We start from the raw sequence: 144,179 nt of genomic DNA, 5'->3' as shown, positions 1-144,179 counted from the left end.
GGGGAAGGCAAAAAGGTTGGGGGTAACCCTGTGGAAAGGGCCATTTCCAACAATTGCTCACTAACAATCTTCCATGTGTATGTTACAACCAGAATGCAGAAGTGACTCATAGCTTTATCGTAGAGGAGGCTGAATGCCACAGTTCGGTTGTTGTGTCCAATTTGTTTATTGTCATACAGCCGAAGAGTTGCAAGTGGTGCAGTATGAAGATGCAGCCCCTGGGGCTCGGAATTCAATATTAATTTTACTTATAGCAGATGATGCAGTCCTATTCTGGAGAAAGGGAATGAGGCTGCAGATGAGATTAAGGTGTGTTTACGTTTTTCAGGCAATGCTATTAATGCCAAAAGAACCGTAAAGTGTGCATTACATTATGCTGCATCGATAGTTAACAGTATTCAAGAGTTTGATAATCCCAGAGTCCGTTTTTTATATTGTGGCCTATTTGGCAGATCAGCATAACAAAGTTGAATTGGCACACCCCCACCAAGAGTGCACTGCTCGGAATTTTCGCAGAAAATTCTGTGGTGAAGTGTTTGCCCCAATTTAAGAAGTTGTGAGGATCAGGCAACCTCTACGATGTTACAAGGGGCCGTGGAATAGTTAACTAGAAAGGAGGAGAGGTTTCTAAATGACTTTAATCACTCCCTCCAAGTACCCTTACACACCACTTTTATTATGTTTTATGTGAAGTTATGCTCACATTTGATTCTCCGCTCCTAAAGAAAAGCCCCTAAACGATGTGTTGGGGCTTCTCAGTGCAGTTAAAACATGTAATCTTTTTTTTAAATTTTGAGATTAGAAACTACTGGAAAAAGCCCGGAAATCTTGTCACCCTGAGCAAATCTGGTATTAAAGAAATAGAACGAGCTATAATTGCAGCAAGGTGGATGAAAGCAGAACTTTATAAAACCCTAACAATTTTTTACCTGCAGCAAGGGAGGCGTTAGAAAATTAAGATATCCCGCACTCTGTGCGTACCACAATTTCTGTACTATCTGCAGTCACTAGTCAGGCTTTCCTTCCCATACGTAATTGTGCTCACGAGCTGTGTAAAATGCCCATAATTTGCTTTTGTATAGTTATGCAACATTTTGGCAAAGTTATACATAATAATGAAATGCAAATCCGTCATTTCTCGCTCTATCCTATTTTGGCACGAGGGGGCATTTAAACAATGCACTGCGAACAACAACCTCTCACATTCAGTTGTTCCAGTATGTTCCAGACAAAATTCCTGAAATTACGTGAATTAATCCAGCGTTATCTCAATTTCGCGCAGGCCTACATTGTACCCCAGCATTTGAACAACTTCGCTGTCAGCACTTGATGTTTTTCTTTCAGATTTGCTTGCGTGAGGAAGAGTTGTAGCCAATGAAGTGCTGTGTGCCAGAGCTGTGGAACTCACTAAACCCCTGCTCTTTGTGGAAGATACAGCTCCCATATAGAAAGTGTGCACCGAGACGCCAGTAGTGAGGTTCAGCGCAGGCGTAGCACAATATATATTTGCTCACAATATTAAATAAGATTTACACATCTCAAATAAAAAACACCTGTATCCATCAAAATTCTCAGAGCAAGAATCCGGCTAATTGTTAGAATCGTAGAGGTAGGTACCCTCATAGTTAAATGGTGAAAAAATGGAGCTGATGATATTAGGCAATCTTACTATTCAGGCACCCATGACACAGTGGCCTCTTTGCATGGGAAACCCTCCTACTCCCAAACCAGCTATAGAAATTTTGGGGGTCTGGCTGGAGAATACACTTACGATGGACTGCCAATCCAGGAAATTGTCAGGAATATGCTTCTCTCTCATTAAAATGTTAAGGAAGATCATTGAGGTGATCCTTGTGCTCCTGAAAAAAAAGGTCATTCAGTCCCTCATAATTTTGCGTTTGGACTATAGCAACTCGCTTTATGTGGGTGCCCCTAAATATGTGACGAAGAGACTCCAGGTGGTGCAGAATGCGGCAGCCAGACTTCTATTAAAAATTCCCAACGGTTCATCTATTAAAGATTCATTGAAACAGATACACTGGCTGCCTATCGAGACAAGAATAACGTTTAAGTCACTCTGTGTGGCCTATAGGGCCATCAATAAAAAAAGGGCCACGAAAGCTTAGACAATTGATGTCCAGGTACACCCCGACCAGACATTTAAGATCTTCCCAGCAACAGCTCCTCAGGACAACCAGAGCCAAAAGAGCTAGGTGGGGAGGCGGATCAGTTGCCCATCTGGTGCCAAGATGTGGAATGCTCTTCCATTTGACGTCAGAACCCTACCTAACGAAACCTCTTTCAGAAAACATCTTAAAACTTTGCTGTTCCCCTTGTAGGTACCAGATGGACAGAGCTCTGTAAACAGTACTCTCTAGCGCTGGGAAGCCTCCGGGCAGCCGTGCGCTCTACAAATCCTAAACATACACATAAACATATCACGTGCATACACAGCCTCCACTGGACACCAGCCAGAGACTCTCCAAATTAAAATAACATTCCTAATCTCTTGAGTGTTTCCCTCCCATTCATTATTAACGTGTAAAAATGTTTATCCAGCTTATGTTTAACCCAGATCTCTTATCTCAACGTGCTTTAATGGGTTAAAAAGGATTCTTTTATACAAGTTTTTTTTCTTCCTTTCTCCTCCAAAGAATGTACAGAATACTTTTAATCATGATAAGGAAGTATAGAAAAAAAAAATATTTTAGAGAAACAATATTGATATTTTCGAAATCCTTCATCCCCACCAATTAACTTCTACACAGCATCACAATACTTGGATCCTGGCAACTTTCATGCTTCCATACCATAAACATTATGGGGATCAGATTGAATTATACTTTATTCAAATATTAAGGCATTTGTTTTACAAAGCACAAATGTGTACCTTTTGCAGCCACTCCAGTGCATTTAACCTTTAAAAACATCTAAAGTGCATTTGTGATTTACTAATAAGAAAGGACTATGGACCTGTCTGCAAAGTCTGTGCAAAAACACAGTGTTTGTTTCTAAACAATGCTTTGCAAAACATACGAATCCCACAGAGGAGGCGGTGTTAAGCGGCTACCCTTTACTATTTGAGAGTATCAATGGAATTTATAAGTGCTTTGTGACCCCCGATTCCGTTTGCAAACGATTGATGAGATAAGATCACTTTTGAGGGCGGGATATGCTTCCTTTTTGGAATCATGTGGTTCAGCTAGAAGCCCACTGTCTGCCTTTAATTGATAAGGGCTATTTTGTTTTTTAAACAAAAAGTTTTTGGGTTGGGAAAGTAAATGCAAAGATGGCCGTCTACTGATCGTTACAGGCCATTATCCATGCATTCACAGGAGGTCGCAAATTGTGACATACCTAATTAATACTCAATAGGGCAGTCATTTCTGAATGAACATTTTGTGCAGTGTTATTAAAATGTTGATTCAGTTGCTTCACTCAGATCAAGCGAGGCTAGAACTGCCGATTTTGGTGCTGGAAACCAAGTTTCGAGCCTCAGGGTCGCGTTCAAATCCTGCGATTCTGGGAAAATCACTTAGGGGCATATCAGCAACAACCGGCGATAATTATTGCTAAGCGCACTCAGCGCTAGGATAATTATCGCCGGCTATCGCTGAATTTTATCGCTGAGATAGCGTGCTATTAGCAACGCTTATCTCAAAAGCGATAAAATTCCAGGCGCAAGCTGCCAATTGTGCGATTATAGCTGGAAATACAGCGATAATCACACAACGTTTGGCGATAGCTTACTGATAGGGCAGAGCAGACTCAGCCATGATATCCACCTTCCATTGGATATCATGGCTAAGTCAAACTAAAAGCAGGCGTAAGGAAAGTAGCGATAACCAAGGTTAGCGCTACTTTTCTTATCGCTATGCCTGTTAGCGTGCCCATTGATAATTGGAGAAATGTCGGTTAGCTACATTTCTCCAGTTATTTTGAGCTGGAACGACCACTTTGCATCTCATTAGAGATGCAAAGGTGGGCGTTACGGGAAAAGGCGCTAAGGCAAGGATTCACGCGATAGCGTGACCTTGCTGATATAGCGATAAAATTACTGCCACTTTTCGGCCGAAAACGACCGCAAAAGCGGCGTTAATTTTTTATCGCCACCTTGTTAATATGCCACCTGATCTCCCTGTGCCTACAAAAAAAAACCAATAAAAAAATAATGAATGTGTCCTTGTGTAACGTAACCGGTGCTCATGTAAAGCGCTCCAATACCTTTGGTTCAAGTTTGCGCTATATAAATCTGCACACAAAAAAATGTGCGCTTTCAGAAAACGTTTGTTTATTTATTAAGGTTATTAAATTTTAACCCAAAGTCCACATTTGCTATTGACAGCCACCAAATAATCGTGATAACTGGGGGTACCCGTCTTTGGCTACCTTTTTCACAAGACTTGTTTGCACTGTTCTTTGCGACACTGGAAAATCGTATAAGCATTAATAAAGATCTTAATTTTGCACGTACTGTACTTCAAACATGACCAAAGTTATGGAGATTTCGTTTTTTCATGGGAAAACTATATTTTGGGCGAGTCACCTCAACGGTTACAGACTCACTATAACTTTCTTGTCAGAGCAATTTGTCCATATTTCCGTTTGTAGAAAATGGGTTGTTCTGTATTTCTGATCGAAAGTTTTTTTACGGAGACAAGGTTTCAAATTATGGCTATATCAGTACAGTCTAAAGTCTTATTTGAAGTATTTAGGTATTGATAGAAGATTTCACACCACCCTAGAATAAGTCCAATTCACCATTAGCTTATTTATATTTGAAATGATGAGAGAAGCTAAGAGAAACCTGTCCATTTGGAACGCCTCTATGTAAATACATGTTGAAAATGAAAAAACTATGCGTAGGGATCAGATTTGTAATTACTAAAAATGAAATACAGCATTTCAAGGGAAACTGATTTTATTTATTCAAAATGAAAAGTTTATGTTTGATAGGAAAATGTGTATACAAAATGATTGCCCTTGCAATATATGTTTGAAGCCAGTTTTTGAAATATCATTCATTCTGTGTTTGGGAAAATGTGTGCCTGTTTTGCTTGCGCCAACAATCAATTCCTATTGTGCTTATAATCTAAATGCTACATTCTTGCCTGCGTCTCTGTAGAAGTAGAGAGTATTTTAAATTTAAAACCACAGAGTCTCTCGCAGAGTCCTGAACATTGTCAGAATCTTATCTATCATATATACAGTGCTTTGCTTTTAGAGATTAATGGGTCTATTACAATTGTCCGCCCGCCACCGTAACGCCAAGAGGGACCGCACGCAATATGTGCGGCGGTCCCGTGATGCAGATTAGGATGCGCCCGCCACACAGACGGGCGCATCCAGCATTATTTACATTGCGGCGGGCGGTGCTTTCAGCAGCACCCGCCGCAATGTAAAAAAGGCATGTTGTGCATTTGCATGCACAACATGGCAGGCACTGCGCAGTGCATGCCACGTTGTGCATGCAAATGCAGGGGGTACCATAGGTACCCTCCATGTGCACCCCCCACCCCCCAACACCCTGGGGGCCCACAACGGGCCCCCACATGCAGACAGCGCATGCCTTCCCATGGCGGCAACGCCGCCATGGGAAGGCACATCCCCGCCTACATTGTAATATGGATGGCGGTGTCTTGCAGACACCACCATCATATTATACCCCTTTTCCGGCCGGTCGACTCATCGAAGGGCAGAAAACTGGCAGACGGTCTTTCCGTCCGCCGGGGTCCCACCCCGCCATCGTAATATGGTGGGGGAAATGGTAGGCGGGTGGGGAGGAATGGCAGGCAGATCGCCACCGCCATACAGGCGGTGGCGATCTGCCCGCTGTAATAATCGACCCCTTAGTTCCTGGACGCCTTGAAATGTAGTGCTTTATGTTTTGCCAGTCCCTCAAATTAAAATCAATGAAATAATTCAATAGCTAAACAGAGGATTGCTTCATTAAGTATGCAACATGGATCACCTAGGAGTAGAGCCATGGCTTCCTCGGCGACTGCGTCAAGCACAATAGGGGATGGATGAAATGTGCAGGGATTTGCAATTTATTGTGTACTTTTAGAAGGAGGAGTCCCAGGCGGCTCTGTTGCCCATTTCTCTAACTGGCAGTTAACATTTCCCTCAGCACCACAGTGAACTGCTAGAGTTGGGAGCATAGTGCCAAGGAATGGCCGGAGCCAAGCACTGTTTTTTGAGCTACAAGCATCAGAGAAACATGGCTTAATAAGTTGCATGCACAACATGGCAGGCACCACGCAGTGCATGCCACGCTGTGCATGCAAATACAGGGGGTACCGTAGGTACCCTCCATGTGCACCCCCCCAACACCCTGGGGGCCCGCAACGGGCCCCCACATGCAGACAGCGCATGCCTTTCCATGGCGGCAATGACGCCATGGAAAGGCACATCCCCGCCTACATTGTAATATGGATGGCGGTGTCTTGCAGACACCACCATCATATTATACCCCTTTTCCGGCCGGCCGGTCAACTCATCGACGGGCAGAAAAGCAGCGGGCAATCTTTCCGTCCGCCGGGGTCCCCCCCGCCATCGTAATATGGTGGGGGAAATGGTAGGCGGGTGGGAAGGAATGGCAGGCACTGTTTTTTGAGCTACAAGCATCAGAGAAATATGGCTTAATAAGTCTTCTACTGCTGCCTGGCATCCAAAAGCTGAGCTTTCCCCACCCCCTTGACCTTTCAGGATCAGGAGCAGCCAGGCTTACACAAAGTGGAGGCACATTTAAGATGTGGCCCAAACAAAGCTGTAGCCAAGTGCAGGGCCCGTCTGTGGCCCTTTAGTAGATGCAGGTAGCTCTGCTGGGCCACTCACATATTTTTGCCTTCAAGTGACACAGAAGGGTCTTCTTCCCATGCTAAACATGCATTTGAACCTGGTTCTGAACTGTGCATTTGAAATGTTTTATTACACGTGTCAGGACTGGAGGTGGGATGGGGCAGACTCAGCGCTCCCTTTTGAACCAGACAGTCAGTCATTCCTCCAAACCAGTCCTGACACTTCTAACTTTTTGTCACCTGTAATTAGATTTTATTATGGCCAGATGGAAAGCTTCTGCAAGTATTTCTCATCCTTCAGGACACAAAACAGCCAATCAGAATACTGCGAACATGATAACTGAAATTAATAACTTACTAAATGTCGTTAAATTGTTCTAGGACAACAAGATCAGCACTCAGCAAAAGCCAGGAACCACGAAAATGGCCTTTGTAAGCAGAAGCAAACATGAGGCAGTGCTAAAAAGTTATATTATAAGCCCAATGACAAACTAATGATTTCTACCTCACCAAATCTCTTGCCTTTTGCAGCGACGTAAATTATTGTACGAGCCATTTCAAACATCTTCACGAAGAATGCTTGCGAATTGGCAGATGGAGGTAAAAGGATAGATATTGTGCAAACCAAATGGCACAAACTACACTAGCAAAATGATTTTCCACAGCTTCTTTGCTGAGGTCAATACAATAGGCCTACAGAACACTTGTCCCACGTTCCTATCCATAGGCAAGGTTACACCTTAATTTCACGCCACCTTCTGAAAGGAAGAGAGGCTGCTCCCCTGGCATCTAACTTTCCTGAGTGAAACTCAAAATTGAAAGCAAGAATATCCTGACTCCCCTACCGAACTGCAATGTTTAGTCTTGAAGAATATTACATATTCACCCCCTGCGATGAAGCGTGCCACACTGTTGGCGATGACTTCCTGTATGAATTTATGGACATATGAGCATATGTATGAATTAAACATTAAACCAGAACTAGAATGGTACTAAATATTGATACATGTTTAATTAAGTTGTAGGAAGGATGTGGAAAATCCTGGTTAAATCTCTTTCCTTTTGTAGGTGTGTTATGGTTTATAAAGAAATAATTCAGTAAGTAGTAAGGGATATTCTCAGAAAAACCATCACTGTATGGGAATTAGACTGTTGTACTCATGATGCTGCACAGTTCCTATCAACAGAGTACAAGCATTGGCAAGCCAGTAGCTCTGGCCTTGGCAAGCTGTGAGATGATTATGTATTTTTTATGTTTTGTATGCATATTACACAGAAAGAAAAATGAAAACAACCTAAACATAGCTGCCTAATTTTTGCATTTTTTTTTGCGGGCATTTAGAGAGAGTTGTTTTTGATTAGTGCTTAGTCTGTTCTTGTTATAATAAATCCAGGGAGAACTAGGGTATCCATGACGACTTGTAATGGTGTTTTACCACAGTATTTAGCTGATTGCACACTAACCGCACAAAATTGACTACCAACATACTGTCAAGGCAAGTAAATGTTAAGAATAGCAAATTTATACTTCCTCATTTTTTTGTTTGAACCTTTTTATTGCATTTTTGTTTTTCAATTAGTACATATTACAATCATATGTAGCAGCTGTATGACATATAGTATATTCAGCATTAACAGCAGAGAGGACCATTGCAATGGTTGGGAGATTCAATAAACAGTATATGGAACAAGAAATCTGACAAAACATATAACAGATCTGCACCACTTTATTGCAAGAGGAAAGAAGTAACGGGCAGATTTATGAGGTTTTGCCGTAGGGAAGCGCAGCAGGCCTTCCTGCTGCGCTTCCCTACGGCAAAAGAAAAGGGCAGGGATGCGCCGTATCTATGGAATGCGGCGCATTCCTGTCCTTTTTGCCCTGCGCCGGCTCACAATGGGCTGCCTGCGCCAACGCAGGCACCTCTGCACCATGGTGCAAGGGTGCCTGCGTTGCGGAGATGAATATTTTTGTACAGGAAGGGAAACCTTTCTGTACAAAAATAATCACAAGACGTTTTTCCTCTTTGTATGGGTGCTGCAGAATGTAGCACACATGGAAAAAGGAAAACCGAGGAGAAATAAAGATATTTCTCCCCGTTGCGCCTTCCTTAGGCCTCACCTGGGGAGGCGTAAGCTTTTGGCGCTGCCTCAGATTTACGATTTCTCATAAATCTGGGGCAGTGTCAAAAGGCCATGGGTGTTGCTGGGAACGCCCCCAGCAACACCCATTGCACGCCCCTTTAACGCAGAACACTGCGTTAAAGGGATTGATATTTATGAGGCAGCATTAAGCCACAAAAGTGGCTCAGTGCTGCCTGATAAATGTCACGCAGGCTTCTGCGCCACGGAACGTCACAAAAAGGGACGTTCCGATGGCGCAACGGGCCTCATAAATCTGCCCCTAAGTGAGCATCATTACAGAGAAAAAGTGTGAAAGAAAAAAAAATTGACAGTTATTATAGAGGGGAGGGAACACATTCAGAGAGGAGCAACGGGCGTTCAGGGTGACAGGCTGGTGGCCTGAGGGCTGTTCCCCGTCGCTGTAGTTGAGGCTTCCCCAAGTGCTTCATCAGCAGGCATCGAAGTGGTCTGAACATTAACCAAAATAGCATGCCAACTGGCTGCCAACGGGCATTTAAGTAGGCCCCTCGTGTCTTTCCTGTGCAGGGCACTGCCCTCAGCACAGGCCTCAACTCGGGCCCAGCAGTGATCGCAGGGGAAACTGGTGACCTCTATCTATGGGTGATCAATTGCTTGGCCAGGAGGAGTCCCAGGTCTATGAACCGGGTGGTTTCTTGTCCCTACAGCTAAGGCCTAAAAAGCAGTGCTCCCAAGAGTGCCACGGGCCACCTTGTACAATTTGCCAAGCTAAAGGTTACACCCAGGCAGTATTGGTGAAGGGAGGGACATTCCCAGAGCATGTGTGCTAGGCCGGCGTCGGGAAGAGAGCAACATGGGCAGACAGAATTCACGCAGTGGTCATAATTATTTATCTTATCAAGGTAAAGATAAGCTCTGTGAAGCATGTAGTGCTGTATAAAACTGAAATGCGTGTTGCGTGAGGCAAACTCGGGGTATTCTAAAATAGCCCTCAACTCCTTACCTGTGCAAGGCCGGCCCTCGTCTGCCACCAGGGTCTAAAATGGTATGAGCCGTCATAGTAAAATCCTCCAGTGTTTTCCTCCCAGAGGAGATCTGGTCTCCTTTGTCGGTGCCCAGTAGTGGGAGTGCTGGGGCAAATGGCTGGGTAGCCTTACTGATTAGAAGGCTCCGTCTATAGAACCAGTGTGCTACGTGTAGCAGTGCAGGGGTTGGGGATGTCATCCTAGTGCAGGGGTGGAAAAGATGTAATATGCTGGGCAGGTTCCAGGCATGGTCTATTGTGGCAATGAATGCTCCTTGAAGTCCAATCAGCCACCAGGCTACCCATTGAAGCTGGGCGGCCAGGTAGTATTGTTCGAAGTTTGGGACAGCCAGCCATACTTCAGTTGTCTGCAAGTGTAGCTTTAGGAGTGCACCCTCCAGCGTGTTTTGTGTCAGAGGAGCTCCCTTATGAGTTTTTGAAGTGTTTGAAAAAAAGATTTAGGGACGTAAAGGGAGAGATTGGCAAAATAATGTATTAAACGGGCTAATATTACCATCTTGGCAGTCCGCTCTACGACAGAAAGTGGCAGGGATTTCCAAAATACCATCTGCACTCATAAAGAGGACACTAATCATGTAAGGCTACTATTGAACAGGTCGGCAGGTTTGCAATAGAAACGAATTTCTACATTTATACTTCCTCGTATATGCTTTCATGAACAATGCATTGGTAGTTCCCCATACTTTGTATTAGCTCATTTTCATCCCTTTTGACTCATCGCGTATTCAAATGAAGTTGCTGTGCTTGAAGCCAATATGACCTCCTCAACTACCTCTCACACCAACAACCACATCCTTGGAAGACTTTGGCCACTTTGGAGATCCTACCCCAAAGAACATGAAGAAAGCTTTCAGAAATTGTGCTGCCTCCTTAGTATTCACTTCACACATAGCAAGCAGAACCTTGTTCCAATGGAAACACAATGGATTTTGTAATCAGGCCCTCTTCATTCTCTCCTACCACACTTCTGTCTCACTCTGTTAAAATGACTATATTATTGTCTTAATCCTCACACCTTACAGTGCATCACACAAAGGACCGAGTCCACTAAAATCCCACTCAGAGCATTAAAAAATGTTTGAATGGATCATCTTAAGCAAGGACTAATTTCTCAGTCAACAACATTGACACCATCCTGAAGACACTAAACTCCACCCTTCCTCGCCTTTTCAACCCAACCCAACCCAACCGAACTCAACCCAACCCACCCACAAAAATCGCAATGCATCAGGCCGAGTCTAGCTGGAAAATATCTGACCAAAGCACCCTAGCATAACTGGAAGCTGAAAGCTAAGAAAAGAGCAACATTCAGCCTAGGAAAATAGTACTGCAACCCATTTTCCCAAATTCTCAAACCAACTCACACTACATACAAAAGCAGCATAATGATTCAAATCATATTTCTGACATAATATCAAAACAGAGGTAAAATACAGAGATCAGTTGTTTACAGGACAAACACTACATTGTCACTTCCCTAGACTCTACACCAAATTCAACTTTTATCAAACCCAGACATCAAAGATTACCTCAGTAACATTTTCTATATGAGTAACTTTATATATGACATTTCTGCAACAGATTTAAAACCATTGCCACTCTACAGTGTTAATTCCTCTAGTGAAATTCTACTGTTGAAAATTACACCTATGAAGGAAATTACATGCTGCTGCTTTTCAAAGAATTACATTTAGATCCTTTCTCGATATCATATCCATAGACTTCTCCAATAACTCAGCTGACAAGCCATCAGTATTGTCAATAGACATTTGCAAATAACGTTCATTAATGACAGTATCATTAAACCAGTGTTGTCTCTGGTAACAAGGATCTATCTATATCAAATATGGATATTCTCATAATCTGCCAATGGTACAGCCCTGCTTTTCATAGGTAAGGAAAGAACTTGTGAGGAAGATATATTCCTCTCCTCCATCATTAAGATCCTTTCCATGACAAAGTAGGCTGATCACGAACTGCTAGAAAGTTTCTCTCCTCACTTAATGTTATACATCCTGTTCCAGTTCAATTAAGTAGGTGGATTTAGAAGCTGTGGGCCATTGCTTCCACAAATGCCATGAAATTACGGAAAAGCTGAAAAATATTGAATTTTGAAGACATTTTGAAAGCTTTATTTTAAATTGTGCAAGAAAAGCATCTGAATAAGTAAGTTTCTTGGGAGAACAAAATAAAAATAGGTGTTTTGACATTTTTTATTTCAGCAAAGAAACTGGAAATTCCCAAGTTCTTACGTTGCTGAAGAAAACCCTGCAGCTGGAGGTGTATCTGCTTGAAGCATAACTCGATAAAAGGAAACAATAATTACACATATTCGTGATGCGCAAAATTGTAAAATACATCTTTTTCTACATACAAAGTTTTCCTTTTTTTACACTTGTATCTGCCAGTGAAACAACAAAGCTGACACCAGTACACAGACCACAAGCAACTCTACTTGTGCTTCTCATGGCCAGAAACATTCATTCACTAGCTATCTCTTATCTTGAGCAGATCTAGGTATCAATGTCTGCAGTTTATCTGAATTAAATATCACCAGCCCGAGAGCAGTAAACACTTGAGAAGACAAAATCCAATTGTGAAAATATAAAATGGCGGTAATAGCTCGGACTCAACTCTCGTCCTCTTTCTAAATTCACTCAGGGGCATATTATCAAGACCAGGCGATAATTATCGCTCAGCGCTCTTAGCGCGAGGATAATTATCACTGGCCAACTGTGAATTTTATCGCGGAGATAACGTGCTATCAGCAACGCTTATCTCCAAAGCAATAAAATTCAGAGCGCAAGCTGCCAACTGTGCGATTATCTCGGGAAATACAGCGATAATCGCACAGGGTTTGGCAATAGCTTGCTGATAGAGCAAGGCATACTTAGCCATGATCTCCACCTTCCATAGGATATCATGGCTAAGTCAGTTTCAAAGCAGGCATAAGGAAAGTAGCGATAACAGAGGTTATCGCTACTTCTCTTGCCGCTATGCTTCTTAGCGTGAGGCTTGATAATAGGAGAAATGTCGCTAAGCGACATTTCTCCCGTTATTCTGGGGAGGAACGCCCACTTTGCATCTCATTAGAGATGCAAAAGCTGGGCGTTAAGGGAAAGGGCAAGAAGCATGGATTTACGCGTTAGCGTCTCCATGTTAATAGGGCGTTAAAATTATCGCCGCTTTTCGTCTGAAAACGGATGCAAAAGCGGCGCTAATTTTTTATTGCCTCGTTGATGATATGCCCCCCAGTTTCTACACCATCTCTCAGTTGTCCTTTATAGGCCATGTGAGCCAAAAACAAGTCACAAATAACCTTGCAACAGCTGAGAATATGAGCAAAATAAAACATCTCACATCAATGCTGGCAACTAACTATCCGCTAATTAACTGATATACAATTTGTATCCCTCAAGACCGTTTCCAGGTGTGCTTCTGATCAAAGGCCGAAAGAAAATGTACCTTATTTCTCCAACAGTGATTTACAGTAGCGTCCAAGAGCCATCACACCAGCTAATCAAAACATACACAATTATTTATACGGTTAAAAAATGAAAACACAGTGAAACTGCCATGCCCACGTAGTGCCCTCTTATGACCACTAAAGCATACTGAGCCACATCCTACTATAACTGGAAACCTCACTTGGAAATAACCAGAAGACAATCATTTATAGTGTATGCATCCACAATGGGCCACATGTATCAACATTAGGAATAGCAATTACCTAATTGCGATTTTCATCATATCACAATTAGGTATTAGCTTTCATTTAGTGATTCCTAGGGGGCCACAAACCGACCTACTTCATTTATAATAATGAGGTAGGTCGCAATTTGTGAGCCCCTAGAAATCGCTAAAATCAAGGGGATAATAGCCTGCTAGGGTCAGCAGACCACCATATCCGTAATTGCGTTTCAATACATCAATCATTTTTTTAAAATGCAGCCCATTTTCCCTTATGGAAAATGGGTTGCGTTTAAAAGAAAAAACATTTAAAGTTTTCTTTTAATTTTTTAAGAGCAGGAGGACCACTGCCTGCTCCTAAAAAAACATGTTTGTCACCATTTCCTTTACCACCAAATTGAAGTTGGTGGTAAAATGCGAATGTTTGCGACCGCATTCACGATCACAAAACATTCAGAGATACCACTGTGATTTGATATTTGGAAGAGACGCCCTAAACACGCCCCTTCCAAATACAGAATCGCAAGCTTATTTTGCGATTCAAGGGTTTGACACAAAGGAAAAGTGAATTTTGCATACGCAAATGGACAGATTCTGTGTATCGGCCTGTTTGCTAACACAAAATAGGCTCATACAAATATAAAAATATAATTTGATAGATTGTGTTCCGTACAGTCGTCAAATTAGTGCCCAGTTCTGCTTCTGAAAATTGCAAGTACTAAAAATGCAATGTTTATTTCATCCTAAAAAGAAATTGTGATTATCACACGACAGAAAAGGAATGGTCATAGCACTCAGCCTCATAAGATTTCGTGTGAAAATAGCGTGAATAGTGGCAAACAGAGCAAAACCGCCCTTGTAAGCGGCCTTGACTTGTTTAAAGACTAATAATAAACACATAGGGGTGGTGAAGAGATTTGCCTCCCGGCTGTAAGTGAGCTACGTGACGTCCTTCAGCCTGCCGGGGACGCAGAAACACTGCTTTGCTGGTCTGCAGGTGTGTCGAGCCCTGCAGTGCGCGAGCAGGTTCACACCGGAGTCATTGACACGAGACATCACTGCTGATTTATCAGGCGCGCGGGAACAATATTGTTACTCTTACCGGCTCCTAATCCCCTGGGATTGTTTGACAGCGGCCGCCTGGGGCGGCTCTACCGGCGACAAATTTAAGAAGATTCTCCAAGATTTGCCATAAAACATCAGAAGAGAAAAGAAAAAGGGGGCCCGGATATGGGTATTGGCTTGGGGGCCCAGGGAGGTGTTTCTCCTAGCAGTTGAGAAATTCGTTTTTATCCTATTGGCTTTCATCAGCACAATTTTACTAAATTCACTTCTTTAAAAAACAAACTATTACAAGCAGTTATAGATGTATTTTTTTCCTTAGAAACAGGAGCTAAATCAAGTGATTTAGCCTCAGCAAAGGATGCCGAGAGTACGAGGAATGGTTATGTCCAGCATTAAAAAGACAATATATCACCTGCATTAAAGCTGTATCTACGAGCAGAGCCATTGCAGACTTGAACTCAGACATCAAGTATCCACATCAAATCTCTGTGTCTGTGTGTATGTGTATATATAGAATATATGCAGATGCGCAAAGTAATACACTATAGCCTTATAGTCTGCTGTTGAGGGCCATACTGGGGCCATACTAAAGAATATGGCACGATCTCTTTGCGCCGGGCACACATTTCAAAAGGTGTGTCCTGCGTAAACAAGTAGAGTGCGCCATATTACATTGAATGCGCTGCCCCCAGGGCAGCCGCAAAGTCGTGCTGTCCTGGGATTAGCACATTCAGGTGAAATGTAGAGCAGCCGATCTGTGTTTCAGTGTGCAGGCGGCAACCCACCTGCACTTTTAAGGTAGATTAGAGATACCCTTGCAGGCGGGTGCAGTGCGTGACTGCATGCACCTGCAAGGGGATGTCTGGGGTGTCCAAAGGACCCCCTTTCCTCCCTCCAGAGGGCTGTTATCGGGGTTGCACTGACAGCTTCAATGCCTCTGTGCCCACATCACATCTATAATATAACACAGGCGCAGAGGCAAAGGGATTCCCTCATTTGCATGGGGCCATGCCCTCATGCAAATGAGCAACAAAAAACAATGTCTCAACTGGAGAATATTTTGGAGGGGGAACCAATTTTGACCAAGTGAGATAAATCACATAAGAACCAAGGGGCAAGAAGGGAGACCACAGTATAGATAGAGTAAAAAAGGTATTTATACAATTGTGCAAGTAGTTAGGGAAGCACTACAATACATTCACTTGTAAATCCAGGTCGAAACGCCGTCGACGACACAGCTTAGAACTAAGGCCCTCCTGTGGTCAACTAAAACATCCTAATTAATTTCTTGTACTTTACTGTATATATTTATCTTGTTTGTTGACCCTTGTACCCCTTTTTTCATTTGCGCCGTTCATGCTGTTTTTCACACTTCTGTATCACTGCGTCGCTCACTATTCACCAGCACGTTCAGTTTGTTACGTTGTGTGCTTAGGTCATTTTACAAGTGAATGTATTGTAGTGCTTCCCTAACTACTTGCACAATTGTATAAATACCTTTTTTACTCTATCTATACTGTGGTCTCCCTTCTTGCCCCTTGGTTCTTATGTGATTTATCTCACTTGGTCAAAATTGGTTCCCCCTCCAAAATATTCTCCAGTTGAGACATTGTTTTTTGTTGTACATTGCGCCCGGTCTCTCCTGGGTTAACGGGTTATACTCCTGTGTATTGTTACTGCTCATGCAAATGAGGGCACACCCTCTGGTTATAGCGCTTTCTGTATTACAAAATGGGCTTCACAAGAGGCTGCAGCCCTTTCTGTAATCCCAAAGTGCCCCGGGGGTGCGCAAAGCAGGCGCACATGCCTGTTGAGCCCTCAGAGCAAACACAGAGATGATGGACGGAGTGCTGAAACTTTTCATACTAAGGCCCCTGGTGGTAATGCAGCACTTTGGGAACTCAAACCAGAGTATATTCAAACAAAAGTTCATTCAATTTCAATCAGTTCAGTATACATCTCATGAGCAGCACAATAAGAGAGTGGATAGGTAGAGATACAAAAGACGAGAAAAAATTTGCAAATAATTATGCTACTCAGATGTTGAACATAATTACCTATCATTCAAGCTTTAAATCAGAAATGCTACCCTCTGGCCATGAGAGAAGCGAGGTACTTCAAAGAACAATTTTGAAATGCAAAGTTTAAGAGTGAGGAACAACAGCTCATCAGCCAGCCAACAAGAATAGGAAACAGCGATACAGCTCTCTCCTCTCGCAAAATCGGAAACCGCCGCCTAACCCCACCTACTTACTAGGTATATATAATTATACCCCAAATTAACCCTAATCCAGACCCTACACTATCCAACCCACCTAGCTAAAGATTCTAATTGGCTTAAACAAGGGGTGTCTTGGTCACACCACTCCAAGCAAGTTGCGTTTTTCAAACACACTGTTATCCAAATTCAATACGTCATTTTCAGGCTTATGTATCTTTCTCTTCCGCAGCATGTTCACATTTGTTCCAGTTTTTTGTAACTTTTCTATCTGCATGTCCGCTTCCAGTGGAACTCGCTTTTCAGAGGTTCATTGTTTCCTCAGTAACCTTGTTCATCACCGGACACATGGAACACTGATTAAGCACTCTCCCTTCCTCACATCATGGTTAAAACTTCAAGCTAATTTGCGACCCGCCCTCAGATTCAGACGACGATGCTTCGGACTCAGACTGATGTGGGGGGACCCAGAGGTGTGTGCGCAGGGTGGAGGGTATTGACGATGTATAAGGTTGGGGAGCTGTTTCCTATGTATTTGCCTCTATCAGTTGCTACTGAACTGCTCTATATTGTGGAAAACTGCGTGTTCGACTGTTGTTTTGTACTGCTGCTCATTACCAAAATAAAAACAAATTAAAAAAAAAAACTTCAAGCTAGACTTGAGGCCTTTTTCTCCAGCACAGACTAAGCCATTTCTAAGGAAAGACAAACACAAAGTGAATATCATATCTTTTGCATGACTTTTATTCTCTAAAAGTGTTCTGCATAGTAATATTATTAGTTTGCACAAGATTTAAAAAGCATTAGTATGATCATTAATCTTGCAGCCCTTTAGTCATTAATTTCTGCATTAGTCATGTGCAGGCTTGCAGCCTACCCTGGATTTTCTCTAAACGTGTTCATTTTTACGCATGCGCTTTGTTAAATTCAAACTCGATTAATAGCACACAGTTAACTTTTTAATGGTTATTTTGCAAATGAGAGGTTTAATCTGAGCAGGTTTTGTTTAGCGAAAAGCCTGCTCCATCAGTGGCTAAATGCCATGAATGGAAGGTGAGGATCCATAACAAGAAACGTTTAACAACTGAAATAGCCATAGGCGGAAGGGCTATAAGGCCACTGGAACAATCCACTCACAACAGTACAATATTCTAAATTAAAAAATGAGAAATACAAACATTGCAATGTTGGTGCAGAATGCTTATAACAGTCATTACTAGCCCTGACCCTCTCCATTGTCGTCAGCGGTGCTCTCAACATTCCAGTGTTCTAATATTTATTACTATAAACCTCAATGTTTCATGATAAACATTGACCTTCCAGGGAGTGTGATGACTTGTGATGTATAGAGAAACAGGCAATTAAAATACAAGTAAAAATAACAGTAGAACAAGTTCAAACTCATTGACATCTCCAACTCTTCCCTATCCCACAGGCACATATTCCACAGAAATCCATTAATCTGTTCCTGAAGTGAGTGGTTTAGCACCCAACACACTTTGAAACCTGTGGCTTCCTGTTCAGTATTGGACTCTAATAGAAACTGCTGAAGTGCCATATGGTGCAGTGGGTAGTAGCTCAGTTGGCCCACATCTTGCCTAACTTCTTCCATTGCAGAAAAAGTTTCTACAATCATTTAATCAGTTACATGGCCTTACACACGCTGTGAATACATTGAACTCTAGATTGACATTCCTGTTTCTTTGAATTTGTGCTGCAATAAGCCACTTAATGGCTCCCTTTATATGTTCGAATAGGAATCTGTGAGCCCTACTTGGGCAACAGCCGGAACAATGTGGGTAGAGCCACACGTACCATTCCAACGCAAGCGCTACTGGTTGGTTGCACACATCAGGGTCTCAAACTCATGCCCATTAGGGTATGCATAAATCATGTGCTGAACAGACTATGCCAGAAACCTGCATATATCACAACCTCAGGGCATGTATCATACAAATGCACATAACACCCATAGACCACATTCACAGTAGTCCACAATTACCTTGCCACTAGGCAATTCTTATGAACACAATTAGCGCACTAGTGCATATTTGTAGGCCACACCAGTCCTGACAACTGCACCATATGACATAACATTACATCAGGCAGATCTGGCAATAATACCTCTTACCCTGTCACCACAAGGTATAGATGACTTTCATCCTAATATCAGGGCGAATTATAGGTAACGCTGTACCTGAGGGTTTGTCCTTATGACACAGGAGCCTCTGCGCTGCCTCTAGTGGAACTCATAGCTCCTTGGCAGCTATTCCACTTATGGTAACTCTGGATCGGACAGGCGGCAAGAAATACGGTGCATATGCTATCATCCCAAGTAAGCCACCACTGTGACAGGGGGCCCACGCAATGCTGGAAGGCGGGAGACCTCACTCTATCTCCTATGTAGGCAAGGCTGAACGAAGGGCAGCTGCCCACGAACATGCGGTGCAGCTGCCGGTCCAGGAAATGCCAAAAGGGAGAAGCTCTCCAACCTTAACATTGCAGAGCGCCCGGGATCCTCCAGGATCTCCAAGACCGTTGTTTGTCAAGCTCCTGAAGTGGAGACGCCTCCGCCCTCTCAGCAGCACGGGAGCTGCGCTAGACATGCCGGTCAAAACCAAAATACAGAGGGATGTCTGTCCCCTCTTGCTGCCTACTTCCTGGGATGCGGTCCCATTCAGCCCCGCCCACACCCAGGCTTTGCCTCTGCCTGGCTTCCGGCATTGGGGCATGAATACAGAGCAATGTCTCTGTCGGTTTTGACTCTTTTCTGTTTCTGTGTGGTGTGGCAGCCTGGGGCTATGCAGCAGAGCCCTGACTCCAGCAGTCAGCGCCGGTGCATGAACACAGGAGGGAGAGCACTCCGTTTCCTCAGCTCTCCCCTCCCGCTTCCCTGCCACAAGGGAGAACACTGTGCTGCCCACTTAACAGGGCAATGAAACAGCACTTTTCAACTGTCATGCAGAGTGACCCCACTCCATGGGCAGTAGAATGAACTACAGAGCTCACCCAGCACCATGTTCTGTTCAGCCCAGCGCAGGCTGCTGGGGCAGCACTCCCTCCGCACTGGGCTCCATGAGAACAATGGAAACTCAGTTCAAGGAAACAGGAAGCAGGCCAGCACACATGGTCCTTGGGCATAGGGGCAGTTCCTTCAGCAAAGCAGCTTCCAAAGCAAAGTTCCAGTGGCGGTTCCCTGCCAGTGCAATGTCTTCTTTTGTTCCACATAAGCTCAGTTCAACTAGGGTCACAGCCCCAGTACTTATAGTGCATATGTCTTTGCTCTCCCATGTCCCAGGGCTCTGAGCCCAGTCCAAACCAGTTCTAGGGGGCACTTTGCAAGTGCACAACAACCTCCATTGTCAGTGTCAGCCTTGGCCCTAGACACACCACAGGGGGGTGGAACCACCAATTTTCAGGGCAGACCAGGCATATTTAGGTGCAAGGCAAATCTCCTCCCACCACTCTATGTGCAGCCCTGGCTCATCCAGACTCTCTGGAGCCACTGCACATCCCCTGCCCATGTCACTCCAAGGCCAGACAGTCAATACACAACAGGCAGGCACAAAGACAGATAGCACACAGAAATGCCTACTTCTAAAAGTGGCATTTCAAAAATAGCAATAATAAATCCGCTAACACCAATATGCAACATTTATCACCACTATTCCAAACATACCAAACTTGATCACGCCACCCCTCTCCGATCAGGAATTACCACTGAAGCATATATCAGGGAATACTCACTGCATCCCTATGAGAGGGCAACCTCACAGCAGTGAGAAACCAAATAGGCTGTTTGTCACTTCCAGGACATGCCACACAGTTAAGACATATGTCCTACCTTTTACCTACACCATACCCTGCCCTTAGGGCTAGCTAGGGCCTATCTTAGGGGTGACTGATATGTAGTAAAAGAGGAGTCACAGATTTGGCAACCACTTTATATGCCATGTCAGGGCAGCAGTAAACTGCGCGCGCTGGCCCTGCAGTGGCAGAGGCCTGAGACAGTTTTGAAAGGCTACTTAGGTGGGTGGCACAAGCAGCGCTGCAAGCCCATCAGTAGCATTTAATTTACTGGCCCTGGGTATATGAGAAACCATTGTACAAGGGACTGACAGATAAATTGAATATGCCAAACAGGTGTAGACCAATCTTGCCAAGTTTACCATAGAGAACACATGCACTTTAGAACTGAACAGCAGTGATAAAGTCCCCAGAGTCATAAAACCACCAACAACAGGGCATAACAAATACAGGAGAAAGGCAAATGATTCTGGGATGACCTGGTTTAAACTGGGCTCAAGGCCCTGTGCCAGGGCAGAACAAAGACCTTCTGTGCTATAGGTACTGGGGTTGTGACCCCCATGTCTGTTGAACTTCTTGAACTGAACTGGAACTTGGAAGAGAAGAGACTGCTTGGGACCAGGGGGATTGATGTGCTGCCAGGGAACCACCACCTGGACTTTTCCGGTGTGCTGCCCTGAGCCTGCTTCCTGCTTGGGGCCCCCAGTCATCCCCAGGGCTGTGTGGCTTGCCCTGGGTGATTTAACACGACATGTGGTGAGTGCTGCCCCTGCAAAGCGTGTGAGGAGCTTTTTGGGCTCTTGGCCCTGAAACATATGGGAGCACGCTGTGCCGTGTGTATTTAAGCCCCTGGCATGGGCTTATGCTGCAGTGAGGCACTTAGTGAGCGCTGCCCCTGCGAAACATGTGAGGAGTGCCTACCTCTTTGAAATTCTGGGCCGAGCCCCACCAGCGGTTGTTCTGGTCATAAGAGTGTGGGGATAAGTAGCAGTGTGGCCCCAGCAGGTCGCTGCAGCAACAAGGGAGCTGCGAAGGAGTTGGCCCCTCCGCTGGGTTACCAGGGCAACCTTTGTGTCAGCCGAAGTTCAGGTGCCAACCAAAGGACTGCACGTCACGGCAAAGAGGCGGCTGCAGAGAGGACGGGCAACCTGACCGAGCCTGGTTGTGGGCAGGGTTGAAGAGTGCAGGGTCGATGGAGAACTCGCACCGTGTGTTGCCAGCGGTCCTTTTCTATGTGCAGATCGAGGTGGGTGTGTGAGTGTGGAGCCCCTCACCTCCATCACCTTTGGTCGGCAGCTGCCCCTGGGACTGTGGGCAGTTGCCTTGGGCAATTGTGTTTCCTCCCCTACCTTAGGGGAGCACTGCTGACTTCACGGGTGACCGGACGGTGACCTCTTCTATAGAGGAACCGGCCCGGCTGAGCCTATAGCATTTTGCTACTTCTAGATTTTTCTCTTTTCTGCTCATGCAGTTTCAGTAATTTCAATTTACGAATAAAAAGACACAACATCTGATATTTTTGACCTTCTATATAGATGAACTTTTCGTCATCTGAGATGGCCCACAGCAGACATTGGATGCCTTCCTGGTTTGGCTGAATGACAATTAATTGAATCTTAAATTCACCTACAAAACACATAAAACCAATATGGAATTTTTGAACGTTTTAAAATGGTACCTTCCAGACCAATCTTTTCAGGAAGTCAAACGGTGGCAATAGTATTTTGCAAACATAATAGCAGCAACCATGACACATTTAAGGGGGAACAGCACCGCATGTTCGCCAGATTTAAGGCTAGAGGTTACTCAGCTAAAATCATCACACCCGCTTGTGACAAGGTTTCTGTAGTCAGTAGGGATATTCAGTTGGTTCCCAAGAAGAAAAAGGTTACTTCCAATGAGGTTAGGTTTATTACCACCTACAATCATGAGTCTGGTGCCATAAGTAGAATTCTGAAGAAAAATTGGGGTCTCATTAGGAAAGGATCAAACCATTGGTAAAGTGGTCAGTTCATCTCCCTGCATTACATACAGGAAGAGCAGGTCATTGAGGGATTTGCTTATACATAGCTATCCTACTAGAAACTTGGGAGCGACAGGATCATGGTTCAGTGAACAAAGGGGCTTCTTCAAATGCGGGAGGTGCAAGGCATGTTAACAAAGTTCTAATAAGAAATTCTACACTCTACCTATGGGTGGGAACAGTAAGATCAGAAAATGTATCATTTGTACAACTAGGTTTGTTGTATATGTTCTGTTATGCCCTGGTGGGCTCAAATAGGTAGGGAATACCATCTTTCCAGTAAAGAAAAGGATATTAGAGCATATGCTTGCCATAAAGAACAATGATCTTAGTTACCCCCTGGAGAGACATTGGCATTAAGTGCATCCACTGAAACTGAATAGATCTCTTTTTATGGCATTGACAGGATTTTGATGAGTACGGGAGGAGGTGACAGAGAATGCCTACTTAGGAGGATGGAGTCCGAGTATATCATCAACCTTACTAGTAAACACCCTGGTGGGGGTGCTTAACCAGGATGATGAGCTCTATGTCCACATCGGATAAGTCAGTTGCGTATTTCTGTTTCTTTCCTTTGCTCTTAAATCCATCTTAGAGCCTTCCTGGGATATATGATTTATTTTTTATCCTAGAGGATTAGAAATGAAATGGATGTAATATGAACTATGCATAAAATGTGTATTAGCAAATTAATTTGGTATTCCAGTCATGAGCTTTGCAATGTAGTGACTCACTGTACATATTGTAACTTCAAACTTATTTTTTCAAAGTATATTTAAACGTGTGTTTTAGGGATTCGTTTTTGCACAATTTTAACATGGGATATTTCTGTATTATATTGTGAGATACACATGTGCCTGTAGACCTTTTTGTTGAGGCCGATGCATAGTCATATTTTTGCCTTGGGTATTTGGCAGTAATGGCTAATATTAAGATTTACTGTATTGTTAATTTGGAGGCACAAATGCTTTTTCTTTATTTGTTGCATTTATTGTTTTGTTTTCAACTCAGCCATGATGCGAGTTTTAGCGTACCCCTCCTGTTACCACAGTAAGTCCTGCACGGTGTGATTGCTGAGAGGTCTTCGAAGACCAGGCCCCAGTTTTCCACCACTCTTAAAAAAACACGCCTCCTGGCTCACTGCTGGCTGGGACATGAAGTCCACATGGCTCCAGAAGGCCCTTGGTGGCCAACTACCCCTCCTGTTACCTCCTGTAAGTCCCATACAGCAGGATCACTCTGAGGTCTTACACCCCCCTTTTCCATCACTGTGCAATTGCACCTCCTGGTGCATTAGTGGTTGGGGGATGAAGTCCGTAATGTTTTTAGAAAGAAGCCCCGGGGAGATGGTGGTCCGTGGGCGTTTTTAAGAGGCCCCCCTCCTATATCTCTATAATGTCCCCAGGACCTGGCCCACGTCGGGCAGATAATGAATGAAGAACGGGAGCCCGCACTTCATTTTTTTTGGGCCTGATCGGGGGATCCTGCTAAATTTGTTTTAAAAAAATGCTTTTTTGGGCCCTGCAGTGTCCTACTCGGATCTTCCCAAGAGACCTAGGGGGTCAGAGTGTTTCTACCCTACCTCCTTTTTTTTTTTTACAGTTTTTGTGGAACTCAGTTTCAACTGAGGCCCAAGATCGCTGCCAATCAAATTTCAGAAGGGGTTCAGAAAGATTTTGGGCTCCCAGATATCTATATTTTTTTAACTTAAATATCTCTAAAACTACTGAATGGATTTACACCAAAAACCAAAAAGCAGGCTTTCTGGACCAACATCTAGCTTTCTGACAAATTTGGTGTAAATCCGTTCAGTGGTTCAGACTGCAGTCATGTTAAAAATTAAAATGAATCAAATTCCCATAGACATAACATGGGAAAAATGGATTTTGGGACCACCCCTTTTTTCTCCGCCCCCCCCCCCCCCCCCCCCCGCCGCTTGACGAATCTCCCTGAAACTTTCAACGCAGCAGATGGACCAAAAAGGGGAACATTTTTTCAAAAATTTCCTGAAGATTCGTCAAGCAGCACCAAAGTTATTGGCAAAACAAAAAACGCTTTTCCTGTGGAGACTTTTGTCCTAACTATAACTACAACTGGTGACCACCGACGCTAATATATATATTTACCATTAAATTCAATTTATTTACATACTTAAAAAGTTAGGGTTAGTTAATTTAGTTGTTTAGTTGAACCTTAACTCTTATGGGTTGTTATTTTAATTCTATTCCTGTATTATGGAAATAATTTATTTCCTACATATGTATATAAATAAATAATAATAAGTAATATATGAATAACCTTTTTAAATCTAAATACTGATATAACTTTCACTTCCTATCCTTGCAGTTCTTCTTTTGGCAGAGGGTCAGTTGGATTCTCTATGTTTTAAAAAAGTTGAATGTTGTCAGAAATTGAGCTTTCCCTTTGAGTCAGAGGGTTTTTAGCATGACCAGATGGTTGCCGAAACACTTTTGCTTAATTTGACAGTACTGTGTAATTTTCATTTTCTCCTTGTTGGTGCTACTGTTCCTCTTTGTGATATCATTTTCTGCCTTGAATAGAGCACTGATGCTGCAAATTTGTTTGGTTTTCATAACATTCACTATCAAAGGGACAGTTGTTAATAAACTTTAAACCTCCACCTCCACCTCCAGTCTCACTTTCCTCAACCAGCTGAAATCCCCAAACCTTACTGAGGCAGTACTGGAGCAGACCTGGTTCAGGGTTACTGGGGGGAGGGACCAGATGTGGTCTCAGATTTGGCAGCTTGGATCCTGGTTACACCCCCTTGGTGGACTCTACCCAGTGACTCCAGCACAGAGCGGCACCGGTTGGGCCCTGAACTTCCAGGGTCCACAACTCAGGCTCAGAGTCCGGAGATCGCTTCTGCCTGGACAGCCGGAATGACATCCTATGCAACCTGCCACTGCCTCGTCCTAAGCTCCAGATGGAAATGAAATCCAATGAAATCCAATGCTATGGGGGATGAGGTGGGAGAAGTGGAGGCTTTTGTGAGTGCAAACTGCACCAACACCTAGACCAGCCTCTTCCAAGCACCACCCAGAGCTCTACCCCCTTCTGCGATGTCTAACACACCACAACTCATTTCCCTTTTTAACTTCACCTCCATACATCTTCTTGCTTTATCCCTCACTGCACAGCAGCATTGGTTCATCCTGCACTCTTCAGATTACCCCTAAGCTCCACCTCCTTGTGTCCTCACTTTACCACTCTCAAACTGCAATGTAAATTCTTCAACAAAATAACAACAATTTTGATTCTATACCTAACATGACATTGTTACTCCATAATAAAGGAATTTACATTTTATAGTTTAGTTGGGATTTTTTTGGTTTAAATATTAAGACAAACAATTGCAATTTAATGATATTCTATGTCATGTTAGATTAGGTTATGTTATGTAATGTAACATAAAGTAATATATTATGTACTGTTACATTACATTATCTTACGTTACGTCATGTTATGCTTACCTGTATGGCACACATATCATCCCGGAGAGTATCCTGGCACCCACGAAGAGTGTGGTGCAACCCATACCAAATCCTGTTGGAGGAGTCAGATTTTCAGCTTCTAGTGGAATTTTAATATGAAGCTAGTGTCACTGATGTGGAAGAGGAGGTCATTGTAGGCATTTGGAAACTGGATAGGAAAAGGTGTGGCCCCCCAGCTCTGACTTGGCAGACGCAAAGATGCGGATGAGGAGGAGACTGGCAGAGCAGAGATGTCTGGTACATGTGTAGTACTGTTGAACTGTGCTGGGCATTGATTTTGTAGTGCTTTGCAGGTGAGTGTGAGCTTTAAGAGTATGTGTTTGTGGCTATTATGCAAGTGGAGGTCGTTGATGTGCTTGGATATGTGTGTGCTGAGAGGTAGCTTAAGAGTAAGTCCAGCTGCTTCATTCTGTATGATTTGGAGTCTCTTGGTGAATTGAGAGGTGATGCTGAGGTTATAGGGCTTTGCCATAGTCCAGTCTGTGGTGATCGGGGCTGGAGTGACAGATCTTCAGGTGGCCAGTGGGAGCCACCTCAAGACTTTCTTGAGGAGCTTGAGTATATGGAAGCGGTGGATGTGACTGTACTGACTTGGTTGGACATCGAGATTTGATTGTCACTCACGATCCCTAGGTTTCCGGCCACGATGAACAGACTTGGTGTCGGCCCTAACTCTGTGGGCCACCAGGTAGAGGATCAGAGAGAGGTGCCTTTTCCAAATATGAGCACTTCCTTTTTGTAGTTGCTGGGTTTTCAGCAGTTGGTTTTCATCCAGACCTCGAGCATGCAGCTGATGAGGTGCATTCTGAAAGAGAGAGGATGAGTTGTGTGTCGTCAGTGAAAGAAATGATGCTGAGCTGCAGATCAAGTTGGAGGCAGTGGTTGGGTATGGGATTAGAATTCCTGTCTTGGTGCATCCTCAGAGGAAGGAGCTGACCCATCAGAGTGTGGATTCATGGATTCCAATCTTGGTGAGGTGTTGGATGTGGAGGGAGATGATGTTGAAAGTGACAGAGAGGCTGTGTAAAATTAATGCTGCTGTGTCCCCCTTGTTTATGATGAGGCGGATGTTGTCAAAGATAGCACTGTTTTAATGCTGTGATTGGTACTGATTCAGATTGGGAGGAGTTGACAAGGAGGCTTGCATTAAGGTAGTTGGTCAGTCTGGTGTTGAACCTTTCTAGTACAGGGGAGGAGAGAGATGGGTCTGTGATTTTCAGTGTCTTTGGGTCTGCTGAGGGTTTCTTCAGGAGGGTTAATTTTGGATGTGTTTTTCAGCTTCCAGGAAGGTGGTGGTTGTGAGAGAGTCATTGAACATTTGTGTGAGGGCTATGCCGTTGGGGTCCCTAGAGCTCCTTTGGTTAATATGGAGTGATGGCAGAGATCGACCAGGGATCCTGATAGGATGGAGCACATGGTGTTAGCAGTTATCAAGAGAGTGATGGCTGGCAAACATGTCAGAGAGGTTTCTGGGGTGCCCTTTTCACTGGGGCAGAGGATCACATGAGTGAAGAGTTCCAGTTGAGTGTGAAGATGATGTTAATGGAGTTGGTTATGTTGAAGTAGTGGCTCAGCTGGCAGCAGAGCCCCTCTGAAGAGGTGACTGCTGTGGTTCCTTCATATGGAGAAGATTTATTTTGAGGTGTTGAAGCTGTTTTTGATCTGTTTTGTGAGTGCTGTGTTCGCTGTGTTTCTGAGTCGCTGGTGGTAAATTCAGAGATCTGATCTTTGGGTGTCTTTGTTATTGTTGTTGTGGGTGTGGCACTAACGATGAACCAGCTGTTTGTAGTGACACTTGGTGAGCTGGAGGTCTTTTGTGTACGAGCCTGCTTCTGGTTGGAGCAAGATGTGGAGGTAATTTTTAGAGGAGCATGGAAGTGTACACAACAGGTGATCCAAATGTTGAAGTTCATGACAGAGCGTGTTAGGTCTTCGTGGTTGGGAGGTAATTGTGACTGAAGCTCAGTGGTCCAGACTTCTTCAGGGATCTTGTTCCAGTTGTGCCTGGTGGTCTTGGTATGTTCAGTTATGTTCTAGTTGTACAGGGACAGGCCACAACAGAGGACAGAACAATCAGTTCAGGTGAGTGGGATGGGGTTGCCCATTATGATCTTGGAGAAGTCGGTAAATATGGGGTTAAGGTGGTGTCCATGTGGGTGGGGTTGTTTATTCATTGGGTGAGCTCTAGTATGCTCAGGTTAACGAGGAGGTTGGTGGTGTTGGAGTTGGAGTGGTCTTCTAGGTGAGAGGTGAGGCTGCTGAATAGAATGAAAGAGTTGGGTGTGAGCGTTAGGGTGGTGATGAGGTCCATGAGACTGGTGCAGAAGTTGGATCCTGGTCCAGGAGGGCCAGTAAAGTAAGGCCCCTCTGAGGATATTGCTGTTTGAGGTGCTGAGAATTGAATTCAAAATTAAGTTAATAATGGTGTAGCAATTTTTTCCCTACATTTAAAATAAATATTTTAAAGTGATTTGGATAACTATTTAACATTAAAGTGTTTATTTTTTTATTTTTTCATTTAATAAACTTTTTCGCATACTATACTATATGGAGATCTCTACCCCCATGGCAAAGACTACTGCATATGTGTTAAAAGCTACAAGTAGTAACTTTACACTCACAAATTAGACGCCACCACATGAATTCAGAGGGACATGCAAATCTATACTTTTGAGTAAGTTTGCACTTGTAAATTGTGAGTAGCCAAAAATAGTAATGTTACACAAAAGTGTAAGAGTAAACTTATATGTCTAGCTGTAATCATGTGCAAATTTACTTTTGTAACTAGCCCCATATTTATTAAATGAATAATGACATGTATATAGAACTACTAAGTAGCCTAGAGTGAAATAATTCCCATCCTCGAGTACTTGAACAAGACAATATAATTTTGCATTTCTTCTAAATTTAGCTGTACTATCTATGAAAAAGTGGAATCAATATAAAAGCTATGGAAGTGAAAAAAAGGCAGAGATGTTTCTTCTTTTTTTGTATCCTAGTACATGAAGGGTATTTGGAAAAAACACTCACGACAATGATACTCAGTCGCTGCAAGTTGCTCAGCCTTCTGTATAGTAAACTAACTAAATTGCTTTCTATGGTGTGGTTCTATTCAGATGTCAAACAAACAAAATCTCGCGAACAGCAAACACCGGATAGATAAGAAGAGCTACAATGGGTCTGGGAGCAGCATTCTCTCTCCTGTCTGAAGCAGCTTGAGCCTGTCCGTGACCTGAAGTTAATCTTTTAGTCTATGTATCCTTGTGGTGGTGACATATGTGACAGCCCTAAAGATGGTAATGCGCGCGCCTCTTCCAGGGGTCAGGCATAAAGAGCTTTTTCAAACGACTTTCTCTTCCTCCAGGTGTGAGCTAAACTGAAGAAGCCAACATGACGGATTAAAGCTGAGACAGGAAACAATGACCCCCATTACAAGCCAGTTCATCCTTAGGCCCAGGAGTGGGGATTACCTACTTAGTACACGTTTGAACTGTGCACGGCTTAGTTCCCATCTCCCTTACTTCAGATAAAGCACTTCAAAGCGGTAAGAACATGATCTCAGTTAGCCTTATTTTGCGAGTCATTAAGCCAAATTATCAAAACTAGCTCCCTAATGGAAGTGTAGTCTAGAAAGGAAAATTTTCATAGGTCTGTTCAAACCAGCACCTTCTAACCTGGCGACTTTTTCGAATATTATATTATAAGTGTTTTCAGTTTAGATTGCAGTTAAACCAATATGATCTAGATTTTTGTCCTGCAACATTTTTTACTGCAGACGTCCTTTACATACAATGCTTATTAATTTCAGCTGGCGCCTCCGAGTGTTGATCAGTTTTAATGAGGCAAGAAAATGGTTCTTTTCTACTTATTAAGGGAAACAATATTCCTCGGCAAAGCATCATTTTAGATTTTAATTGTGTACTGTCAGTAAAACACTTTATATGCTTGCCTTGGTTAATATAAACATGCAAAGAGTTCGCTTTAGTCAGTTGTTAGTTTGGGATTCAAGAAAAAGGAAATGTTCATTGTTGCTTTTAAAGGTTGCTGTTCCGTACGGTCATTCAATGTCATTCTCAAGCCAGATCCAACTTAAAAACACGCATTAAACCCAGGCGGAGTCCCAGATTTACGTAGGCTCTCTGCTGGCTCTAGGCCGATTCAATATGGCGCATGCTATTTACTATCTAGATCAAATAGTGTTGTGCAGTCGAAAGTGCGCTTTTCATGATGCAAAAATTGTTTTGGGTCAAGAGGGCATTACTGGGAAGAATCAGCAACAATACCCACTTGGTTTGATGCAGAGCCTGGTCTACTAAAGTGCCAAACCAGGCTTGGCATCAAAAATACCTATTTGAAGGAGGCGCAAACAATGTGATGTTTTTTTCATTTCTCTAAAAACAAGATGGATTGCATGTGTGCTGCAGTCGTTGAGGTCCTTCTGAGTTTGTTTACACAATAGTAATTTGTACTTTAAGAATATGCATTCCATACAAATCCTATCTATGCTAGTCAGGCAGTGCACAGTCACCTCTGTAACATGGTGCAAGACTGTGCTTCGTGATAGGCAGTCTTCTTGGAGAACCAGTGCTGGGTATGACACCAGTAGTAAGACAATCTTTGTAGATGTGGCACTGAGCTGAGTTTCCCCGTTGCACATTACTGCTTGGCAAACTTGAATGCTAAGCAGTGTTGCATGAACAATTGGTAAATCTAAATGCTAGTCTTCTGATCTGGACAGAGCTGATTTAAAGATCAGAGGAGAAGGACTCCATCCACTTTTTGAGCAATGTTAGAGGAAATGAAATGGTATTCCTAATTACACTCTTAAGGCATATATATGGTGCTGACTGCTCTTTATTAAACCCAATATAAGGTAAATTAGTTGTTGAGTTAGGGTAAGTGAGCGGTTGAGTGAATGACTGAGTGTGTGATTGGAAGTGAGTGTGTGATTCATTCTAAGTGCGTTTTATTTGGAGATGGGTAAGTGTGGATTCTCACTCTTCTTCACTTATCTCCTCTTCCAAAATGGGCTGGATGAGCTGGGCCCACACCCACTTACACCTGAATAGGCTCTGTCATGTTTCCACACAAAGGGCTGCATACCCCCTATAGTTAGTCTGGAGATAGGGCCAGGAAGGCAGGACATCCGTGCACTACAAAGGAGAGCATCAGGAATCTTCTCCCCACTTCAAAGGCTCAACTGTGTATAAATACTGCACCTCAGCCACCACCTCTTCAGTAAACTTATGGACCTGTGGATACTCTTCCAGGAAGAAGGACTGCTGTGCTGCTGCAAGGACTGCCACTCTGCTGGACTGCTGATCTGATGAACTGCTGCCCTACTGTGCTGTCATGATTTCCTCTTGCCAGGATGAGAAGGACTGGACCTGCATCTCTAGAACCCACAGTTACTCCAAGGGATAGTTGGCTGGCCTCCTGATCTGAAGCCTCTGGGACATAATAGGCTTCCAACAACTTACATCTGCACCTGGACTCTGCCATCTGTGAGTCTACCCTGCCCAGTGGTGCCACCCAAGTCCTGGACCCTTGGAAGGGGGCTTACAGTACTTTTCAAGCCTCTGTGGATCCATCAAAACCAATCATCTCCTCTGCTGTGTGGCCCACACCAGAGCAAAACCGATGCAGCTATACTGCTGCGTGGATTGGACCCGTCGCAAACACTTGCATTAGATTGCAGCTCTTCAGAACCCCTGCATCACTCCGTCTGCTCAATGCCTCCTTGACACAGACCCTTGTATCCCTCATTGACAGCAGCCTCAACAAGGACGCTGGACTTTGCATCACAGTCTATCAGCTCCTCAGAACCAATGCAACATCCTAACTGCGCACAGCATCCTCAACACCAGACTACACATTGCAAATCATATCAATGGGATCCTCAATGGCAATGCAGACCCTTGCATCATAGCCTCACCGCATCTCCGAACCAATGCATTGCTTTTGGTCTGCAACGCATCTTTGTTGTGGATCCTTGCAACACTCTGTAAACCAGGAACTCAGGTACTTTGTTCAGCAGGCCTAGCTGGGTCCCTGTAGCCAGTAGCCAGACAGCACTCTATTGTGGTCAGCCTCAACTTGAGACCTTGTCCTGGTCCCATGTGACCAGATATCCACAGTTGGCACTTTGTGCTTTTTGGTGCTGCTTTTATCAAAACCTTTCAAATTGAATATTTCCGGTTCTAATAGTTGGATTTCTGTTGTTTTGGTCTTGTTTTATTTATTACATGCGGCTCTATTTCTCTCAAGGTTGGTGTAGGATCCCTTTTGTGTGGTGTTTTCACAGTTTTACCATTTGAAGTATTGCACAAATACTTTATACATTGCCTCTAAGTTAAGCCTGACTGCTCTGCGCCAAACCACTGGGGGTTGAGCACAGGGTCATTTGGGGTTGGCTTGTGCTTTAACCTTGTTGCTTGCATCTGATTATACCTTAGATAAATGAAGAGATAAGAGGCGTTTGGCAAAACGGGAACAAGTTGGTTTAATTAAACGCAGTGGTCGGGAGATTATTGACAGAGGTGCATCTGAAGACAGTCTCAAAGTACAGAAGTTTTGGCCGGACATATATACAATTTGTGTGATAAAACACTTTGAAATTATTGAAAAGCATTATAATCATAAATAACAAGAAAACCCACCAGTTGAAGGGGGACACAGATGGTGCTCTACCTTGTGGAAAGCGAGTGTGGGCCAGTGTGTGTGTGTCAAGCTGTCCGGTGTGATGAGCGCATGATCACCTCGTGCATTGTGTATGTTGTGTCCTGATTAACTGAGTGTCCCTAACGACAGGTGGCATCTAACTTTTGTGGTATTTTGGGAATGCATACCTTAGGCCAAACGTGTTTTATTGGGGCCAAATTCCTGGGTCCTGTTGGTGGTGTGACTACCTATCTGTGGAATCAATCAGGGTTCCCCCTGGGTGCGCTTTTATCTTTTAGGCAAAGTGTAAACCCACCTGTGACTTGTCAATCGGTAGGCTTGGGTTTGGGTCGAAATGCCTGTCTGACCACATATGTCTGACTTGGGGTTGATGTAGAGGTCATCTCAGATAAATCCAACAGCAATGATACAAGCTAGTGAGTGTGAGCACATTGATATCATATTTACCGTCATTCTCATTATTACATGTACATTTGTTAAATCATACATCAACATTGCATTTGCTGAGATTGATGTCATTATGTGGGCGTAAGTTGTGGCGTACATCGACATTGGATTTGCTGGTACTGACATCAGTGTGTGTGCATAGGATACAGCATACATTGGCATTACTGTTATTGGTACTGCTGCTGCTGTGCGCGAGTACATCAGGGCGTCAGGGTAGTTATCGATCTCAACAACCTGACAAGAATTGTGGTTTGTGCTTGACCAGGGCCCACACCCAGTCAACCAGTAACCCAATTTCTCACATCGGTGGCAGCGGCAGGTACCGTACATCTGTTTGTGCAATGCCATACAGTGATTTGGTGTAAACTATCATCCCATATATCAGACCAATTCAAGTTTAAATTCTTCCTTTGACTGTTGTGCTTGGAAACACAACTGCAAGAATGGAGTTTGAGCTGGCCATCATGGATGCCTACACTGTGACCCAGCTCAAGGAGTTCTGCAAGGAGAAGCGGCTTCCATCAAAGAACACCAATGGAAGGTGGAGCTCCAGAAGATGCTGAGGGCCAGGGCAGAAGCTCACTGGTCAGTGGTGGGAAACACAAAAGGGGATGACATGAAGGAAGGACAAGGAGAGGGATGACTTGCCCCCTGAAGTGGAGCCCCTGCCAAACCAGGAAGCTGTGTGTCCTCCCGCAGTCTGTCCCCACAGGAGCTGGCAGAGAGGAGGGAGGAGAGAGAGTTTAAGCTACATATGGCTCAGTTGGGAATGGAAGAGAAGAAACTTGCCTTGGAGGAAAGAAAACAGGTCATTGATGGGAGAATCACTTTTGAGTGATTGCTCATGACAGGATCCTTAAGGAGCTAAACATCAAGGCCGGGCAGCCAGAGTCCAGCAGTGATTGTGACAGCATACCTGCAGTGCCCTCTGGAGATCCAACTCCAACAAGACTTTTTGCCTGTTTGACTACGTGCCAAACAGGCTCTTCGGTGTACAGGCTAGTGGGACCCTTCACCTTTGGTATTGGACTTTAGCAAAGATGTTCATATGAGACAAAGCAAAAGGCAACAAAAGGAAAAGATAATTAACTAGCTTAGAACAATAACATCCAACAACTTGTTGATTATAAACCCTCCCTTACCTGTACTTACATCCGTGGTACAGGTAGTGTCAGCAAACAATGCTAAGGCTTTACCATGAATTTATAAATGCCCTATTATAAATTATGAATGCCCCAGCTTTCTCAGTGATCGTAGCCCTACAATGAAGAGTTGCACTTTTTCTTGTATCTACAGGTAATGCAAATGCCCAGCGCCTCTTGACCTTGGAGAAAGGATGTTCTTAGCACAGTCAACCCTATTTAAATAATTGATCTGTGATTTTCAAGCAAGATTAAACAACCAGGCTCTAAAATAGCGAACCCTTCCTCCCACTATGGTGGTCTCTTCTCAAACACAGATTAAATCCCCAATTGGCATATGTGAAATTAATGTAGCAAAGCAAAAACAGAGCTTGTAATGGGGTGCGGACCCGTCCCCCAAAAAATGAATGGGAAGGGAGAAAAGCTGTGATGGGTGATGGAGATTAACAGGCGTAAAAAGATTGAAATCACAACAGTACCTGCAAGATGGTAGTATACGGTCCTGGCAAATCTATGACCAGCAATGGCCAGTTCCAGCACCAAGGGGGGTAGCCCTGCCTCTTCCTGTTGCTGACGAGCTCAGGACAGGCCCGCCCTTGACCCGGACTGTGCCCGGGAACAGCCCTCGTGCATCCAGTGCAGTGGCATTGCCGAGTGTGCTTTAAAACGTGTCAAATAGCCCCCTTCCTGACCGGGTCTGCAGGGGTACCTCTTTATGCAGAGAGCGATGGAGGATGGAGTACCCAGTGGTCAGCGAGGTCTATAAGGGCCAAGAATCCCTTTGCTGCACAGTGTGGTGGATTATCTACTATCTTGAGCCTGGTTTCTTAAATTAGTAGTCCCATGGTTAATTGCACTCATGTGCTTAACAATATTTTTTTATTAATCTCACTCCCCCAAATTATGCTCCTAAATTTAATTTGAATATATAGAACTTCGTGAACTTTCAAATATAGGCATTTTTGCTATGACAGAAGGACATTGTGATATTCAAGTTATACCTTATATGTATATATAATTAATATGGTGATAAATCTCATATGATTGCTAGTGGAAAGCAGAAAAGATACACCTTGTTAAAATATACAATTTATCTCAATATTTCTTATGTGTGAGCATGTCACTATTTACATTTGAGCACCAATATATTAGTTGGATTACTAGTTTAAATATTTTCTATGACTCAAACATTAGTTCTGATATGGCATCTTTCATGCAATTAAAATCTGATGTGTAATCCTTTTGATCTTATTATCCTATATGTTCAGGTTAAAAATACCAATGTTGTAGCATTGATGAGACAAAATAAAGCAAACGAAGGGGAGAATGAGTGAATATCAATTCTGTTCTTGATCGCAATCCACCTGGGGCTCATTCTCACAGAACGTGCCAAATTAATTATTAGATATGTAGTTTGCTTTGTCTGTTACCAAACATATAATCTTTTAAAACCTTGCTCTCATATATTTCTTACCATATTGTCTCAAACAGGTAAAGCTGTAACTCTAAACAAGAAGAAGAAAGAAGGAACTGGGATGGGTATACACCGCTTATTGACTGTAAGAGATAGATGAATGTATTATAGTCATATCATAATCTTCCTGCCTGCCATAGTTTATATTGATATTATTAAATCTTCTCATTCACACTTAGTGACATACATTTTTTATATTCACTTAAGCCTAATACTTTCCTTGTGATAAACGTGAGTGGCATTGTTCACTGAAGTACTAGTGTCCATGTGAAGGTGTAGAATGAGATGTGCATTGATATATATGTATATATGTGTATAATGTCATTTATAAAAACGTACTTCAGTGCTAAATTGCTGCATTGTAAAGGTACTGTTAAAATAGGTTGTGTGGTACTTACCTGCATGGTAAACGCTGCATGGTAAAGGTGCTGAGTTGTAAAAGATATGTTGTCAAGGTGATATCTAATTTTTAATGAAGATATGTACATACCTGTTATGAGGAAAGTGGTATATTATTATATGGTGTGGTTGTGCAACATCCCCGTGGAATACACTCACTTTATTGACTTGGGTCCAGTCAGATTTGTTTGTTAAATGTTAGATCAATCCTGGGTACCTGTGGCTTCGACCAGTCGGATTTAAAGAAAGGAACTAGTGCAAAGCATTTTGAAGTACCAAAACAACAAAATAAGAAAGTCATGCAACATGAAAGATATCTGACATTAATTTACAAAAATAGATCTTATTTTTAGACACTAAAAGCATCAAAATCCATCAGATGGTTCTGGAGATATGATTTTTAAGTCAATCATAAATCACAGCTTTTCAATCAAAAGTCTGAACAAGCATGGCTAACCGCAAAGCTTGAAAACTTTGTAAACGTTATAATTATAAAGAGTTGTGTTCGGCTACTCCGGACAACTTTTGGTGACTAATTCTGAAAGGGTAAAGGTCAGGGTGGCCAATGAGGAGTAGTAGGATGGTTACCTTTTGGACAAAGCAGTCTCAAGTTCAGTTCCAGGCTTTATGGGCTGACTACCATAGACTTTAATGGAGTAGTCCTGATGCAAGTGATACAGGATGATGAAGATGCTGTAAGGTGCTGAGGATGCTGTGCTGCTGCAATGGGGTCTTCTTGTGGCTACTTCAAAGACTGCAGTCCAGGTGGGTGAACTTTGGCCACAGGGGTTGATGTCCTTCAAAATCCTCTTTGGGCCAGCAAAAGTCCAGTTGTCACTGGACTACTGGTCTTCGGACACAGTGAAATCAGCGATTCACTTTTGTGAGGGCTAGTGTCCATCTTGGGGGGCCAACTGCACTCTGATGATTCTCCCAGATCTGGAAGACTCAGGTGCAACTTTTAAGCATCGAGACTTGATCGTTCGTGCTGCACGCCAGATCGGGAGGTGCAGTGCAATGGCTGGTGCAGCCTCTCTTGCCAGGTCCAGAGAACAGCAGGCTAGTCCATCTTCATTCCTCTCTCCAGTCCAAATGTGATCTGAAGTCTGGATTCCAGGTGTGCCATGTTTATGCCCACAAAGTGCCCTCAGAAATATGGTGGTTACTGGCCAATGGACTACTAGCACCCTTCCCACCTGATAATGACTTCCTGTAATGTGTGGTATCTAGCTATCCCCCAATGTAGTATTCGGCAAACTCCAAAGATGGGAGAGCCCCTCTCTTGGTGTGTGGACCTTGGTAGCCTCCGCCAGAGGTGTGGCTAACTGAGGGTTATATGCCCACAGAAAAACGGCTTGACAACTGGTCTCTCTCTGTCCTCCATCTACCTCAACAAAAGAGTGACCACTCTCATGTGTGTCGACCATTTGCCCTTGAAACAGGGCTTTCCCGTTGAAGCTCAACTTTTGGGCTGGTGCTCTATATGGCTTCCTGCTAAGGAGAGGTGACTCCTCTTCCAACAGCTGACCTCTATTATTCATGTTGCTGGGAGTTGTTCACACTTCTCCCAGGATGGCAGAAGGCTGTCTTGTGGGCAGCATTTGCAAGTGGAAACAAGAAGACTTGGGCAATAGAGTGTCTGCTTTCTGAATATTGTACTTCTTAAAACGTTGCATTAAATTCAACTTGGCCATCAAGTTGGGTTTAATGCAAAGATTATTTCGATACCTTAAACTACCAACTTTAGTAGATCCATTCAGAAGTTATCACAGCTGAGATTTCAGTGTGGAATGCTGTACTTGTCAATGGGGCTACTAATGTTTGTGCAGTAAAAAGTACAGATAGGACATATTTTTTTTAAAATATACAGCACTTAGGACTTCATAGGTCTGCTACAAGTGTGGTTTATTTATATTAAAAAGGGACGTTTGGGCTATGCCAATAGTTTAAATGTCAAAGTCTACTTAGCATTTTAAAACAACTTTGCCAGTCTGCAGTGGTAGACTGGGAGACATGTTTTCATGTTGTCACATCCAGTGTGGTATAATAAGTTCTGCAGCCTTTAACTTACAGGCCCTGGTTACTCCTGGTGCCATATACCAGGGAATTATAAGTAAGAATATTTATATCAATTGGGTATAAGCCAATTAAACATATACTTTGTAGGGTCATAACACTGGCAATGAGGTCTGTTTTGCAGCCTCAATGCACTCTCAGAGTCGAAACACCAGCAGCATCAGTCCAAAACATAAGGGGTGATCATGCACAGAAAGGCATTTTCTCACACCTGTTATTAATGGATCTCTGACATAATTTCGACAGACAGAATATCGACCTACAAATATATCGCAACAAAAATATCGATGACAAGAATATCGACATCCTATCTACAACATGGTAAGTACAAAAATATCGAAAATTAAATATCGATGTCAAAAATATCGTTATTAAAAATATCGTTTTTCTTTTACTTTAAAAATATATGTAAAATAAACCAAATTATACTTAGAAATTAAATAAACATAATTAAATATATTGTATAATAAATAAAATGTAGAATTAATATATATAATTTAATAAAACTTTAATTAAACATGTACATATAATATATAATATATATACTTACTGAATAATTAATTTTACTAATAATTTCTGTAACGTATAAATTATTAAATGTTTTTAAAAATTACCTATACACATAAAATAATAACATTAATAAATATTTAATAATTACATATAGCAAATAATAATCAATATTTTTAATGTGATTAATTTTTATTATTAATGATATATTACAATAGGAAAAAAAACTACAAAACATATGAAATATCAGACACAATAAAACTACTAGTCCAACTCCAACAAAAACAACAATAAGGAAAATGTTGGATACCGTAGGGGTAAATATTACTATTCCAACTCCAAAGAGTGCAACAGTAGGGAAAGCGTTGGATAGCGTAGGGTTAAAATTACTATTCCAACTCTAGAGAGTGCAATAGTAGGGAAAGCGTTGGATAGCGTAAAGGTAAAAATTACTATTCCCAATCCAGAGAGTGCAACAGTAGGGAAAACGTTGGATACCGTAGGGGTAAAAATTACTATTCCAACTCCAAAGAGTGCAACAGTAGAGAGAGCGCTGGATAGCGTAGGGGTAAAAATTACTATTCCAACTCCAGAGAGTGCAACAGTAGGGAAAGCGTTGGATAGCGTAGGGGTACAAATTACAATTCCCACTCCAGTAAGTGAAACAGTAGGGAAAGCGCTGGATAGCGTAGGGGTAAAAATTACTATTCCAACTCCAAAGAGTGCAACAGTAGGGAAAGCGTTGGATAGCGTAGGGTTAAAATTACTATTCCAACTCCAGAGAGTGCAATAGTAGGGAAAGCGTTGGATAGCGTAGAGGTAAAAATTACTATTCCCACTCCAGAGAGTGCAACAGTAGGGAAAACGTTGGATAGCGTAGGGGTACAAATTACTATTCCCACTCCAGTAAGTGAAACAGTAGGGAAAGTGCTGGATAGCGTAGGGGTAAAAATTACTATTCCAACTTCAAAGAGTGCAACAGTAGGGAAAGCGTTGGATAGCGTAAGGGTAAAAATTACAATTCCCACTCCAGAGAGTGCAACAGTAGGGAAAGTGTTGGATAGCGTAGGGAAAAGAATTACTATTCCAACTCCAGAGAGTGCAATAGTAGAGAAAACGTTGGATAGCGTAGGAGTAAAAATTACTATTACCACTCCAGTGAATCCAACAGTAGGGAAAGCGTTGGATAGCGTAGGGGTAAAATTTACTATTCCCACTCCAGAGAGTGCAACAGTAGTGAAAATGCTGGATAGCGTAGGTGTACAAATTACCATTCCCACTCCAGTAAGTGAAACAGTAGGGAAAGCGCTGGATAGCGTAGGGGTAAAAATTACTATTCCAACTCCAGAGAGTGGAACAGTAGGAAAAGCGCTGGATAGCGTAGGGGTAAAAATTACTATTCCAACTCCAAAGAGTGCAACAGTAGGGAAAGCATTGGATAGCATAGGGGTACAAATTACTATTCCCACTCCAGTAAGTGAAACAGTAGGGAAAGCGCTGGATAGCGTAGGGGTAAAAATTACTATTCCAACTCCAAAGAGTGCAACAGTAGGGAAAGCGTTGGATAGCGTAGGGGTAAAAATTACTATTCCAACTCCAGAGAGTGCAATAGTAGGGAAAGCGTTGGATAGCGTAAGGGTAAAAATTACTATTCCAACTCCAGAGAGTGCAACAGTAGTGAAAACGCTGGATAGCGTAGGGGTACAAATTACTATTCCCACTCCAGTAACTGAAACACTAGGGAAAGCGCTGGATAGCGTAGGGTTAAAAATTACTATTCCAACTCCAGAGAGTGGAACAGTAGGAAAAGCGCTGGATAGCGTAGGGGTAAAAATTACTATTCCAACTCCAGAGAGTGCAATAGTAGGGAAAGCGTTGGATAGCGTAAGGGTAAAAATTACTATTCCCACTCCAGTGAGTCCAACACAAGGGAAAGCGTTGGATAGCGTAGGAGTAAAAATTACTATTCCCACTCCAGAGAGTGCAACAGTAGTGAAAACGCTGGATAGCGTAGGGGTACAAATTACTATTCCCACTCCAGTAAGTGAAACACTAGGGAAAGCGCTGGATAGCGTAGGGTTAAAAATTACTATTCCAACTCCAGATAGTAAAACAGTTGGGAAAGCACTGGATAGCATAGGGATTCTATAAACATAATAACCAATTAAATAATTAGTTATAAAAAAATAGCATATTAATAATTAATTTACAAAATATGTATTATTAAATACCAATTATTTAAAATAAATATTTATATAAATACCTTTAAATTACATCCCACACTATTCCCCCTTTAACACACAACACACTACACACACAAAATACACAATACATTTAAATATCAGTTTATCTAATATTTACAATTAATAATACATTCTTTATAATTAATATACTTATTATTTTCAAATGTATACATATTAACTACCAAATTACAATTATTCACAAATTAATTATTATTTAACAATACATTAATTAGCAATAACAACAAAGAACATGAAATAATAAATTATTTATATTTACTATATTTAACGTACTAATAACAATTAATTACCAATTAATAATTAATTAACAAATAATTATTATTAATTACAAATAATTGAAAATTATCAGTAATTATTTGAATTTCATTACATCCCACCCTATTCCCCTATAAACCCACAACCCACTACACATAAAAATTCACATAATTAATTTAAGCATCAATTAATCACTTAATAAAATTAAATCACCAATTAATTAGTAATTAACAATTAATTAATTAACAATACCAACAAAGAAATATTAATATTAAACTAATTATAACTTATATAATTAACCAATTAATACAATTAATTTACAATTAATAATTAATTAACAATTAATTAATCAATTAATATATTTAATTAACAATTAGTAATTAATTAACAATTAATTAATCATAAATACCAATTAAACAATACATATTAATTAATTAATTATAATTAAATTACTTCCCACCCTATTCCCCTATAAACCCACAACCCGCTCTGATACTAAAACGCTAAATTATATTTTAAATAATTATTAATCTCTAAACATTTATTTTTAAATGTATTAAAATACATTACAATAATCTTTCACATACAAATAAAATACATATTAAAATACATTACACTAATAAAATATCGATATTCTTGACATCGAAATTTTTGATTACGATATTACTTACATCTATATTAATGACTTCGATATTATTAACTTCGATAATACTTACCTTGGGGTCGATATTCTGTCCATCGATATTCTTGACTTCGATATTCTTTACCTACGATATTTACAACTCGATATACTTGTAGGTCGACATTTAAAACTCGATATTTAGACTGCTCACCGTTATTAATACTGCATGAGACTTCAGGTGGTTATGAGTGTTTAGAATGTGTGTGGGTTAATACTATATGCCACTTTGATTAGAGGCATTCACATTTTGTGATTCCGGGGACTCCCAGCTGACAATTATTTTCCTGTTGTGCCCTAGTTTGTTGTTCTATGTACCAATGGAGAGAGGGTGGTATCTAGGTTGTGACTTTTCATAGAAGCGTGGGGGACAGATGTTTCTTCACCAGATTTTGATGACCTCATATTAGTTTTGCTAGAACATTGGTTTATACTGGGGTGGGAGGAACTTGCAGAGTTTTACTTCAAGGAATTCCATGAAGTTATATAAAAACTCTGCTAAATTCAGAGGAGTTCTGCGAGTGGGAGGAATTCAGCATGTTGTGCGGCCCGCGCTGATTTATAGCACCAGGAGCTTGTTCTGTGCTGTAAATCAGAGAAAACTGCATCACACAGTGTGCCAGTGGGTGCTGCTTCCTTCTGCAACTCAAGTAGATTTTCTACTTGAGTAGCAGCTTTCTCAACGCGAATGGTTGTGGCCTGCACTGACAGCCCGCATTGAGAAAATCTCATTGGGAGGCATTCCAGGACCTGAAGATTGTACTAGGGGACACAAATTCTCCCTCACTCTTGCCAGCTTAATGTTGGTGAGCCACACGCAAGAAAAACTCCACCACACTGCACTGCGGAGTTTTGCTGGGAACTCTGCAATACTTGTGTAGCGCTGACTGTGCAAAAATCTGCTAACTCCATTTGTGGAGCAGAATGTTCCGTCCACCGCTTATTATACCAGAAATGGTTCATTTGTTTGTTTGTATTTTTTCATGTGTGACATCCTTTATGTGTTGGTTTATGTGCATGATATTTGACCAAGCTTGTGTGTAGCTGCTGATATGCATTTATTTCAGTCATGATGGAGATATTTGTTGTACTCATCTGACTGCTGGTTGCATTTTAGTCTGCTATGAGTGAGTATTGTGAGAATTATTTAACATGCTTTCTCATTGTGTTTCATGTGTAAAAAAGGAAATGTGTTATTCTTGTTTTCCTTTGTCCTTAGCCAATGTCTGAATGAGTGAAGTCAATACTGAGAATCTTTGATCCGAGTGGACTGTATGGTGTGTGTGTGTTACACCTTGGTCAGTTGTGAAGCTTATGCCTGTATGGGCTTATCAAGAGCAATCATGTTGTTGGTGGGGTGTAACAGAGGACGACCTAGGTCTGAACTTGAGTATCACCATTAACCTGTATGGTGATAGGAACTTCATGTCAATAAAACTACATGCTTACCTCCAAAGATTGGAATACCCCATCTTACCAGCTATATACTTCATGAGTTTATTTTCAAGAGTGACCTATCATTTCTTCACTATCATGAATGTAGCATAATCCTGCAAACACGTAGCTATAAAGTTAATTCAATCTGCTTCAAGGCAGCAACACTCAGTTAGCTAATACAATGTAACCCCTTCGATGCTCATGACGGATGGTTCAGTCATGAGCATCGGTGCTCCTGTGCTCATGACGGAACCATTCCGTCATGAGGACAGGGGCAGGAAATCCCTCTGCTGTCAACAGCAGAGGGATTTCCATTTTTTTTGTGTGCCCTGGGAGGTGGGGAAGAGCTTTCCCAACCTCCCGAGGCCCATCAGCTATTTTCAGTCTAATGACTATCGAGCGCATGCTGCGCTATCGTCATTAGACTGAAAACGAAACTGAAACTTAGTTTCAGTTTCAGTGTTTCAGTGCTCATGGGGCTATCTCAGCCCCCCGTGTACTGAAACACTTGGGAGAGGTATCGCTGGAAAGGGGAGGATCTCTCCTTTCCAATGGTACCCTTCCCTAGTGTATCCCTGCTTTGGGATTGCCCCAGGAGGGCGATCCACAAGCAATCCACCCACTAGCCACCAGGGAAGGGGGAGCAGCCCCTTGGGGAAGGGCCTTTGCTCCCCCCATTTTCTGGGGGCATAATTTCAGTCTTTCATCCCCGGGCTACAGCCCCCGATCTGCCCCCTCAGGGGGGCAGAAAGCCCACTAGAACCAGATTTTTTTTTTTAATAAGGTAAATTAGGGAAGGGGGCTGCCCAATATGGGCACACCAATGCCCCCACCCCCCTGCACAATTAGAATCTTTCTGCCCCCTTGGGGGACAGATGGGGCAGTAGCCCCCAATCTGCTCCCAGGGGTCAAAAAGCCCACTAGAAACCAGATTTAATTTAGAGGTGGGGGCTGCCCAAGATGGGCATGCCAATGCTCTCACTCCTCCCCAACACAATTCCAGTCTTTTTGCCCCACCTGGGGGCAGATGGGGGCAGTAGCTCCCAATCTGCCCCCCGGGCCCAATCCATTTTGGGCCCTTGCCTGTCGCGGGTACTTGGGCCTCCCACACGAGTGAGGCCCCATTTTTATCAGGAGACCTGGGGGAACACTGGGTGGTAGGAAATTTGTGTCAGCCCCGTGATGCCACAACTTTCCCATACAAAAATGTGTAAAAAAAGTGATTTTTTCAGCTAAATTTCAGTTTTGCAGGGGATTCTGGGTAAGCAAATGTTGGGGGATCCACGCAAGCCATACCCCCCTGGAATCCCCCGGGTGTCTAGTTTTCAGAAATGTGTGGGTTTGGTAGGTTTCCCTAGGTGACCGCCGAGCCCCGGGCCAAAAAGTCAGGGGATCCCCTTTGCAAAACTAGGTTGGTTTGTGATAGGTGATTTTGATGTTTCCTCAAAAGGTTTTGGGCCTTTGCCTGTCGCAGGTACTTGACCCACCCACGCAAGTAAGGTACCATTTTTCTCTAAAGACTTTGGGGAACATGGGGTGGGTGGAATTTCATGAATCCACACAGATTCCAGAACTTGCAACCACAGAAATGTAAGGAAAATTTGGTTTTTTGTACAATTTATTAGGTTTGCATGGGATTCTGGGTGACAGAACCTGGTGAGAGCCAGTCAAGTCACCCCATTCTGGATTCCCGTTGGTGTCTAGTTTTAAAAAATGTATAGGTTTGCTAGGTTTCCCAAGGTGCCGGCAGAGCTAGGGTTCAAAAACTACAGCCAGGCACTTTGCAAAAAAGGGTCATTTTTCACTGTGAAATTGTGGTGTGTCCACGTAGCGTTTTGCGCCGTTTCCTGTCACGGGCACTAGGCCTACCCACACAAGTGAGGTACCATTTTTCTTGGAAGACTTTGGGGAACGCGGGTGGATGGAATTTTATGAATCCACGCAGATTCCGGAACTTGCCACCACAGAAATGTGAGGAAAATGGGTTTTTTTGACAATTATTTAAGTTTGCAAGGGATTCTGGGTAACAGAACCTGGTGAGAGCCAGTCAAGTCACCCCATCCTGGATTTCCCAGGGTGCCTACTTTTCAAAAATGTATAGGTTTGCTAGGTTTCCCAAGGTGCCGGCAGAGCTAGGGTTCAAAACCTACAGCTAGGCACTTTGCATGAAAAGGGTAATTTTTCACTGTGAAAATGTGATGTGTCCACATTGAGTTTTGAGCCGTTTCCTGTTGCGGGCACTAGGCATATCCACACAAGTTAGGTACCGTTTTTCTTGAAAGTCTTTGGAGAACACGGGGTGGGTGGAATTTTGTGGATGCATGCAGATTCCAGAACCTTCCACCACAGAAATGTGAGGAAAATGTGTTTTTTTAAACAATATTTTAGGTTTACAAGGGATTCTGGGTAACAGAACCTGGTGAGAGCCAGTCAAGTCATCCGATCCTGGATTTCCGAGGGTGCCTACTTTTCAAAAATGTATAGGTTTGCTAGGTTTCCCTAGGTGCCGGCAGAGCTAGGGTTCAAAACCTACAGCTAGGCACTTTGCATAAAAAGGGTAATTTTTCACTGTGAAAATGTGATGTGTCCACATTGCGTTTTGAGCCGTTTCCTGTTGCGGGCACTAGGCGTATCCACACAAGTTAGGTACCGTTTTTCTTGAAAGACTTTGGAGAACACGGGGTGGGTGGAATTTTGTGGATGCATGCAGATTTCAGAACCTTCCACCACAGAAATGTGAGGAAAATGAGTTTTTTTAAACAATATTTTAGTTTTGCAAGGGATTCTGGGTAACAGAACCTAGTGAGAGCCAGTCAAGTCACCCGATCCTGGATTACCCTGGGTGTCTAGTTTTCAAAAATATATAGGTTTGCTAGGTTTCCCTAGGTGATGGCAGAGCTAGGGTTCAAAATCTACAGCTAGGCACTTTGCAAAAATAGGGTAGCTTTTCACTGTGAAAATGTGATGTGTCCACATTGAGTTTTGAGCCGTTTCCTGTCACGGGCACTAGGCCTACCCACACAAGTGAGGTACCATTTTTCTTGGAAGACTTTGGGGAACGCGGGTGGATGGAATTTTATGAATCCACGCAGATTCCGGAACTTGCCACCACAGAAATGTGAGGAAAATGGGTTTTTTTGACAATTATTTAAGTTTGCAAGGGATTCTGGGTAACAGAACCTGGTGAGAGCCAGTCAAGTCACCCCATCCTGGATTTCCCAGGGTGCCTACTTTTCAAAAATGTATAGGTTTGCTAGGTTTCCCAAGGTGCCGGCAGAGCTAGGGTTCAAAACCTACAGCTAGGCACTTTGCATAAAAAGGGTAATTTTTCACTGTGAAAATGTGATGTGTCCACATTGCGTTTTGAGCCGTTTCCTGTTGCGGGCACTAGGCATATCCACACAAGTTAGGTACCGTTTTTCTTGAAAGTCTTTGGAGAACACGGGGTGGGTGGAATTTTGTGGATGCATGCAGATTCCAGAACCTTCCACCACAGAAATGTGAGGAAAATGTGTTTTTTTAAACAATATTTTAGGTTTACAAGGGATTCTGGGTAACAGAACCTGGTGAGAGCCAGTCAAGTCATCCGATCCTGGATTTCCGAGGGTGCCTACTTTTAAAAAATGTATAGGTTTGCTAGGTTTCCCTAGGTGCCGGCAGAGCTAGGGTTCAAAACCTACAGCTAGGCACTTTGCATAAAAAGGGTAATTTTTCACTGTGAAAATGTGATGTGTCCACATTGAGTTTTGAGCCGTTTCCTGTTGCGGGCACTAGGCATATCCACACAAGTTGGGTACCGTTTTTCTTGAAAGTCTTTGGAGAACACGGGGTGGGTGGAATTTTGTGGATGCATGCAGATTCCAGAACCTTCCACCACAGAAATGTGAGGAAAATGTGTTTTTTTAAACAATATTTTAGGTTTACAAGGGATTCTGGGTAACAGAACCTGGTGAGAGCCAGTCAAGTCATCCGATCCTGGATTTCCGAGGGTGCCTACTTTTCAAAAATGTATAGGTTTGCTAGGTTTCCCTAGGTGCCGGCAGAGCTAGGGTTCAAAACCTACAGCTAGGCACTTTGCATAAAAAGGGTAATTTTTCACTGTGAAAATGTGATGTGTCCACATTGCGTTTTGAGCCGTTTCCTGTTGCGGGCACTAGGCGTATCCACACAAGTTAGGTACCGTTTTTCTTGAAAGACTTTGGAGAACACGGGGTGGGTGGAATTTTGTGGATGCATGCAGATTTCAGAACCTTCCACCACAGAAATGTGAGGAAAATGAGTTTTTTTAAACAATATTTTAGTTTTGCAAGGGATTCTGGGTAACAGAACCTGGTGAGAGCCAGTCAAGTCACCCGATCCTGGATTACCCTGGGTGTCTAGTTTTCAAAAATATATAGGTTTGCTAGGTTTCCCTAGGTGATGGCAGAGCTAGGGTTCAAAATCTACAGCTAGGCACTTTGCAAAAATAGGGTAGCTTTTCACTGTGAAAATGTGATGTGTCCACATTGAGTTTTGAGCCGTTTCCTGTCACGGGCACTAGGCCTACCCACACAAGTGAGGTACCATTTTTCTTGGAAGACTTTGGGGAACGCGGGTGGATGGAATTTTATGAATCCACGCAGATTCCGGAACTTGCCACCACAGAAATGTGAGGAAAATGGGTTTTTTTGACAATTATTTAAGTTTGCAAGGGATTCTGGGTAACAGAACCTGGTGAGAGCCAGTCAAGTCACCCCATCCTGGATTTCCCAGGGTGCCTACTTTTCAAAAATGTATAGGTTTGCTAGGTTTCCCAAGGTGCCGGCAGAGCTAGGGTTCAAAACCTACAGCTAGGCACTTTGCATAAAAAGGGTAATTTTTCACTGTGAAAATGTGATGTGTCCACATTGCGTTTTGAGCCGTTTCCTGTTGCGGGCACTAGGCATATCCACACAAGTTAGGTACCGTTTTTCTTGAAAGTCTTTGGAGAACACGGGGTGGGTGGAATTTTGTGGATGCATGCAGATTCCAGAACCTTCCACCACAGAAATGTGAGGAAAATGTGTTTTTTTAAACAATATTTTAGGTTTACAAGGGATTCTGGGTAACAGAACCTGGTGAGAGCCAGTCAAGTCATCCGATCCTGGATTTCCGAGGGTGCCTACTTTTAAAAAATGTATAGGTTTGCTAGGTTTCCCTAGGTGCCGGCAGAGCTAGGGTTCAAAACCTACAGCTAGGCACTTTGCATAAAAAGGGTAATTTTTCACTGTGAAAATGTGATGTGTCCACATTGCGTTTTGAGCCGTTTCCTGTTGCGGGCACTAGGCGTATCCACACAAGTTAGGTACCGTTTTTCTTGAAAGACTTTGGAGAACACGGGGTGGGTGGAATTTTGTGGATGCATGCAGATTTCAGAACCTTCCACCACAGAAATGTGAGGAAAATGAGTTTTTTTAAACAATATTTTAGTTTTGCAAGGGATTCTGGGTAACAGAACCTGGTGAGAGCCAGTCAAGTCACCCGATCCTGGATTACCCTGGGTGTCTAGTTTTCAAAAATGTATAGGTTTGCTAGGTTTCCCTAGGTGATGGCAGAGCTAGGGTTCAAAATCTACAGCTAGGCACTTTGCAAAAATAGGGTAGCTTTTCACTGTGAAAATGTGATGTGTCCACATTGAGTTTTGAGCCGTTTCCTGTTGTGGGCACTAGGCGTATCCACACAAGTTAGGTACCGTTTTTCTCAAAAGACTTTGGGGAACACGGGGTGGGTGGAATTTTGTGGATGCATGCAGATTCCAGAACCTTCCACCACAGAAATGTGAGGAAAATGTGTTTATTTTACAATATTTTAGGTTTGCAAGGGATTCTGGGTAATAGAACCTGGTGAGAGCCAGTCAAGTCACCCAATCCTGGATTACCCTGGGTGTCTAGTTTTCAAAAATGTATAGGTTTGCTAGGTTTCCCAAGGTGCCGGCAGAGCTAGGGTTCAAAACCTACAGCTAGGCACTTTGCAAAAAAAGGGTAATTTTTCACTGTGAAAATGTGGTGTGTACACGTTGCGTTTTGAGCCGTTTCCTGTCGCAGGCACTAGGCCTACCCACCCAAGTGAGGTACCATTTTTATCGGGAGACTTAGGGTAATACAGGGTTGTAGAGCAAATGAAAGACAATGTGTAAAAAAGAAGTCATTTTGAATAATTAACAATAATTCTCATGCTAGTATAGGTACTCCCAATTTCGGAAATGTGCAAATATCTACTGTTTCTAAACTCTATATTTTGTTCCCATTTCAGAAATACATAGATGTCTTTCATACCGATTTTTCCATGCATATATTTTCCCAGAATAATTGCTCTATACCCGGTACATAATAAAAAACCATTGCAAGATGCTGCTCAGTTATTGGCTCTGGGTTCGTCGGGTTCTTGGTGAAACTACAAGTCCTATATATCGCCACAACAAGAAAGGTCTAGCAGATGTAATGGTATATTGCTTTCAAATAGCTGTCATAATTAGAAGAAGTTACAGGTGAAAACGTTGACACAAATGCCTGTTTTTGTCAACTAATTTTCAATTTTTCCTATATTTAACTGTTAGTTTCTATAAAGAAAACCTTTAGGATCTACACAAATGACCCCTTGCTGAATTCAAGATTTTGTCTACTTTTCAGAAATGTATAGCTTTCCAGGATCCATTATTGCTTTCATACACATTTCTACCATTAACTGGAAGGAGGTTGAAAGCACAAAAAATAGCAAAATAGGCTATGTCCCAGAACAATGCCAAAACTGTGTAAACAATTTAGATTTTCTGACAAAGTCTGCTCGTTCCTGAAAGCTGGGAAGATGGTGATTTCAGCACCACAATCCCTTTTTTGATACCATTTGCAGGGAAAAAACACAGACGCTTTCATCTGCAGCCCTTTTTTTCCACATTCCCCCCCCCAAAAAAAACATTTAGTGTATTTTGGCTAATTTCTGGGTCCCTTCTAGAGGAATCCGCAAACCCTGGGTACCTTTAGAATACCAATGATGTTGGAAAGAAAGGACGCAAATTTGGTGTGGATACCTTATGTGGTCAAAAAGTTACAGGGGCCTAGGTGTGAACTACCCCAAATAGCCAAAAAAAGGCTTTGCACGGGGGAAAAGGCCTAGCAGCGAAGGGGTTAAGAAGTCTTTCAATTTCAGTTTGAAAACTGTTTTTAATTTACGCACTCTGATCCACACTCTATCAATTTGTGGTCGCATTTGTTTGAATTAAGATAGCTCAGAATCATAGTCCGTCTGCTGCAGAGAACAGAGAGTAAACTGTGGATATCACTGGAATTCAGTCGGGAAACATCCTTTACTCTGAAGTTTTTACATCATACAACGTTTACCATGATTTTTTAACAACGAAAGGACCCTTGGTGCGCAAGTCTTAACATCACAAGACTTTACCATGGCAATTGATCAGTAGGTGACAGTGTTTTTCTTTGTGTGGTTAGTTTTTAAGAGTTAGGGTTGATGTGGGCTGGGTTCCTGTCTTTTAGGACCCAGGGAATGTGTTTGTTTCGTCCATATAGGAGTTGGCTTTATTTGGGTATGATTTGGTGTGTTTTGGTGTGTTTTTAGGCGAATTTGCCTTGTTTACGCAATCTTTATCATGAGAAACGAGGAATATGATTTTGCTATAAATATACTCCTATTTTCCAGCTCTGGTAAGTGCAGCAAATATATTTTTATTTAATGCTTAATATGAAAACAGGACAAAAGATAACCTGAAATCAGTTAGTGCCATCTGTTTTTTACTGTTATGAAAATATCATTCGTAACATTCCCATTTACACACACAACAAAAATATTTCAATTTACATTTTCGCTTTGCACATGTGCGCAATTTGTAAAAAACGTCTCATTTTATAACTCTCGGGTGTTATTGAGTGCATGGGAGTAAATTGACTTAACCTTGGCAGTGTTGGAGGCTGGCACTACCCTACCCATCGACAACTGCATTTGATTGTGAGTCCATCGGAAATGTACCTGAGTTATCCATTAACCTGTTGACGCCACCAGTTCCCCAGCGCACACCATATTTAGAAAGATGTAAACAACAGAAATGAAAAACAAAAATAGTACCTCCAGGTACAGATTTAATTCCCCCTTACGGTTTTAATATACGCCGCCAGGTGTAGATCTTTCTTGACTTTTGTTCTGTAGCACTTTAATAGTCCTTTTTCACTTTTGATAAATATTCCAAGACGTACACGCTTGAATGCCTCTTTTTACAGAAAATAGGGCACTTTAAAGAAGGACGTATGATCAGAACAGAGAATGCAGCGTGCAGGTATGTTTACTTTACATTCGATGATAAAATCAGTACATTTACAGCACTGAAAGACACTTGGCATGCATGGTGAAAGTGTATGTGCTTAGTGTTTGCCTGGCAGGTGTACTTTTAATGTTAATGGATGTATAAGCGTGGTAATGTATGTGTGGTTAAATATGCAATATAAAGATGTGCATGGTAAAACAACATGTGGTATTGTCATACAACCAATTCAGTCTGGATCAACAGTTTTTGTTCATTCATTGTCGGTCACCTTTGAGACCCCATCAAGTTAGATACTTTAGTTTGTTATTTTCCACTCTAGTCTTGCATATTTCCTTATGTTCACCATAGCAGTATATATTGTATATAAGGTCTGAACTAAAAACAGCTTTAGCTGTCTTATCGGTCTCATGTTTTTTAAAAAAAAATGCAAAAAACATAAATATATATAAGCTTTTTAGAAACTTGTGTATCCCCTAAGAATTAACCAACTTTTGTGCGGATCTGTCAAGAGTGGGGCAGAGGCAAAAAACTGAGTTTTCTCATTTATACTCAAAGAGGATACTTCTCTTCTCCAGATAAAAAATGTCTTAAATGAATTACACCAAAATAGCATAAAAGTAGAGTTTTACTCAAGGAAGTGTCTTTGCTTAGTTGGTGTAAATCTGTTCAGCAGTTTTGTGAAATTTGCATTACTAAAAAGCATCAGACAGACATCATTGATTTCAAAAGTTAGAGATATCTGAACTGTGAGTTCTACGAGGGTCCATGAACCCATTTAGGCCAACCCGCTTTGAACCAAAATTTAAAAAACTACTGTATCTTACTGGATGGAAGAGCTTCCCCGTCCCCCATCCAACATTTGGGTCCACAAACCCCGAAGCCGAGTCTACGAACCTGATGCTTCTGATTGACTGGACATAAAAGTAAAAAGATATGTTGAAGGCACCATAACAGGTATTTGTCCTGTGCCATTAAAAAAAATAAAGGGGGGGGGCGTGGCCAAGCCGAGCATGGTGTAGGACGCGAGCTGTCGGGGCTCCGGGCTGCCGCCGGCTTAAATAAGCTTGTAAAGCACCTTTGACTGCCGGTACAAGGCTTCCCCTGGTGCGAGAGGCCATCGGAGCTGGAGGGGGCTGCCGCTGCCTGGTGTGCCGGGCTCGGGGAGCACGACTGGCGACATCGGAGGCCGGACACTGAGGGCTCCCGGGCACAGAAGAGACGGCCGCCATCTTGCGCGACCTGCGCCGGTGAACGCTGCTGGGTCCCGCGGATCACCCGATAGCTGGAGCCTGCTGAGGGGCCGTCTGAGAGGCCGCCTGGCCGGCCTGAGGTGATCGGAGGCGGCGGAGGGCGGGGGCCGAGACCCCCTGGTGCCGGTCGAGGACAGCGGAGCTGGGCTGTCTGCCCCGGCGGGCGAGGCCGCCATTTTGGGACCCTGCACCGCTGAAGCTGCGGACGCTGCCTGCGAGCACCGGACCCTGCTGCGCTGGACTGCGCCCGAGGTGAGGAGGTCGGCGGGAGGCATCGGCCCGCGGGGCGGTTCACCCTGGTTGGGTAAAGCCTGTAGCCGCGGAGGGTGCCCTGACAGCGGTGGTCCCGGACGCTGGGGGGCTCCTGAGAGCGCTGTCCGTGTGGTGGCGACGGCTGCGGTGGGGGCGCTTGAAGGCCTAGAGCGGAGGAGGTTGCTGCGGCCCTGGATCTGAGCTTTGGACTGGAGGCGGCTGGGCTGGCTGGTCCTCGCGGGCGGCGGCTGTGGGCCTGGAGGCTGGACTGAGCCCTGGATATTAGCTCGCCCCTCCTGCTGGACTCGACGGAGGAGCGGGGCTGAGGGGTGCGGTGGCAGCGGGACCCGGGACGGTGGGACTGCTTGGCTACCGGCCCCCCCCAGGTGGTTGCTGAGCTGCGAGGACAGCGCGCTTCCCTGGAGCGCCGGACGCTGTGCTGCTTGCTCCCTGTGTGAGTGGGGAGGGCCCTGAGTTGGACTCTGGTGGGCCCGGCGACCTGGTGGCCTCCGTGCCCTGAAGACGACGCGTATCGGCGTGGGCCGCGAGGCCTTGGTTACCTACTGCGCCTGAGGCGCGTCCGCGGCGGCGCTGCGACAGGGCTCGCGACCTGGGGAGCGGAGCAGCCCTACGCTGGACGTGACTCGACCTGGCCTGTACACCCTTCGGCGCGGGCTGGCCCCCCAGGGGCGCTGAGTGGACGAGCCGTCCTGCGGCTGGGGTCTCCCTGTAGAGGCGGCATATAACGGCAAGATGACGCGCACCAAGTCAGGAAAGGACCCATCGGCGCCCGCGAAAGATGCCACAGTAAAGGACCTTTGGAGTAAGCCTGGAGGGGCGCCGACGGGCTCGCAGGCGGTTGGAGCCGGTGGATCGGCAGAGCCAGTGACACAGTCCTTCATGGCGGTCTTCATGCAGGACCTCAAGTCCGAAATCGGCTCGCTGCGCACGGAGGTCCAGGCTTGCGTCAAGGAGCTCCGGAGAGATGTGGGGGAGCTGGGGGACAGGGTCGACGACATGGAGAAAACCCTGGACGCCCGCTCGGAGGATCAGGAGCGCCTGTGGCAGAGGATAGCGGCCCTGGAGGAGCAGAATGTGGAGCTGCAGATCAGGCAGGAGGACTTGGAAAATAGGGGGCGCCGCAATAACATCCGCATTAGGGGCGTCCCGATTGGCGCGGAGGGGACGGATATCATGACCTTCGTGGCGGACCTCCTGCATGAACTCCGGGGGGACGACGACGCTTCCCCGCCGGCTTTGGACAGGGCCCATAGAGTGTCGGGCCCACCCGGAAGGCCAGGTTTGATTCCCGATATCCTGACGAGGGTCCACTTCTTTGTCGAAAAAGAGGCCATTATCAAGGCGACAAGAGACAGGACGGACATCAAATTCAACGGGGCCCCGATACAGCTGTTCCAAGACCTGGCTCCCACGACCCTCCGGCGCAGGCGGGCCTTCCGACCGGTTACGGACAAGTTGCGAGACCTCAACATTCGATATCAATGGGGACACCCCTTCGCCCTCATCTTCAACTGGGAGTCCAGACGACGGGTGCTGCGGTCCTACAGGGAAGCCGCGCAGCTACTCCAGATCCCGGACTCCCCTCCGGCCAGCCCGGTGCGCGGTGCCGCGGGGCCTCGAGCCTCGCTTAAGCCTAGCTGGTCCAGGGTGCGCCGGGCGGGGCGCTCTCCTTCCCCTGCCGCTAGTCGCTCCTCGCAGGACAAGCAAGACATCATACGCCACATTCGGTCGCTGGAGGCCGGAACCTCACCGGCGGGGTCACAGGAGCCTGCTCCCTAGTAGCCTTCCGGGCATGCAATTTGGGCTCCTTCTCCCTTGGGTAACTGAGATGGCCCGCTTTGTGGTTCCCGGCTGTTGGTGCGGGAGGAGACGGCGGCCCTCTCGCTGTTGTCGCTGCTGCAACTCCTGATGCCGGGCGGCGGCCCGGGGCTCCTTCGAACTTGGAGAATGGCGGTATTGCCGACGGACCCCCACCACTATTCCTGGGAGAGTGACTTCTCTGGGATAACCTGTGCCGAAGTGCCTGGCCACTCCCTAGACTGGAATAGTCCTTGTTGGCCATGTTGGCCGTTTTGTGCCTCTAACTCTTTCGTTTATCTTTGTTCTTTGACTTTCTTCCTCATTTTTTCCTTACCCTCTGGCGGGGGGGCTCTGTGGGGGGGCTGGGGGTGGCCGGGGGGGATATCTGCACGTTCTGACCCATGTCTGTGACTACTGTACCCTCCTGGAAGGTCGTCTCTTTGAACGTGCAGGGGCTTAACTCGCCTAGCAAACGCCATCAGATCTGGAGGTACCTGCTCCAACAGGGGGCAGACGTGGTATTCCTGCAGGAGACGCACCTTCTGCGGGTTGATGTGGGTCGTATGGCCCATCCGCGCTTCCCTCACAGATTTTGGGCTTCCGCGGCCACCAAGATAGCGGGGGTTGCTATTTTCTGCCGGGCGGGATTCTGTCACGGGGACACACAGGTGCGTAGAGACACTGCGGGCCGGGTACTGAGGGTGGAGCTCACGAGGGGGCACCGTAGGCTCACGCTTTGCAATCTTTACGCCCCTAATCAGGGGCAAGATACCTTTTTGCGCGGGGTCATCCGGGAGTATCTCGACCCGGTGGATTCGGACCTCATAGTGGGGGGGGACTTTAACCTGGTTTGGGACCCGGAGTTGGACCGCTGTGGGGGAGGTTTCCGAGGCGTGGGGGCCCTGTCGGCTACTGTGAAAAAATCCCTTACTGCTCTGACCTTGGTGGATGTGTGGCGTTACCACTCCCCGGGGCTGAAAGACTTCACTTTTTACTCGCACGTCCACCGCTCCTACTCCCGCATCGACATGCTCTTTGTCTCCCACTCTTTGCTCTCTGACACTATATCGGTTTCGCACTCGAGCATCTCGGTCTCCGACCATGCCCATGTGGAGCTGCTACTCCACGAGCGCTCCACTCGCGCCCCCGGTCCGCGCCGCTGGCGGTTCCCAGATCACGCCCTACGGGACCCGAGAGACAGGGAGGAAATAAAGACGGCCATCTTGGACTACTTCGAGCACAACGAGTTGCCGGAGACCCCCCTCCCCCTCCTATGGGACGCTTTTAAGGCCACGATACGGGGTACCCTCACGGCTATCTCTGCCGCGCGGACACGGGAGGCCCAACTGTATGAAACCAGACTCACCCGCGAACTCCAGACGCTGGAGAAGATGGACCAGACCCGCCCTTTGGCGGTCCATAAGCGGCGCCTGGCGGTCCTTAGAGGTCAGTTACGGGCACACCGGACGAACAAGGCGGAACGGGCACTTCTTGCGCTCCGGCAGCGCTTTTACATCGGTGGGGATAAGGTGGGAAAGGTGCTGGCAAGGCGGCTGCGCGCTAGGACGGCAAAGGCCCACATTGCGAAGTTACAGGGAGGGGGAGGTACATGGGTGACCACCGAGGCAGCTAAACTTCGGGCGTTCCATGGATATTATTCCTCCCTGTACGAGAGAGAGCCGCCAGATCCTGCGCTGATCACAGAGACACTGGGTAGTTGTGAATGGGAACCGCTGAGTAAACACCACTCTGAGCTCCTAGAGGAGCCCATCACGCTGGAAGAAATAGCGGGTGCCCTGGGAGATCTTCCGCTTGGCAAGACGCCTGGACCAGACGGGCTACCGGTGGCATTCTTCCGTGCCTTTCTGCCGCAGCTGCAACCCTACCTACACCGTCTCTTTAACTCCTTCGCGGATTCGGGGGGGCCGTCCCCGGACATGGCGATGGCCGAGATTGCCCTCATCCCAAAGCCAGGGAAAGACCACACCCTCTGCTCCTCATACCGGCCCATAGCCCTGTTGAACTCGGATCTTAAACTTTATACTAAAATCCTTGCCAAACGGCTTAGTGCTCATCTCCCACACCTCGTGGACCCGGATCAGGTGGGGTTCATCCACCAACGCCAGGGGGCAGATAATGTTCGCCGCATTGCCCACATAGTGGGAAAGGCCAGGCATTGGAATATCCCGGCTTGCTTGCTGTCCCTAGACGCTGAAAAAGCGTTCGACCGGGTGGATTGGGAGTTCCTTCGAGCGGTTCTGCGGAAAGTGGGGATTGGACCCAAAATGGAGGCACGCATCATGGCCCCATACGCTGCCCCGGCAGCCCGGGTGCGCGTGAATGGCCAACTCACACAGCCTTTCCCCATCTGCAGGGGCACGCGGCAGGGTTGCCCCCTATCGCCTCTGCTTTTCGCCCTGGTGGTAGAACCCTTAGCTATTCTCATTCGCCAGTCGCCGGACATCAAGGGTATCTCCCTTCGGGGACGTGACCATAAAGTTGCGCTCTTCGCTGACGACCTCCTCCTCACGCTGTCTTCGCCCTCAGCCTCGCTCCCAGCTGCGCACTCGTTGCTACATACCTATGAGCGGGCCTCCGGGCTTAAAATTAACCACGCCAAGTCTTGGGTGCTCAATCTCACGATCCCGGAGACGGAGGCAGCGACGTTGCGGACGAGCACCCCATATCAATGGGCGAGCGACTCCGTGAGATACCTTGGTCTCAACCTGACGCCGGACCTAGCCACCTGGACGCAGGCCAATTGGCAGGAGTGCAGACGCTCTGTCCTAGACGACTTGCGCGCCTGGAAGGCACTGCCGCTTTCCTGGCTTGGTCGCCTCAACGCGATTAAGATGTCCGTGCTGCCAAAGATTCTCTACTTGTTTCAGACCCTGCCGACCCCCATCCCGGAACACTACATCCAGGGGCTACAAAGGGATTTGATCTCCTTTATTTGGGGAGGTAAGAAACCGCGATTCTCTAACAAAATATTAAAGCTTCCTCGGGATAGAGGCGGCCTTGCTTGTCCCAATCTACTCGAGTACTACTGGGCGTCACACCTCCGTTATGTCCTGGAGTGGGGGGCGTGGGAAAGCGAGAAAATCTGGTTCCACATGGACAGGGCAGTTACCTGTCGCCCGATTTGGGATCACGCTTGGCTGCCCCGGGCGGCGCGTCACCGTAGTGCGTATATGGCGATCCCCACTAGGACGGTCTTAGAGATTTGGGATAAAGTGGCGGTCCGCAGGGGCCTCACCACCTTCCCCTCACCGCACACCCCTCTAGCTCGCAATCCCCAGTTCCCGCCGGCCTGCTGCGCGCCATACTTCGAGAACTGGACGGAGAGTGGCTGCCGGACGATCCGAGACCTCTTCGAGGGAGGGACCTTCAAATCCTTCCAGCAATGTCAAAGGGACTTTGGGCTGGCAGACGGGGACAAGTTCCAATACGCTCAGCTTCGGCATTGGGTGCAGGGCTCTTCGCTGATGCAGGCGGCCACGAGACCTCTCACCCAGTTTGAACACTTGGCGCGTACGTTTGGCTCATACAAGGGCCTAGTCTCTCGAGTCTATAAAGTGCTTCAACATTCTCAGCGGCCAGGCCTACACCCGTACCAAGAGCGCTGGCAGAATCTTTCGGGCTCCGAGATTAATCCCGCCCAATGGACGAGGCTCTGGAGCGATATCCCCAAAACCTTCCGCAGCATTCCCCAACAGGAATCAGCCTACAAGGTGATGACCCAGTGGTACTACACCCCTGTCCGATTGCAGAAGATGTTCCCCAAGGTGTCCCCGCTGTGCTGGCGCTGCGCTCAAGCACCAGGAGACTTTATCCACATTTGGTGGACGTGCCCGAGTCTGACTACCTATTGGAAGGAAGTCCTCAGCCACATCAAGAAGGTGCTTGGTTACCCCCTGCCAGAGGACCCCCTCACGATTATTTTGGGCCTTCGGCCGACGTCGCGAAGGGCAATGACAGGCCGCGATTGGCATCTGAGCCTTCATATGTTAGGCGCTGCAAAGCAAACGGTGGCGGTGTACTGGAAGAAGGCGGAGCCACCGTCCGTCAACGTGTGGTTCACCCGTCTTTGGCAGGTACTGGCGATGGAACTGCTTACAGCCCGCCTTCAGTTTAGAGACACCAGGTTTAAGACCCTCTGGTCTCCCTTGGTGGCCCATTTGGGCAGGATAGAACACGCGCGAATGAAACCGCCGAGACTGCGGGCCTTGAAACTGTTCGATGACGAGATATCTCAGACGCGCTCTGAGGTTCTCACACGGCCGGGGGCTTTGACACCCTCGACGTTGGGGGGTTCCTAGCTGCGGGTGGGCTTGCCGGGGCCGGACCCTACCACGGTACGGACATGCTTCCCCACGTGCTGCGTCCCTTAGACCTGGGCCTCCCCCTCCACACCGCTGCGAGGACTGCCGTTTTGCCTCCCCCTCCCCCGCCGCCCTCCCCCCTCCCCCCGCCACTTCCCCCCCCCGCTTTCTGTTTACTTAAGTTTGTCCTGCCTTCAGGACGTGTAGAGGTTAAGTGCGTTAATAGGGCCTTGATAACCCAACGCGGTGGCGCGACGCGCCTCTATCCAACCCCTTCCGACCCTGCGCGCTTACATCGGGGCGCTACACCGCCACACACGAGCTACCTCACACATTGTGTACCCGCGCAGCGCGCTGCAGCCCCGGCTTAGCGACAGGGTTGCCCTCAGCTGCGAGATTCGTGTCGGAGATTACCGGGCATCACCAGGTACACCTGCCTTATCCGCCCCCGCATCGGGCATACACGCGGCTTTGGATGGGATGTGGGGTGGTGGGCCTCCGGAGTATGACACGCTGAAGGCAGTGAATTGGAAGGGGAAAATGTGCGATATGTTAGGCTGTAAGGCCTTTGTAAAATGGAATTTGATTTTGTTCGCTGCCGGCCAGGATGGTTGTAGGCACACAGCTGTGTACTTTGAGCTCACCTCTTTTTCTAAATAAAAACAAAGTTGGATATAAAAAAAAAAAAAATAAAGGAGATATAAGGGAGTATTGAAAGAGTGTCCTAACGACCTTACACAAGTGGGTGGGCCCCAAAGAGAGCCCCTTGAGGTTTATTAAAAAAAAATAATAATAATTGTGCCCGTGGATCAAATCCCACTTCAGGTTATGCAAACCCACAACAAAAGCTCTTGGATTCATGTTGTACACCATCCCTTTTGGGTTCTTGCACTGGATCTGCAAATCTGAGAGGACACCTAACAAGTGTCCAACAGGCTCTAAGGGTTTGTGAATTCCCACTGATACCTGGAGTGCCATATAAAATTAATGAGTAATAAAAAATAATAATAAACATGTTAAAAAATAAGATAACATCAGCCATCCCTGCTTGGCAGCTTGAAAAGGAGGTTGGATAATCACACCAGGTTAGCTGCATGGCCTGACCAAGATAAGACATTGCAGCTATTCGCTGTTGCACACAGGATTGGTCGTGGTTGTGCTCAGGGTTTAGCAAAAAGCCGGACCCAATGAACAACCCTTGCTGGGGCCTAGGCGCAACACCTGGCTCTGAGGCTTAACCTTGATTATCTCATTGAGATTTGGTGATAATATAGCTGAGATCTGTTAATGGTAATTTGCAATGAGTCCACCAAATGAAACTACTCAGCTCAGATTTGAGCACAAGCTCGACACATCCTCCCCGGACGTCGCCTTCCTGACAGAGACCTGGATGAACGACTCCTCAGCACCTGATATCGCCATAGCCATCCCGGACGGCTACAAGATCACCCGCAGAGACTGCACCAACGGAGTAGGAGGTGGAATTGCCATCAAACACAAGTCCACCCTCAAGGTCTCGACCAACTCTGACGACACCCTCAGCACCGCCGAACACCTGCACTTCTAGATCCACACTGATCCCATCACCACCATCAGAGGAACGCTGATCTACAGACCCCCCGGAACCTGACCTCAGTTCAGCGACTCCATCGCCGACTTCATCAACACGCACGCCCTCGCCTCCACAGACTACATCCTCCTCGGAGACCTAAACTTCCACCTCGAGAACAACAATGACACTAACTCCACCACCCTGATCTACAACCTCCACAACCTCGGACTCAGACAGCTCGTCACAACGCCCACCCACTCCACCGGCCACACGCTTGACCTCATCTTCTCCGCAAGCTCCCACGTCTCCTTCAGCCACACCACCGAACTCCACTGGACCGATCATCGCATCCACTTCACCTTCCAGAAAACCAACATGCATCACCACACCCAACAGATCCCCCGCTGCAGCTGGAGCAAAATCACCGAAGACCAGCTAAACACCGCCCTCGCCCAAAGCCCACCCGCCGACCCCACCGACCCCAAAGCCGCCGCCAGCAACCTCAAACGTTGGATCGACAACTGCGCCAACACCCTCCCCCGGTTGAGAAACCCTCCAACAGACGCACCAACAAGAATGCCAGCTGGTTCTCCGCGGACCTCCAGACTTCCAAACAAACCTGCCGAAAACTAGAGAAGAAATGGCACCGTGACCAGACACCGGAGAACCACGCAGCCCACAAGAACGCCATGCACCAACACCATCACCTCATCAGATCCGCCAAAAGAACCTCCTTCAAGAACCACCTTGACAACAACGCACACAACAGCAAAGAGCTCTTCAACATCACGAAGGAACTCTCTAACCGCAGCTCCAACACCAATGACATACCACCATCACAAGACCTGTGCAACTCCCTCGCCACCTTCTTCCATCGCAAGATCGCAGACATCCACGACAGCTTTGACAACCAGACCACCCCAACTGCCAATGACACCTCCGACCCCATGGTCACCACCCACAGCAACCCCCTGCTCACCTGGACTAACATCAACGACGACGACACCATCAAAATCATGAAAACCATCCACTCCGGCTCCCCGTCAGACTCGTGCCCACACCACATCTTCAACAAAGCCAGCGCCATCATTGCACCCCATCTCCACAAGGCCATCAACATCTCCTTGAGACCGTGACCTTCCCAGAGAGCTGGAGGCACTCCAAAATCAAGGCCTTGCTCAAGAAACCCAAGGCTGACCCAAGGGACCTCAAGAACTTCTGGCCCATCTCCCTGCTCCCATTCCCGGCAAAGGTCATCGAGAAAACTGTCAACAAACAGCAGACCGGCTACCTCAAGGAGAACAACATCCTGGACCCGTCCCAGTCTGGGTTCCGCAGCAACCACAGCAGCAAAACTGCCCTCATCGCCACCACCGATGACATCAGAGCCCTGCTGGACAACGGCAAAACCGCGGCCCTCATCCTCCTGGACCTATCAGCTGCCTTCGACGCGGTCTGCCACTGCACCCTTTGCACGCTCCTCCACAACGCAGGGATCCAAGACAAGGCTCTGGAATGGACCACCTCCTTCCTCTCTGGCAGAACCCAGAGCATCCGCCTCCCCCCTTTCCGCTCCGAAGCCTCCAAGATCATCTGTGGCGTACCCCAATGATCATCCCTCAGCACGACATTGTTCAACATCTACATGGCCCAGCTCGCCCATGTCGCTAGACTGCACAACCTCAACATCATCTCCTATGCCGACGACACACAGCTGATCCTCTCCCTCACCAAGGATCCCCTCACTGCCAAAACTAACCTCCACAAAAGAATGAAAGCCGTCACCGAATGGATGAATAACAGCCATCTGAAGCTGAACTCAGATAAGACGGAGGTCCTCATCCTTGGCTCCACTCCCTCAGCCTGGGACCACTCCTGGTGGCTGACCGCCCTGGGAGCAGCACCGACACCCACTGACCACGCACGCAACCTGGGGTTCATCCTCGACTCAACACTCTCTATGACCAAGCAAGTCAACGGCGTCTCATCCTCCTGCTTCAACACCCTCCGCATGCTCCGCAAGATCTACAGGTGGATCCCCACCGACACAAGAAGAACGGTCACCCAGGCCCTCGTCAGCAGCAGGCTTGACTACGGAAACGCCCTCTACGCGGGAGCCCTGGCCAAATTGCTGAAACGACTACAACGCATACAGAACGCCTCTGCCCGTCTGATCCTCGCCATCTCTCGACACAGCCACATCACACCCCACCTAAGAAACCTACACTGGCTGCCCGTCAACAAGAGGATCACCTTTAAGCTCCTCACCCACACACACAAGGCACTCCACGACACTGGACCAGCATACCTCAACAGACGACTCACCTTCTACACCCCGAACTGCGCCCTCGCTACTGTCCCCCGCATCCGAAGAGCGACCTCCGGTGGCAGGTCCTTCTCCTACCTCGCTGCCAAGACCTGGAACACCCTCCCCATCCTCCTATGGCAGACCCAAGACCTACTAACCTTCAGGAAGCTTCTCAAGACCTGGCTATTCGAGCAGTAGCAGCACCCCCTCCCTAGCGCCTTGAGACCCTCACGGGTAAGTATTGCGCTCTACAAATGCCCGAATGATTGGTTTATAAACCCAACTTTGTTTTGTTTCAGATTGCTGCAAGGCTTTTAAAATTGTGGCGTGACAAACCACCAATAGCAGTGATTCAAAAAAACGTTTATTATTTGGCAGAGCACCTCACCTATGTGTCACCCATATTAGTTATGTGCCACACCCCGCATCATAAGTATTGCTAATAATTGCTGTTGTGTTCAACACATTTTCAGCAAGGTGTGATAAAACGTTTATGTGTGTGATCCTTCATACCTGTGCAACTATCACCCAAAAATGACACCGATCAAAGTTGCCAACAATTATTGCTTTACACAATGCCTCCTTCCTTGTAAGTGTCTCCAATTATTGGTTGCATTATCTGTCCGACCATTTTAATTATCTTCAAAAAATTCACACACAATTGTACATAGCATTCTTCATTTGACAATGGCCCCCTAAAAGAGATGTTTTGCATTACACGCCTTCTAGTGTTATCAAAAATGACGTTTGTTCAAGACACATTTCACCAGTGCAAGTGTCTCCAAAAATTGTTGTTCATAAATGTTTTCTTTAATGTAGACTATGCAATAGGACAGGTTCATTTCCAGAAGGTGACGAGTTACTCAGAATTCTATGTCACGGTCTTCAAAGGGACCCGGAGTTGATGTAAAGAAGGCACCCTCCAAAGCTCGGCTGCAGCAGGATCTGTAGCCATGGACAACTGCAAACCAGTGAGAGAAAACATCACGACATCCAAATGTAAGAATGCAATTTTTCAATCAAATGAAAAATGTATCTGACTGCAACGGTTACATCTTTTCAAATGAGGGTTTCACTTTCTTTTTGTTGGCTAGGCAGTTTTCAGAAATTGCAGTCTTTGTGGTTTAAAGAACGCATTGCACCAGACAGTTGGACAGTTTTAATGTTTTCATTTCTTTACCATCTGAATGAGTTTTTATTGTGTTAGGAGCAAGCCAAGAAACTTCAATGTGGAGTCATACATTTGCACTTGCTGTAGAAAATATCAAAGATATTAAAAACGGGTGATTCAACGTACTCCTTAAGTGAATAAATGACTTGATTTCAACTGGGAGTTATAGTAAAAGAGCAAATCGTGGTAGATTTAATGAATATGTGAAACATATCAGATTTCATGAATAATCATCTTAGTGTTTTCTTTACAAAATTAAAGTGCATCAAAAGGTGCAGAAGTAGTTATTTTGAGGATTGTGAGGTAATGGGCTGTGATCCATGGATGCTGGTTCACTCCCTCCAATAAACCCGAAAAGCTCTTTGGTAGTCCATCAGCGAATTAAGATTGTCAAGTCGTTTAGAAAGGTGATTCCTGGGCACTTTATAAGAATTGCTTAGGCCTCTTCACCAGTAACTGCGGGATGTTTGTTTCTAGAAAAGAATCTGATGGCAATTGAAGTGGAAAGAATTATCTGGTAGATGTTGGTGTGGCAAATTTCAATCTAGCAGCCTCAGATGTAGAGAGAAGTGTTCCTTGCCTTGAAAGTGTGCTTCAGCATTTTGCTCCAGGACTGCTTTCACCAGTCTCATTTTCACCCACAGGAATAAACAACTCACGAGAAGCCTGACAGTTTCATTGGATTCTCCCTCCGGATGGTAGAGAGTATATAAGGTCTTAGATAGAAGAAGGTGCCGCCTTCCTAGAAGATTTCTGTGGCCTAGTAGTAAATGAACATTCTTCTTGCTTGCCCCTGAAGATTTTCTCTAAAAAGGTGTGAAAAGAGCAGATGGTCATGAGAGCATGCGGGAAGAATTCTAATGGACAGGTTGAATTTTAGACCTGAGATAGAGAGACAGACTAAAATGTAGAGTCTGGGAGCTGTTCCTGAAGAGTGCTTTTCTTCAAGGTACCAATGCTATCAAAACTTACAAAAACCATTGTGAGAACAATTTCCCTCTTTGAGAACAAGAATAACCAGATAAGCATGCACTTGCCGGCTTTTTGATCTATCGGCCCCCAGGACCTGCGTCCAATTTCATAACGAGCCTAGTGGAAAATACTGTCCAACCAGCATTACGCCTCAACAACCTGATAATTTTATGTGATCTTAATTTACACTTTGACGCCAACTCGAACGTGGAAGTACAGTCCTTCTGTCAGGAACTGAATACCATGAATTTAAATCTGAAAATCAACCCCACCACGCATCAGTTAGGTCATATATTGGACCCTATATTTTCCAACTTTCCTGAGATCGAAGTAAAGACTCCTACTATGGTCCCATGGTCAGACCACGACTTGGTGGCTTTTTCTATCCCTCTCGCCAAACCCTCCCCTTCCAGGACTTGCCAGAAAGTCTCCCGCAGGAAATGGTCTAGGTTCAATTTAGAAAGTTTCACTCAGATTCTGCAGGAGACTCCCCTCCAACTTGGAGATGATATCAGTTCAGCCAACTCGGATGTTAAAAACTGGATTTTAGGAGCAATGGCTGCAATTGCTCCTTGTATGAATAACACTACCCAGAGGTGGAGTAACTCCGTGCCTTGGTTTAATGAAGACCTGATGGCAGCCAAAACAAACTGTGAGCACTTTGAGCAGCAATGGAGGAATGATAACTCCACTATTAATAAAAATGCATACAAGAGTGAGCTAGAGCAATATCACCCTCTCATCAGGAAAACACGCTGTGCCTTTTATACAGATAAAATAAAGCAAGCTGACAATTCTTCTAAAGAACTTTTCTCTATTCTCAAATCTTTAACCTCACTTGAGTGCACTGTGGCCTCCGCTCCCAGCTCTCTGGAGAACTGTAATAATATTGCTGACTTTTTTGTCTACACGCAGCAGTAATGCCAGGTGTTGTCTGGAGTGACCCAAGTTGTGTAGCTGGACTTTTCTGTGCTAGTGGTCTTCTTAGTGCCAGGTCGGACTGATATAGCCAGGAAACCTATCTGTTGAAGAGTTCACTAAGTCAGGAGGGGAAATCAGTAGGCTTTTCAGGGAATGTGGATAGGGTGTTGAGCAGGGTATCGTGTAAGAGGTGAAAGACAAAGTAATCCATGGATGCGGATTCTCCTGGGATAGCAGGTTCAGGTCATAGGGACACCCTAACATTGGTAAAGAGATCCCCTATTGTGCATAGCTGATGGGCTATCAAAGTGTGCTGTATGAGCATTTCCTGAGTCAGAGGGAACCTTGGATTGTTTGTGAAGGGCAAGCTGGTAGAATACAATAACCCGCCCCCAGGTATCGCCAGAGCCTGGACCAAGTCCAGCAGGTCGTAGAGAGGCTTTGTATATCGTCAGGTTCACGCGAGAGTCCCAAAGGCAAGAGCAAGGATAAGGGGAGGTCCTGCGCCTGGTCTCGTCTGGTTTCAGGTAGGGGAGTCTGGCATCTGGATGGTACCAATAGTAGGTAAAGTGGCATTGACCACTAAATAGTAAAGGTGAAAATCCAGGACACTGAAGCTGCTGTAATCATACAAGAGGGTCTGCGTCTCCCTTTGGCTTCTGGGGCAGTGGCCCACCCAAGCCAGGTATGTCAGGAGGCTACGTAGGGTGGTGAAAACATTTTGGGTCAATGCAATAGGTATATTTACAGAAAGATATAGGAAGTGCAGGAATACTATCATTTCGATTATAGAAATCCATCCGGCGATAGACAGAGGTAATTTAATCCATCGCTCCAACTGGGAGGTGAGTTTGTTGATGGCAGGGTCATAGTTTTGGCGTATGACTTCTGCTCTCTCTCTGTGCAGAACGGTACCCAAATGTTTGGGGGAATCCATGCACCAACGCAGGGGGTACTCCAGATTACAGGGAACAGTAATATCAGTAAGCGGAAAGAGTTCTGATTTACCCCAGTTTATGGAAAGGTTAGAGAGGTGTCCATAGCATATTATTTCTCATATGACGGGAGAAAGGGCTATGGGTGGATCTCGGACAAATAGCAAGATGGCATACAAGGATGCCAGAAGTGGACCATTTCTAAACTGGAGTTCTCTGTGCATATGACGTTCCTGCAGATGCCGGACCTTAGGGTCCAAGGCAATACTAAAAAGCAAGCGTGAAAGGGGACAACTCTCATGTGTTACTCAAGTCACTGGGAAGGCCTCTGTGAGTATCCTATTCACTTGCAGTCCAGGGTATAGGAGCATGATGAGGTTGTGGAAGTCGTGGGGCACCCCTAGCTTGGCTAACATCACCTGCAGGAATGACCAATGCAGTGAATCAAATGCCTTCTCGGCATCCACAAGGGCAATGGCTGCTGGAAGGGTCAGGAAATCTGATTCAGTATGGCAAAGATGGTGCGAAGGTTAATGGCAGTTGAGCGGTGAGGGACGAAGCCAGTCTGAATGAGAGAGATTATCTGCTCCGTCAGCAGGGAAAGGCGTGTGGCAATAACTTTAACCAATATTTTATCATCATGGTTGAGTGGTGATAACGGTCTGTAGGAAGTGGCAAGGTGACCTGGCTTACCAGGTTCCAGTAAAAGGGTACTGATGGCTTCTTGAAGGGTGGGGGGTTGGATGTCCTCTTCAAGGCTCTGGAAAGGTGCTCTTTGCTCACGCTGAATGAAATCATTTTTAAATTTGTACTGTCTGCTACAATTTGGGGAATTGGGGAATGTTTCTTTTCTTGTGTGATTTTAACATTGGGGCAAATCTCAGCAGACTTTTTTAATCTGATAATCGTTTTGTGTTTGGTGGCATTTTTTTGCACGGCATTCGGAGTGTGTTGGACTCCACGCCATTGCACCACACTGTAGCTGTAGCCACTACCGGGTAGCGGCCATTTTGGACGTGACGCACGTTCCTCGCGGTCAGCGGTCCAGTCCTTGCACGCTACATACCGGCATTAGCCAAACTCTACTTAATGGGTTCTGGTCATATGCGCAGCGGGCGCGCCAATGGCGCGCCAAAGGCGCGCCTAAGACAAGCCCGTGTGCACCCGTCAGTGCCAAGTCAGTGCTCAGGGTGAGTCATTCTGCCAGTTCGGACTCAACGATTAGAAACAACTTCCAGTATTCGAGCTTGTTTTTAAAGTCATTTAGAACTCCACTATGTCTGTCACACAGCGACAATTTGGCAGGTTCTATCAGTGTTACTGTCTGTGTGGACTGCGGTTATGTCTTTACACCGCAGCTTCTTTCAGACAGCATGTCTGCTGACTCACGTATGCAGGTGAGCATTAGTGCAAGTCTCATTAATGCTAGATCTTTGAGGAAGCATTATGTCAACGTCGCAGATTTGGTCTCTGATAATTTTCTAGATCTATTGTTCATCACTGAGACTTGGCTTGATGCGTTCTCTAATCCTATTGTGGCCTTGGCCACTCCTGCTGGCTATAAAATCCATCGAGTTGATCGCCCAGTCCGCAGAGGTGGGGGCCTGGCAATTTTATATAGAGAATGCTGGTTCCTGCATGGTGAATCATCTACTATCTGGGGTGCATGTGAGGTCCTTCATTTTAGCTTACAACTTTCTGCCCATTTCACTCTGGGGGGTCTCTGATATTTCGTCCGCCGTGTACAGCCAATGTATTTTTGGAATCGTGTGGGGACGCTCTGGCAGATAGAGCACTGCGTTTTTCGAACTATTTGCTCCTTGGGGATATTAATATCCATCTCGATTCTATGGAGGCCGCCGACTCGGCTGCTTTTATGGACTCTCTCCATTTAGTCCAGCTCTCCCAATGGGTCAGATATCCGACCCATCAAGGGGGGCACACTCTGGATACCATTTGTGCCAATTTTCCTATTTCAGTTGAAAGGCCACTCCCTGTTGCCTGGTCGGATCATTTTCCCAAATTTTTTTCATGGGATATCAAGCGCCCACCACAACCGTTTAGTTCCTATCGGCCTCCCACCTTTAGGAACCTGGATGCCGGGCAGCTGAGCAGCCGCTTGGCAGCCTCGCGTCCTTCCCTTTCTGAGGACCTTGAGGATAATGTGTCAAGGTTTGCAGATTGGATTACTGTTTCAGTCGGCGCTCTTTCTGTTCCAGGTCAGTCTAAACTGAGGAGAGAGTCCCCTTCCAAGCCTTGGTTTACCTCTGAGCTGAGCACTTTGAAACATGCTTGCAAGGTATTGGAGAGAGCATGGCGTTCCAGCGGCTATTGCCCTACAGCCAAATTGCACTCAGAGCCAAACAGAAACTTTACTATGCGGCTATTTTAATGGCCAAAGCCCGGCACTTCTCCGATCGCATTGATCGGGCTAATAACAATTCTAAAGAAATATTTTCTATTTTGAAGAATTTCGTGTCTCCCAGTGCCCAGGTTCTGGCGGTACCCTCCTCGGATACCTGGTGCAATACCTTGGAAAAATTTTTCAGGGACAAAATAGTCAGCATACAGGATTATTTTTCAACCGTATCCAAGAATTCTACTCTTGCTGGGGAAGCAGATGATAGAAACTACTTCCATCTTTTCTGCATTTAAACCTGTTGATCTGCCTTGTACCCTTAGAATTCTTGAGGCACTTAAATCTGGATCACCTAAGGATCCAAGTGCAGCTAGGCTTTTGTCTGAAGTGGCAGACACTATTAATTTTGAAGTCAATCTTATGGGTAACAAGTCACTTCGCGAGGCTTGTGTTCCATTATCATGGAAGCAGGTGCCGATTCTCCCCCTCCTCAAGAAGCCATCTCTTGACTCTCTGCTTCCTGAGAACTATCGTCCTATCTCGCTCTTGCCTAGTTTGGCCAAAGTATGCGAGAAGGTTGTTACGTCTCAGCTTACCAACTATGTAGAGGTGTCTGGTTTGCTTCATCCAGCACAATCTGGTTTCCGTGCCTCTTATAGTACGGAGTCAGCATTGCTGGAGTTGTCTGAGGCGATCCGGGAGTGTATGGATGCCGACGGGAGAACAGCCTTGGTTATGCTTGATCTCTCGGCGGCATTCGATACGGTGCCGCATTCTTTGCTCCTTGATCGCCTAGAGGAAATTGGTATTTCTGATTTGGTGCTCTGCTGGATCAGATCCTTTTTGGAAAAAAGGTCGCTGCAGGTTTGGCTTCCACTTTGTGCCTCCATGCCTATGCAGCTGATAACTGGTGTACCGCAGGGGTCATCACTTAGCCCTCTTCTGTTTAACATCTATGTGTCTCCGCTGGTTTATCTTGCAGAGTCACTAGGGGCTAAAGTGATGGCTTATGCAGATGACACTCAGCTTCTGTTTTCCTCGAAGAAGGGTGACGTCTCTGTTGGGGGCGGCGCAGCACTGTTTGTCCTCTGTGTTCCATTGGCTGGCGAGGGCACAGTTGAAGTGCAATGAAGAAAAATCTGAAGTGCTCTTGTATGACTCATTCCCAGTGGACTTCAGGGAAAGGCTATGGCCCCCGGATTTTCCTCGACCTACTATGGGCAAGGGCACTGCAAAAAACCTCGGTGTCTGGTTTGATGAAAACTTGAACTTCTCAACACAAGTGAAGAAACTGGTAGGGACCTGTTTTGGCACTTGGAAAATCTTGAGGAAGTTTCTCCCTCTTCTGCCTGTCAGTGCTAAGGAAACTGTGGTCCGGGCTTTGATTTTATCCTGATTGGACTATGCCAACGCTCTTTTGGTTGGTAGTCCAGGCTACCTGGCAAAGAAATTGCAAGTAGTCCAAAACTCAGCAGCCAGACTGCTATTGGGACTCTCATCTACACATAGTGTTCGGATCCATTTGCGTAGCTTGCACTGGCTCCCAGTTAAACCTCGGCTGAAATTTAAGATGTTGTCTATTGCACATCGGGCCCTTTATGGTTTAGGCCCTATTTATCTTCAAAAGAGATTTGCTTTTTATATACCTAGCAGACAGCTTCGCTTGTCTGACCAGCTTCTGATACAGATTCCTAGGTTCAAGCGTCAAAGGCTTGGCGGGAGTTCTTTTGTCCGTAAAGCCGGCTTGGCATGGAATATGCTACCATTGGCACTCCGGGGCATTCAGGATCCACTGCGTTTTAGGAAAAAGCTTAAAACGTTGCTTTTTTAGTTTCCGATTTGTGTGTAGTTTACTTTTTCTGGAGTAAGCACCGGGACACTTTAAGTAGCCGTGCGCTTTATAAATTAAATATAACATAACATAACATAGCATACACCTCCAGCAAGTGGGGAGCCAAAATATGTTTGTAAGCCTTGTAAAAATGACCTGTGAGTCTGTTCAGGCGAGGTGCCTTGGTACCATTCAGGGCATCGATCACCTGCGCTATCTCCTCCCATGTGACAGGGGCCGCTAATAATTACTGTTGTCCCTCCGATAGCCATCCCATGTCCATCTTAGCTAAGTACTCAGCAATCACCTCTGAGTCACCGGTTGCACGAGTGATATATAGTTGTTGGTAATAGGTTAGGAATGTTTGTACGATAGCAGCACTGTCAACTGCAGTCATACCATCCTCAGCGAGGAGGATTGTCCCACAATTGTTATGGTAGTTAGGATGCAAGAGCCGCAACAGCGTATGGCATGATCTTTCCCCTTCCCCATATTGATGAGCTCGAGCATATTTACTCATATCGGTAACCTTGCATTTTGCCAGGTCAAGGAACTCCTGCAATAATTTGGAGCGACTGTGCAGTTGGGCGTGTTATGTTCCCTCCATTGTGGCCAGGTCAATATCCAGCAGTTCCCTCCCACCGTGGATAAGACACTGCGAATACTCTGAAGAACATTTGCATGCTTGGTGATGCAAACACCGTAGATATATACCTTAAAGGCCTCCCACAGCGTGGCATGCTTGTCTTCCGACCAGGTGTTGGAAAGGATTAATTGACAGCGTCACAAAGTTCTGATTTGAACACTCTAATGTGTAGCACATTTTATGGGAATAGCTATTACCCGGCCATGAGGCCCTGACATGGTATAAGCAGCATGACCCTGACTGGGGCAAGATCTGAAAGGGTACAGGACTTATGCGCCACATCTGTCAGCCAAAGGTGTGTCCCCCGGGACATGAACCAGTAGTCTATTCCAGTCCAGACATCATGTGGAGCTGAATAAAATGTGTATTTCTTGGTATGGGGAGGGTGGGCACCCCAAGCATCTGAGAGTTGGACCGTATCAAGGAGATCATTGAGAGCATTTAAGAAGTGGGACTTGGCAATATTAGAAGAACCAGTGGAGTCCATGGGGGGGTGGCAGAAATATCTTGATAGAATACAGGAGAATTTGTGCTGGGTGCATAAACGTTGACTAATAATTTTGTTTTTCCAGCAAGGGTGCTCGAGATGAGCAGATACCTGCCATCTGCATCACCAATATGGTCATGACATACAAAGGGCATGCTCTCGTGAATCAGAATACAGACCCCCTGTTAGTAGGAACTGCAATGGTCAAACAAATGGTTGGTGCCCCACGCAGTCACAAAGGGGCAATCATGCCAGGGAGAGAGATAGGTTTCTGGAAGAAATACCTGGCCTTGAGTGTTCCATGTTATGCATGGAAGGTCAAGTCCCCGGTTGCCTCCAGACTGGGTGCTTCTTGGCGTTAAGGTGGTATGGTGTTGAATGTAAAGTACATTGTCACAGCAATGAAACGTAGTATGACAGCAGTGCAGCAAACAAATGAAAACTTAACATATCAATATTAACCCTACCTCTCACCCACACCAGAAGGTCCAACAACTGGCACATCCTAAACAAACACACAAAGAACAAAAGGTTTAAAATTACTGTGCACACCTCAGAGGGCTGGCAATGCTTGAGGGCCAATACCCTACTGTGCGTTGAGTTAGTGTCTGGGAGGTGTTGGCTCAAGCCGATCATCCCGCATCAATGGGCATCATGTGGAAAGTGTGTTCACAGGTGGGCCAAGGTCTAAAGTGGCACATACTGTCAGTTAAAAAAAGGAATGTGCAGACAGAAAATGGTTCAATCATGCGGGTGGGTCATAATGGTTCAGCGAGGTGGACACAGCGGGCAAGTGATCAGGTGATGTGGGGCGCAGGGAGTTGCTCCCTCCATTGTGTTGCGTACAGAATTGTGCCACATTTGCAGGAGTCTTGAAGATTAGCTGCTAGCCGTTCACCTCCATGCGGAGGGTCGCCGGGTAAATCTGTACTTGAGGCCTTCTTTCTTGAGAGTATTTGCAGCGAGCTAACTGGACCACAAGTCTAAAGACTATGAATAGGGACAGCGTTGAGCCCTGACATTGGAGGGGCCACACTCTCAAGCAAGGCGCAATGCTGTGTCCCTGTCTCTGAAGTTAGGGAGACAAGCTATAATCGGGTGCAGTGGTGCACCTGGAGGGGGATGTGAGCTCAGTGTTCTATGAGCTCTCTACTACGAAGGTGTCAGTAAAGTGTTGTCTGCTGAAGAGATCTGTGAGTAGGTTCTCGACAAATATGTTGGGAGTCTAATATTTGTGGATTCAGACGCTCCCATAATCCGCAGATTATTGCGGTGTGATCGCACTTCCAGACTTGGTTTTTGGCCATTGCAGAATTAAGCATGCTTTCTACATTGCCTAGGCACGTCCTAATATCGGTGGCGTTGTCCTCCATTTTAGAGATTCTGCATTTCGCCCCATCCAGTCACATGGTGTGGCGGTCAATGGGCTTGCTAATATGGTCCAGGCTACTGTTAAGAGAATCAAAGCGGGCCTTTATTAATTTGAATCCGGTACGGATCTCAGCCCTGATGATGGAGGCACCATCCAATGGTAGTTGGGCTGTGCCAAGGGCTCCTTGGCATCCGAGAGGGAATGGTGGTGCCTTGAAACTCTGGCCGGGTCGAAGGAAACCTACTTTCATTTGGGGACATCACTTCTCTTCATAAGCTCCAGGCATGTAGTACAGCCGCATAAAGAGTCCCCAATGCGTTTTGAGCCCAACGGTCTTGAACCAGCACAGTGGAGATCCGAAGGGCTGCACGGTCTGGTGAAGGGGTAGGCCCAAGTGTGACTGTTGGAACCAGGAGTGGGGAGCCTCAGCCAGGAGCGGTTGTATGACGTTACAATGCATGCTTTTACCCCACATGCCATTACAACACAATTGTTTTGCCCTGACTTGCTGTCTGGGGTGCGCTGGAGTTTGGAATAGTATAATTTACTATTCCAACTCTAGTCTGTGCAACAGTAGGGAAGGTGTTGGCGTTAAATCCAACACCTTATATCCCCTACAGCAAGCCATTTTCGTTATAATGGTATGTGGGGTAAAAGGATGTGTTGTAATGCATGCGTTGTAACGGTCGTTTCCTGCCAGTAGCAGTGGCAGCCGGCAAGGACGGCGCCCATCGGAGTGCAGCGGGGCGCAAACTTTATGGTTGGTGCACGGTTGATCCGATGGCCTCCAATGATAAGAATGACATCTCAGGGCGAAAATAGGGGAGATGGGGTCACAGACCACTTACTTCAAACCCTGGTGTAAAGGGGGCCACTGACACATAGGAGAAATATCAGGCCATTGACACCCCAGTACAACAATATTATAGGAGCAGGCACGCTCCCTAGTCAGCCCTCCGCACATGCAACCCAGGCCACAGAAGGTCAGTGGTACAGCTCAGGCCTCACATCCATGGTCACTGTAGCATTCATTGGGCCTCAGGTTCATTCAACACCAAGTTGGTGTCAGAGAAGCGCCAACAGACCACCAGGTCCTGTACAGGCCAGTACATGCAGCAGCCCTGCCCTCAGGCTTACCAACAGTCCCTATTACCATGGGCCTCTTAGGGCCACGTCAGGCAATGGCAGACGACCGTGCAGAGGGTTTGGTGGTTATTGACAGTGGATGATTCTCTAAATGGATATGTGTGCCAGAAGCATGGGGATGATGGCTCCAGAACCATGGCAAAAATGGGCGCTCGACTCCGGAGCTCATCGGAGTGCAGCCATCTTGGTCTCTGGCTTGGCCACGCTCCTGAAAATGTAGTGCTTAAAAGCTTAAAGTGCCAACCGGAGATATCTGGTCGCTGTAGACTGGGGTAAATCCAAAAGTTGAGGATGACGGAGATCGATCAGGGGTCGGATACAGGGACTAGCCTTGGTCTGCTGAATAGTAGCTTAGATGCGTCGTCAACAGAGTGAAGATGCTAAAAGCAAGGAGGCGATGCGTCATTGTCGAACCACAGGATTGAAAGCGATAAATTGACACCGAGCCATGCTCAGTCGGAGATGCATCGGAAACTGGAGATGATGTCCCGCAGAGTTGGCGATGTGATGTCTGCATTCCATGCAGCATTGGCAATGAGTCAACGTTGAGGGAGATGAGCCAGTTCAGATAGGTACAACGTTATTGATGCGTGGATTCTAGCAGTTGCAGCACGTTATACCCACTTCCAATGGCCCAGCACTAGATTGGGAGGGCAAGACTTGAAGCAAGTAAATTCCAGGTGTTGTTGCAGGTTGGTGAGAAGTCCTTGATATCTCTGAAACTTAGAACAGGGGGCAAGCCAATATGCTCTTAGAGTAACTCTGGGTTAAAGTGAGATGGGTCCAGTTCTTCCTCAGCAGGTCAAAGGGTAGAAGGCAGCAGGGCAGCACAGCAGAAAAGCAGTTCTTGCAGAGCAGCGGTCCAGCACAGTGGCAGTCTTAGTAGCAACACAGCAGTCCTTCCCCTCCTGACAGAGTTCTTCACAGGTCCAGTAGTGTACTTAATTGGTGAATTCAGAGACTATTTACTTATACCCAATTGTGCTTTTGAAGTAGGGTGACTTTTATGAAGGGCTTTGAAGTGCACTGAGGTCCGCCTTCCCAGCTCTAGCTCCAGACTCACTACAGGGGATACACATTCCTTTGTGTTGGGACAGGACACAGCCTATTAAGGTGTAAGTGTCTGCTCCTCCCTCCCATCCTGCCCAGGATGACCCCTTAGAATGTGGATGACTACTCAGTCACACCTAAGCTCCATTTTATGAAGCTGTCTAGAGGGAATGCACAAAGTCGAGCTGTCACCCACCCCAGACGTGTATTGGAGACAGGCTGCAGGCACACAGGGCTAAGAGCCTAAAAATGGCGTCTTTCTAAAAGTGGCATTTTTAAAATAGTAATGATAAATTCAGCTTTATCAGTAAAGAGGATTTATCATTGCCGTTTAGGTGATATGAAACATGACAGATCTACTCCTTCTCAATCAATAATTACAGCTTATAAAGTGTAATAAGGAATTCCCAATGTTAACCTATAAGAGGGGTAGGCCTCACAGTACTGAAAAACTCATTTGGGTGTCTTTCACTACTATATATATGCATATCGCAGCCTCTGAGCAAACAACCTTGACCCATCTGAGGAAGGTGGAAGCCAAAACATTGTAGTGAAAATAAATTTTTGTTCTTTGATGAGTCAATCTGTTTGAGCCACTGCTTTCTATTGAGGGCCTCATTTATGAAAAGTAGTGCATCACTGGGTAAAAACAGAGATGCATCCCTTTGTATAGCGTCATCCTTACTCCACCATGGATGCGCCATATTTACAATACGTTGCTCGATGGCGCAAGGATTTACAGATACGTCAGGAATCCTGACGTATCTGGTTGCACAAAAATGATGCATTGCTGGAGTGTCTCCGATAATTGACTCAACTCCAGCACCGTGTCATTACACATGGGTGAGTCCCATGTGAAAATACCTACGTCACTCCTTACGCCTGCTTGAAGGGATTGAGATCCAATCAAGTCATAGAGGTGGCGTAGTGAAATCCCATAAAGTTCACTTCTCCACTTTTACTAGGCTTTTTTAGGGAGGAACGCCCACCCTGCATACATCGTACCCGATGCAGGTATAATGTAGCGCAGACCCTTACAAAGTGATGCATCTGCCTAGATGCGTTACTTTGTAAATAGGGCACAGTGTGGCACATTGATTACGCCACTGCAGCTTCTCAAAAGTGACGCAATGGCGGGGCAGGCCCTTCATAAATAAGGGCCTGTATCCTTTGGGATCTTGATTTTTTCCCTGGCCATGCTGTTGTATTCTTGTGATCCGTCATCTTCTAATATATACATTACCCAGTGCTTTTTGATGCTGGGTAGTTATAGTTAGGATAGTGTTTCCATAAGAAATACCTTTTTTGTTGATAATAACGTTGGTGCCATTTGATGAATCTCCACAAAACTTTCCAAACAAAAGCGCTTCTCTTTGAGTCGGTTGCATCTGGAATGTTTCAGGCTGATCCATCAAACTGAGGCTGAGAAACAGGGAGGATCCCAAAACGCTTTTTCCATAGGAACTTTCAACACAGCTACAGCCCAAAGCAATTAATGGAGTTACACCAAGATTGGCAGAAAGATAGATCTTGGTCCAGAAAGAGACCTTTTCATGATTTGGTATAAATCCATTGAGTAGTGTTTGAGCAGTTAATTCTCAAAAATGTGTATATTTCATGCCACTGAGGATCCACAGAGCTGACGGATAACCTGCTGAGATCTGATTACCTGTCACCACATCAACAAGGAAGTGTTGGCAGCCATCTTAGGACTTGAGACTCAGCCTTGAGTCCTAAAAAAAAGCAAAAGACATAAGAGGCCAGAATAGGCATACCTTGACACCCTAGGCCTGTAGGTGGGGTTCCAGAGGGATTCCACCTGGAGCCAAAAACATTTCTTTTTTTAAAGTTTGCCACAAAGGATCTGCAACTCTGCAGAAAAAAAAAAACAGCCTTCCACCCTTCTTTTTAAAAATAACCCTGCAGGTGGGCCAGGTCCCAGGGTCGAGATTAACTTTATATTTTGTGGAGAGGGGTGTGTGACTCCTCTCCCGAGCCTCTGAGAGGCCCCACGGACACCAACCCTTGGGGACTCGGTAAACAAAAGAAGAGTGGGTATGTGCGGGCCCCTCTCGTAGCCTAATTAAGCCACGGAGTTGAGTTCATAAGCAGTGCATGGAGGGGGCATAAGTTATAATTAGGTCTGAGAACTATAACTGGTGAATTTCTTTGTTTTTTCTTTAGTTTAAAGCATTAATGTTGTCACTGACATATTCATCTAACTATAACATTACTTTAACCTTTGTTTTTTTCAGTGAATTTGTAAGATATGTTTAAAACAAAAACAGATCTTTTTATCACACTTAACTATAAAGTTTCTTTAGCCTTTGATTTTTTTAGTGAATTTCCAGGGTGTTCTTTTTTTAACATACGCTAAGATATTATTACCATATGCATTAATCATACATAAAGTCAACTCCCCTTCTGCTTTGCATGGCAGGAAGTTGGCCGCAGGACCTGGCCTGTGGCCAGACCCTATGGCCAAATCATCTGTAGGCAGCCAACCCCACACTGCACATGGCCTTTGCGGTGCACAGCATAAGGTTGGCCTTCTGACTCTATCTGGGGCCAAATACCAGAAAAAAGGGAGGGGAGCTGTGTGCCCCCCCCAAGCCATCACACAACCTGGGGAGCCGACTCGGGGCCAAAACTCACTAAAAAGTGGGGGGGCCATGCTCTACCCCTCCCTGAGCCTTGAAAAGGCCCCAGGGACCCATCCCCTGGGCCGCTAACTTTCTCAAAAGTGAGGGACCACATGGCGCCCCCTCCCTGAGCCATTAATGACCCTGGGGACCCCATCCCCCAGGCCAGTTCACTTGCTGTGTCCCAGGGAACTCACCTCTGGGAGACAGCGGTTTCCCTGCCTGGACCAGCATGGGCAGGGAAACCTGTGTTTACTTCCACCTGGTGGGAGCATTTTCAATTTTCCAGCAAAATGGGAGCAAACAGAAAAGTCTGCTCCCAGTATGCAGTAGCTTTGAAAATGGTCCCACCAGTTGGGAGAAGACTTGTATTCTGTTTCCCTGCGCAACAGAATACATATTACTCCCTCCCTGAGGAAGAAGCTATTTATGCTGCTCCTTCAGGGAAGGATCAATATCTTGATCTGTTTCCCTGCAGCGAAACAAATCAAAAGTCTGCTCCCAGCTGGCAGGAGCATTTTTAAAGTTCCCGCCCACTGTAAGCAGACTTTGTGTTTGCTCATGCATGGTGGGAGATTAAAAAATACTCCTGCCAGGAGGAAGCAAACACAGGTTTTTCTGCCGGCTCAGGTGCAGTCAGGGAAACCGCTGTGTCCCGGGGTGGGCTCCCTGGGACACAGCTAGTAAGCCGGCCATGGGCCAAAGAAATGTCAGGGGCAGCGCTGCTCTCCTCCATTGTAAAAAAAGGTAATCTCCCTGGGATGGGGTCTCTAATGACTCTAGAGGCTCAGGGAGGAGAGATGCTTGGACTCCCTCCCCTAATTAAATAATTTCAGCCATGGGGGTACTGTTGCAGTCAAATACTATTGAAGCATATATTGCGATTCACAATTAGTATTAGACCTGTCTTGGACATCCCCTCCTAATTGCAATTTGGATTAAACTGCTAAAGCCCCTTGGCAGATAAGAAAGGTTCAGAAATGCATTTCTGAATTACAAAAGGGACTCAGTAAACTTGAAAATAGCATGTTGTGGGTGAAACCCCTGTGATTTTGGAAATCGTAGTGTTTACAACCAGACTGTACTTTCATTTATCAGGCCCAAAGCTTGTATGGGTGCAAAAACAGACCAAATATATTCTTGTATTTGAACATGCTGCTTCAGATTATTTTTTTAATTAGCTCCTGCACAGAGTAATGCAAACATTCTGTTAGAGAAGGGTTAATCAACTGTCTGTTCATGAAAGCTCAACCTTCTAATTGCATTTGAGTCCACTGAAAGCTCTACCTAGCTAGCAGTAACTTCAACAATCATTTCAAAAAATGTTTTAGCTAAAATACAGTTTTTCAGAAAACAAACCATGTTGTCTCTGACATGCGTATTATTATCAACATGGATACATTTCTCTTCTTTTCACTGCAGACAAACTGTAATATCCATTGTTTGACTCTTTTCAATAAACATTTCCCGGTTTGAAAAAAGCCATTGCGTTTGTGCTAACCGCACGAACACAAAAGTGCAATATTTAAATAATACAGAATGTGAAACTTGTGTAATATGCTTCTATATGCCATCTCGGGGTTCTAGTGACATTTACAAACCACTCAGCCTTTTTCCCCCTGATCTTGGGTTTCTTCAATATAATGGATAACTGTATAATATGGACTTATATTGTTGCTATTGAGCTGCACGAAACCTAAGACTCAAGTACATTTATAGTATACAATATAGAATGTTTTACCATACAATATCTTGTATATAGTCTCTGTAGGCATACGTTTGTGCCTGAATATGCATATCTATGTGTGGGTTTGTTTGTGCATGCACAAGTGCCGGTGTATAACCACTGGTCTTGATACAAACCAGCATCAAGTTGTGACCCTGCCGCACCTACAGTAGGGGGGAGGAAGCACCTTGGGCACTCTCCCAGGATGTTAGACGACATGTCACTCTGCAGCCCTGCGCTCGACCTTCTCGTAACACCAGGCTCATAACAAAGAGGCCATGCTGCCGGGGAGGGCCCCGCCGCTCTGGGCAGGTAACCCTATCACCTCCATGAATGACATTTGTGTCAGATCTGCTCCTGGTCAGGAAGTATTTAAACCCGAAAATCTCAAAACACTTCAATATTGTCATACTGACCTTGGAAGGCTGAAAAAATATTGTCACTTACAAGATGCAAACATGTCTTACCCTGAAGTATGAGACTTGCCTCTTCAAGATAGATGTGTTCAGGTAGTGTAGCATACTGGGCGGGCCAATCAGTCTTAGGTGTCATTTGAATATTAGTAAATATGGTTTCACAAGTGAATCTTTTGTTTAAAAATGCATATTGGATATCCTTTACCGAGATAGGGATAAATGATAGATTCGTATTTTTTTACCATTAAGATGCATTATTACTGATGTGCACTTCTTTTTTATTCAAGCTTTAGGTTGTATAGTGAATAATCAAATATACGAAGGACATGTAGGTTAAAGTCTATCGTTTCTCTAAAAAGCTGTCTACAGTGTCAACTCTAATAGGGACTAGAAACTTATTGTGCAAGCCAACCAATGTACTGATAGCATAATTCGCAAATTGCGACTCTCTCCAATTGGTCAAAATCACTTAACATGGATGGTGACCTGCAAAGGTCAAGAAACTACCATGTATGGAACTGACTTTAAATAAAGTAACCTTTTTAAAAAAAAAAATCTAGGGGCATATCTACAAGGTGGCGATAAAAGTTATCGCCGCTTTTGCGACCGTTTTCGGCCGAAAAGCGGTGATAATTTTATCGCTATATCAGCAAGGTCACGCTATCACGTGAATCCTTGACTTAGCGCCTGAATTCCTAAGGCCCATTTTTACATCTCTAATGAGATGCAAAGTGGGTGATCCTTCCCGAAATGACTGGAGAAATGTCGCTAACCGACATTTCTCCAATTATCAAGGGAATCGCTAACAAGCATAGCAATAAGAAAAGTAGCGCTAACCATGGTTATCGCTACTTTCCTTATGCCTGCTTTAGTTCTGCCTTAGCCATGTAATCCAATGGGAGGTGGATTACATGGCTAAAACCCCCCTGCCCTATCAGCAAGGTATCGCCGGTCACAGTGCGATTATCGCTGGATTTCCAGCGATAATCACACTGTTTTCCAGCTAACGCTTGCATTTCCATCACTTTGGAGATAAGCGTTGCTGATAGCACACTATCTCCGTGATAGAAAGTAGCGATAGCTGATGATAATTATCCTAGCGCTAAGTGCCCTTGTTGATATGCCCCCCAATTCCTTTAAAGGAGATGGGGCTGCTTATGGAAAAAAACGTTTTTTTTTAAGTTACAGAGAGAGTTCGAAGTGGTGCTCTGGGCCACTGCCTACTACCTCATATATTTTTACCTCAATTTACAAAGGGAATGACTCATAACACTGGGGTCGGTATTTAGCTGGTCGTTTTGTCCAGTATAGAGCTGTAGATTTGACAGGACAATAGTGACATGAAGGGAAAACTCCCAGGTGGGACTTATATCGCATCCTGATATTTATGCATGTGGTAAACTGCAAACATGTATTCCTGACCCCTGCACAGGCATACAAGCAGGGTTCACGGAAACAAAAAATGCACTTATAATAGTAGCCTTTAATGAGAAACTGTGGCCAGTTCTTGTACTGTCTCACTAGCTTCCACCCACTTAACAGAGAAGTAAGCACAGATTCGCCACCCACAAAAATAATATCGAGTCAAGTGTAAAGTGTCCTTCAATCAAAAGTATTTGAAAGGTATTCTAAATCTATAGGGAATTGTGAATATGTCGCGCATTCTATATTTGAAGTTCGTTTTGCAATCCTATCGAGGCCATGGGTCCATGAAGCATGTACCGATGCACCTTGATTCGCCTTTAAGGCCTCTTATTCCACTATCTAAAGGTGCAGTTGTGTGAATGATGATTAGCATGATGCACAGGCTGTGAATGGTAATAGGTTCATGGCTGTTGCGGTTTTGTAAAACAAGAGCCTAATGCTACACACTAGCACTACACAACGTCATTCAGTCATCTTTGCATGTGCTGCAGTGTTCCATCCCAGCCATCTAGTGGATTAAGGAATTTAGGATGACTTTGGCTGGAAGTGCATACACTGCTACTAGACCTTTCTGGGTTCTAGGTGTGAGAGTGCCTAAGTAAACACACATAAAAGTGAATATTTGCATATTTTGTGGAATAATCAGTATTAAACAGACAGTAGTAAAAATTTAAAAAAACACTAGTTCAGCGCAAAAAAATACAATGGCAACTGAAAAAGAGCAAACGTATTGGCAAAGGAAAAAGATATGAATTGCTCCAAAGCGAAAGTGTGTCTTCTTTGTGCAGCAAATGTTTGTGTGGTTGCGTCAATGGGTGTGTGGATGAATGTGAGAATGAGCCAGTGGTTGGCATATTGTGTATTAGTGAATAGATGAGCAAGTGCGTGGCTGAATGAGTGGACAGATAGATTAAATAGTGAGGAAATGAATGGATGGATGATGGCACAAATTGGTGCGTTAGTATATACAGTGCCCGATTCACAAAGGGACTTACCATTCGTAAAGATACAAGTGCGGAATCTTCACACTTGTGGTGGAATCTCTGAACTTGGAGCAAAATCTTCGCATTGCAGAGCTCAGTTCAGTGATTCCGCCACAAGTGCGGAGACTCCGCCCCAACTGGGGAGAGTCCGCACTCGTATTTTGAGTCGTAAGTCCCTTTGTGAATTGGGCCAGTGTTGATGAATGGGTAGGAGGGTAGATGGATTAAATGCTAAATTGGTGGATGAGTGCAGAACGGGGTTAATGAATGCAACTTGATAAAATTGTTTAAACACCCTGGAGGCAGAGGGTGTCATCAAGGTAGTAAGATAAAACGTGTTGTGTTCCTCATTGTTGGACTTGGCCCTTTTGGCAGGTTCACCCCTAAACATTTTGCCTTTTAATGTGACCTGATGTTAGTTGTTTTTGGCTTCTGCGCACTTTCGCACTGTGGCCCAGTGTAAAGTGCGTGCGCACTCTGAGTGCGCGTGGTGAGATTGGCCTGCCCTCCCATAGGAATGCATGGGGGATAAGTGTGTCCATAGTAATTCCTTGTCTGAGAGGAGTGCAGGGTCGAGTTTAATATGTGCGAACTCGTGAGAATAAATGCTGCGCAATGGTGTGTGCAGATTTAGTGTGACTAGTGGAGAAGTGCCACTTTTAGAAGTGGGCATTTCTGTGTGCGGTGTACCTGCCTGCCTAATGTGGAGTGCATGTCTGGCTTGGGATTGACAGGTGCTGGATGGTGTGGGGAATTCCAGGAGCCAGGGTGAGTCAGCCCAGTGGTGAATATAGAGATCTGCATCTAGATGGGAGGGAGCAGTTGCACCTGGGACCTGAATAGGACTGTGCCTTCCCTCCACAATGCTGGCTCCACCCCCTGTGGTGCGTCTGAGCACCTAGCCCCACCTGACAAAGGAGAGAGGAGCTGAGCACAACAAAGAGCTCCAAGGCTCGCCCAAAACTAGTTGCATCAGGTTTTCCCCCAGCCCTGTGCTGACAAAGGAAAAATGTGTATAAAAGAAGGGCTGTGACCCCATGAAAAGGTTCTGTTGTGCTTGTGTTCTTGACGGGACACTCTGCCAAGAGGAACCGCCGCGGGACCCAGCTGCTGTTTCCTGTGGGACCCTGCATGCTGGGCTCCCTTGCTGGGGTCTCCCCAGCCCCAAAGATCCTCTGATTCTGCCTTCCTGGAGACTTTGTGCTACAGCGCCTGGGAGCGCTTTATCTTTGCAGTCAGAGGAAAGCTTCACTTAATTTTGGGCAGAGCATTGGACTTATGCCCTGGTGAGCGCTCTATTTCTATTCAAGAGGAACAACGCTTCTGGTTGTTTAAACTGCAGCTCGAAGCTGCGATCATTGTGAAAGGGGAATCCCCTGCGTGGAGATTCCCCCGCAAGTCCACTTATTTACGTCGTGGGAGCCCACCCCGCCTCTTTGCTGGTTTTTTGGTCCTATTCATAAAGCGGGTGCCCACTCTGCATAATGGCCACTTTATAGATATTTAAAACAGCGGGAGCCCACCCCGCTGTTGTGCTTGCTGAAAGAGCGGGTGCCCACCCTGCGTAATTGTGCCGATTTGTCGCATTGCCGCCTTTGGGGATTTATTTCCAAAAGCGGGTGCCCAACCCGCATTGCGGTGCTCGTTGGCGGGTGCCCACCCTGCGCTGCCTGCAGTTTTCAAGAGCAGAGAAGCGCTGTGTCCAAGCAGGTTTCCGCCGCAGCCCCGAGCCGCGGAGAAGAGCATCCACGGCGTGGCCCAGAGGGAAGCCGGAGTGTTGCCTGGCAACCGGGACTCCAACCGCCACGTCATTGTGATGCAGAGTGGAGGCAGGAAGTCCCAGCTCCAAGCAAGACCACGAGGACCAAGTCGGCTTCTGGGAGGCTGCATTTCGTGCACCAAGTCCCCGTGTGGCTTGGGGCATTTTTGGGCGCCCTCAGTCTGTCAGTGCCAGTGAAGGCACAGTGCTTGAGCGGCCCCGCCTGCCAGAGGGCCGCTCCAACGTTGGGGGCATTTGTTTCTAGGAGTCCCCCGAGTGGTGCTCCCCCGCGCTGATTTCTTTTGGGGGCATTTTCAGTTGGAGCCCCAGAGCGGGGCCCAGAGGCACTGTAGTGCCAGAGCTTGTTCACTGGCCATCTTCCCCAGCTGCCCTGCGAGAACGCAGGCAGCTGCAATGTTTGGGGAACCTTTATTTTGTGAGAGTCCCAGTGGGGGACAGAGGGTGCCAGGGCCCAACTTGGTGATTATACAGCTGCCCAGCAATTAGTGGGCAGCTGCCACGTTTAGGCTGGTGTGACTGCGCACTTTTGCTTTTGCAGCCAGCCCGACAGTCTGGACATCGGGCATTTGAGCCCCATGGAAGGCCAGTTGGCCTGGGGCCAGTACCTAATGTGATGCTTGCGCAAAGGGATTGCATACTGTGTTTTAGGTCTAATATGTTTATGCCTAATGTGATTGTGGTGGCATAGTGTGCTCCTAACTTTTACCAGTAGTTACTGGTTGCGCTCTACATTTATTATTTGTGCTACATTTACAATTGGCGATTTGTGATTGTTCTGACAGTGGCCCAATTGGCCCTGTCAGGTGTATATAATCCCCTGTAGATACTGCCCAGTGCCAGTTGGCACAGTGTGTATTATGTGATTATGATCTTATGTGTTTATTATAATACAAAGGCTATTTTTATATATAACCTTGTGTGGAGTTCCTTTTGTGGTGTGCCTGGGGTGTTGTTGCTGTGTGCGTGCGCAAACGCTTTACACATTGCCTCCGGGATAAGCCTGACTGTTCATGCCAAGCTACCAAGGGGGTGAGCAGGGGTTATCTTTGGCATGTAACTCCCAAGCCCTGACTAGAGTGGTGGTTTCTGCCTGGCTTTGGCGCAAGCCTTAGCCAACCAGAAATCCCATTTCTAACACTCATCTTGCCAAATATTGCTGCAGTCCACAGTGTACAGCTTTATTTGAATGTAACTGGTAGTTCATGCAAATGCATACCTACGGTGTGCCAAAAAATTACACAATGAAGCTAGGGTGTGCATTATACCAGCAGTTAGAAGCACTATGCTATTGATGGCAATGTGAGGATTAAGTCAAGGGTGGCCTCCATCATTCAAATGATACTCATAATATGGCAACAAGAACCTCCATTATGGGAGGGCCATCACTAGAAAGGAGGGGATATTATCATGCCACCTATGCTTACATTATACAATACCTATTACTATTCACCCTAAATAGAGCACCATCATGATATGCTCATAATATACTGAGCTGAGAATTATCACTCATGTTTCAGGTTTAACATTCTGTAAGTGGTGGCCACCATCATGCCAAGAATCTTATTATTATGCTCTGATTTAACACCATTATTCCAAGAATCATCCCTGGCCCTGAAAGAGGTGGGCCCCATCATATTAGAGAGTGTACAGCGGGGCGCATGTGTGATGAGTGGCCTCTATGTGTGTTCCTGTACCATGCCAGTGGCATGCCTAGCCACCCAACAGAAGCTCAGGATGGACCAGTCCACAATATCCACATTGCTGGATCTAAACAAATACACTGCATATCTATACTCTGCTTCATAGCAAACAAAGGCAATGAGAATGAACTGGCCTTTCGGTGCATCATACGGTGCATAAGCCTGTAATGTGGTGAAAGACTGATCTTGCAGTCACAATGATATGCACCTTTTGAAGCTGCTACCTGAGCATAGCTACATGAATAGATACCAATGGTGGCACTTAGATAATGCAAACAAGCTGAGGCCATTCTGAGCAGATATGACAGTTCAGTGGCTCTGGGCATCAGTGTTGCATATATTCTGCCCATCATCTGGTTCTCAAATTCTCCTGTTTACCTCCTGGACTCCAGTGCCATAACATGCAGCTCCATTGTGTGGTCTGTTTTTCTGTGGACTGAATATGTTTCTGTGATATCATGGTTGCAATGAGCTGTAGCGTCTTCCTGGTGTTCCATGACAGACTGTTATACTTTAGTGTCTGTGCTGACATCACTTTTTATAAAACAGTGGTGGAACACGGGGCCTTGCAACATAATCTCTTAGTCAAATCATCAAAGATTTTTCCCCATTGGTTGAATGGGCCTTTGTTAGCTGACATTTAGCATTGAAAGGGAGAAAATATCAACAATACATTTTTAACTTGTGAAGGCAAAGTGACTCTTCTTTAAGAATCAGGAATCGCTGAATATGGTTAAAGGGTTTTGGTTGAAGGGTTTTATTTGGACTTGCAATCAATCCAGTAAATATGCAAGCCAAAAGTAAGTTCAAAAAGTATATCAATCCAATAGGCAAACCGAAATATTTCAGTTGATTGAGCCGCAATAGAATGGGATACAGCATCGTAATCACCACAATAATGTATGAACAAATAAAATTGAACTGGTGTTCCATAAAGAAATGTCCCCTCTCTCTTCTATAGATAAGTCAGATATAAGGTCATTTATCAAGGGTCTCTAAATGGGTAGAATAGAAGGTGTTAGCTTGTCACATTTAGATTCCATATGCCGCAGCAGTACTTTGCCATACTTGGCCATATTTACGAGTTTTTTAAAAGCAGAATCTCATCTCCTTAAGAAATTACCAGCTAGAGGCACATTAGAAATGCATTGACAAAGCTTGTGTAGCGCTCGCAAGATCCATTTTGAGTTGAGCTTTAAGCAACAAGGGCTTTCCAAAGACTCCACATACCCGTTCACGTAATCGGGCTTCCTGAGGTATGACATGCATATCCTAAGAGATTATGAATGTCACACTGGTCTGCTTGGCCCCTGGGTTAAACATCAGACACCACAGTGTGATGCAGGAGTCGAAAACATAAATTTGTGTGGAGATACTGACACCATTTTGAAGGACGGTTAGATACGCATCGAGAGCCAGACATGTTAGCTCGCTGAACTGTGTGCCGCAATTCACAAACCTCTTGGAAGAGTCATCTAATTGTCACAGGAGCATCATGAATCCGTGGAAGCTTGTTTTTCAGGCTGGATGAATGCTCAGGGAAGACATAGACCGCAATATAGTTCAGTACAGGTCTGGAGCTCCAACTCCATCTTTGTCGCATGCTAGCCACACCCCCCGAGTAACAACTATTTTTATGGATGTGTGTTGCACTATTGATCGAAGTGCTCATACCTATTGAGTAATATATTAATAGGCAGCAGAAAATATCGTATTCACAATCCTTCTCTCATTTTCAGATCTTGAAAGAACATAAAATGTTAAATGTTCCTCCTAACTTTATTCTAATGATTGACAATTACCATTACTTCACTCCTATAATAGAATTTAACATCACCTATGGGCTTATCTCAATTCTAAGCACTGCCCTTCATGGTACAACGTTTATTATTCACGAATAAAGTGCCAGGTGCTGATTAAGATATGTCCCCGAGCTTATTGCACTACAAAGCATTTCATTTCTAGACAATCAAGCTGTTAAGTTGCTCATAATCCTTCTTGGTATTATTATTATTGAGAATTAAGCAGTGGTAGCCCCTACTTTATTGCAGAGGAGCACCTCCTCTCCTGCCACCACCCTCAAATAAAACAATATTAAAATGGGTTTTAAACCCATTTTATTATCGTTTTATTTTATTCCCCCGGACCCACCCCCAGGACTCTGACGAGTCTTGGGGGCAGGTCCAGGGGGATGACACTGCTGGTGGGGGAGTAGTGGGTACTGTTACAGTGCGCATGATGGTTTGGCTGGCCTTCTCAGGCCCTCCAAGCCGTCATGCTCTGAGAAGCTCTCTCGAGCCCCAGCTGCTTTGCTGGGGCTGGGGAGAGCAGGCAGTCTGCCTGGGAGCACAAGTTAACAATGCTTAGGCCAATCCTGTCACTGCTTTCATGCAGCATCAGGATTGGCTACAGTCAGGGAGCCTGTGCCCAGAAGACTGGAAGAGCGCAATGCAGCAGGCGGCAGCGTTCAGGTAAGTTATTTTATTCTATTTTCATTTTTTGGCCCCAAACCCCTCCTCTCCACTTCTCTCCTCCGATCCGCTCGCCACTTGGGCAGGGGACGGCCGCTACTGGAATAAAGTGCTGGATATCTAGTTAAAGGGCAGGTTCCAGGTAACAACAAAGACTTTCATAGGTTTATTGCTTGTACATTTAACACATTTCCACAGATGAGCTGCTACACTGCTCCAAATTCATATTCATGATGTTAATGATGGGAGTAAAGTATTTAGTGACAATTGAAGTGCAAATGTCCAGGAATATTAATTCTTTAAAACTATTCCTGGGCTTGATCCTTCCAGCACATCATTCATTAAAGTGTCCAGTGCTTTCAATATATATTGATTACTTGTAAAAGCCAGTACATGATATACGTGATCGAATGCCCATGTTCAGTAAATTATGTGGGAAGTACGATTTTATATATATATATATATATATATATATATATATATATATATATGAAGACCATCACTTTCGTATTCACGAAAATAAACTCGGACTCCGATGCTGCAAGCAAATATTTAATTTCAAAGTGCAAGAACGACGCGTTTCACCAATACGGCTTGTTCACGCTCGGAAATGTTCAACAACCGCCATGTTTAAATACACAAAATCATTGAATGACGGGTTTACACATGGTGTCAGAAAGAATGTGAATTGGGCGGCCATCATGTAACGGTGTATAATACATTGTAAATCCATTACTATTGACACAAGTATTTCCAAAATACAGATATGCGCAAATTAACATCAATAAAACCTCATTGTGTCTAATACAAACATAATATAGGTCAAATAAATGTAAATATGTAAAAATCGCGCAATAAAAGTTCGTTGCATAATAGATATTGTAAATCTACAATGGGATTGATGTGTCTCACAGCACCATATAATACCGGTTGAGGTATGCCTTTATGATGTACGACCCCAAAACACATCGATAATAACACTTAGCGTGAATGAACAATATCATACACGGTCCATGCGCCCAAGTGGGCGGAACCCAAACGAAGTCAGCCAATCACGGCAGAAGGAGGGTAGCTAAATGTACCCGATTGGGTCGTACACCAAACAGACACTGCTACTCAAATAATAAATGGCAATACTAAGACTTAATTTCCGTGAATATACATTGCACTATTAATTAGCATCCAATCGCCCAAGTGGGCGTTGCTGAGAGACATCTTGTACAACAAGAAGTTCAAGCCACCAATACAGTCTTTGTCCCAGTAGATATATGATGCTATGTATTTCTCACTGTCTCAATACAATGTGATAAACATTATAATACCCCAAATGAGGTTTAGGCTAGAGAGTAGTCCCCCAAGAATACAAAGTCATAAAAATCCCGATTGCACCTAAAAATTATAACATAGTGTATATCCAAATTGCAACGAGTCTGACCACCTTCCTGTGAGGAAATTGAGACTTTATCACTTGGACTCACCTTTTGCCCTACTGCGAATATGTATTGAGACAGTGAGAAATACATAGCATCATATATCTACTGGGACAAAGACTGTATTGGTGGCTTGAACTTCTTGTTGTACAAGATGTCTCTCAGCAACGCCCACTTGGGCGATTGGATGCTAATTAATAGTGCAATGTATATTCACGGAAATTAAGTCTTAGTATTGCCATTTATTATTTGAGTAGCAGTGTCTGTTTGGTGTACGACCCAATCGGGTACATTTAGCTACCCTCCTTCTGCCGTGATTGGCTGACTTCGTTTGGGTTCCGCCCACTTGGGCGCATGGACCGTGTATGATATTGTTCATTCACGCTAAGTGTTATTATCGATGTGTTTTGGGGTCGTACATCATAAAGGCATACCTCAACCGGTATTATATGGTGCTGTGAGACACATCAATCCCATTGTAGATTTACAATATCTATTATGCAACAAACTTTTATTGCGCGATTTTTACATATTTACATTTATTTGACCTATATTATGTTTGTATTAGACACAATGAGGTTTTATTGATGTTAATTTGCGCATATCTGTATTTTGGAAATACTTGTGTCAATAGTAATGGATTTACAATGTATTATACACCGTTACATGATGGCCGCCCAATTCACATTCTTTCTGACACCATGTGTAAACCCGTCATTCAATGATTTTGTGTATTTAAACATGGCGGTTGTTGAACATTTCCGAGCGTGAACAAGCCGTATTGGTGAAACGCGTCGTTCTTGCACTTTGAAATTAAATATTTGCTTGCAGCATCGGAGTCCGAGTTTATTTTCGTGAATACGAAAGTGATGGTCTTCAAATATTAGGAATCCCGGTTTCCTGACTCGGACCGCCCGTGACAGAAGGGTCCCTTTACCGGTACTTGTGGCTCCATATATATATATATATATATATATATATATTCACTGAAAAAACCATATGTTTCACACATGTTATAGTTAGCTGGACATTTCACTCGTAAAAAACCAATGAAATTTCCCCGTTATAGTTAGTTCAGCTAACTATAACTCGCGCGCCCGCAATCCACTGCTGATGACGTCACATATTACATCACTCATGACATGGTCAGTGACATCACTCATGACATCACTGATGACATCTCAAATGACATCACTGATGACATCACTGATGACATCATCCATTGAGTATGTGTTTAATATTTATAGTGAAAGGCCTGTTGAAGAATGAGTGGGTGTACAAGTGTGTAAATGGATGATTTTCTGTGGTGCGTAACTAACTCTATAAGTGAGTCATTAAATGTATCTTACTGCAGACTAGTGACTAAACTGTGTAAATGTCTGTATGTTTCTGTATGTTGGTGTATAAGTGGCTTCATGGATTTGTGAATACCTATATGAGTGTCTATATGAGTTATTGATTGCTTGTCTGAGTATCTGTATGGGTTCCTGAGTGTTTGTGTGGGTAGGGTGTGTGTGACTCTATGCATTGATGTGTGAGTGGGTGATTCTATGGGTGCATGGTTTTAAGAGTGCATCTGTGATGGACTGTATGGTTGAGTGAGTGTATGTATGGGTGTGTTAGGGATTGAATGTATATCTCAGTGGTATATTTGTGACAAACTACATATATGAAAGGGAGTATATGTGCGTGTAAGAGTATATAAGTGGGTAGATGTGAGAGTGTGTGATTGTGAGAGTGACTGCATGGATGAGTGTGTGCTTGTATCAATGATTCTATAAGAGCGTAAGAATGTGATACTATTTTTATGATTAAGTGAACTTGAGTGTGTATAACCGCATAGGAGAGTAAATGGGACTGTGATTATTTGCATGACTGAGTAGGTGTGAAAGTACCTCTATGGATGATTGGTAGTGTGTGAGTGTCTATATAGGTGTATAAATGCAAATGATAGTTTTGTATGGAGTGACTGTAAGTATGAGTGACTGTACAGGTGAATGAGTGGAGATGTATGTAGACCTAAGAGGTAATAAGTGGGTATGTAGTTATTGGTATTGCAGTATGTATGGTTTTGAGAATGGAACTCTTAAATTTTGAGTTGGTGTATCAAAGGTTATATTAGGGTGTGAGAAGATGTGGTAATTTATCACAAGGATGACGTCATCAGTGATGTCATCAGTGATGTCATTTGAGATGTCATCAGTGATATCATGAGTGATGTCACTGACCATGTCATGAGTTATGTAATATGTGACGTCATCAGCAGTGGATTGCGGGCGCGCGAGTTATAGTTATCTGAACTAACTATAACGGGGAAATTTCATTGGTTTTTTACGAGTGAAATGTCCAGCTAACTATAAAATGTGTGAAACCTATGGTTTTTTCAGTGAATTTGCAAGGTTTTTTAAATGCTAATTCCTAACTATAACGTTTGTGAAACCTATGGTTTTTTCAGTGAATTTCAAAGGTTTTTTTAATGCTAATTTATGTATTTTTTATTATATTTTTTATAAATTTCTTTTATAAAAACTTACCTGTGTATATAGTTATAGATTACCTCTATCCTTTAATTTGGAATGGCTCTGCTTTTTAAAAAAAATTTTGGGATAAAGATGAACAGCATAGTTAATATCTATTAATAATTAACTTATAAACAGTTGAATTCTTTTTTTTTTTTTTTGATGGGTTTTTACCGTGCGCCCTTGGTGCGCGCACGGTGATTGCTATGTCATCGTACGCGTTCGGTGCTGTGTGCGTACGTACATTCTCAATGTACGCATGCGTACGTCGTGCGTACTCCGCGCGGTACGTTCGCGCATGCGCACGTGCATCGTACGTGCTCGGTGCGCACACTACGTACGCATGCGTATGTTGTTCTTGTACGCATGCGTACGTTCTCCACGTACGCATACGTACGTCGCGTGTACTCCGCGCGGTACGTTCGTGCATGCGTGCGTGCTTCGTAGGCGTTTGGTGCACGCACTACGTACGCATGCGTACGTTGTTCGTGTGCGCATAGGTACATCGTGCGGGCTTCGCGCGCTACGTTTACGCATGCGCGCGTACTAAGCGCGCTAAGTTCGCGCATGCGCGGAACGTTTGCGCGTGCACGCGTACTACGTGTGCTAAGTTCGCGCATGCGCACGTAGTACCTTCGCGCATGTGCACGTGCTCCGCGCATGCGCCGTGCGTGCACGGTAAGTCATGTGATTATGAAAGAACACTTTTGATTGGTTTATAGTACTTTCACTTCCCGATTCTTCCAACACCACACCCAGGCAAGTCATGTGATTAATAAAGAACACTTTTCATTGGTTCATAGTACTTTCACTTCCAGATTCTTCCAACACCACACCCAGGCAAGTCATGTGATTAGGAAACAACACTTTTCATTGGTTCATATTAGTTTCAGTTCCAGATTCTTCCAATACCACACCCACTCCCCTCATTATTACTTCTGATTCTCTGGGAGAAGGAGGGGATCTGTTTTTGAGATACAATGGCAGAGCAGCAGCCATCTTCTAGTAGTGATCAGGAGACTCTTGTGCCACAGAGACGGAGGAAGCAGAAAGACTCTTTCATATGGCAGTTTTTCACTTTTCCTGAGGGGCAGAAGAAGGCAAATGCTTCCAAAGTCACCTGCATTATTTGCCAGCGGACCTTATCACGTGGAAATGCTAATAAGAAATACTCTTTTAGTATTCACACGATGTTAAGGCACGTTGAAGGACAACATCCTGTGTCTTTTGCTCGAGCTGCTAGTGAAAACTCACAAGCAGCTCAGCCGAGCACATCCGCAGCAGCTCAGCCGAGCAAATCATTGGCAGCTCAGCCGAGTACTTCCTCTGCGGTGGCACCTTCACCTACTTCTTTACCTCTGGATATACGCCCTGCTTTTCAGAGGCTGTATACACGGTGCGTTGACTGTCATACTCTTATTTCTCTTGGTGAAACCAGTATTGATCTCATTGAGAGAAAGTTAGAGGAGCACTCATGCACCCGGCCATAGTTTTTTAAATTTTTTCGTTTTTCTGTTCCTCTGTCCCTACATTAACATAAGGGCTCTTTTTAGAGCCACCTAAAATCTAAACACAAAAACTTGTTTTTAAAATCTATTTTTCGTTTTTTTTTTAACGTGCGCACACTTTTTAAAAATGTTTTTTTTAAATTAATCGTTTTTTTTCACCCTTTGTGATCCTTCAGGGACTCCCTGACAAAGACTAGGCGGTCAGGAAGTCTCTACCATGCCCCCTTTCCATGTTCTCCACCTTTGTTTTAAATTTAAACACATTTTTAAATGTTTTTTTTAAATTGCAAGTAAAATGGATTACATTTCCTAAATTTTCTTTCATGATCTGAAAAAAAGAAAAAAAGTATTAATATTCAACAATACATTTTCTTAAGCAGTACATGTTTTTTCATATTTAACAAATCAATTTTTTGCCCTTTTTTGCTGTTTTCAGAATGTATTGAATTTCACTGAAAATAGTGATATATATTGTTTTCATCATTTAACAGCGGGCACAGAAAAAACAATCTGAAAGATTGTTTAAAAAAGCCCTGAATCTCTTCTCACTAAAACAGACCTTGATAGAAGTGTCACAAATACATTAAAAATACCTTCTAAGAACAATAACTATTTGCAATAAATAACGTCTGTAAATCTTGCTGCTTAAGCACGTACACCAAAATAATATCTGTCAAACAAGTCCACAATTGTTTCCTTTACCTTTCCATGAGGCCAAATGGTAATTTTAAAATCCTTTGTAAGTGAAATATTCAATGTTAATCCTATAAAATTGAAATAATGGTTTCTTCAGATGCTGGAATTTGTATCTAAAATTTTGGTTTTAGAAAAATTAAGTAACAATTTGGTAAATCATAAGGCAAACGTTGCTTGAAAATCAATTGAGAATCATTACACAGTGTCCATCCTTTTTCACATTTAAGATAAACTGTGTAATGACCAGAAGTTATAGAAGGTCCATCATGAAAAATAATTGCAACTGCAACAAAAGTTTTACCTGATATTGATAATTGATTTCCTACAAACTTCCTCAGTAAAGTTTCCATTTTAGTTCCATCTGCTCTACAACGTTGCATCATTAAAATTACATACTGTCCATATTTATGTAAAAATAACGTTAATAACATGTCTGATTTACATTGAGAACATTCCATGTTGTGATTTGCATCTTTAACTAATTTACTAAAAGTCACTGTTTTACTCTCTGGTAATGTTAAATATATAAACCTTTCTGAATCAACATTACTGCTGCATGTGTTCATACAGTTTTCACAACAATGTTCCCATTTATATGAGACACCTAATATATTTTCTATTTCTACCCCTTCATCTTCCAGTACCATAAGCATATACATCAAGAATTCCTGTGCATCTTGCTGAATATCTTGTATAAACTGTGTACATCCAGAACATTCATCTAAAAGATTTCTAACATCAGAAGCACTTTCTATTCTAGTTTTATCATTACTCGGCTTCTTATAAAGGAGACTCTGCAGAGAACAGAATCTTTTTTCATGATTTAGTATTATCTGCTCTTGCAAAATTTGAAGATAAAATACAACATTCAGCACTACATTTGCGTAGCAGTTGACACCAGAGCTATTTTCAAAATGACAACCAACAACCTCTTCAACACTGTCCTTTTTCTTTTTGCTTGCAGTCACATCACTCTCTTTTTGTTTTCTCTTCTGTACATCCTCATTACAGATATTCTCAAATCTCCTTTTCCGACAAACAACACGTTTTTCAAACACAGGATACTGACCTAAATGAGGAGCATAGCTTCTTCTTAATCTATTATACTCCTTTACACAGTTTGCATCAGCACTAACTTTTGAGTCATCAAAGTCTATCATGAATAAACCAGATATTTTCACGCGTGACAAAGCAACATATGCTATACCTTCTTTAAACACAGTAGATCCAATGTTTACAAATGCACGATCTACAGTTAATCCTTGAGATTTGTGAATAGTTACAGCATATGCTAGAGAAAACGGAAACTGCTTCCTACGTACATATAAGTCTTTCACAAGCAAGAAACGAACTGAACAACGACAAATGTATTTAACCTCTTCAATCTGATCAAATTTTATTTTTAAAAATTCAATTCCAACCTTTTTCTGGTAATTAACAAAATCCACAACTTTGCCCATAGCTCCGTTCACTAAACTTTTCTCTACATCCAAATTACGTCTTAAAATTACTCGACAGTTCATACATACATAAAGATTATTTTCTAAACCGGCTGTCTTCGAGATGTTTTTCTCTAGAGAATCCAATTTACTTGTCAATTTGTTTGTCAATATAATAGTTATTCCTTCATGTTGTATTTTATCCACAGCTTCCAGTTTGACAATCTCTTCATTTTCCAATTTCAAAAGTTCTTGATTGAATATAGAGCATTCATGTAGTGTTGGCATTAAGCAGATTACAGTATTTTTTCCAGCATTGTTCTTGTATATTTTCTCTGGAACTATTTGTTCTGTTGGAAACACATTACATAGCAATCGACTCTGTAAAGCTTTTCTGCCATGTTCTGTGAGTAGTCCAATTCTGATATCTTTGAGAATACTTGCATAATCCTCATCATTGGCTTGCCGCATATTGGTAATGAGTTCTTTATACTCAAAGTATGTCCAAATATTCACATTACCTATACTTCCTAATGACTTTTTCGTGTCTTCATGTGTGAGGGTTTGAAATACTGGTTGTCCTTTAACTGGAGTGAGCTGCAGAAGATCCCCAAAAACAATAACATGTTTTCCTCCAAATAGCACGTCATAGTTTGTCTTTAGAATTTGCTGCATTCTTAAATGCACAAAGGCAAGCATTAAGTTTGATACCATGCTTACCTCATCAATGATGAGAACTTTCATTTTTTTCAATACTCTTGCAACTTCAAAACATGCTTCTCCTGTTAGCTTGTGGTATTGTATTTTGTTCTCGTGCTCTACTGGTAACATTAGCAAACGATGGAGGGTAATTCCTTTTATGTTATATGCTGCTAACCCAGTTGGAGCAGTAACAACACAAGACAAAGTTGAATCTGTTTTTTGCTGTAGATAGCTTCTAATTAGTTTAATTAAGAAACTTTTTCTAGTTCCGGCTTGTCCACTCACATACTTTCTGATTGGTTGAAACGATGTGCATGAGCACTCTTTATTTTCATGTAGTAATCCGTGATCAATTTTTTTTCTGACTTCCTCATAAATTTGTTGTTGTTCATCATTCAGTTGTAGTTCCATATTTGGTAAGTGTATTAAATCTTCCTGAGCTTGATTCATAGCTGTTTCGACTTCAGTCATGGCTATTGCAGCTTCATTTTCTACGATTGGTTGTCCTAGAGGATCTTGACTGAACGTCCCAGAACTTTGACTGTCTTGAGAACTGTCTCTAGCTACTTCAGCTGCAATTGTTGCTTCGTGTTCAATTTCTTCATTTAACATTTGAACATAAGTTGAGAAAGTACTGCATTCTATGCTATCTTTGCAAGCATTAAAGGAATCTTCATAGCTCTGAAAATCTCCAAGTAGTTTGTCCTCTGAACGCCATGGTTTAAACAGCTGTAAAAGTGCCAAGTAGTAAAATTCCTTTTTGTCAGTAGTGTCACAACTCAGCTTCCGGTGATTAATCAAACTTCCTTTTGTTTGTTTTACCAAACATCCTTCCTCACCAGTGACTTTATATTTTCCATTGTTGATGTCTTCTGTGGTATTCCGTTTATAAATGTAGTTCTGCAGCACTTCATATAGACACATGTTCTCAAGATGATGACTTCTTTGTGGGTAATATGTGTCCAACATGTTTGTTCTTAAAATGTCTGTACTTTCAGGTTCGTACTCTGCTAAATATTCAATTTCTCGAACAGATTTCAGTACCCGATTTCGCATTCCTGCAAGGCCTAAACTTACCCAAATTATTCTTCTGGATTTGGAGTACAGACTTGCAGATGATAACCTATCTGAGCATTCGTAGGATCCAATTTCTCGATGCGATAACATCTTTAAACTGAAACTGTATAGCTTTTTACTGACAGTCTTCTCGTGAGAAATCTCTTCCCACATTTCTTTCAATTCTGTTTTCTCAGATTTAGTGATATAAGATGTGACATACCGAGCAACAGCAATAGAATTGTCAGCTACATACTGTATATCCATGTTAGCATTCCACATGGATAAAATGACTGGGTTGTAGACATTTATATATTTTGACTCTTCTTTTCTTCTTAGGTTGTAGGTATTCTTAGGCGATTTTCTTGTAATAGTATGTCGCACAGCTGATATAAAACTGTTTACTGTTCCTTTTGAAAGAACTGGTCGTGGAAATCCAAATCGACATTTTGTGTAGAATTTATCTTTACTCTTGTACTTTCGTCGACAGTATTTTCCACACCGATGACTTTGGAAACGTAAAACTTGCTCTTTTAAGTTTTTTTCTTCTGTGCTTTTAGGTATAGCACATGTTGCATATTCTTCAATGAAAGATAAAACTGCATCATCAGAATCTGTTCCAAATTTTGGGGCATCCTTGATCCACAACAGCATATGAATATGAGGAGCACCTCTTGCTTGGTACTCTTTTATCCAAAAGAAATCCACAACTTCTCCAAGAGGTGGATTTTTTTTATTGCAGATGAAGGACATCATAGCCTCAAATCTATGATTGAAATATCTGCAAACATTAACCGGATCCAATTAGCACAATTCTCCTGCTGTCCTGTATTGGATGTTTTCAATATTTGAATTTGCCTCTCGAAGAAAATCCAGTAATTCATCCCAAGCGTACTCAGCACAGCTTAGGGTAAGGAACCATGTAGGAGTTCCTAAATTCCGTAACATACATTTCAATTCTCCATGGCGTCGGTACCAATATTCATTAGTTCCTCGCTGACAAGCCATCAAATTTATCAATTGAGATTCCAAATGATCATCTCGCTGTTGCACTTTGTTCATAAAATCCTTTGCAGACACATTATGTAGATGTACTCCAGTTTTTAAAATGTGATTTACTGCATATGATAGTGCAGACAAGTCACTTTCAAATAAAAGATGGAACAAATAAGGAATATGTTGACGAAATCTTGGATCTTCTGCATATAACCTTGTAGTCCGATACTCAGAAGCAGGAATCTGTACTGGACATTCATCATATCGTCCACCTTTTCCTGTAGGAAACAGCTGGGGAAAACAACGAGCTTCCAAGCTCTCCTCCCATACACTCACGGGAGTTCCTTGTGCTTTTTTCATCTGAAACAGATCAATAGTGTTTCCCATAACTTCTTTAGAATGAAGAGGATGTATGCTGAAATGTTCATAAATTTCTTCTTCTTTTGACTTATCCACTTTTTCAATTTGCCCAGCTGGTATTCCTGAGTCTGCTAGTAAAACTTCTTCATCTTCATCCATATAAATTGTTTCATACCATTTATTATTTCTTTTCAAATATAAATTTGCTCTTTGTACTTTTCGTACATCTACCAGCTCCTGCCAAATTTTCTTATTCTTTGTTGGTACTCCATTAATCAGAATAACTAATGGTTCAGTTTCCAATCTATCTGCATCAATTGTTTCCATATTTTTTTTCAAATCCAATGGCAAATAGACAACTCTTCCTTTTAAACCTCTGTGGTAAATAATTTAATTACCGGGACTTAATTTGATGCGGAAAAACTATAATAATAGCTCAGTAAAATAAGAGGCAGAATCCGTGGTATTAGAGGTTCGGAACGGGCTTTATTCCAAAATCGATTCGAATCAATGGTCTCCATATTCCATCACCACGAAGGTTCAGGAAGTGAAGAACAAACTTTATTGACAAGTAATCATTTTTATACAATAGGCATTACAGTGAAACAGATGCAGGAGGCGTAACAGTTGATAATAAAGATAAGAACATACATGCGTAACTAAAATAGGTGTAACTGGGCGTAACTTAAAGAACGTCATTGGATATGATGTCAGAAATGGGTGGTTCCACGGAAGAATTTCGCAATGTCAGCAGAAATACTTGGCAGAGATGCGCGCGCAGCAGCATGACGTGTGATTGACGTGCAACTAGGGGGTGAAAGGGACTTGACATTTAGCTCTACATGTGGAGACAGAAGTCTGGGGTTATGTCAACCTAATCACAAATCATATCTAACATCCTATGTTTAAAGAACTGTGTTATCCAAAAAGAAAGGTCTCTTAGGATAGAATCTTATTCTATACTGACTATACTGACTGTTAGTGCGTGTACAAGCGTCTAAGTGTCTACACTAGATGCGAGGGCAGAAATCTTCCATAGTAACAGGGCTATGAATTACTTGCATAAAGACAGAGAAGCCGGGCCTTTTGCTCGGTAGCTGAAAGAATGTTTACTTAAACTACTAGACAGGAATGCATTGGGTGAAGAGCGGAGCAGAGCAGATAATCTTGAAGGTGAAATACAGTTTTTGGCAGGCAACAGGCTGGAGTCAGGCACCGTTAGCCGCGCAGGGAGTAGGACAAAGTTCATGGATACAGATGCGAGCTCAGACTGGAGCTTTCAGAGGCAGAAGGCAGAAAAGGCTTGATGGCAGAATCAGGGCCTACTCGCCTGGACTGTAAGAAATGTGGGAAGTGAACCATATAAAGCCGGTGGCCTTTCATACTTAGAAATAGAATATCCGGCCCATTCATGGCGGATCTGAAAGAGGACATGTTGACGGTGGACGCACATGTGTTTGCGTCTTCATAACTGGAACTGGAGGAAACATACATGTACTTATGATCTATACATGAAACCGTTGGGGTCCAAGATAGGGGACATAACTGATCATAAAAATCCATATTTCCACATTCCCTCCTTGTCCCCTACTTGCCCTTAAGAGATATCAATCTTCATCAATCCGTTGATTTGTTCATATAACATCATTTGTTCTTCTTTCTTCTTCCGGAATCTTGAATGAAAACTTGGATGTGGGATACACGAGGTGGCACATAGACCACAAATCGCTGGTCCACATTGTAGGCATAAGCAGCAACTGAATAGTATGAGAAGGCCAATACCTAGGAAGGATAGGACCCTCCATCCAAAGGTAGATAATACACTCCAAAACCAACCGGACCAAGTCCAGGTGCCTGGATTCTGGTGTATCTGGCTTACAATCTTATGAAGGCGTGTTATGGCTTTATATACAGATGGCGAATTTTCTGGTATGAAAATGCAACAATTTGATCCGATGACCCTACAAGCTCCGCCCCTATCGGCCAGAATGACGTCAAGGACAAGACGATTTTGAAGCACAACAATCCGCATAGCAGACTGTTCTTCTGTTAAATTGCCTAAGGCGGAAATAGTTTCGTTTACTACTGCTTCAAGGGTTCTGGTTAATCTACGTATCAGCTTACTATTAGTGACTGTACCTATATAAGGGAAGAAACCTTTATTGAAATCTGTGTATTTTTCCCATGCTGTTTCAGTATAATCGACTATTGGGAGATCTCTCCGTTCTCTATTGTGTACTAAATGAGTATTTCTATGATAATCAGGAGGAGCTAGGAAAACAGGTGGCAAAAGAAATCCGATGTAACAGGTACCATCCCAATCTAGAGGCAGACGTATATATGCAGTCTGACCACATACAAAGTAGGAATGGCGAGAAGCTCTAAATGTAGACTTGCCTTGATCACTGAATTCTATTACAGTGGTGCATTTACTGTGGCCCATGTGTATAGAGCCATTCTTTCTTATACATAATTCACCTTTAACTGGAAATACTGACATAGCGGGCAAAATTGGTGCAGGTTCGGATTCGACATTCAGGATCATGAGATTAAGCGTGAAATTACCTAATCCATATACTTCATTTTCTAGATCAGTTCCTGTTCTTTTGGGAAGTCCCTCCTTGTTAGGGTAACAGGCTTTAAGCAAGACTAAGTTCAGGTTTCCCCAAACCCAGTTGTCTTGATAAACTGCGAAATTCGAATCTAGGGAATTAATTAAACTAAACCATGCTCCACAGGAGCCATTGTGTGTGAACGGATATGGAAAGAGAGGCAAAATTCCTTTATAGTTCTGGTAGGGAGGGAGTCGGCCACATATCCAACAATTTGTAGCATTGCTAACCTGATGGGAATGATGTAACATACTAATAAAAGTGTTGTTGCGCAGCGCAAATCTATATGACAACTCATGCGGGGGAAGTTCACTAAAAGAATGTTCAGCAGTAACATTATGAACGTTTTTAGAAATCGGATAATATATGTGCAACAATATACTTGCAGCTATTATTAAAAGACATAAGAAAAACAAAATTAATAACGTCACTGTACAATGACTACGCAGTGATTTACAGTACGCATGTTTTTTCAACTTGGTTTGATTATCTTCTTCTCTATTCCGGTCCAGACGATACATGTCAGAGACAAATTCAACCGATTCACCTTGGAGAGGACTTAAACAATCAAATTGTCTGACTTGTTGGACCGTAGTTTTAGTCTTTATTGTTCTGAGTTTGTTGGTTCAACCAAAGGAAGCTTTGAGTCTGTCTTTGAGGAAATACAGGGTTTAGTCTCTATATCGGATGGTAGTCCATGAAATTTCTTGATATGACTTGAATGTATCCAGCCTTTTCGACCTTCGATCTTCACGGCTGTCCTCGTGGTTAGCAGTACGAGTTGAGGCGGTCTCCACCTAGGATCCAGCTGAGACTTCCGGTCAAAATTCCGCACTAACACCAGGTCACCAGGAACCACGTCATGGGGTTTCACCTCGGTGTTGTCGGGAAAGGCTGCAGCTACCTGTGAACGACAAGATTGTAGTGCAGACATCAAGGAAGCCAGGTAATCTGTCAGCATATTACAGTCAACGTCAGTTATTTTACGAGGTATAGGCGTCCCCCACATATTTGGTGGTCTACCGAAGATCACCTCATAAGGGGATAGCCCTGTTCGAGAGTGCGCTACCATTCTCATGTAAAAGAGTGCAACTGGTAAGGCTACTACCCAGTCGACACCTTTCTCTCTACATATTTTTGACAATCTAATCTTCAGAGTTTGATTATGTCGTTCCACGAGACCTGCTGCCTCGGGGTGTCGGACACAGTGAAATCTCCATTGATAACCTAACAAAAGTGAAACGTATTTCATTAGTTCGGATGAGAACGGCTGGCCGTTATCTGAGTAGACAGCACGTGGTAAACCGTACCGTGGGAAGAATTCTCGAACTAACTGTTTGGCAGTAGTCGGGGCAGTGTAATCTGAAACCGGGTATGCCTCTGTCCAACGGGAAAGGGCACAAACAACTACAAGAACGTATTTGAATCCTCGACATCGTTCCATCTGGATATAATCCATCTGGAGGACTTCAAAAGGGTGATCAGGAGGCTGAAATCCACCCTGTTCTACGGGAATGCTTTTACCTGGGTTAAACTGACAACAGATCATACAGGTACGGACTTTTTGTTTAGCTGCTGCTCGTAAATGTTTGTTGAACCAAATGTGTTGAATGCTGTCTAGCATAGCTTTTTCTCCTAAGTGGGCAGGACTATGTATTGTATTTATGATAACTTGGACCATTGAGTCGGGAAGAAACCATATAGATTTTTCCTTCGTCATCCATCCCTGATCAGTTTGGATCCCTCCTAATTCAGTCCATGTCTTTATTTCTTCTGGTGTAGCATGTGTCTGTATGTCAATTACGTCAAGAGCGGGATCCTTAACCATCATGCAATGTGTTGGTGTCGGAACTATTGTCTTTGTCATGTCAGATGTGTGAGTTTGAGCAGTCTGTTTAGCTGTTTTGTCAGCTAGATCATTGCCTTGGGAAATGATATCAGTAACTTTCGTATGAGCTTTACATTTCATAATTGATATTGCAGCGGGTAGATGTATTGCATCTAATAGGGCATGAATGAGGGGTCCGTGCTGAATGTGGGCACCGTGAGAAGTTAAATAACCTCTCTCTCGCCACAGCACGCCGAAGTCATGGACAACTCCGAATGCATAACGTGAATCTGTGTATATGTTGACTTTCTTATTTGTGGCTTGAATACAGGCTTGTGTCAGAGCGATGAGCTCTGCTGCTTGAGCTGACAAGGTATTTATGCGATTTGTTTCAATAACTTCAGTATCTGTTGTGACTGCATACGCGGCCACTAACTCTCCTGTACTTGTTCTCATACATGAACCATCTACATACAACGTCAGGTCTGGATCTGACAATGGGACGTCTGTCAAGTCTTGTCTAGGTTTCGTCGTGATAGTGATAACTTCAATACAATCATGTGCAAGTGGGTCTGTTCCGTTTACTGGTAACAGTGTGGCAGGATTCAATGTACTACAACGTCTGATTTCTATATGTGGCTGAAACAATGTTAATTCGTAACCAGTGAGTCGTGCTATAGTCAAGTGTTGTGTCTGTGTGCGGTTCAAGAGAACCTCTACTGCATGTGGTACTTGTACTGTCAATTGGTGTCCTAACACTATGGCATCGCTTTGCCTAATTGCTAAAGCTGTTGCTGCCACTAATTTCAGGCACGCAGGCAGAGCCTGAGCTACGGGATCTAATGTACTAGAAAAATAAGCACACGGTTTGTGTGATCCTGCTTGTTCCTGTGTGAGTACTGACAAAGCAGTACCTTCGCGTTCTGTAACAAAGAGCGTAAACTGTTTGCTGTAACATGGTGTTGCTAGGACAGGTGCTTGACATAAAGCTTTCTTTAAACTTTCAAAAGCTTGTGTATGTTCCTGTGTCCAAGGGAGGACAGTCGATGTGGCTGCCTCCTGTGTTGTCAACTGAATGAGTGGTTTTGCTAGAAATGCATACTGAGGGATCCACTGCCTACAATATGAAGTGAGGCCTATAAAAGCCCGCACCTCCTTTTGTGTCTTGGGTATTGGCATGTTAGCAATTAACTGGATGCGATCTGGTGTAAGCTGCCTTCCCTCCTTGGACAGCGAGTGACCAAGGTAAACAACTCGCTGGACACAGAATTGCAGCTTAGAAGGGGACACCTTGTGCCCCTTTTCGGCCAAAAAATGTAAAACCGTCAATGAGGCTTTTTCACATTCAGGTTCGCTTCTAGCGGTGATCAGCAGATCATCGACATATTGAAGCAGGGCAGTGTTGACTGGCATGTGGATACTGTCAAGTTCTCGTTTCAGTGCTTGGCTATAGATGCTGGGGCTTTCTGTGAATCCTTGAGGTGCGCGTGTGAATTTAAAGCTTCGTCCATTTAAACTAAATCCGAACAAGTATTGGCTTTCCGGATCTATTGGGACACTGAAAAAGGCATTCTTGAGATCAATTACAGTAAAGAATGTTGCTTCGGAATCAATGGCTGTCAGTAATGAAGAAATGTCTGGAACTACGGGGTATTGTGGTACAATACATTTATTTAATTCGCGCAGATCAATAACCAATCGATATACTGACGGGGCTTTTGGATCAGTTCGTTTAAGAATCGGAATTATCGGTGAATTACATACATTGGAGTCTGTTTCCACAACCACTCCTTGGCCAATAAGCTCGTCAATGATTTGCAGTAAAGCCACTACAGCATCTGGGGGTAACTTGTATTGTCGCATTCGTGGTAGTACCACTCCTGCCTTTAGTGTAACTCGATATGGTGTAATGTTCATGCAACCAACATCTGTAGGGCCTTGTGCCCATAAATGTGTGGGTAAAATCTGCAGTCGGTGATCCATGTCTCGGGACACATAGTGCCCTTTAAAATCACGTAAAAACAATCTTACTCCTTCCGGAGAACAACATATTATAGCTCCTAGAGCTTTCAATGTTTTGATACCTAACAGGTTTTCTGGACATGATTTAGTAAGCAATAAATCTGTAGTTCGTGTCAAAGGACCAATCGTAAGGGGAAGAGGCTGTGATACTTCGTTAATGATAGGTTTTCCTGAAAACCCAAGGGAAATGTTCTGTGAGCCTGAGAGGGGTGCCCCTGGAACTTCACTACGTTTTATTGTTGTTCGGCTTGCCCCTGTATCAAGTAAAAATTTTCTATCTTGGCCTAATAGTTCACTGTGTACATAAGGTCCTTCTTGATCTACAGGGACCTCGATAAGGGGTAAGCCAACTTCCCTCTCTAGGCTGTTTCATGAGTATCGTTGATAATCAGGATAATCATACTGTGCAGTCTGGTACATCTGTCGTGTCGTTGTTGGTGTAGCAGCAATAGGCTGCGGTGGTGGAGCTGGCATAGACTGTTGCGGAGCTGGCATGGCCTGTGCATGCTGCGGAGCTCCTTGTTGGTTCTGATCCTGTCTAAGTGGCCGTGGTCTTTCTTTAGTATTACCTATGGCGATATTATGTTTTAAAACTGGACAATCGTGTACATAATGGCCTGGCTGTTTACAATAGTTGCATGTCCCTTTTACAGGACCTGTTGAAACACTGGACTGTGTCATACCCTTTTTATGACCGTCAGCTGGAACTGTCTGGGAAACTAGCATTTTCATTTTCGTGTCTTTCATGCGTCTTTGTTCATGTTCTTGTTCCTCTCTAATTCTATTGTGATGGTACTGTAGCATTTGTAACATTTGTGACGGAGTGTTACCTTGCCAGGTACTCTCGAATTTCAATACTCTATTCTTAACTTGGGGCAAAGAATTTTCAACTAACTTTGTCACAAACAGATGTGGATACGACTCGCTACTTGCTTTTATTCCACTATTTATACCAAAACATTTTTCGAATCGGGTGTAGAAATCACTAGTGTCCTTGTCTGGTTTTTGTTTACAGGCTGAGATTGCACCCCAGTCTTCCTTTTTCGTAGTTAATAAACGTGGCAATACCTGTACTAGTAAACCTGGTAGTATTTTGGTCTTTTCCCCAAGCCCTGAACCTGGACCTCGAGCTTTTTCTTCGTTTTCTAATGCTGTCCAATCTATCTTCTGGTCTCCCACCTCCCAGTCCTTTTCCTTGAGTTTTTCGTAAATGCCCGCAGGCATTAATACCTTCAATATCGTCATAATGTCTGGATAGGTATACTCTCCCATGAGCAACATGTCTTTAATTTCACGGTGGAAACCCGCTGGGTCTTTGTCATGACTGGGTACCACTTTCTTCATTTCTAATAGTTCTATTTTAGATATGGGTGTGTATACAAACACACGTTTAAACTGATTGTCATCACCTTTTATCGGGTGCACTTCGCGTAAGGGATTCTGTCTATCCATATAGTACGTCGTTCTTTCCTTGATGGGCAGTGAAACATGTTCGGGACATACAAAAAGAATGTACTGCTTTCTGGATTCTAGTATTTCTCTAATTAGCTCAGTACCTGAACCTCTCCATTTATTTGTGAGTAATTCAGTCAATATATTAGGTAATGGACCAGGATCGGAGTGTTGGCTTTTATATAATATAAGGAGTTGTTGAACCATATAGATACCAGCTAAACGCTGTTCATCTGGGGTGAGGTTCAAAAACGTGTGTGCTAGTGTATCATCACTATATTTTCCGGGACTGTCAACCCAATGAACGGCTGACCTGGCTAATTCTTGTTCGTCCATAGAATCAAGTATATGATAACCCCTTCGTTCTCGGAGCAATTTGTCAGCGGCTTGGAACGAATGTTCGGGGGACCTTATATTTATTATTGGGTTTTGGAAGTTTCTGTTATTATCTGGACGTATCGGACGTATCGGATCAGTAAAGCATCTAGTATTATTACAATATTTCCCTCTACCTACATAGGCCATAGTTTCTAACTGTCCTGTGGGCAGTTCTAATTCTTCCTCCTCCTCGGTTTGTTCAGGCTCGTCTACTGCTAATCTTTCTTCGTGTATTCGTTCTACTTCTTTGCGGATCTTGCGGCACATAGCTACTATACATGATCGTTTATCATGTCTCCCCTCTGATATATTCCGACTCCAGGTGGTAAGAATTTGCATTTCTTCCGGATTTACCCCTGGTCGGTCTTGATTTCTGATCACACAATTTATGAGGAAACGTAACAGTTCCCCCTGTATCTCCACTTTTTGGTACTCCATGGCTCTGTTAATACTCTCAGAATCTCGCCCTGACTGGACAAAGTGATATATATTTTCTAAGTGTGTAGTCATTCCTGGTAGCTTCCCTAAATATATAGCAGCTCGTCGGATACGCAATGATGCTAGCATCATTTCGTCCCCTTTTCCGGGCACAGGGTCATATCTACAATCTATTAGAAGTTCCTTGAGCGTGTTGGGAGTTACTAGTTTGGGCGTACGTTGGTGGGCTAATTCTTGAAAGGAAAGTTTATTTACTCTGGGTGGCGTGGAAAAAATGTTTGTTGTACCTCCTGTAGCACCACCTGGGGTGCTGGATGTGAAAGGATTCGTTGAACGTGATATGGCAACCATAGATGTGGGTACAGCTGTAGAAACAGATGTGCTTGCCGGAACTTGTGTCGGAGTTTGTTGTTGCGGAGGTACAGACGGAGGAGGGTCTTGGCATTGAACCCCCTCGGCAGGCGGTCTATGTGGCGCAGCACTAGCATACTCGGGAGCTGCGTCGTCTAAATAAGAGGAAAGAAAAACATCTTCTGCGGTTCTGGGATGCCCTTTGGGATGTACTTTTATCGGGAACAATGGGGGTGGCAAGTCTTTTGGTATCTCCGGAGTAGCCTTAGATAACCCTTCGGCCAAAAGAGGATACATACCATTCATAAGGGCATTTCGTTGTCTGTCTACTTGTTCTGATTTTACTCGAGTACCTTCTTCAATTAATATATTTTCTCGAACTTTATTTGAATTCTCCTTACTCTTCTCTTCCTGTCTACGTGCTTTTTCTGTACGTCTATACGATTCTTTACGCCATAATTCAATGGCATCTTTCTGTGATTGTCTAGCTTTCTTTTTCCATAATTCTTCCTCTACTTTCACGATGCAATCTGCATCCCAGGTCCCAGCTGCGGGCCACCTCTGACTTTCTGGTAATTCCTTGGTGTAGTCTACCCATAAATCAAGAAATAATATGGCGTCTAGGCCATGTTTATGATACATGAAGTACCCTGGAGTGTCCCTAGGAGGAATGGGAACAGCTTCTTCGAGTACCCCTTTTCTAGTTTTTATCTGTCTTAATTTCGAAAAGAGCGGCATTTTTGAGAACTGATCTGATCTGATACCTAATTCTGAACACGTTTAATACAACAAAACACAATAATGAACAGTCATTCACACCACAATATGCAGAACGTATTTAAAACATTTTAACATTTAATGAACAGCAATGATGGTCATTTGAGGAACTAGTCACTAAACATGATACTCGGCACTAACTAGGTAATTCTGGATTATATACTAGGCATACTTGATATACTGCTAAACAGTACAGATACACTGCTGAAACAGTGCAGACCGGATTTGTGTACCCAAACCCGTCTTGACCGGCACAACCTATGTGCACGTCAGAACGCCTCCCCGACAATGGTACTCACCGGGTAGCTCGGAACGGAAGGCCTCGGAACTGAACTGAACTGAACTGGACTCGGACCGGACTGGACTCGACTCGAAACTTCGGAACTTCGGAACTTCGGAACCTGGTGGGCCTCTGTATACCTCGGATCTTGCTCTCTCAGCTAGGCTCTGGTCGGGATACTTCGCACTTCTCACCGCCTCGTCTGGGTGTTGATCGCAGCCTCAGTTACCCCCGCTCGGCAGGAGGGAGATACAGGAAATCCTGTGGGTACGCGTTGTTGTCCGTCCAGCTGTGACAGGAGACCGGGCCTGCAACGCACCTCCGGCGCGTGAGATGAGAAAGTGTCCCTGTTCGGGCGCCATTTATGTGGTAAATAATTTAATTACCGGGACTTAATTTGATGCGGAAAAACTATAATAATAGCTCAGTAAAATAAGAGGCAGAATCCGTGGTATTAGAGGTTCGGAACGGGCTTTATTCCAAAATCGATTCGAATCAATGGTCTCCATATTCCATCACCACGAAGGTTCAGGAAGTGAAGAACAAACTTTATTGACAAGTAATCATTTTTATACAATAGGCATTACAGTGAAACAGATGCAGGAGGCGTAACAGTTGATAATAAAGATAAGAACATACATGCGTAACTAAAATAGGTGTAACTGGGCGTAACTTAAAGAACGTCATTGGATATGATGTCAGAAATGGGTGGTTCCACGGAAGAATTTCGCAATGTCAGCAGAAATACTTGGCAGAGATGCGCGCGCAGCAGCATGACGTGTGATTGACGTGCAACTAGGGGGTGAAAGGGACTTGACATTTAGCTCTACATGTGGAGACAGAAGTCTGGGGTTATGTCAACCTAATCCCAAATCATATCTAACATCCTATGTTTAAAGAACTGTGTTATCCAAAAAGAAAGGTCTCTTAGGATAGAATCTTATTCTATACTGACTATACTGACTGTTAGTGCGTGTACAAGCGTCTAAGTGTCTACACTAGATGCGAGGGCAGAAATCTTCCATAGTAACAGGGCTATGAATTACTTGCATAAAGACAGAGAAGCCGGGCCTTTTGCTCGGTAGCTGAAAGAATGTTTACTTAAACTACTAGACAGGAATGCATTGGGTGAAGAGCGGAGCAGAGCAGATAATCTTGAAGGTGAAATACAGTTTTTGGCAGGCAACAGGCTGGAGTCAGGCACCGTTAGCCGCGCAGGGAGTAGGACAAAGTTCATGGATACAGATGCGAGCTCAGACTGGAGCTTTCAGAGGCAGAAGGCAGAAAAGGCTTGATGGCAGAATCAGGGCCTACTCGCCTGGACTGTAAGAAATGTGGGAAGTGAACCATATAAAGCCGGTGGCCTTTCATACTTAGAAATAGAATATCCGGCCCATTCATGGCGGATCTGAAAGAGGACATGTTGACGGTGGACGCACATGTGTTTGCGTCTTCATAACTGGAACTGGAGGAAACATACATGTACTTATGATCTATACATGAAACCGTTGGGGTCCAAGATAGGGGACATAACTGATCATAAAAATCCATATTTCCACACCTCTTTGTAAATCCGAAGGAGGTAATTTACCTGTTTTGGGCTCCAAACGCACTATGGTCTGAAACGGATGGACACATTGAATGAGTATAGACTCATACGTTTTTAAATCAGAAAGTTCTGCAGGAATATCAACCAATTCTAAATTATTATGTTCAGCTCTGGCTGGCATTCTATTTTCTTCTAACTTGTTATAACAGTATTTACAAATACGCTGATCTTCACCCAAATCAAAACTATTTTCCAGAAATATATATGTTGCAAAATCTTTCCACTTATAATTATCTTCATTTTCACTTTTTTTTACAGATCAACAATCCTTGTTCGAATTTTATAATGGCTTCTCCGGCAACAAATACAAGTAATATTTGGTCTTTCATTAGAGATGATAGCAAATTTTGTCATTTCATCTTCAAAATGTTTACTAACAGTGAGTTCTACATTCTCTTCCACATTTTCCTCAATAACTGTGTCATTTCCTGCACTTTCTTGCTCTGGACCAAAGTAACAAAACTGAATATCATCAGTAACCTTCACTACATCTGATACAGATCCACGGAACAGAGCACTATTCAACTCATTTAACTTTAGTGCTGGACTTTTAGCAAAATACAATGTTCTCACAAACTTTCTCATTTCAGTATGATGAACAGCCAGCATCCTAAAATGGTGAACAACACTTTTGCAAACTTTCCTAGATAGACAAGCAAGAGAATGTCCTTGCAAACCAGTATTCTCTCTCACTCTGCATGGGTCTAGTCTTTGAAGCACCTTAATCTTCTGTTTAACACTCTTTTTACTATATTCTCTTAGGAAGTCACGTAATTTATCAATAGATTCCTGTCGCACAGTGCAAATACTACTACAATTCCAAGTGTGCACTGGGGCTTTAGGACGTCTCCCCATAACCTCATCAGCTAACACTTCCTCCTCATTTCTTGGAACCATTTTCTCCTTTTCCATTACACAACCATCTTTAACTTCCTAAGCTCGACCATTGGTGTCAACTGCATGCAACAAACTATTACTTTGAAAATAACTCGAAACCAAAGATGCTTTTTTCCCCATAAAAGCATTTCTTGGTGCGAGCTGAAACACACTCAAGTCCTTTACAAGCAGTTAGCCGCCACCTGACGCGTTTCGAGATTTACTCTTCTTCAGAGGTAGTCGCGGTTAAAAAGAAGCATGAGGCTGCAGCGTCCTAAATAACGCTATTGTGCGCCCTGATTGGGCCGCTCGTAATGAGACAACACGTTGCATTATGGATTATGCAGTCTTTTACTTTCCTTAGATGGATGTTCTTTTGTAATCCCTGCTGAGATAGAGCTCACAATGAGCCCCAGAGTGCCTTCCAACTCCAATCCACAAGTCTGTGTTCCATTCTGAGTCCCGTAACATCGGGCTCTGTGGCCCCCTGCTTCTAGGGTGGTGCTGGCTCGACGGCAGGACAGCCGCCTAATAATTAAAGCTCCGTGGGGGTCCAATGATTTGAGCCGCACTCGAAATCACAGATGCTTTTTTCCCCATAAAAGCATTTATTGGTGCGAGTTGAAACACACTCCAGTCCTGTACAAGCAGTTAGCTCCCACCTGACGCGTTTCGTGATTTACTCTTCTTCAGAGGTAGTCTGAAGGTAGGACGCTACAGCATCATGCTCCTTTTTAACCGCGACTACCTCCGAAGAAGAGTAAATCTCGAAACGCGTCAGGTGGCGGCTAACTGCTTGTAAAGGACTGGAGTGTGTTTCAGCTCGCATCAATAAATGCTTTTATGGGGAAAAAAGCATCTGTGGTTTCAAGTGCGGCTCAAATCGTTGGACCCCCATGGAGCTTTAAATATTTATATTTATATATATATATATATATATATATATATATATATATATATATATACATTCACTGAAAAAAACATAGGTTTTAGGGGCGTTATAGTTAGCTGGACATTTCCCTCGTATAAAACCCTAGAAATTCACCGGTTAAAGTTAGTTCAGCTAACTATAACTCGCGCCCCCGCAATGCAATGCTGATGACGTCACATATTACATCACTCATGACATGGTCAGTGACATCACTCATGACATCACTGATGACATCTCAAATGACATCACTGATGACATCATCCAGTGAGTATGTGTTTCTGTACAGTTTTAATATGTTTAATATATATAGGGAAAGGTCTGTTGGTCTGTTGAAGACCTTTCCCTAACAATCAGTAAAGGCATTTTTCTCCTTCAATGTATGCTGAGCCTTTTAGCATGCATTGAAGATGTAAAAATGTGGAGAAATGAAAACAATTCTCCTTGTTGTGCTTTCCTACACCAATTTTAGAATGGTGCAGAATTTACAGACAAATCGAGATTGATGATTTCTGACAAATCTAGACATGTGTCTTGTTCTATGAGTATTTAGTGCAATCATGCACAACAACACTTATAGAACACCCTTTCATCGCAAACTGGTGTGCGTAATGAGGTTGTATTTAAATGGAGTATAAAAAGTGCACAGAGTGCCTTTTCCTTTCTTTGTAAATATGAAAGAGTGTCTTGTGCAATAACTATGTTACAAAAAGTGACATATTTCCGGTTTTAAAATTCCTTGCGAATTATAGAAGGTAAGCACAGAGTTTTGTCTGCAAAGAAGTTCAAAGAAGAATGATTGAAATGATTGCGGTCCTTCAATAGCTACAATGGGAAATATTATGAACCCCTCAAATCTCTTTTTTCGCAGGTCACATGATATCTTATTATGGTCAGATTTCAAAACTACATAGGTATAAACAGAGTATTTTTAGAAACGTGTTTCAACTTTGTAGCTTTTTGCAGACCTCTGAATTCTGCATATTGAGACTTGGTTAAACTTACCTTCACAGTAATAGCAATAAAAAATGGTATACATTTTTTTCAGATTTTCATATTGCAATCTAAATTCATATAAATTGCTTATTTTTAAATTTGGATCTGTGAAAGAAAAGAAAAAAAATTATAACATGTAATAATACATTATTTACAACACAGCATAATTTCCACAAAGTAATTTGTTTGCCATTTTTGCTGTTCTCAGAATATATTAAATTTCACTAAAAATAGTGATTCCAATCGTACTCATCACTTAACAGCGGGCAAAAAAAAAACAATCAAAAAGATTGTTAAAAAAAAAACAACATGCTATTCTCAACAAAATACCACAAAATACAAATCACAGATATATAAAATGCTTACAGCTAACAAAATTTTATACGTTTAACCCCTTGCCTGCTCATGACTGAACCACTCCGTCATGAGCCACGGGCACCGTGTGCTCATGACGGAGTGGTTCCTTCACGAGCATGGCGGCGCCTCGCTCACCCCGAACCCCCCCAGCGCCGCGGCAAAATTCGTGCCGCGGCAAAGGGGTTAACTTACAAATACTGTAAATGTTGTCGCTTTAAAATATTCACCGCCCCACGCCCACAACGTTTTCCTTCAGTGGTGTGGAAATTTTTTACTTTTCCCAAGGTGCAAACAAAGATCAGTGCCACCTTGGTCACGTGCAAGATTTGCAAAAGAGTTCTCTTGCAAGGGGATCCTAACAAGAAATACTCGTATGGCACGGCAAGTATGATGAAACACCGAAGGACCCTTCATTCAAACAATCTTGCACGAGAAGAGTGCAAACAGATGAGAGCCACTCGCGTTCTGTATCTGTAAAAAAGAATCACAAATAAATGTATATTAATAACTTTCAAATGTATACTATTCCATTACTGTACAAACACATTATATATAAAAACTGACTAAGAAACTATAGCCCTGAACCACAAGTGTGACGATGGTTAAAACACTACATGCATAGTGCATACTACTTTGAAGCAGTTCATGCTCTAAAGCCTACCTCACTAAAAGACTACATGCTAACTGACTGAATGATTACAGTACTATAAGGAGACACACTGGGTGAGTGACAGGGTGTTTGCTAGAAGTGTATGAATACTGACTGGGGAATTTAAGGTGTGAAAGACAACTGTGTAGGTCGTTAGAGGCCTGCATGCATAGTGAATAGGCATTTGAAGCAGTCTATGTGCTAAGGCCTGGCTCACTGCATGAGTACTTGGGAACTGACGGAATGATTAGAGTACAGCAAGGAGAGTGCCTAGGTGAATTTATAAGTGGTTGGCTTTTGACACAGTGAATGGATTAGTACTTGGTACTGAATGGGTCACTAGAGGAGTGCAAAGGGAGTGACAGGATGTTTGCTGGACTGTATGGATACTGACTAGGGAATTGAAGATGTGAAAGACAAGTGTATAGTATGTTAGAAGACTGCATGCTTACTGCACAGACATTTGAAGCAGTCTATGTGGTAATGTATGGTTCACAACATGAGTACTTGGAAACTGACTAAATCATCATACTACTACTAGGATAGTGCCTGGGTAAAACTTTTAAATTTTCAGTTCTGGCACAGTGAAGAGAATAGTACATGGTACTGCACTTTAGTGTCAAACCCTGACTCATTTTATCAATGCATAAGCAAAGACTAGCTTCTAATGCTACTAAAACTTGACAACATGACCGATTTTAAAACAGTTATCTGTCAGCAAATTCACCATGTTACCAAACACTTCTATCACAATCCTTACCCAAATATACAGAGACTCACAGTGTGATTTTAGACAAGCAACACTATCCCTAGCAGTTTACCAAAACTCATTCACTAGTCTAGAAGAGGTAAGGGTCCTGCACACAATCTACATATTTAAGTACAGCACATTAGTTTCAAAGCATGACTCATTTAATCAACGCATAAGCAAAGACTGGCTTCTAATGCTACTAAAACTTGACAACATGACAGGTTTTAAAAGAGTTATCTGCCAGAAAATACACGATGTTACCAAATGCTTCTCTCACAGTGGTTACCAAATGCACACAGACTCACTGTGTGATTCTAGACAATCAACCACTATACCTAGGAGTTTACCAAAAATCATTCACTACTGTGGAAGTGATAAGGGAACTGCACACAATCTGCATATTTCAGGACTGCAATATTGTGTCAAAGCCTGACTCATTTAATCAAAGCATAAGCAAAAACTGGCTTCTAATGCTACTAAAATTTGACAACAAGACAGGTTTTAAAACAATTATCTGTCAGCAAATTCACGATGTTACCAAATGCTTCTCTCACAGTGGTTCCCAAATGCACACAGACTCACAGTGTGATTCTAGAAAAACAACACTATCCATAGCAGCTTACCAAAAATCATTCACTACTGTGCAAGGGGTAAGGAAACTACGCACAATCTACATAATAAAGTACAGCACATTAGTGTCAAAGCATGACTTATTTTATCAATGCATAAGCAAAGACTGGCTTCTAATGCTACTAAAACTTGACAACATGACAGGTTTTAAAACAGTTATCTGTCAGCAAATACACGATGTTACCAAATGCGTCTCTCACAGTGGTTCCCAAATGCACCCATACTCACTGTGTGATTCTAGACAAACAACACTATCCCTTGCACTATACCAAAACATATTTCTTCATCTAGAAGGAGTACTACATTTTAATAAAGAAATATAACTCATTTTACAAGTTCATTAAGAATGACTGGTTTCAAATTCTATCAAAATATAAAAACAGCACAGTTATCTGTCTGCAAACACATGAAAAACACAAATGCTTATCACAGAATGGTTTCTACATGCACACACACTGTCAATAAGATTGTAGAGAAAAAAAGTACTCCCTACACTTTAGCAGGAGAAATACATTAGTCTGATTAAAATCAAAATAGTCTACATACATCCCCTCACAATTAAATAACTCACCTTTCAAGTTGTTTTGTAGATTAAGAAGTATATCAGTCACACACCAGATTTTCTTTTACAGAATCTCTGCACTGTGCACCTCTCAGCAAAAACAAAGAATGGAAAAGTTTCCCTTTCATTTTCCACACATATACATGTAAACATCAAATCACAATCCTTCACACATAAACTCAAAAGCAAACACACATTTCTATTAGTTAAACATTTCAACCCTTTCCAAATGAAATACATTTCAACCCTTCCCCCAATCTGCCTTCTGCCTGTTACCATAGAAACAGGTCATGGAACACTGCACTGAGCACACAGGTCACAAGTTCAGCACACAATGTTGCTAAACAAGACAGCAAGTGTGCTTGACTTTTCAACATATCAGCTTCTCATATATAATGCTCCTTACAATCAGTTTCTGTTAACCAATAAGAATCATGCCTTTAAAAAACAGAAATATACACCCTACCTTTCGGTGTAGAAAGTTGTCATACAACCAAAGATTTCTTGTCTTTTTAAAAAAAAAAATTCTTTGGATCCGTGCACCCAACGTGGGAGGATCTGTGCACCAAACACGATAGAATGCGCGCACCGTGCGCGCATTCTGCTGTTTAAAAAATAATAAATAAAGGGGGCCCCAGGGGGTCCTTCTGGGACCCCCTAAGCACCTCTAGAGGGTCAGAGTATTTCCACTCTGCCCCCTTTATATGTTTTACACACTTATTCCCCTTGCTTCTTCAGTCTCGCTTCTACCGAGGCAGAAAAAAGCCGCCAACAGTTCCTGGTTTTGAATGTAGACAGACACTCGACAGCCAATTAGCATTCAGTGCGCAATCGGGAGGGTGCATGCTTGGTTCGGGGAGGGTGCGTTTACGGTGCGGGTAGGGTCCTCGGATCCTCCCCGGCCATAGATATATATGTACTTTTGACTCTAATTTTCTCAGGAACTACTGAACGGATTCACACCATTTATGCAAAAGGCACGAGTCTGAACTGAGGACTACCTCTTTGCCAAATTTGGTGTAATTCCGTTCAGCGGTTCGGGCTCTAGCTGCGACAACAGATCCTATGGGAAATTGCTTGGGGAAAACGCATTTTGGGAACCCCTTTTTTCTCATCCCCCGCTTGACGAATCACCACAAAACTTTCAGGGTAGGAGCGGAGCGGAGCTGGCCAAAAGTTTGGAAAATTTCGCGAAGATTCGTAAACGGGCGCCAGACTTATTGACAATAGAATGTTGCGGATTTCCTTTGGAAAATAGGTCCTAACTATAACTATCTACTGGCGACCGTCAGTAGATAATATATATATTTATTATCTACTGGCGGTCGCCAGTAGATAGTTATAGTTAGGACCGTGTTTCCATAGGAAATCTGAAAACTCTATTTTGAATAACTTTAGCGCCTATTTTCAAAACTAATGGGGCGCTCCGCTCAGCTCCTACCCTGAAAGTCTCGGGGGGATTCGTCAAGCGGGGGCCAAGAAAAAAGGGGGGTCCCAAAACGCGTTTTCCCCATGCATTTTCCCATATGACCTTTAGTCGAAGGTACAGCCGAACAGAATTACTTGAAATTTGGCAGAGAGGTAGTCCTCAAGCCAGGGATGTGCCTTTTGCATATATGAAGTCAATCTGTTCAGTAGTTCCTGAGAAAATTGCAGTTAAAAGCACATACATATCTATAGCCGCGCACCGTGCGCGCCCCGTGCGCGCACCGTGCGAGCACCCTAACGTGCGCAAGCGTAATTCTGATTGGTGGTTACATGTTAGTCAACGTTCGAATCGGTCGAAATTAGGAAGTGTCGGCCGCCATTTTGTTTGTTTTCAGTGCGAGAGTGAAAAAGGAAGGTGGTGAATGTGAAAAGGGGGCAGGGTAGAGAGTTCCTGACCCCCTATCCTTTGTCAGGGGGTCCGTGAAGGACCCCGGAAGCAGAAAAAAACATTTACATTTTTTTTTTTAATCGCGGGGGTGCGCGTACCATGCGGGCACGGTGAAAAACCAAAAAAAAAAATAATAATTTTTTAATACGTAGTTTATTGTAAAATAAATATATAAAAAAATAATAATACATACATAGCTTAGCATTTAAAAAAGCGATCAAATTCACTGAAAAAACCATAGGTTTCACACACGTTATAGTTAGGAATTAGCATTTAAAAAACTTTGCAAATTCACTTAAAAAACCATAGGTTTCACACATGTTATAGTTAGGTGGATATTTCACTCGTAAAAAACCAATGAAATTCCCCCGTTATAGTTAGTTCAGATAACTATAACTCGCGCGACCGCCACTCTATCACAAGGATGATGTCATCAGTGATGTCATGAGTGATGCCACTGACCATGTCATGAGTGATGTAATATGTGACGTCATGAGCAGGATTGTGGGCGCGCGAGTTATAGTTATCTGAACTAACTATAACGGGGGAATTTCATTGGTACGTGAATATATATATATATATATATATATATATATATATATATATATATATATATATATATATATATGTATATATATATATCTATCCAACCAAAGTTTGCCCTTGCATGAAGTCACCACACACAGGAGAGTTGGTCGCCTCGTTTATTGAAGGCTGCAGTGATCACAGCTCCCATTCCCAATCATGTTGCAAAAGCCATACGCGTTTCAGACAATCCTCTGTCCTTGTTCACTGGCTGCAGGCAAAGAAACAGCAGCAAATGTGGAGCACCTGATTTAAGCGGATCTGCGGTGACTTGAGAGTGAAGACGCCGAGAGAATGGAGAGCGCACTATTGAGGGACATGATATTGGCAGTTTTTAATCAACCCACTTGGGTAAGAGACTTTTAATTTGGCTAAACACAGCAGCACCCACTGGGGATGTATATTAATGGAACCGCAAGTACCAAGATGCAAAGCGGCACACGCCACTGGGGCGGGACTTGGTAAACTTTAAAACAGGTGCTCCACATTTGCTGCTGTTTCTTTGCCTGCAGCCAGTGAACAAGGACAGAGGATTGTCTGAAACGCGTATGGCTTTTGCAACATGATTGGGAATGGGAGCTGTGATCACTGCAGCCTTCAATAAAAGAGGCGACCAACTCTCCTGTGTGTGGCGACTTCATGCAAGGGCAAACTTTGGTTGGTTATGTGAGCGGCGAGTCCGGCCGTGAAGAAGCCCCTCTGCTTATCAAGCGGATCTGCGGTGACTTGAGAGTCAAGACGCCGAGAGATTGGAGAGCGCACTATTGAGGGACATGATATTGGCAGTGCGCGCAGTTCTCCTGTTTTTAATCAACCCACTTGGGTAAGAGACTTTTAATTTGGCTAAACACAGAAGCACCCACTGGGGATGTATATTAGTGGAACCGCAAGTACCAAGATGCTTTTATTGGTTTTCAGCATGATTGCACTCAGGTGAGTAAATCCGCAAGCATTCTGGGACTGGGAGTCCATCATAGAACCTATGTGGGCTGCTGGTGTCTCGCAAGTACAGTTCTTAAAAACACGGCTTCCACACAAGCATCTCTGCCGCTCCTCCTGCTCCGCTAACCACAGGTCGGGAGAGGCACCGCTGCATGATGCGGATCTGTCGCTGTTGGAGACAATAGCGGTTACGGAGCAGGAGGAGCGGCAGAGATGCTTGTGTGGAAGCCGTGTTTTTAAGAACTGTACCTGCTCCGGTCCGCTCCTATCCTGAAAATTTCCCGGTGATTCGCAGCTACAGCCCGAACTGCTGAACGGAATTACACTAAATTTGGTAAAGAGGTAGTCCTCAGTTCAGACTCGTGCCTTTTGCTTAAATGGTGAAAATCCGTTCAGTAGTTCCTGAGAAAATTAGAGGCAAAAGTACATATATATCTATGTCCTCGGAGGATCCGCGCACCCTCCCCGCACCCTCCCGAGCACGAGCTGTATTCTAATTGGCTGTCAACACTCCAAATTAGGAAGTGGTGGCAGCCATCTGGTGCACAAGAAACCTAAAAAACAAACGTGAAAAATGCAAAAAGGGGGCGGGGTAGAAACACCCTGACCCCCTAGGCCTGCTCAGGGTGTCCTACAAGGACCCCCAGGGCCCAAAAAAGAATAAAAAAAAAAAATCAGCGAAATTCGCGGACCCAGCGCGAATTTCGGCCGAAAATAAACAAAAAGAAGCGCTGGGCTACCGCGCTTCTTTGGTAATTGACCCCAGGGGGGCCACATCCCGGGGGCAGAATTAAAAAAAAAGTGTGGGGTCCCAATCCCCCCCACACTGCCCCGGGGACCGCCACCCCCGGGGCTCGAAGATAGTATATGCTGGGGGTGCTCACGGCCCCCCGCAGCCCCGGGGATCGCCATCCCCGGAGCTTCTTGAAAATGGGTGCGGGGGCTCGCAGTCCCCCCCAGCCCTGGGGACTGCCACCCCCTGGGGCTTGAAATATTTTGGGATGGGGGCTCTTAGGCCCCCCCAGCCCCGGGGACCGCCACCCCCCGGGGCAACTTGTCAATGTGGGAGGGGGGCCACGTGGCCCCCCTCCTGGATCCTTGAATAGGCCCTGGGGATCGTCACCCCTCTGGGCCGGTTCCTGCAGTGTCCCGGGGTGCCCACCCCCTGACACTGTAGTTTTGCAATGACAGGGCGGGAGCCTCGCGGCTCCCGCCCTGTCATTGCAAACAGCTTTGCTTCATTGAAGCGAGAGCAGGGAAACCTGATCTCGCTTCAATGAAGCAAAGCTGATTGCTTTGCCAAATGGGGAGCAGCATGTTAGCTGCTCCACAAGTGGAAGAGCAATGCCGGCTCCCGCAGGACGCGGGGAGACGGCTGGGACCGTGGGGGGATTGGGGACCACCCCACGGCCCCCAACGGAGGCCAGGCCCCGGGGGATGGGGTCCCCGGGGCCATAAGTGGCCTCGCGCCCCCCTCCCCAATAAAAAAACAAAAAAACAATGGCCGCCCCAGGGGAAGGGGTCCCCGGGGCCTTAAAGTGGCCAGAGGAGGTCCATAAAAAATTCAAAAATGTTTAAAAAAAGGGCCATGCCCCGGGGTATGGGGTCCCCAGGGCAAATTATGGCCTCGGGAGGGGGGCCACACGGCCCCCTACCCAATTTTTTTTTTTTATAAATAAAAATCGGAGGCAGGCCCTGGGGGATAGGGTTCCCAGGGCCATTAAAATTGAAAAAGAAGGGGGGCTACATAGCCCCCCCTTCTAAAAAAAGACAGAAAAAAAAAGACAGGGATCGGGCCGGAGGCCACGCCCCCTCTTTACACCACTCTGCAAACGCGCCCCCTGGCGCGTTTGCAGAGGGGGAACTAATTCCCCTTGAATACTGGGGGTCCCTTGGGCCAACTAGCCCTCCAGGAACCTCCAGTATGCGCCAGGGGGCTGCGTTGCAGAGAGGTGTAATGAGGCCACGCCCCTTTTTAAACCTTTCTGCAACGCAGCTCCGTGGCGCATACTGGAGGTACCTGGTGGGCTAGTTGGCCCTCAGGGGACCTCTGGATTGAAGAAGAATTAATTCCCCAACTTAAAACATGCCACAGGGCGTGTTTGCACACGTCCCCTCAGGCCCCGCCCCCTTCCTTCACCATTGTAGAAATATTCCTCTAAAATCAGCCGAACTACGAATTCCAATTTACTCACCTGTTATCAGGAGAGAACCTAGTGCTCCATCTTTTAGTCAGGCACTGACCCTGAAAAGTAAGTCTAAGCGTACCTACCAGTAACTTGTATTTCCTTGCATAGGAATCCATTGTGTGGTTTTCACCAGAAAAGTTTCTGTCTATTTTCACAAACTAAAAATATTCCTAAAAAATCGTCTGTATGAATTAAACACATTCTTTCAACTGTTTAAAGGAGATTGGCCAGTGCTGGATCCACGATCCACCACTGAGTAAGAAAAAGTAACAATAACACTACTTACCTGCTAAGTGAATTTTCTGCCATAGGAGAACATTGGTGATTCTATGTGAAAATGTTTCTGTCAACTTTTAAAATACAATAATATTCCTTAAAAATCACTACTGTAACCAAAAGGCTTTTACTCAACTGTTTACAGGAGATGTGCAAGGACTAAATCTAGGATCCAGTCCTGTGGTTAGAAAAGTAATCCATAAAGTAACTAATTGCATTTGACTAGAAATTCACATTGAGCTCAATGTTGCATTGTGTTTGAAATTGTGTTGCCCATTGCAACAACTGTAACTACTGTACTTAAAAGTTTATTGCCTATTTGCAAAGTATTTAAACTAAAGTAATTAATTCTGAGAAAGTATATTTTGTATTGTAATGTATAATGCAATTAAAAATAAACAGTTTACAACATGTAGTAAATCAGTATCAAAATAATCAGTATAACAATTAATACATTAAAAATTGTCATTTACAAAACCTTTGAAATTCACTGAAAAAAACATAGGTTTCAGGCCTGATATAGTTAGGAATTAGCATTTAAAAAACCTTTGAAATTCACTGAAAAAAACATAGGTTTCAGGCCTGATATAGTTAGGAATTAGCATTTAAAAAACCTTAGAAATTCACTGAAAAAACAATAGGTTTTAGGGGTGTTATAGCTAGCTGGTCAACCGGCGCCAAAGTTATTCAAAATAGAATTTTGAGATTTCCTATGGGAACTCGGTCCTAACTATAACTATCTACTGGCGACCACCAGTAGATAATATATATATATATATATATATATATATATATATGTGTATATATATATATATATATATATTCACTGAAAAAACCTTAGGTTTCAGGCCTGATATAGTTAGGAATTAGCATTTAAAAAACCTTAGAAATTCACTGAAAAAACAATAGGTTTTAGGGGTGTTATAGCTAGCTGGACATTTCACTCGAACAAAACCATTGAATTTCCTCCGATATACAGCCTCATGCATCAACCCAAAATCCAGTCGGTAAAATACCGATTCGCTAATAGCTCCCGGTATTAAGTTAAAAATACCCAATCCCAATGCAGCAACCCAAAAGCAGAAATCGCTATTTAAGGAATCCTTAAATAGCGATTCTTTAAATAGGGATTCCTTAAATACCGATTCCTTAAATAGGGATTCCTTAAATACCGATTCCTTAAATAGGGATTGCATTTAAGGAATCCCAAAGTGAGATTCCTTAAATGCAATGCATCAAAGTTAAAAAATTAGCGATTTCGCTAATAGGGGGAGCAAATTACCATGAAGATGAACTGCATGGTAATTTGCAAAAACTTTGAAAAATGCACTTTTGTGCATTTTTCAAAGTTTCATGTTGCGCACACACATGCCCTTAGAGCATGTGTGTGTGCAACATATGTGCACATATCATTTTCAGGGGTGCTATAGGGTGTCATTTTGACACCCTTGCACCCTTGAAATTGCATGAACAATTAGCGAGAACCGACTGGTACTCGCTATTTGCTCATGCAATCTCCGATTCATTCCTATGGGCCTGGAGGCCCATAGGAATGATTGGGACGGCATTCCTTAATTGCTACTCGCTATTTGCTAGTAGCAATTAAGGAAAGTTAAGGAATCGCTATTTGAATAGCGATTCCTACATGCATAGCCTTTTGCTATTCCTTATTAGCGAATCCTTATTTTTCGCTAATAAGGAATCGCAAATGCTAATGTTGATGCATATGCCCCATAGTTGGTTGTACTAACTACATCGCGCTCGCCCACAATCCACTGCTGATGATGTCACATATTACATCATTCATGACATGGTCAGTGACATCACTGATGACATCACTGATGACATCACTGATGACATAATTCATGTGACAATCATCATACACTAGTATAACCTTTCATCGCTCACTGTAAAATACAGAGTGTCAGATTTAAAACCATTGAAACACCAATACAAGTTTCTAAACACCCACTCAGTGATTCCTAGATCTATACACACATGTAATCACTTACCTATAGATTCATTAATTCATGCTGTCAATGATCAATAAAACACTATCAAATATACTTATACACCTATATCGACATTACACACCAGCACACATCCTAATCACTTATGAAGTCATCCTACTCACTTATGCAAACAATGGATCATACTTACTTTTACTTAGCTATACACTTATAAAAACACCACTTCATCTATTCATATAGATAATAACTCATACTTAGTGTGTTATAAAAACACTATTACAAGTATACAGTTATCCATACAGTCACTCATACAATCACTGAGTCTTATGTATACTTATTTATATACAACAACTGACACATACACTCGCTTTTATTTTTCTAGTTTGTTGGACATGTACCATTGAGACATATATTTGCTCATCGCCACACCCATAAAGATATTCACTCACCCAAACAACTGTTATAACATGTAGTTTTAACTTCATATACCTACTGAATCAACTATTCACACATCTTTGGGCAGTCACACACCCCCCACCGAACCCCACACACATTCACTCTCTCATACCAATACTCAGTTAACTAATCAATAAATAATATAGACTTTGACGTAGCTCGGAACCAACTAGTGCAGCAGTTTACACAACAACTGAGAAAGTGATACAGATATTCACACAGTTTAGTCACTATCCAATATATTTAGAGAGACACTATAAATTAGTCAAGTAAACAGTCAATCACACTGCTACTAAAGCCTCCATCCAGATATTTATATTTATATATCCACTCATTCTTCAATGCAAATTGCTAGGTATATAATACATATTTAAATAATGAACCAAACCACATTCACTGGATGATGTCATCAGTGATGTCATCAGTGATGTCATTTGAGATGTCATCAGTGATGTCACTGACCATGTCATGAATGATGTAATATGTGACATCATCAGCAGTGGATTGCGGGCGTGCGAGATGTAGTTAGTACAACTAACTATATCGGAGAAATTTCAATGGTTTTGTTCGAGTGAAATGTCCAGCTAGCTATAACACCCCTAAAACCTATTGTTTTTTCAGTGAATTTCTAAGGTTTTTTAAATGCTAATTCCTAACTATATCAGGCCTGAAACCTAAGGTTTTTTCAGTGAATATATATATATATATATATACACATATATATATATATATATATATTATCTACTGGTGGTCGCCAGTAGATAGTTATAGTTAGGACCGAGTTCCCATAGGAAATCTCAAAATTCTATTTTGAATAACTTTGGCGCCGGTTGACGAATCTTCGCGCAATTTTCAAAACTAATGGGGTGCTCCGCTCAGCTCCTACCCTGAAAGTCTCGGGGGGATTCGTCAAGCGGGGGCCGAGAAAAAAGGGGGGTCCCAAAACGCGTTTTCCCCATGCATTTTCCCATAGGACCTTTAGGCGAAGGTACAGCCCGAACAGAATTACTTGCAATTTGGCAAAGAGGTAGTCCTCAGGTCAGGGAAGTGACTTTTGCATATATGGAGTCAATCTGTTCAGTAGTTCCTGAGAAAATTGCAGTTAAAAGCACATAAATATCTATAGTCGCACACCGTGAGCGCACCCTAACGTACGCAAGCGTAATTCTGATTGGCGGTTACATGTCAGTCAACGTTCGAATCGGTCGAAATCAGGAAGTGTCGGCCGCCATTTTGTTTGTTTTGAGTGCGAGAGTGAAAAAGGAAGGTGGCGAACGTGAAAAAGGGGCAGGGTAGAGAGTTCCTGACCGCCTAGCCTTTGTCAGGGGGTCCCTGAAGGACCCCAAAGGCAGAAAAAAACATTTTTAATTTTTTTTTTTTTAAATCGCGGTGTGCGCGCACGGTGCGTGCACGGAGCGCGCACGGTGAAAAACCATTAAAAAAAAAACGTAGTTTATTGTAAAATAAATAAATAAAAAATATAATAATAAATACATATCTTAGCATTTAAAAAACCGTACAAATTCACTGAAAAAACCATAGGTTTCACACACGTTATAGTTAGGAATTAGCATTTAAAAAACCTTGCAAATTCACTTAAAAAACCATAGGTTTCACACATGTTATAGTTAGGTGGACATCGTAAAAAACCAATGAAATTCCCCCGTTATAGTTAGTTGAGATAACTATAACTCGTGCGACCGCCACTCTATCACAAGGATAATGTCATCAGTGATGACATGAGTGATGCCACTGACCATGTCATGAGTGATGTAATATGTGACGTCATGAGCAGAGGATTGCGGGCGCGCGAGTTATAGTTATCTCAACTAACTATAACGCGGGAATTTCATTGGTTTTTTACGAGTGAAATGTCCACCTAACTATAACATGTGTGAAACCTATGGTTTTTTAAGTGAATATATATATATATATATATATATATATATATATATATAAATATATATATATATATTTTTTCACTTAAAAAACCACAGGTTTCACACACGTTATAGTTAGGAATTAGCATTTAAAAACCTTGCAAATTCACTGAAAAAACCATAGGTTTCACAAATGTTATAGTTAGCTGGACATTTCACTCGAAAAAATCATTGAAATTCCCCCGTTATAGTTAGTTCAGCTAACTATAACTCGCGCGACCGCAATCCACTGCTGATGATGTCACATATTACATCACTGTATTCACTAAGATACTGTTAATAAGTCAGTTATACAATTAATTTTACAAAAAACACCATCGATTTAGACACTTATTTACCCATTTATTCTTCCATTAACCTTTAGATATACATATATAAAAAATATTTATTTTTCAGAAAGACACATATTCACTGGATGATGTCATCAGTGATGTCATCAGTGATGTCAATTGAGATGTCATCAGTGATGTCATGAGTGATGTCACTGACCATGTCATGAGTGATGTAATATGTGACGTCATCAGCAGTGGATTGCGGTTGCGCGAGTTATAGTTAGCTGAACTAACTATAACGGGGGAATTTCAATGGTTTTTTACGAGTGAAATATCCAGTTAACTATAACATGTGTGAAACCTATGGTTTTTTCAGTGAATTTGCAAGGTTTTTTAAATGCTAATTCCTAACTATAACGTGTGTGAAACCTATGATTTTTTAAGTGAATTTGCAAGGTTTTTAAATGCTAATTTCTAACTATAACGTGCGTGAAACCTATGTTTTTTTTAGTGAATTTGTAAGGTTTTTTAAATGTTCATTTATGTATGTATTATTATATTTTTTGTATATTTATTTTACAATAAACTACCTATGTATATAGTTATAGATTGACTGTATCCTGTAATATGGAATGTCTCAGCTCTTTTCTTTTTTTATTTGGATAAAGTTGAAAAGCATAGTTAATATCTTCTATAAACTTATAAACAGTTTAAAATGTTTTTTTGTTTTTTTTTAAGGGTTTTTCACCGTGCGCGCACGGTGCTTTCACCGTGCGCGCACCCCGCGATTTATTTAAAAAAAATAAAATGTTTTTTTCACCCTTCGGGGTCCTTCAGGGACCCCCTGACAAAGGCTAGGGGGTCAGGAACTCTCTACCCTGCCCCCTTTTCACGTTCTCCACCTTTCTTTTTCACTGCGACACACAAAATGGCGTCCAACACTTCCTGATTTCGACCGATTCGAATGTGACTGACATCTAACCACCAATCAGAATTACGCTCTCGCACAAATGCATAACCAATAAAGGCATAAAGAAACAGCAACAGATCAAGCATTTCTCACTATTAAAACATAAGCATGACCCCCAGCAAGATCCCCTACACTGCCTGAACACCACTGCACTGTCCTAAACTCTGAACACCACTGCACTGCCCTAAACTCTGAAACACCACCCCCAGGACAACCCCATGCCAAACAGTAAAAGCATCTTTTTGGTAGAAACAGGTGGACAACGGGGAGGTGGGTGGGACAGTGAGGAATCCACAGGCAGATGCTGTATCCACCAGAAAAAGCGTTATGAAGGTAAGTAACTTGCTCTTCTGATGGATACTTCTACCTGTTGATTCCTCACCTTTTGAATAGAATCCTCAAGCCATACCACACCCAGAGGAGGGTGTCCACCTGACTAGACCAAAAAATCTTGTAAAACAGATTGAGCAAAATGGCCATCTCTCCTAACCTCCGAATCCAATAATAATCGAATCATTTTTAGTTGAATTTATATTGAAAACAATACTTTAAAAATAATTTTATTAATAAATTTAGACAAACACTTATATGAAAACTTTTATTCATAATTAATTCAAAGATATTTCATACTTTACAAATGACGCCGAAGTCACGACCCCCAGCGTGACCTTTCAAAATGGCTACCGGAATGCGCGCAGCCATTGCGTTGGGTGCGCGAAGGGTGCGCGACTTCTGTATAATATTTTTTTTTTCAAAAGAATGAATATAGTTTTCTTAACTAAAAATTATTCACAATTGTTTTTAATATATATATGTCTATATATATATATACGGTCGAGGCAGACCAACGATTTGGCCACGAATTACCCACGAATTGCTGTATCCTAGCAGACTTGAGTACGGGCCTTCTTCGTTGCCGGAAATGGATTTGGGGTTCATTTAATTACAGCGTTAGCGGTCCAAACGCTGGCCACATAACACCAGTAGTTTGTGGCTCTTCCCTGTGACCGCAGAGTGTTGGAGGAGTACCGGAGTACTAGAGGAGGAGCCCCCAATGAGTGTGCCAGGAATGGGAGCAGGGATGACAGCAGCGCGGAGAATGGGGTCCCGTAGTGAGGCGGTTTTGCTGACTGCCAGCACGAGGTCTGGATTTCCACGCTCTAGAAATGCCTTGCCTAGAAGACTGGTACCTCCTGGTGACTGGGCACCGCGGACGCCGATGTGAAAGCGGTGAGGCTTGCTCGGCATATTCAATGTTCGTTCGATGGCCTCTCCCCACCCGGAGACTATGCCTGGCTTGAATTGACATTGTTGCTGCCTGTCACTATCAACATCGTGACTGTTGAAATGAGGAGACTGCACTGAATGGTCTCTGTCAGTGATGTTTTGAGTTGCTCTCCTGCTTAAATTGAACCCACGCCTTAAATTCTCACACGGGTCCCATGCCCACGAACATTTTGTCAAGGACAGTCAAGGTGCATGATGGGATCGGTAGTCCCTTTGAAGACAGGAAAACGCACCGAGGGGCTGGCATTTAAGTCTGACAATTACACACTGTATGTTTAGATGTCCCAGGTGCTTACAGAATATCACCATGTTTTACTGTTTAATTATGCCGGCACATGAATTGTTGTCATGAGCACAGTGAACATAGTTCGATTTGTTTTACTGTTGCTTATGCTGGTAATTGTTTCTTGATATTAGCGCAGGGGGCACATATCGAGTTGGTTCTCAATTGCCGATGGGGCAGCGCGCGCATTACATTAACATCTCAAATGAGTACAAGTTTCGATTGAAAAAAGTTTACGCGTCTTCTTCTGAGAACTGCGCATGCGCGGGAGCCTGTGCAGTTCTCAGAAGAAGACGCGCTGGAAGAGGTTTGAAGCCCGGGGACGCCGCCGATCAGGTAAGGTTATTTAAACATTTATTTTTTTATGTATTTAATACTGCGGGCGGGAGGCGGGCGGGAGGCGGGAGACGGTATGTGCGTATGGGAACTATGTGGAGAGTGCGGAGATTGTTTCCATCTCCGTGCCTCTCCGCATAGGTCCCTTACGCATATTACGCCCACCCTTAGTTTACATTCATATATTTCTTGCCTGCTTTGCTCATATTTTTACACTGCAAATGATACGTTTGAGGTTGGTAGGCTATACATTTAGACATGTTTTATCAGAATATTAATGATATTACATTATGTCATCTTTTTACGTTATTAGCCTCATGTCTTAGCAACTTAAGTAATGAGCATTGATATATCGTACAGGTTTTATACCATCATATTGCATCATAGTATGTCTTCTGTGTTTATGCATGCTGCAGTAGGAGGGGCTATATATACAATCAAATTTTAACGCCAGTCAGATTGAGAAAGGCTTCTGCGAAGCCGAATGCGTCTCTCTTGTGTTTCATGGTCGAGGCAGACCCATGATAATAAAATTGCCGTATCCTAGCAGACATGAGTACGTGCCTTCCTGCCTTCTTCGTTGCTGGAGATGGATTTGGGGTATATATATATATATATATATATATATATATATATATATATATATATATATATATATATATATATATATATATATATATATATATATTATATGTATATATATATATATATTTTAAAATACATAGGATTGAGGTACATTAGACTCACAAATTTTCATTTAAAAAACCTTTGAAATTCACTGAAAAAACAATAGGTTTCAGGCACGTTATAGTTAGAAATTAGCATTTAAAAAACCATAGAAATTCACTGAAAAAACCATAGGTTTCAGGCACGTTATAGTTAGAAATTAGCATTTAAAAAACCATAGAAATTAACTGAAAAAACCATAGGTTTCAGGAACGTTATAGTTAGTTGGACATTTCACTCGTGCAAAACCATAGAAATTCCGGCGTTATTGTTAGTTCAGCTAACTATAACTCGCGCCCCCGCAATACACTGCTGATGACGTCACATATTACATCATTCATGACATGGTCAGTGACATCACTGATGACATCTCAAATGACATCACTGATAACATCACTGATGACATCGTCCACGTGAAAATAGACACATCAATACCAGTTACTAAATACGCACTGACTGATTCCTAGGTCTACACACACATCCACTCATTCACCCATACAGTCACTCATACATGCAGTCACTCATCAATACAACACTATCCTATGAACTCATACACCTATACAGACACTCACACAGTGTCACATATCCAGAGTTACTCACACACTTAGTAAGTCATGCAAATAATCAATCATACTTCCATTTACTCACCTATACAGTTATACAGACACAACCTCACTTATTCATACAGATACTAACACATAATTACTCTCTGTTGGAAAACGAGGCAGCATCTGTGAGGCCTGCACAAATAACATGACTACATTTGTCCTTCACTGGGAACCAAACACCCAATTGTAGCGCCTGACTCTCAGAGGGTAGCGTTGCAGAGCAGTCTGAGGCTTACTCAAGGGAGGTGGTGTGGGCTAGTAATCGCCATTTGCAGGTGCACAAAAATAACACTCAATAATTGATTTTCCAGTCTGTACTTTGCTTTATAAAAGTAAGAGTACATGTATTAAACACACACACTACTCAATACTATGCACCAATTTACAAATATACATAAGCTTTTGGAATTACTTTGTGACATTGCATAACATCTCCACCCCTCCCGCAAAGGGGGGGTGGGGTCTAGTACCACCACTCCCATGAATGCACATCAACTTGCCCCCAATGCAGATAGTTGAACATAACCTGGAGCGAGGGCCATGCGCACTGGCACCATCCCAGTGGCGACCCACCCCATTACCTCAACAAGCATTAAAAAGGTTGTAAACCTGCCTTGGTGACACATGACCCTGACTGAGCATCTCCTACTGACCATAAAGTATACATCTCTATATCTTAAGGGCTAGCAGTCTGGGGTCTTCACCTAAGCGCAGCAGCAAGAATCCATGTTTATGCACACTTTAGAATGACAGTACTCATCAACTTGGTTGATCATTTGAATGCATTGCAATTACAGCCCCTAAAGGCATCACAGATTAAATCACAGGATTGCACATATACAGCCAGACACCCTAGCCGGACTGTCTGGCAACATAGCCCCACTTGGCTTATGACATCTCCTTACACATGTGATTTACAGTCCCTTCAAAAGAAGTACTCCTGGCAACTACATTTCTCCTGCAGTGCGCCTCTTCACTTTAAAAGGAATCACAGGTAAAAGCATGGGATTACGTAAATACAGCCAGACCCCCTAGCAGGAAGGTCCAGCAACATAACTCCATTTAGCTTAACATCACTTTACACAGGTACTTCACTTCACACATGTGACTTTCAGTCCACCTAAAAAGAAATAACCAGTAGTAAATGCATTTCGGTGCAACTACACCACTTCACCTCCAGGGGATGCCCTTCTCCAGACATCCCCAACTCAGCCCTTCACTCCATGATGCACTTCATAGTACACCCTCAGCTGTAGAACATAAGTTCCAGCCTAGAAGGTGTTAAAGGCTGGCTGAGCACTTGAGGGATTATTCTTTCAGATGCACCGAGAAACTTATGGATGGACTGTTCTTCTTTATGCTGGGGGAGGCTGTGGTGCTCCTGCAGCCCCCCTGCACCCCTTTTCACACATGAGGGTGACCCCCTCCTCTGGGGGCCACCCGGCACCAAAACGGCAGATTTCTTCGTGCTGGCGGGGGAAGACTGCGCTTCTCCAGCAGCTCCCCCAGGCACCTTTTCACAAGTGAGGGTGACCCCCCTCCTCTGGGGGCCACAAAGCACCAAAACGGCAGATTTCCAAATGCCTGGCGAGGCATTATTGGGCGCTTCATGCTCCTCTTTACCAGCCCCAGCCACTGGGAACACTCTCCTCCGCCCTCGGGGTCTCTGATTCTGCAGAGTGCTGTCTTCACTGGCTTCCTGCACCAGCCTTTCGCCTGGCTCTGCTCTGTGGCCTCTCTTCTCCCTGCGCAGAGGCCACTGCTTCTGTGCACCGGTCCTGGGCTCTTCTTCTGGTGCTGTTAGGGTCCTGGGGGCAGTCAGGGGGTCGCTCCTTCCAACTGCCCATTGCGCCAGGCTCCAGTACCTTCAGCCTCAGCAGACCACACCCCAGAGAGAGCTTCTCTTCATGTGCAAGCACTTTTTAAAAGTTGAGTAGGGGGCTGGCAGGAAGTCCCTGTTGGTCCTATCAAACAGTGGCACATCACTTTCCTGCTCCTGATCCCCCCTTCTTGTCCAGCCTCTGGGTTTGTTAAAAAATGGCGTTGTCCAGTGTCTCTTGTCCTCTGAAACCCAACTCCTTCCCTCCTTGGTGCAGCCTGGTGCCTGGCACCTAGTGATGGATGAGCCTGTAGCCCCACCCATCATCTCTTCATGGAGAGGAGGCCCTCGCTTGTGGAAGAAAGGTTATCAATCCATCCAGCTGAGTTCAGCCCTCAGCCTGGGTCTGGTCATGGCTGGCTCAGAGAAATATGACAGTTCTGGATGACCCAAAAGCAGTACAAATATGAGTTTGGACTCTGCAGAATACTTATTTTCACATTCGCTACATTGGACTTAAGTGCGTGTCTGGAATCTGTAGGCCTAATGGAAGTTAATCTAGCCATGGGCCCCACATCCCCATAGGGGAATAATGAAGTGAAAACACAGTAAAACACACTGACTTTCCCTGGCATGTTTCTTTTCAGTGTATAAAGCCTATTCCATGTCACCACCCAATACTGCATAAGTCCTGCCACACCATTCACTTTGTAGCTGCTCCTGGACTGCGCACGCTAGGAATCTCCCCTGCGCAGCCCGTACACGTGTGCACACACATGTACACATGTGTCTGCATGTAACCAGCCCGGTGTCCCTTACTCCAGCTGCTGCCCAGTGGCCTGGTCAAGCCAGGGGAACACCAGTAAAATCCCCATGCAGTCTCTTACATCCTGAGTTCACTGTGGGTGAGTCCCAACTTATGAGACTCCCCCACAGTAAAAGCTCAACAATTAGGTGCTCAAAAAGTGAAAAACCCGGCCCGCCCATAGTGTCAGAACCACCTTCTAACACTCTCTTATAGAATCACTGATACAAATACACACTCTTCCATGCAGCCACTCTCACAATTACTGACTCTCACGTACAGTTATTTATATACACCATCACTCACATATACTGCCTTTTACATATGTATTTACTTGCACATGTACCACTGAGACATCCATTTACTCACCAACACACCCATACACACACTCACCCATCCATACAGCTGTTTCCACATTCACTCTTGACCCCATACACCCAGTGAATCAACCACTCACACATCTAAGCACAGAGTCACACACCCCCCACCCACCCACACACACACTCAGCAGCCATACAAATACTCAGGCAAGCAATCAATAACCCATATAGACACTCATGCAGCTACTCACCAACCCATGCAGCAGCTTACACAACAACAGACAGACTGATACAGACTTTCACACAGTTTAGTCACTATCCCATGCATTCAGTAAGACACATTAATCACTCACTTATACTGTCAATCATGTACCTACTAAATCCTCTATACAGACACTTATACAGCCACTCATTCCTCAATACAGCTTGGCATATATATATAAAACAAAATTAAACTTTACAGAAACACAGTCACTGGATGATGTCCTCAGTGATATCATCAGTGATGTCATTTGAGATGTCATCAGTGATGTCACTGACCATGTCATGAATGATGTAATATGTGACATCATAAGCAGTGTATTGCGGGTCGTGAGTTATAGTTAGCTGAACTAACAATAACGCCGGAATTTCTATGGTTTTTTATGCATGAAATGTCCAACTAACTATATCGTTCCTGAAACCTATGATTTTTTCAGTTAATATATATATATATATTTTAAAATAATTTTTTTATTTAACCTTATTTGCTAATGGGTATTCCTGTAAATTCCTGTCGCGATTCATTTCTATGAGAGTGTGTTGCAGTACCTGTGAGTGGCCATGTGTGGTGCCTTTTTAGCTGTAATAACTTCAGAAGTACAATTGGTGAATAACAAAGAACCTGATCTTTTGTGGATGTGTGTTTGGATTTCTTTGCTCCTCCCTACACCTCTCTTTACCCCTCTGTAAGCCCCTCCTGTCCCTCCCTAATCATCTACCATTTGGTAGTAAGCATTCCTCATTTTCTAGCCACCCCAACAGGTTCCACCCACATGCACTTCTAAAATGTAGACCTATGTGTGGGAAGACCTCTGCAACTGGGGAGGAGAGCTTAACACAGAAAAGATAGGAGAGGTGGATGCGGAGATGTCTGCACGTAGGTTTGTGAATAGCATTTTGCATTACACGAGTAGTACTATTATAGCACTTATAAAGGTATAACGTTAAGTTTGTGAATAGCATGTTATACTGGTGTGATTACAAAGAATTCACATACTCTTGAAATCACAAATGTTTGTGCAATCATAAGAGTAACATATGACCACTAAAGCTGAATTTAAGGTCCTATGTCTCATATTCTTATTTACGATAATTAGAGCCATAAAAGAAACACATTTCAAAGGTTGCACGAAATTGTGAACGTATGCTTTTAGTATTAAATGTGGTGTGCTGGTATTTTTTGTGGCTTTTTTCACATCAGGGCATACCTTGCATGAAAAAGTTATGCACGATAAATACCCAGAAGACTGATTCAAGCAGGGGAAGTTCTTTGCCATACTTGGTTCACAATCTATCCCCCCACAGGTGAAATTATGTGAAATCACACAATGTGAATTTTTTAGAAATTTCACAAATTGCACAAATTTCACCAGCATAATTTAAATTTCATGCAGGCCTACATATTTTGCAAATGTTTACCGAAAATATTCATTTTACTTTTTAAAAATGCATGTAATTAAAATGACACTCTTTGAGAGAAAATACATGAATTAAACAAGCAAAATAATTGATTATTTCTTGTTTTGGGATACAACAGGTTGGCATGATAATACCTCAGAACTTTATTTTTTACCAAGCCAAAGGTAAGCACTCTATTTCACTGTTCAACTGGACATATTAACCCGAGAGGCAGCGCTAAGTGTCTGTACTGCAGGAAAGATAGCAGCACCTTAGTTGATGTGATTTAATGGTGTGAACTGAAATAGTACAAGCCGACCTTTTTTACAAAGCATACACATTTTAGATAATGTAATTGCTTGGGATCAATTCAAAACCTGTTACTTGAATAATGCAGTTCCCTATAAGCTGCTTATGCTTCGAATTAGGTTATCTGTGCAAGATGCTGGTAATAACGTTCATGCAGGTGACTGTTGAGAACACATCCTGAGAGTAAGAAAGACCTAAAGGTGCACAATGGATGACTTGTAATGTACACTGTGATATACAATGCAACTAGAAGCTCCGCTCGTGTTCAACAAAATACACGGATAATTTTTCCAGCCTGTTTTATTGACGTTCATGTATTTATGCGTTTCAGTCCCATTCTCATACAATACATTTTTTTACCACAGGATTTTTTTATATTTAGTGGCATATGCAAATAATTAGTAATTCAGCCTTGCCTTGGTATGTTGACATTTTCCTATATTTTACTTACCTGTTGTTATTTACTTGAACTAAAGAAAAAATAAACTCTTTAATAAAACAAAGCATATGCACATTGTTTAATCTGTAAAACAAACATAAGTGCCAGTCCCCAAAATGTTGCTCTGAAGCCCGTGGCAGTTTCTATTGAATGTCGGAGTGATGAACACAAGGGCTGCTTAGTCTTGATTCAACCTCATGCCTCTTTCATCCACCATGAGATATTCACTGCCTCTTTATCTCACACTTGCAGGTTCCTGATTTCTCTGAGGCGCTTAAAGTTTGATGAGAAGAAATAAGCACCGATCTCCAAAAATGAGTGCTGGTGGGCCCTACCTGCACCATCTAGCTCAAATTTGACACTGTATACACCGGTGTGGAAGACTTGTATATAAACGTTTATATAGGGTACATATTCGGATCCTTTGTGAAGTCTGTGTATAACATATAGATGTATTGTAAGGTGAATTATCGATTGATGCATTGACTCAGATTCTGTTTGCGGTCTGATTGTCAAAGCACATGTGTGCAGCATTTAGCCACAGTCCATCTGTAATGGAGGAAGGCAGCAGTACTAACCCTTCTAGGACCTCAGAGACTTCCCTTTCAGAGAGCTGCAATGTTTTTGATGTTTGGTGTGTGCGTGCTGTGTATGTGTGTCTTGAATGTGTGTGTGTGTGAATCCATAGGTGTGAGTGAGTGTGTGTTTGTGCGTGTGCGCCCCCCCACTGGGGCAGCATTTACTTTGGGATTGGGGCTATGCATGTTGGGTCATAGCCTCATCTTTACTGTTGTTTGACATGTTTGGGCCCTTTATTGTCTTTGGGCAATCTTATTATGTGACATGTTGCGATCTGCATGCATGTTTCTTCAGATGTGGCTGGTATATGTTTTTAAAGCCTCTTATTTCTTTACTGTGTATAGTGGTGCTTCCACTCGTAGCTCAACTTCCAACTTCCAGCGTCTGAGTGGTGGGGATATCACTAGTCTACAAAATTTTCAAACTAAGGTTTGAAATCAAAGGCACACTGTTCACTGGCCCAATAAGGTGCAACGTTTATCAAATGAAGTTCAAAAGATTCAAAAATAATTCAAACAACAACAGTACAAAAATATATCAAATAAAGTTCGCTTAACAGTGACAAAGAGCAGTATGTCATAACGTTCCAGTGCAATCCTAGGATGAAATCATAAAAATTACTCCACCAGAATTGAAAGCACGTTATATGACAGATATCAATAATATTCAAAATGAACTCCAAAATATATATCGATCCAATGTCTGGAATTTTCTTTATTTGCTTATTCCATGTCTTTTCAAATTAAGCAATACTTTCAAGTCAACATCATGGCGTCCCAATGCATTTCGGTGTTAACACCTTCGTCAGGGGAATGCTGTGAAAATATATATACATTGTGTATAATAACATTCCTAAATACAATTAATCAAAGCATTTGCTGATACAAAAACTTTACAAAGTATAAGGCTTCACATCCAGTTATAGCCAATTTAAGAGCATGACTTTAAAGAAGTTTTTTACAACACACCAATTTTTGCGTTTTCGAGATCTAAAAACATTAAAGAAATTCTAGGTAAGAAAACTCAACAGTTGGATGATACCATTAAATTGGGCATGAGAAAATGTCATAATTGCGGGCACTGTGGTAATGTGATGGTTGGAGACAAATTTACACACCCTCATACAGGGAAATTGATTAAGTTAAAACATACATCTGATTGTAACTCCACGATGGTGATATATGCCATTAAATGTCCCTGTGGACTTGTTTATGTGGGGCAAACTACCAGGAAAATAAAAGTAAGGGTGACTGAGCACAAGAAGGATGTTTTCCAGCCCCATTTTTTCAAGCGAGGGCCATAATTTGGATCTGTTGACCAGATCAAATGCCAATTTGAGATCTATAAGAGATTTAAGTGCTGTTACATATTTAGCACATACCATATTTAATTTGACTGCTTGGTCAAGGGTGCCAATTCCTTTGCGAAATCCAGCCTGTACATCAATTAATATGCTGTTTTTATCGACCCAGTAATTGTAACCTGTTTAAAAGAGCATGCCCAAAGATTTTCCCAGTACTATCAAGAAATGAAATGGGCCTATAGTTACTGGGAAGTAACTTATTTCCATGTTTATTGAAAGACATTAAGATAGCAGTTAGTCATGAAGAGGGAATACAATTTGTGGTCAAAACTGCATTCAAGAGCTTAGACAAAATCATTGACTAGGTCTTGGGATCTGAGGGAAATATGTCCTCTGGAACATGGTCAGGTCCTGGAGCTTTGTTGGCCTTTTGCTCTATGGTTGCTATTACTAGTTCTGGGCTTAGAATATTTAACTTACCAGTTGATCTATGGTTTGCTGGTTCTTCTAGGTGCATTGGGATATCACTTTTATTAAATACTTAATGGTCCACCTTGTTCTGTGAGCAAATCTGATGGTCTTGACTAGATGAACCATCCCTAAACACTCTGGGTATTTTCCCCCAGAAAGCTTTGCTCTTTTTGTCTTCGGCTGCCCTGATCTTTGTCATTCCTAACCCTGGGCGTAGTTCCCGAAGTAGCGCTACGCGTAGCTACGCAAAGTGCACTTCGCATTAAGCGAGCAACACGTAGCACTTCGCGAACTGCGTAGTACCCTGTTCATACTGTGCAAGATGCCGTTTTCAATGATTGCACAGTGCGGACAAGCATCCGGCACTGTGCAATCATTGAAAACGGCATCTTGCACAGTGCAAGCTGTAGTTTTCTGCCGCTCGAGTAGATATTTACTCGAGCGGCAGCTTTCTCAATGCGGATTGGTAGTTTCTCATCGCGAGCGGTCGCGAGCATACGCGACCACTCGCAATCAGAAACCTGACCTCCCCCATGTTGAGAATCTCGCCGGGAGGTTTATTTTCCACGCTCGCGATCGGCAACTTGATGTTGCTGATCGCGAACGAGGAAAAAGTCTCGCCGGGATGTCATTTTGCTTGCTTGCGGTCGCCAACTTGATGTTGAGGACCGCAAGCAAGCAAAAAATGACCGCTACACTACGCTACGCTACGCGTGTTTGCACTGTGCTACGTGCAATTCACGTAGTGCAAAGTAGCGCAAACTTTGCAAACTACGCGAGCGTAGTGTAGTGCTTTGCCCAGGGTTAGTCATTCCACACTTCTTGCTGATAGATTAATTTCTTCTGCCTTAGTGGAGGTCTATCTTTGCTCCTTTCACTTTTAAACTTTTGATCCATAGCTAACAAATGATAACGGCCCCTGTATGCTTAAATACCTTTAACTCGGAATGTTCCCCTCCTTGTCATACTATTTAGTGGCTCTCTTCTCCCTACATTTCTACTTGGGAATTTTCTTTGTAGACCAATAACATGTAAGTTCACTTGACACGCCCCTGTAATTTTCTAGTATCACGTTATGATCATCATTGCCAGCAGTTTGGGTGTTGAGCAGAAATTCCCCTATGGATGCCATCAGTATGTCCTGCCTGATGAATAAACAACTGCGATTCATTTTACGGCTCTCCTACTGTTACCTGGGATAGTACTAGCGATTTAATAGGAGTCACTATACCACACTTAAAATACGGAGGTTTGTGATCACTCTCGAACCGCTGGACTACTTGCATATCAATCACCTGTACCCATTGAATATTTGGGAAGAAAATCTAACCAATGAAGCTACATCTCTTGTTACTTTGAAATGTAGGAGCAGCAGGACTGTCAGAAATGGTTCGAGCATTCAACAAGCCTAACTATAGATTGGAGGGGAAGTTAGCGAAGGGCCTCCCGTTACTGCGTTTACTAAGTGGCAACTAGTTGGTCATCAGGTTTGCCACACTGGCTGGCCTTTAGATAAGCACTAATGATGTCTATTATGATATATGTTTCTTGTGAACCTTACATGCATAGTGGGACTGTAGAAGAAGTGGCTTTTGAGATTACCTAATACAGTTTTAGGTAAATCCTAATAGCAAACCCCCCAATCACTCTACCTCTGCTGGATTTAATTGATTCAGTAGCAAAACCCATGTACTCCGGCGGCGCTGATGCTGCTAAAGTATCATCCACAACCCACGTTTCCTGGAAGCAGCTGATCTCCTAAGAGCTGACAAATGACACCCAGTCACCATCCTTGGGTTTTGATTGTAGACCGACTAAATTCCAAGATATTATAGTGATCTCATTAGATATTGCTGTACAATATCTTCAGGTCTAGTTGTACAATTGTAGACAGGAGAATGGGTGCCCTTTTTGCTAGGGTGATGGAGCCAAGGTGGAATGAGATATGCAACCTGTTGTAGTCGAGCTGTTCTTTACTGCTGGTAGCCAGTGCCAGTTAATGCCTCCATCTACAAGTCTAGGGACTCCTCCTGTGTTTGTGAATGACAGCTCTTTTGGTACTTTTCTCTCAAATAACTGTCATATTCTTTGCTTCCCTTAGAATATTAGGTGACTGTTTATACAACCTCTCTGGTCTTTGGGTGGAGCTTGCATCTCATGTTGCTCCCATTTCCCCAGTCTCGATAGTCTCACCGTAATGCTGTGGTCCAGTCCATACTTTGTGAGACCTTGTCTAGGCCCCTCACATGCAATTAGTCCATATTATCATGTATTGGTTTCAGAGTAACTGGTGTATTAAACTCAACAATACAATACGCCCCATTGCTACCAACCTTGTAGCTGGTAATAGCGTGCACCGAGGGGTTAACTAGTTTAATGTCCTCCGAGATTATCAGTCTAAGAGCAGGAATAGCCCAGAACACTTCTAATAGCTGCAATCGATTTAGTGGTAGGTGACATGCTAGCTTTGGAAATAAATCAACAAAGATGAATTTTGTGGGCGCCTGGGGAGCCAGCACATTGCAATTCTCAGGCATTCCTGAGGAGTTAATTCCCTTTACCCTACCAGTTAGGTCTGGCAGGAAAGTCCTTGTATGTGGGATTTATAGCACTGAGCTCTTACCATTTGCACTCATATGATCTTCACCACCAATACCAATGATGTTTTCTTCAGGTACACTCAAAAGTGACCCTGCCGGTGTAACAGAATCTGTGGGAATCTTTCGTACAGGAAATAGCATTTACAACGCAGGCTTAACCATGCATGCCATTTCAATGCAAGCAGAACAACGATTGCCTTAACCACACATATGCCTTAACCTCGCATATGCGTGGTTAAGTTAGTCAGTGCTCTAGATGCAGAGCTGATGGGCTGGGAGAGGAACATGGAGGATTGGGACAGGAAGGACCAGCATGGTAAGTAGGGCTGGGTCTGGGGGTAGGAGAGTAGTTTTAAAATCTGGGGTCAGGTTTTAGGGATCATGGCAAGGAACTGGGGTCAGGGTAGTTTTTAGGGCTGGGGGTCGAGTTTTAGGAATCAGAGCGAGGGGAAGGGGCAGTTTTCAGAGTTGGGGACAGTTTTAGGGGTCAGGGTGGAAGGGGCTGTGGTCAGGATAGGTTTGTGGGCTGGGGCCGGGCTTTAGGGCGCAGGGTCAAGGTAGTTTATAGGGCTGAGGTGGGTAGATTGCAGTAAAGTGGGCGGGTTTTAGGGATCAGGACAGGAGGGTCTGGAGTGTGATCTTTGCCATGCACATATCTTTAATATTCACACCTTTACAATGAAATTAGTTGCAAAGGTATGCGTGGTCAAGGCATGCGTGGTAAAGACGCGGTCATTGTTAAGACCATGTTAAGGCATGCATGGTTTAGGGAGTCATTGCTCCATCATAAAACCCTTTCCTACTTCTGGAATTGAGACCCCTTGTTCCCCTATCCTTTCTTTTGTGTGCCTCTGGGTTGATCTAATATTTTTGGTTCTCTTTACTTTCTTCTTCCTTTTGTGTTTTACTTTAAGTTGTGAAGTGGCTTAGAACATGACTCTTTTAAGCAAATGCATATTGCCTTTGTTGATATCCACTTGCTCTCTAAATAGATCTCTTAAATTATCGACTTCACCTGCTTCTGATGTAGAGCCATTTTGTTCTGATACGTTTCCTTCCCTTCTCACTGAATTTCTTTTGTCGTGGCTTCCTTTTTTCCCCACCTCAGTGGTCGCACTATTGTGTCTAATGCTACCTGGTCACTTACACTAGGACATAGGGCAATCTCATACTGCTTTGCCTCATGCCGTTTAAGTTCTCTCTTTATACTTAACTCCTCATTAGTAAATGGTAAGGGTCCAACAGCCTCATTTACAATATCTGCTGCTATGCCTTTAATCCCACTTAGTGCTATGAGAGTGCAGGGGGGATCATTGCATCAGGCAGGCGCTTCACCCCATGTACTGAAATTAGGTGGTTTAACTTTACAATTACCAACCGAAGTTACAGTTACTTCATTCTTATCCACCATTATCCTGGAGCTTACATGCTTGGTTAATTTTGCTGCAGATGGGGAGGTAGGGGCTGCATCCTCCTGTCCTGATGGAGAAACTGCCACGATGATGGTA

Source organism: Triturus cristatus, chromosome 5_1 (assembly GCF_964204655.1).
Source record: "Triturus cristatus chromosome 5_1, aTriCri1.1, whole genome shotgun sequence".
NCBI lineage: Eukaryota > Metazoa > Chordata > Amphibia > Caudata > Salamandridae > Triturus > Triturus cristatus.
The sequence above is the reverse complement of the archived record's forward strand: the minus strand, read 5'-3'. Positions refer to the sequence as shown.